This window comes from Aotus nancymaae, unplaced genomic scaffold (assembly GCF_030222135.1).
Source record: "Aotus nancymaae isolate 86718 unplaced genomic scaffold, 86718_ANA_hifiasm-v0.15.2.pri h1tg000040l, whole genome shotgun sequence".
Lineage (NCBI taxonomy): Eukaryota > Metazoa > Chordata > Mammalia > Primates > Aotidae > Aotus > Aotus nancymaae.
Window position 1 is genome coordinate 26707739 of NW_026988454.1, and position 144179 is coordinate 26851917.

The 144179-nt window shown below is 34.2% G+C and overlaps 1 non-coding gene across 1 annotated transcript; it reads right to left on the reverse strand.

Moving 5' to 3' along the window:
- Positions 1-130978: 130978 nt before the first annotated feature.
- LOC135268447 (U4 spliceosomal RNA) lies at positions 130979-131119 on the reverse strand. Its single transcript, XR_010336775.1, has one exon. It is a non-coding gene; the product is annotated as a U4 spliceosomal RNA (small nuclear RNA).
- Positions 131120-144179: the final 13060 nt, after the last annotated feature.

Genomic DNA, 144179 nt, shown 5'->3' on the forward strand with positions numbered 1-144179 from the left:
CACTTAACTTATAACTGTATCATTGTATTTTTTTCTCTAATATATCTAAAGTTAACTGACATTCTCATATACCCCTTCCTTCTTTCTTCAGCTGTCTCTTTACCTCTCTGAATTTGATAAAATCCATTCTGGATTCTTACTATAAATACATTCTGAATGGTATAGTGATGTTGAACGGATATCAGACTCAACGTGCTACTCACTTGCTTTGTGTTCATAATTAGAGCATTGGTCCAATTAAGCCAAATTTCCTCAGCTATACATTGATAACAATCATTGCAATGAAATAATATATATAAAATCACAGTCCATGTGCTGGGTAATGTAAGGTATTGCAAATTAGTTTGCATATTCCTTTCACTGGGATCTTCATTGGCAAAAATGACACATATTTTAATTGAAACAGTGGTTTCTGAAGTGTCAGTAAAATTCTACAAACTCATAATTTCACAATTCATAATTCCCACATTTATAGAATAATGGGACTCAAATCTCTAATAGTCACAATTTATAATGAGGGAAATTAGATTTTAAAAGATATTAAGCTGCTTGTCGTGACTTTTTAAAAGGCTTTTCTTTCTCTATAAACAAAATCCTAAGCCATTCACCCTATTGGAATCTTATCTTTTGATATTTAATTCCAGAGGTCTGGCCTTTTGAAATTAAAGCTGATTTCATTTCCTATTTTATCTTTTTTCCATATGCCCTACCACTCATCACAGACTATCATCAATATTTATAATAGAATATGAGAGAATCTCTCCTGTCCCCTTATTTCCTTGTTTATGCAACAACATCTCATTATAAAAGGCCATAGAGGCTCTGAATAGTTTTGTTATGTTTTTGCCCCATTGCAATCCATTCTTCCAATGTCACTGCCACAGCAGGCAATGTCCCTGCCACTGTGCTTGTCCTACATAAACAGTAGGACTCACTGCTTTTTTTTATTATAACAAATCATACACTATGTTTTATCATTCCATTTAGCTATAAATACAATGGTTATATAAAAGTATGTAGGCATTCATAGCAGGAAAAAAGATCAAGCAAATTTTCAGAATAGAAATATCGATTTAAAAATAGCTGTTCTTTCCTCCCTTCGTTGCCACTAGATCTTTCCATTGGCATCTATCTAAAGGTGGTTATAACACTTACAAATAGTGCACCACAAGCACGTAAGGCACCTTGAAAGGGTGGAGAGGGCAGATCCTTGTTAAGGGATTTCAAGATTTCTTCAAATGTCTCACTTCCACCTCCCTCCTTCAAATTCAAATAGTCATTTATTTCTTCCCTGATACACACTCTATCTGGCTTGACAAACTTGCTTTATTTTGTTTTATTGGTTCCTCTTTCTTAAATCTCTGTGTCTTTGACCATGCTATTCCATCTCTCTCTCCAAATTACTTGGATTTATCCTAGGCAATTTCCAAACTTTCCTGAATAATTAGAGCCTTTCCTGAATAAGTAAAGATTTTACTCATATAGTGACTCTGATACATCCTAAAGAATAGCCATTAATATGTACTTAGGTCTTAAGAGATTTCCACAACTATAATAAGGTTTCTGGAAGAGTCCAAGGAGCTGAATCTGAGAAAAGTCTAATGGTAACAAAAATGTATGTGTACATGTATATATATAAATATATGTACATACATATACACACAGTCATACCCAAGATATACCTATATCTATCCTTCCATTTCTAATCATGTTCATATGACTAATCATCTTACTCAGGTGTGCAAGGTTTTGGGATAAGTCTGGAAAGTGAAGCAGTCATCAGGAAGACACAGGGTATTAAGGTGATGGAAGATGCAGGGGGCCATAAGGAGTGATTATCATCACTCATTTTATCCAGGACTGAAATTATTTTACGTATGATTTTACTGCTGAAGACGTAATTCTGGCATAATCTGGAATAAAGGCATCACAGATGAACAGTGTATTAAGAGAATCTTAACAGATTTGAGAGAAAAGCTTCCATTTCACATGGTAAATTTATTTACTTTATTGAGAATTAATGCCTTCCTTAACATTGGCAAGACTAAGTTTCTGAAAGAAGATGGTTATTTATTCTTATGTTTCTTTTTAAGGAGAAGATAAGCTCTAAGTTTGAATATTTATTCCCAAAAAGCTCAGCTTCTTCAATGTATAACCAGAGGGCACAACAGTCCTATTTCTAAACAGAGTATCCAAAATACTCCAGCACCAAGGATAAGCTTTTTTAAAAATAGCACACATGATTCATATTTTATACCAGTATTTGACTCAAAATTTTCCATTGTTAATAGTGAGCTGGAAACTGGATATATTAGGCTTTTTGAAGAAGGGTGGAGTTGGTGGTGGTAAATTTGTTTATTGGCTGATGTTCAAGTCCCAACTCGTACTTACTTTAAATGGACAACAATCTTTATGTTAGTTAGATAAGCAAATGTTAAATCTTATCAAGAAGAGAGCTCATTATTTAGAGTATGTTAGAAGAACTCATCCCCACAAACTAATGTTAGCAATGCTATAAATTAAATTTGCTATACAAAGAACTATATATGCCAAATTTAAAAGAGGAAGGAGCAGCTGTTCTTTCCCAAGAGAGGCAACACAATTTATCTTGTAAGCTAGAGCTGGTATTTCTTCATCACATGTATTAAGTGATTCTTTCATTCCGCTTCCATCCTTGACTTTTCTTGCCTCAAGGAAACCTCTCCCCCTCTTTTCGTAACCTTCTGAGTTCACAAATATATTCATGCATCTCTAAACTCAAAATACAGTCAAATGTCACTTAACAACAGGGATACATCTAAGAAATGTGTCATTAGGCAATTTCATCACTTTGCAAACATCATACAGTGTACTTGCGCAAACCTACTTAGGTAGGTATGTATAGCCTACTGCATACCTAGAATAGATGGTATTGCTTATTATTATAACATGCGACGAACCTGTACAGCATGTTGCTGTACTAAATACTGCAGGCAAATGGAACACAGTGGTATGTATTTGTGTATCATTTAGATATGTTTAATATCTAAACATAGGAAAGGTAAGGTAAAAATACAGTATTATAATCTTCTGGGAACACTGTTGTATATGCAGTTAGTCTTTGACTACAATGTCCTTCTGCAGTGCCTGACTGTATGCCTATTTTCAGAGGTAAAATCTGTCATCTCCTCCTCTTGTCTTCTCGATATATTATGTCCTAACTCCTCACCTCAAATGTCTTCTGAAAATAACTTTTTTTTCCATCACTTAATTCTTATTTAACTATTTGCATCACTACCTCAATTATTGCTGTCCATGCCCTATAATATTGAATATGTTTATTATTTTTGTTATTATTCTATTCTTTTGTCACCTTTTTTCCCTAATTAGTTATTTTCCTTGACATTGACAAAAAAGTACTAAAGTGAAAACCTGGAAAAAACAGGAAAACCTGGAAGGCTAGCCACTAAAAAGCTAAAAACAAATCAAATTCTAGAAGAACTACTGATATTTAATGAATTTTATTCCTGCTCAATAGAGAGACAGGTGAAATTTACAGCAGAAATCTCTTTCTCTGGTCCTAACAGGCAATTTAGATAATTTCATACGAGGTGAGAAAATCCTGCTTGTCTGTATTTGTCAGGCTACTGTTCCCATTGCTAAACATTATTTTTTTGAATGCTTTAATGGCCTTCAATACCACCGCTGTGCTAAGATCCTAAATATGTATAGTTTTAAAGACTTTTGGCTGCTGAATGCAGAAATAGGGGAAACACAAAATATATGTTGGTTGCTATGATATGAAAAAACAATAAAAGTTTGAATGAAACGCCTGAGCTATGAGTGAAGTTTCTGTCTCATTTAGGCACATACCAAGCATCCTGCAGAATTGGACAGGATCTATTTTCATAAAAGGAGAGATAGTTCCATTTTCTATAAGCAAATGTAACCCAGAAACAAAAATCAAATGCTTTCACAGTCTGAGAGAAATAATAAGAAAACAAATCAATGCTAGGGTTGAGGCCCTTTAGTCTCTAATTATAAGATACCACTGATTTCTGTTTGCCAAAGGTGCGTAGGATTGAATGTGTGACTTAACTATCTGTGAAATTAGACAGTAATCTACAGGGAGCTGTAATGCTGAAGGCAAAAGGTCTAAATTAGCTGAAAAATTGTTTAAGTGTGTGTATGTGGATTGGTGATGATGCCATACAAATACATGATTTAAAAGAGACAATCTGGTTGAACTGTATTTTAATTTCCTAAAATATTTCTGCCTAACAAAAATATCTAATAAGTCTATAAAAATAACTAATTAAGAAGTATTCAGAAATGCGTTCTAAGATAGTCTAAGGCAGAGCAGAATAACTAAATAATTATGTAGAGAGAATGTCTGATATAGTTCCATGGAATGATTTATCTAACTCTTTCTTGTGAAAAGCAGAGGAATCCACAGAATAAAAGAGAATGAAGAAGAGGTTGCAAGTTCACATTCTGTGGCCTTTAAATAAAACACATATTCAAATAAGATATAAAAGGGATCTCTTCCTATAACTGTAATAAAAGATATTATGAAGTTTAAAGCTTGTATTAGAATTGTATTGAAAAGAATGAGCCTTAAGGATGTTAGTGGACTAATTTAAATCAAATATTTATAGTGAAATCTCTTAAGGTATGTTTCCAGGCATGTGGAGAATAGAAAAACTCATTAGATTATTTGTAGACACCATGACCTATAAGGAATAGTGAGCCTAGCGAGAAACAAAGCTGGGTCTGCTGATAGAGAAGCCACCTATTCATTACTGAGGTTTCCTCCTTTTGTTCGAGAGAAAGTTTATGTCACAATTAAAAACAGAGGTAAACAAATTTTGAAAGTACAACAAGGCAATCTATTGACTTAGGCAGCAGCTTATAATATAAAAGAGAACAGAGCGATCTATTGAGTTAGGCAACAACTTATAGTAGAAAGAGAAATATCCTTAAATCAGTAAACTTTCATTTTGTTAATTCCAGGTGAATCAATGAACTTTTAGCTGAAAATGCATTTTCAGCTTCAAGATGTTTTTCAAAAAATTGAGGTAGTAACACCAACTCTTCAATAAAATTAGAAGTCATTGTGAACTGAGCCACTGTACTAGGCATCAGTAGACCAAATCGAAATCAAGTTACTTAAGCTAAGTGCCGTGTAATCAAACTATAACATTACCACGGTATGTGTATACCTATTTAACAAACCTGCATGTTCTGCACTTGTGTCCCAGAACTTAAAGTATAATAATAAAAATAAAATAAAATAAAGCAGGAAAATACCCAAACAGATCTTTTTTTTTTTTTTCCTAAAATCAAGAGACTCCCAGCAACCAATCAGAAAGGGCCTAGTCAACCTGAGCCAACATGAAAAGGAAGCCCCACTCTGCTTTATCTCTTACTAGGAAAGTAAACTGGAACAAGCTAATGTTAACCAATCCACTTTCTTTATGTTATTCTGTTTCCTTGTTCCTCCTCAAGCTACCTTCAAAAACCAACTTTTCTGACATGCACAGCAGACCACTTTTTATTTTTAGGTGGGATGATGCCTAATTCATGAAATATTAATAATGACAATCAGATGTTTATATTACATTTGTTGAAATTTTGTGTTTTTAACTTGACTCAAAGTGTAATTGTAAAAATTACATGTAAAAGCATCAGGCACAGTTAAGTGGCAGATCAACTTACCGATTTGTTCTTAAAATAAGCATTTATTAAGTGTCTCCCTGAGGGAGAAATAATGCCAAGTCACAGAAGAGCAAAAACTAATAAACCATAGATGCTCCCTTCAAAGAGTTTACAGGGTAGAAAAGGGTAGTGATTGTCACAGAGGCCATGAGGGTTATAGCACCCCAAGGGAAGAGTCAAGGCTTACATGTAGGGATGAGGACAAGAGGCATTTCACGTAAGAGACAAGTGCTTGGTCGGGCAGTACATGGAAGCACGAGTTGCCTGGTCACATGCAGTGAGTGGCTTTGGATGCATGTGGGGATAGTGAAACATAACCAAAGTCCAGATATTAGAAGGACACAGTGTCAAACTGCACATGGAATTGCAGACATAGAAAACACAGATGCTGGAATTATGGTCTCCTTGAAGATTTGGAGAAAACAAAAAGGAAAAGAGACAGATGGCTACTGATTATTAAAAAATAAATGCTATACATCAGTCTCTATAGATTTTATTATGAATGTAGATTTCCATTTCTCTGGGATAAATACACAAAGGTGCAATTGCTGCATCATATGGTAAGTGTATGTTTAGTTTTTAGAGTAACTGTACCATTTTACACTTCCAGTGGTAATATATGAGAGATCTAGTTTCTCTGCATCCTAAGCTAAAACTAAAACACAACAAAAATGTCCCTCAATAGCTGAATGGGTAAACAAACTATATACATCTATGCCATGGCAGGTAGGAACAAACTACTGATACGTACAATAACTTGGATGGATCTCAAGGCTATTATGCTGAGTGAAAAAAGCCAATCTCAAAGGTCACATACTGTATAATTCCATTTATATGACATTCACAAAATAATAAAATTATAGAGACGGTAGAGAGCTGAGTGACTGTGAATAATTAGTGATGGTGGTATGGGAGAGGAAGCTGGGGGTAAGCATACCCCCAACCATCACATTTCATTGTGGTGATGTAATCGTTCTCTATCTTGAATGAAGCGGTGATAACACAGATTTACACATTCAATACAATGACATAAACACACAGTTATCCACACATACTGTACCAATGTCAGATCCTCGTTTTGATGTGCTACTATAAATATGTTAAATGTAACCAATGGGGTAAAATCAGGAGAAAGGAGGTGAAGAGTACACAGGACATCTCTGTACTATATTTGAAATTCTTGTGAATCTATAGTTATTTCAAAGTAAAAATAAAAATTATGCAGTATGAAAAAAGTTACTGGAGATAAAAGAAACCATGCCTTTGTACATCATAAAGAAGAGGAGAAAATAAAAAGCTGCATGGATACAATTGATAAAAGAAACAAAGGAATAATTGAATACCTTTAATTGAAATATTAAAAGTGCATTAAAATCATATCCTGATCTTAAAAGAAGAAAGATAATAGGTTTAGTACACATCAGGTCATATTTTCTGAACACTTAAACTAGTGTTGACTAGACTTTCCAGCGGTCCTTCAGTCATGGAAAAAGGAAGTTAAATATATGCAATTAATATTTTTTTAGATAAAAATATGCTTGCATTAATATAATTTCTAATTACTATGTGGCTAGCTTCCATAATTTTTTTTTGAGGCAGAGTCTTGCTCTATCACCCAGGATGGAGTGCAGTGGCATGATCTCGTCTCACTGCAACCTCTACCTCCTAGGTTCAAGTGATTCTATGGCTTCAGTCTCCCAAGTAGCTGGGACTACAGGCATGCGCCACCACACCGGCTAATTTTTTGCATTTTTACTAGAAAAGGGATTTCACCGTGTTAGCCAGGATGGTCTCCATCTTCTGACCTTGTGATCCGTCTGCCTTGGCCTCCCAAAATGCTGGGATTACAAGCGTGAGCCACCACCCCTGGCTAGTTTCTATAATTTTTTAATCAAAATTTTAATCAACAGTTCTATTCATAAACATTCTACAGAATTTAAAGGAAATGCTCAGATTAATTTTCATTGATTCATGAATCTGTTATTCATATATATGTGTATATATATATATATATATATACATTGTTTTTTTCTTTTTATCAACTGCTCTCTCATCTCCTTTTCCTGGTATTAAAGCACTTGAAAATCAGTATCCAGATTTCCCAAAGAAATCTAGATACTCCACATTACAAATATTAATAACAACTCCCTTACAAAGGCGTTCTTCTTTATAGTCATTTATATCAACTAAAGAAAATCCATTCTCAGATCTGAGGTATTCCTTTTGAATGAGTTCAATGGTCATTTCAAAGTGGGCTCCTCACAGGAAATGCCAAAATAGCTCTCCAAGAAAATACTTAATCGTAAGTTTGGAATAATAGAAAAAAATATTTCTAGCAATTTCAAGAGCTATTTCTTACTTTTTCAGTTACCAAATTTTCAGAAATAAATAATTTTGTCTTACAAGACTTGGAAATTCAAGCCATGAAATTGGTGACAGACATGGCTGAATCAGGGCTTCAAACAGTGTCATCGGGTAAGTGTGTCTTATCTACCTCTGTTCACCTGCTTCTTCTTTTTGGCTTAATTCTCAGAAAGGCTCTCTCACATGGTGACAAAGAAAACTGCCAAGAGTTACAGGTTTTACAGTAACCTTACAGGCAAAAATAGAACGCCTCATTCTTTTTGTTTTTTTGGAGGGGGAAGCATAAAAAGCACCTATTTATTTATTTGTTTATTATTATACTTTAAGTTCTGGGGTACATGTGCAGAACCTGCAGGTTTATCCATGCTAAAATCCCAGCAGTAAGATCCATTGGCTTGACTTCAGTCATACGCTATCTCTGAGACAGTCAGCACGCACAGGGAGGTAAGAGTGCACTGACTCTCCAGGGTCGAGTCATGCTTACACCCCTGCAAGTGAGTGGATTCAGCCCAGTTTGAATGAATGGTCTGAGGCTCCAGAAAGGGAATTTATCCAAAGGGTAATACAAAGGAAAGCAGAGGAAGAGTAAATGTCACTTAGGTTTAAAACTCAGATTAGCATATTTTAACTGCAAAAACAAACTTTATGAACTGTAACTTACATGTCATTTTTTTAATGTCACTAGGTGGAAAATTCAATATTTTGTGGAAGAGCCAGCATTGTTATTTGTGATACTTTTTGATAAAACATAACACACTCGTTATAATTTAATACTAAGCATAATTCTTATACATTCGATTCTACTAATGTGGTTATTTTCCTATTTTACTTTTGTCTTCAAGCTCTTTCCTGACATGGTCTACATCTTATTCAACTTTGCATCATCAACACTTTGTACAATCACTACTAATTCGTAAGATTTGCCCATTCACTGATTCAGTCACGCAGAAAATGTTTGTTGGGAACTCACTATGTCTCAGGCATAATTCTAGCCCTAAAATACATTTTTAAAAAATTCTCTGTGCTCATGGAGATTATGTTCTAATGGGATAGCAGAAAATACCTTAATAAACAAGGATATATGCATTAAAACATAAAGTAGAAGTGTGAGCTAAGAGGAAACCAAAATAGAGTAAGATAGTTGGCTGCTCTGAAAAGTTCTCCATGAGAGGTGCATGTGAGCTTATGCAATATTTGGATAAAGATGACACCAGGTGGAGGTGTCAAAGTTATTGGATAATCAAAGTTATTGGATACCAGGAGATTATTCTCAAAAAAAAAAAAAAAACCCAAAATCAGTTTTATTTTAATTTGTGAGCATCAAATAATTGAAAATTAAAATTATCAAAATAATTTCATTTTCGGTAGCATTAGCAAGCATACTAAGTAGTATACTTTAAGTAAAGTTCAATTTAATAAATAAAAATTCAAGACCTCTACACTGGAAACTGCAATGAATTCGTGGGGAGAATTAAACTTTTAATTAAATGGTGAGCTATAACATGTTTATTGTCTGGAATATTTAGTACTGTCAAAATGTCAATTTTCACCAAATTAATCTGTGGATTCAATGTAGTAACAGTCAGAGTCTTAACAAGGCTGTTTGTTGAAATTTAAAATGCTGACTCTGAAATTATATTGTATCTGAAATACCTATAAGCAAAAATATTGAAGAAAATTAGAAGACTTACTCTACCTAATATTGAGTCTCACTATAGAGTATATTAATCCTGGCAGTAACATTGCTATAGGAATGGAGCGGTGAAACAACATGGACTGAAAATATAGCTCCATAGTGAGCAATAAGCAATAACTTTGATTAATTTATTTAATAGTTCTAGTAATTTTTATGAAGATTTCTTGTGAGTTTCTAGGTATGATATACCAGCTGTGAAAAAGATAGTTTATTTTGTCTTTTCAGTCTTTAATTTCTTCCCCTTGCCCTATAGTGCAGGTGAGAACTTCCAGTACTCTGTTGAGTAAAAGTTGAGTGACTATCCTTGTGTTACTCCCAACCTTTGAAGGAAACCATTCCACACTTTACTACTAATAAGATGTTAGCAGTAGTTTTTTGTTTTGTTTTGTTTTTTGTAGATGCCCTTTATCAAATTCAGGGAGTACTCTTTTATTTGTACATTTCATTGGGAAATGTTAAACTTTGCCAAGTGAATATTCTGCACCTATTGAAAGATTATATATTTTTTCCCGTCATTCTAGTCATGCAATGAATCACACTGCTTGATTTTTGAAAATTAAAACAACTTTTAATTTTTGAGATAAATACTACTTGATCATCTTATTTTATCTTCTTTCTATATATTGATGAATTCAGTTTGCTGATACATTATGAAAAGTTTCTGCATTTGTATTTATAATAATTACTGTTCTGTACTTTTATTGTAATACTTCTGTATGGTTTTGTGTCAGAATAATGCGGACCACATAAAATAAATTTTCAAGTTTTTTCTATCATCTGTTTTCTGGAAGTGTTTGTTTTTGATTGGTATTAGTTTTGTTTTCCCTAATGTTTGTTAGAATTTACCAGAAAAACCATCTGGGCTTAGTATTTTCTTTTTTCTTTTTTTTTTGCTTTTCTTTTCTTTTCTTTTTTTTTTTAATTGTACTTTAGGTTCTGGGGTACATGTGCAGATCATGCAGGATTGTTGCACAGGTACACACAAGACAATGTGGTTTGTTGCCTCCATCCCCCCGTCACCTACATCTGGCATTTCTCCCCATGTTATTCCTCCCTGACCTTCCCATCCCTGCACTGTCCCTCCTTTGCCCCCAACAACAGACCCCAGTGTGTGATGCTCCCCTCCCTGTGTCCATGTGTTCTCATTGTTCATTACCCGCCTATGAGTGAGAATGGTGTTTGATTTCTGTTCTTGTGTCAGTTTGCTGAGAATTATGGTTTCCAGATTCATCCGTGTCCCTACAAAGGACAAAAACTCATCATTTTTTATGGCTACATAGTATTCCATGGTGTATATGTGTCACATTTTCCTTGTCCAGTCTATCGTTGATGGGCATTTGGGTTGGTTCCAGGTCTTTGTTATTGTAAACAGTTGGGCTTAGTATTTTCTTTGTGGAAAATTTTATAATGATTTAGACCAAAGTCATTTCTTTAACAGATATCAAGTTATATCATTTTCTTAAAAAAAATTTCTTCTTGTGTAAGTTCTGGTAAATTGTGTTTTTTTGGGGCCTTAATACAACATCACAATTGTTGATTTTGTACATGTTAAAAAATACCTTGTGTTTATGAATACCTGTAGTATGCTTTGTAGTAAATCTTTTCTTTATGATATTGTTAGTTTGTATTCTCTCTCTTTTTTCCAAATCATTGTATCAAGGCACGTTTCTATTTTATTAATCTTTTCATTGAAACAACTCTTAACTTTGTTAACTTACACTATTGTTTGTCTGACCTATGTCATTGATTTTGCTCTTAGATTCATTATTTGTTTATTTATGCTTATATGAGTTTGATTTGCTTTTTTCCCTCTAGCTTCTTAAGGTAAAAACTTGATAGCTGATAGTAAACATTTCTTTCTGTCTACTATATGTCTTTATGATTTTAAATTTTTCTCTAAATATTTCATCTGTATTGCCCATTTTTAAATGTTGTAATTTTATTATCATTCAGTTTAAAATATGCTTTATTTATGCTTGTGATTTCTTTGAGATATATGAATTATTTAAAACTTAGTTTTTAATACATTTTTAAAGGGCAAATTTTATTGTGCAATAATTATATCTTAATAGATGTTATAAAATGAGGTGTAAATTTCCAAACAGTGTGGCTTTTTTTGGTCTTACTTTTATCAATTAAATTTAATTTGCATCATTGTGGAAAAACAGATTCCATGACATTTCACTGCTAAAAGCAGTGACAAAGATGAGAGAAAAGAGGGAGCTGAGGTCAGAGCTCAAGAACTCCGTGGATGCTCCTGCTTCAATCCTGCCATGAGCAGACACAGGTCTGGGGTGGAATGTTTTACCCCACCAGAAGCACAGAAGTTTTAATAGGTCATCCATTTATTTAGCCTTGGCTGGTGTTTATGCCTCAAAAAAATTAGTCCAAAAAATATTAAATAACTTGTGTGCTTCCTTTTGAAGTTGCAAATTATTTAAATTTTTAATTTAGTTTAGTTTTTGATGATTTGTTTGTTTTGGGATTTGGAGAAGATGACAAGAATAGGAAATAATGTAGTGTGGATAAATTTGAAGTTTAATAAAACTACACCTATATTATTTGACTTCACCTTTAATTTGCTGTGGCCTTGAATGCCAGAGCCTGTTACAATAAGGTAGGAACTGACTAATGCAAAGATGCCAATCTGAAGGGTGAATATATATTTTTTAAATTTTATTTGGTGGCAGAAAATATAAAAACTGCTGTCATCCGAGACAGCTACAAGAAGAAACATTGCAGCATACTCTCAATTATGGGAGCCTATCAAATTTCCAAAGCTTTCATGGAGGTACACAGCTCCAGATAATGCCTTCATAGAATAAGTTTCTACCAGGTCTGAGAAGTATAATTTGCCAATCTCAGTGAGTTTTTATACTATCCTGGTTCTTTTTTATTTTACTGCATTTTTCTGAAACTGGCTATGTGCCTGCTCACCAAGTGAAATCGCTGGTACAAAACAATCTCAACACATTCCTGAATGTTTATTGCTCAAGTGGGAGAATTCAAGGTTAACTTCCCATGAGTTCTGGTTTCCTGTTCCTTGAACCAGATCTCAAGACTCACTGTGTCTATTCCTCAACAACCTATTGGAATCTGTCTGAAACCAGTCAAACAAAAGACAGAGCTAGTCACAGCAGTGTGCCAACATCTATTTTAGACATCAATTCAGAATGCTGCCCTATCAGTTTGCTCGGACAATGAGTCAAGATCCATTGAGGTTAATGCAAGTCAAAGATACTTAGGCATTATGACAAGTTTTGTACATATCTATGCAAGCTCTAGATAGGGCATGAGATCATGCTAACTTGTAGCTTGCTCAGTGAATAAAGAATGTGTGACTTTTAGGAATCAAAAAATTCCCAAATTACAAACTCTAGAAAAATTATTTTTTTTCTGATTACATTTTCTAAGGGACTCATTCCTTATTTCTTTTTATTTCTCCTTTCCCATGAGTCTCATCACTAACTCTACATAATCACAAATTTAACACTACAACTACAGATTCTGTATAATTCTGGGGCAGAACTTTCCCTTTATGCCAAGCCAAGGCACTATGTTTGGCTTTAATCCATCACTATGACCTAATTTGTTCTCAGCTTTAAAGAAAGAAAAATTAAATTAGCCCTTGCCATTAGTCTAATAAAGTTGTTTCAGCTTCCTTCCACTAAGGTACTATTTAACCACTGAACTTATAATACATTAAATAGAACCAGAGTGCCTCTAAGGAATTAAAGCTGTTTCCTAACTTACTTCAAGGCTCATTAAGAGAAGAGTTTCCAAAATGTGTGTTCCCAGTTTATTCCTAGTTTAAACTTGTCTTACACCACTTGTTTGAATTAATAGAGCTTCCCAAATATCTTTTAGGGCATTGGCGAAATACTTAAAACAATAGCATTTTATGTAAATATATTAAATTGAGGTGATAGTTTGGCCCTCATACGGTTTGGCTGTGTCCCTACCCAAATCTCATCTTCAATTGTCATTCTCATAATCCCCATGTGTCATGGGAGGGACACAGTGGGAAGTAATTTAATCATGGGGATGGTTACCCTCGTGCTGTTCTCCTGATAATGAGTGAGTTCTTATGAGATGTGATGGTTTTATAAGGGGCTTCCCCCATTTTGCTTGGCACTTTTTTCAGCTGCCATGTGAGGAAGGACTTGTTTGCTTCCCCTTCCATCATGATTGTGTTTCCTGAGGCCTCCCCAGCCATGCTGAACTGTAAGTCAATTAAACCTCTTTCCTTTATAAATTACCCAGTCTTGGGTATGTCTTTATTAGCAGCGTGAGGACAAACTAACACAGGTCACTTGTGAAAATATTGAATGTAGAGTATAAAAATAAGAAAAAAAAGAGAATGTAGAGCTACGAAGAAAGTAGGGAAAGTTGGTAATAAGATTAGTTATAAATTTCTGGATATGTTTATATTTATTGAATTTCTTTTACATGTTAGGCTTCATTCTGGGTATTTGAAGACACATGACTAAATCAAACCAATTAAAATCTTTGTGTTCATGTAATTAATAGTTTAATTCAAGACATAGAATATATATAAATAAATAAATGATTTTATACTCTAGGAAGAAAATTTGGAGGGAATAGGATAACAGCAGTGTGTATGTAGATGTTGTGATTACATATAGACTGGTCAAGGGAAATGATACTGAGAAGATATCAGCTGAGGGAAGAGGATGAAAATCAGAGAGTGAGCTATATAAATAAGGAGTAAACAAGCAATACTTCACTTTATTAGCAGGCAAAATAGGTGACCATTTATATAATATCAATATTGTGTTTTCAGTTAACAAAAAACAGTTTATTAAATGAGTAGTATATCTCTAGCATTCAGCCATGTACTCTTTCAAGTCATGCAAAAAGAAAAGAGGCTTAAGATTGTCTCACTGCTCAAAGGACAAATACTCTTCCATCCACGAATTGCAAACAATACACAAGACGATTAGTAATAGTGACTACATATAGCACATGTCTAATTACTTACTACAATAGAATTGAATTTATTTAGAAATACTGCAGAACTTGCTGGCAAAAAAAGAGGGATTTCAAAAAACAATGAGGAAAGAAAATGAGAAGCAAAGAAAAAGATACAAGGATGGAGAATCAAAAATAATGTAGAGATGCAGAAGAAAATAGTTAGAAAATAAATTGGCTTGATTACAAAAGAAAGTTATTCCATAAAAATTAGGTGGAGAAATTAATGCAGGATTAGGAGGGCCTTGATTTCTGAAACAAAATTTCAGTGTCTGGAATTGTTGGAATAAATAATTGACATTGCAAGCAGGGCTTACTTGCCAAGACACTTGCTCTTTTGCCAATTATGATGTCTGAATGTTCTACTATTAGTCATTGTTTGGGTTTAGACATTATCCCAGAAGTTTCCTATAAACATGCGCATATGCAATATGCTAGCAAATGCTAGTTTACTTGATTCAGGAAAATGCTCCTCCCTCTCTTGTCTTTGCTAATGTCCTCTCAAATGGAATTGCTAATTATCTTGTAATTCTTATAACATTACTAGCAGTTGTAATATTTTCAAACTCACATTTCTGGAAAATTTTCTTCCATCCAGCATGTTCAAGTATTGCTAATATTAACAGTTTATCTCTCTTAATTTTTTATTCCCCTATAGCACTCTCTCAGTTTCTTTATTCTATCAAATCTAAGCAGCTTGAAAGGTCTCTGTCTCTATTTCTTTTAAGTTCCTAATCCCAGTTATCTGGCTTATGCCCCTTCTACTCCACTAAAAATCATCCTGATGATTGCATAAGTAATCTCAGAATTGTCGGGTTCAAAACATATGTTAGTCCTTTATTTCTTGACCTCACTGATTCCTCAGGTTTGATTTTCCTGTCATCTCTCAGAAAACTTTCTTGTATCCGACTGACATGATTCTCTTTCTATTTCAGAGATCACTGCCTCAGGCCTCACATGTTTTTCTTTCTATGCCTCAGCCTGGCCAATGCCTTCCATGACCAGAGCTTCACCTATTATTAATATGCAATAAATGCCCAAATTGTGTCTCTAATTCAGACCTCCGCCAATTGTTCCTGCCTTAATGACAACTCCACAGGCTCAAAAGTTATGAAATCACAAATTTGAACTATTTCTCCCCAGAACCCATCTGCCACTCCCCATTTCTCTCACCTTTACTGGAGCAATTGTCAATCTAGTTACTAAAACAAAAACAAAAAAAAACATGGAAACCATATCCAACTTCTCATTATCCATATTCATTGATTATACAATTCTGTTGAGTTTATCCTTTTAGTGGATTTCACATTTGTCTTCTCTCAATTCTTCTAACTACGTCTTTAGTTCATGTTTTTATCAAGTATATGTTAATAGTTCAATGGTCTCCACAGGCAAGTATGTATTAATTATTCAATGGTCTGCACATTGGCCTCATGTCCTTTAATTTTATTTCTCTTTAATTCATTTGGTATTGAAGTTATAGCAGTATTTCTGAATTATGTACATGATCTCACTGCTATTTTGCTTAAAGTCTCTCTAACTCCCCAAGATATAGTCAAGGTTCCTTTCAAAATACTAGGAAAACTCTCTGTCTTTTGATTCTCATCTCCTCTCATCTTTTCTCTTTGCATGCTATACTCCAGCAACACTGAAAATACCTGATTTGTTCTTGATGTGTTCTGCTATGTACTATTCACACATTTGGTTTTTTTGTTCATAATATCTTCATCTCATGGAATATTCTTCCTCTATTTTTCTGGCATTTCTGTAAAGACTGAAGATCTTTCCAAAGAAAGAACATTCTACTATGTCTTTAAGACACAGTAGAATGCACATGCATTTCTTGCTAAAAACCCTCAAATAACACTCATCACATTTTTTCAGTTTCTTTTGGAGAACAATCCTGGAGCATATATTTCATTTTTGTATCATAAGCACCTACCATTATTTGGAACACCAGAATGAGGGAGAGTGCTCAAGAATATTCATTGCATAGATGAAATTTTGTCATAGAGAACAAACAGAATATTTATATAAATATTGTAAATGACTGTCTACATTGGGGAGAACTTTCCAACAAATACAAAATAAAATAAGGAGGAATCATCTTGTAAAATCAGAGCTAGTGATAAAATATTAGAGAAGGGATGTCTTGGGAAAAGTATAAATACAAAACTAGCAAAACAGTTTAATAGATAGTGGGAGAAATAGAATAAGTATGTGAATCTAATCTCAAGCAAGACAGATAAAAAAGAAAAAATATATATTAACCCTATGTACAGGAACACAGAGATTAGAAATGATAAGGATAAAGCCCTACAATTATTTCTAGAACCAATGACCTTAATTAAAATAGAAATTTTTGTATTAGATAGGAACTGTCATAAGCTGACTTATAAAGGGTCAAGAGGAAAGTTAAAGAAAACCTTTACTTTAAAAGGAGTTTGTTACTTCAGCATCATCAATGCCATGTCCACACTTGAAATACAGGAATGAAGAAATATAGGAGATAAGAGAAAAAAATCATCTTGGTCTCATATTCAAAAGTCAAAACTTTCAAATAAAAACAGGTGGGGAGGCTGAAAGCAGTGACTGACACCTGTAATCCCAGCACTTTGGGAGGCCAAGTGGGGCGGATCACCTGAGGTCAGGAGTTTGAGACCAGCCTGACCAACATGGTGAAATTCTGTCTCTACTAAAAATACAAAAATTAGCCAGGCATGGTGGTGCATACCTGTGATTCCAGCTACTCAGGAGGCTGAGGCAGGAGAATCACTTGAACCTGGGAGCTGGAGGGTGGAGTGAGCTAAGATTGCACCACTGCACTCCAGCCTGGGCAACAGAGAGAGACTCCATCTCCGCCCCACCTCAAAAAAAAAACACAAGTGGGGAGAAAAAAATATGAAGTGCAAGATGTAAGAGAGGGCCGATAAACCATGAATGAGATCAGATAGATTTTATTGCAGTTTTCACCTTTTCCACTGGTTATACCACTAGACAAACTAGTGACTCGGGCAGATTTCAAATCCAGCAATCGAGGACAAGATTTTCAGATCAATATTATTAAATCCTTGAAGTAAGTTGAGGTAAACTTTTTCTATGTATGCTTTAAGTTTTTTGTTAAATTAACAGAGACATGTCTCCCGATGCCAAAAGATGTTTGTAAGGAGGAAGCACACACATTCCAACCACCTTAGGGATCTTAGAAGGGTGATTTCAGAGAAGGAGAGGAGAAACAGAGCATATCATAAAAAAGGATTGATTGAATGCAGATGTGCTGCCATCCACAATGTCTGCTTCTTGCCCGAGTCTCCTGGCTCTTGGAGATCAGCATACACTCTTTGGGCACCTTCCCTAGAATCCTTCTAACCACCCATACCTTTCTTATTTCTTCTTTTCCTTTCAAGTGATGAAGTCACAAAAGCATTCCTTTCATCTTTGCTTAAACTTTCCCATTCTTCAGCTAATGTTTCCTATGTTTCCTTTGAATGTCAGGCATCTATTTATCTATTTTATTGATTCCATATAAAAGCAACACAGAAATAGCACACAAATACCAACACACATACATACATATATGTTTCTAAATTGATAGAACTTATACAAAGTTTCTAAACATCCATAAACAAATTACATCCAGACTAAACACCTCCAAAACATACATAATAAACAATACGATACACAGATTTCATGCTTATCTTTTAGAAGTTCTTTTTCAACTGTTTTATGATCTTTTCAATACATATTGTAGTTTTATGTTCATGTGTTGAGTCTGAAAAAAATTTCATCTCTCTACTTTAATCTATCTTTTTCAAAATTCCATTCCTTAAGTTTTACTGTTAAAACTATGGTCCAAATATAGATTGGTATTTAGATTTCATTCTAATCATAAAACTGAGGAATGCCAAGTTTTAATCTGGATTACAGTAATGGTGGGTCCTTATTCAACCAGGTGGTTTTATGGCTCTTAGGTGCTGTTATTTAATTTATCTTAGTTCTCATTAGTTTTGTTCCTGTTTTTAAAATTAATGCAGCATGAACGATCTTGAATAGGAATTCATTTCTCAACAAGATATACATTGGTTCCTATTTTGACCACATTGATGATATATATTCCATATAATAAATATTTTGCTCTTTGATTCATGACAGATATCAAAATAAATAAATTTCATTTTATTTACAAGCATTTATACAATATTCATTATGTGGCAGCCTCTGCCTGAATGTGATCTATATGTAGCTATTCAATTAATCTTCTTAATTGCTCCCATGTGAAAGGCTTCTATTTTAAACATAAGGAACCTGAGATAAAACCTGTGAAGTAACTTGCCCAAGGTATCACAACAAATAAATGCTAGAGCTGGTATTGTATCTCTAGAACAATTTGGTTCCAGGGTACTTGCACATAAGCTTTCAGTCATGTTATCTATCTTTAAAGTTGTCTCTCAAGAGTTAAATATTTATATTTTATAACTTCATATCTTCATTTTTTATAAATTTTTAATTTTAAATGATTTTACAAAATCTTTGCAAAAGTAACACATAAAACTCCTGTATGCCTTTAACCCATATTCGCCAATTATTAACATATACCATATTTTGTTTCATAATTTTCTCTTCATACAAGGACATTTTATATTTTTCTAAACGATTTGAGAGTGAGCTGCAGACATGATGCCTGTATATAGTTTCTAAAAGGATAAATACATACTTATTTAGCTATTATTTGTATAATAGCTTAATTATAAATACTACAATTGTATAATTGATGCAATTTCATGGTCTAATTTACAGACCTAAATGCTAATTGTTTCAATAATGTCTTTCACCAAAAAGTCCATAATATAATCCAAAATCACGTCTTCAGTTTTACTTTATTTAGTCTTTTTAAAATCTGTAACAATTCTTTAGTCATTCTTTATCCATCTATGACTTTGAACAATTTAAAGACTACCAGACAGTTATTTGGTATAACTTCCCCCAATTTATATCTATCTGATGCTTCATGTTGACTAAGTTGAGGTTATGCAAGTGATCTTGCTTTGTTCTATTACTAGAAATAACTCTTATTACTTGATTAAGTGAAGTCAGTCAGTTTCTCCAGGGTAAAATTCCCTTGTATTAATGAATACTTTGGGAGATATATTTTGAAATAACATAAATACCCTGTCCCTTATTAAATTTTTACCCACTAGTTTACTCCCGTTTATTATTCCTATCAGAATTAACTCTTATGATAATATTTTCAAATGATGATTTTCTAATTCCACCATTCCTTTGCATTTAGTAATTGGCATTATACTGTACATAAAGAACTTTTCCTTCTGCCTCAAGCCCATGTATGCTTAGTAACTGACATCATTAAGAACACATCGATTCTGTTTTCATTGAATGGAACATTCATTCATTTTCATTGAATGTCAATAATCCATTGTCTTCATTCTTTCAGGCTTCTCTACACTGAGTAACTTATAAACAACAGAAATTATTTCTCACAGTTCTGGAGGCTAGAAAGTTCAAGATCAAGATGCCAGCAAATTTGATGTCTAGAGGGCACCCACTTTCTGATCCATAGATGGCACCTTCTTCCTGTGTCCTCACAAGTTGGAAGAAGCGGCAGGTCTCTCTAGACCCTCTATTATAAGCAACTAATGCCATTTATTAGGGTTCCACCATCATGACCTAATCATTTCCCAAACGCCCCACTACTTAATGCCATCACCTTGGGGCTAGTATTTGAAGGTAAATTGGGAGGGTACACAAACACTCAAACCATCGCATTCATTAATCTCATTAACTATGTTAAGACTTACATTGTCTAAGATCTGGTCAGTGAAAATACCTTCATCCTGGTTCCTTTGTCTTTTGTTCCTGCCCCATCTTCCTTGAACATTTCTTTATTTTCTGGCAAAAGAAAGTTTTTACTTATTTATTTATTTATTTTAAAATTTATTTATTATACTTTAAGTTCTAGGGTATATGTGCAGAATGTGCAAGTTTGTTACATAGGTATACACATGCCGTGGTGGTTTGCTGCATCCATCCCCCTGTCATCTACATTAGATATCTCTCCTAATGCTATCCCTTCCCAACACCCCCACCCCCTGCTATCCCTCCCCTAGCCCCCTACCCCCCAACAAGCCTCAGTATGTGATGTTCCCCTCCCTGTGTCCATGAGTTCTTACTGTTCAACACCTACTTATGAGTGAGAACATATGGTTTTTGGTTTTCTGTTCTTTTGTGTCAGTTTGCTGAGAATGATGGTTTCCAGCTTCATTCATGTCCCTGCAAAGGACATGAACTCATCTTTTTTTATGGCTGCAGAGTATTCCATGGTGGTATATATGCCACATTTTCTTTATCCAGTTTGTCATCGATGCATATTTGGGTTGGTTCCAAGTCTTTACTATTGTGAACAGTGCTGCAATAAAATACGTGTGCATGTGTCTTTATAATAGAATGATTTATAATCCTTTGGGTATATACCCAGTAATTGGATTGCTGGGTTAAACGATATTTTTATTCCTAGATCCTTGAGGAATCACCACACTGTCTTCCACAATGGTTGAACTAATTTACACTCCCACCAACAGTGTAAAAGTGTTCCTCTCTCCACATCCTCTCCAGCATTTGTTGTTTCCTGATTTTTTAATGATGGCCATTCTAACTGGCGTGAGATGATATATCAGTGTGGTTTTGATTTGCATTTCTCTAATGACCAGTGATGATGAGCATTTTTTCATATGTTTGTTGGCCTCATACATGTCTTCTTTTGTAAAGTATCTGTTCATATCCTTCACCTAATTTTGAATGGGCTTGTTTGTTTTTTTCTTGTAAATCTGTTTTAGTTCTTTGTAGATTCTGGATATCAGCCCTTTGTCAGATTGGTAGATTGCAAAATTTTTTTTCCCATTCTGTTGGTTGCTGGTTAGCTCTAATGATAGTTTCTTTTGCTGTGCAGAAGCTCTGGGATAATCAGTATCCTACATATTTGCATTTTCATTGCAGTATTTTGTAATTTCAAAACAGTGCAATGAATAATCTTGTGCAAAAGTTATTTTCATACTTCATACTTTCACACTTTCATACTTTACCCATCAGAGTAAATTTCTAGTAGTGGAATTGTTGAGTCAAAGGTAAAACATAAATGCAACTTTGCTAGATATTTCCAGTTTCTACTCCACAAGGGTTGCACCTGTGTGCATTCCCATTTGAAAAATATGCCTAATTCTCCACAACTTTACCAGAAGAATGCTTCATCAGCCTTTTTAACTCTTGCCAATTTCATGATATCTAGTTATGTGTGTGCTGTGTTTTGTTTGCTTGTTTGTTTTTTGAACAGAGGCTTACTCTGTTACTCAGGTTGGAATGCAGTGGCGCAATTATAGCTCCCAGTATCCTTGACCTCTAAGGGTCCTGCTTCAGGATCCCTGTCTACACTAATCATTTGTCTACACTAATTTGTATGCTGTTACCAAACTATTTTATGGTTCCAGTTAGTTTTTTTTTTTTTTTTTTTTTTTTTTTGAGACGGAGTTTCGCTTGTTACCCAGGCTGGAGTGCAATGGCGTGATCTCGGCTCACCGCAACCTCCGCCTCCTGGGTTCAGGCAATTCTCCTGCCTCAGCCTCCTGAGTAGCTGGGATTACAGGCACACGCCACCATGCCCAGCTAATTTTTTGTATTAGTAGAGACGGGGTTTCACCATGTTGACCAGGATGGTCTCGATCTCTTGACCTCGTGATCCACCCGCCTCGGCCTCCCAAAGTGCTGGGATTACAGGCTTGAGCCACCGCGCCCGGCCTCCAGTTAGTTTTAACATTGATTTTTTTTAGTCTCTAGTAGCTGGGACTACAGTGAGGTGCCACGCACCCAGGTGATTCTTTAAATTTAAAAATTTTTATAGTGACCCAGTCTCACTATGTTGCCAAGGCTTGTCTCAAACTCCTGAACTCAAGTGATTCTCCCACCTCAGCCTCCCAAAGTGTTTGGATTGCCGGAGCAAGTCACTGCCCCAAGCACAGAGTCATTTTAATTTTTATTTCTCTCATATGAATAGAGTTAATCTCTTCTGGCATTGGAGAATCATTTTTATACTGATTTTCTTACAAATTGTCTATTCATTTTTTTCTATCAGATGTTTAGACCTTTTACCCTAAAATTCTCTAATTTTTAGAACTTAATCTCTGCAATATTTTTCCCTTGTTGTCACTTGATTTTTAATTTTTTTATTTGCTAATTTTTTGGCCTTGGAAAAGTTTTTGTTCAAATTTATCAATGTTTTCCTTCATTGTCTCTAGATTTTGAGTCAAATTTGAAAAAATTGACTTTAAATCCCATTACTCTAGTATTGTAAGGCTTGTTAAAAAAAAATCTTTGATCTGTTTATGCTTATTTATGGTTTGAGGTATAAGTCCAAATTTACCTTTTCTAACAGCTACCTAGGTCCTCCAGGAGCAATTATGTAAAAGTTTACTTTGCCCAAGTGATCTGAGATGCCCTCTTTCTCCTGTATGAAAATTTCATATATACCTGGGTCGTTTATTACACTCTTCTTATTCCACTGGCCTCAAGCTTCCAGACTCCTGCATCAGCCTCTTAAGTAGCTAGGAATATAGGCAGGCATCCCATGCCTACCTAATTATTGCTTTTTTTTTTTTATTAGATATGTTAATATGATATATCATATTAGCAGATTTCCTAATATTGATACAAATTTACACATCTGTCTTCATGTCTCATTACCATACAAGTACAATAATAGAGGACTTATGGTATGTTTTAACAGATGGTAGGGACAGTACTCCTCTTAACACTTCTTTTACAAGTTATTCTTATATGTTTGTCTTTCAATAGAAGCTTTACTATCAAATTTTCCCTCTAAATGAAACAAAAAAAAAAGAGTGACTCTTTTTGAGTCTAGTAAACTAATGAATTAGTTTATGGAAACTGATATTTCTATGATGTGTATATATCATACTTTAGTCTACATTGTATCTTTCAGGGCAACCTTAAAATTATATTGCTAGGCTTTGCATAATTCTTGTTACAGTCATTCCTAACAATGGTATCTTCTTCACAGTTATTGTAAATAGAATTTATTTTTATATGCTATTATTTGTGTTGATTTAGTTAAGTCAAGTCATTTGCCTACACTGATTTGTATGATGTTACCTAACTAACATATTTTATTGTTTGAGTTAGTTTTACCATTGATTTTTTAGAGTTTTCCAGGTATATTAGGGAAAATCTTTTTCAGTCTTGTGTCCATGTTTCATTTTTTTGTCTAAGTTGCATTGACCAATGCTTCTATACAATATTAAACAGAAGTGAAAATAGTAGGTATGCTGTTGTGTCCCCAATCTTAGAATGTATGTGTTTAAAACATCTTGCATTTTCAGAATAATTACAATCAATGTCACTTTAGAAATTCACACACACCTAAATATTTTGAGTGTTCATCAATTCTTTCTATTATTTTACTTTTTAATTTTTTTAGAGAAAAGGTATTGCCATGTTGCTCAGGCTGGTCTCAAACACCTGGGATCAAGCTATCCTTCCACAACATTCTCTTCTATAGCTGAGACCACAAGTAGGCATCACTGTGCCCACTTCCATTAATTCTTGATTTCCTGAATGTTCTTATTAAAAGTGGTTATGGAACTTTTTCAAAGGATTTCAAAGTCTTTACAAAAAATCATATTTTTTCATCAGCTCTATTAATATATATTATATTAGTGGATTTCTTAATATTGTCCTAAATTTGCATTTCTGGAATAAATCTCATGTGATCATTCTGTGTTATTTTTTTAATGTGTTGTTGCTTTGTGGTTGAGAATATTTTAATTTGCTACTTTTACAATGATATACATATTATGTCTAGTTTTCTATTTTGTGCTATTTTCATCAAGTTTACATAGAATAATACACTTACTTCATAAAATAATTTTAAACACATATTCCAGAACAATTCATATACCATGTGAACTACATGAATGTATGATAAAATTCCACTGGAAAAAATCCAGATGTGATACTTTTGTTTATAGTTTATTTTCTATAAAATATAAAATGTTTTATTTATTTATTTATAGAAAATTTTTATACAAAGTATTTGTAGAAATTTATACAATTTATAGAAAATATTTATTATTTATATAATTTATAGAAAATATTTTTTATAAAATAGAAAATAATAGAGAAAATTATAAAATTATTCATTCCTACTTTAAATCCTATTTCTTCTAGAAAAATGAGTCTTTTAAAGATTTTTTGACATTTACTGAATTAAAATTTAGTAAACTGATTTACTACAAAATTATCTACATTTATGAATGTATATGCAAAAAGGTCTATAAATTATTGTTACAATTTTTTAAAACTATAACATCTTTTTACGGTTATTTCTATCTATGCATTTATTTTTTACTTTCTTCTTGTTTTCTGAATCAAGTTAGCTAGTGGCTATTCTAGTATTTCTTTCAAAATCATATTGGGTTTTGAAATATCAGGCCACCTTTTTATGCTCTACCTATTGATTTGTCTCATACTTTTATTTTGTACTTTTATTTGGGATTACTTTGGAGTTCTTCTTCTAGATTTCTGAACTGTAAATTTAATTTATTTATATTTTCTTTCATTTTTTTATTGAGAAAAAATATTTAACTTGTAGATTTTCCTCTGATCTAGCTTTAGTATAGCTAATATACTCTTATATGTTGTGATCTTTTTATTCTCATAGTTTGGAAATTTATAATTTTGGATTTTATTAAACTTTCACAAATGCATTAGATACAATGTTATTAAATTTCCACATGGAAGATGTTTTTGTAATTTTGTCATTCGTTTTATATTTATTTTGTTGTGATCAGAGTAAGTTTTTGTAATATTTCTGGTTGATTAAACTTACTGATGCTCACTTTGTAACCTAACCAACTTTGTTGTTGTTACATGTATTCCATAGCTAGATAAGAAAGTGCTATTCCTATTATCAGGTTGCAAGGTTGATCCATAAAATCACCATGTTTATTTATGTCTTCTTGATCTTATTTATTGTTTTTCTCTTGACCAGTCTTATACTGAAAGTGTTACATTAAAATCTCCTATTTTAATGTGTTTTTATCTATTTTCCATCCAATTTCTGTACTTTGTGCTTTATAAAAGTAATTTTTGTTGTTTTTTTTTGTATAGATATTCATTATTGTCTTAGTTATATTTATGATTAAATGTGAATTTTAGTATTAAAAATTGGTCTTTAATGTTGTTTGAGTTGACTTTACTTTGTCTCATATGAAAGTTTAAACTCCTGCTTTCTTATGGATTTTTACCTTGCTCTCTTCTGTTTTAGACAGGCTTTCTCCTCAACTCTGTTTTAGATGTATTTCTTTCAGAGAGCATAGAGTAGCTAAGTCTCTGTGAGATACAATCAAAATCATATTTATTTGGGTAAATTAAGTCTTGGGTTTCTTGAAAATTATGACCCCTTGTCACCTTGACAAGAGAGCAGGAAAAAAAATTATCATCCATAAGAGTAGCCATAAGACTATTCTTTCTATTTCATATAACACAGTAGAAGAAATGGATACTTGATTATGTTGAGAAGTGCATACGGGGATACTATTTGATAATAATCCTGTTGACTAAACCATCTAAACAGGGAAGAGACTTAGAATCAGGATTTATTAGAGTGGGCTATGGAACTGCTTTTTCTTCTTTGGCTTATTAAGCTAATATTCTGCATATACTCATTAGAAATCTAATATATATACTCACAGGACATCTGAGGTTCTAATAGAATTTTAGCTAATTCATATGCTTCATGAAAAGAATCCTGCATGCTAGCTGCACATTGTTTAGTCAGCAGCAAAGATTTGGCTGCTAAAAAAAACACTAAGTCCCCTTAATACTATCTCTAAGGGACAATGATAATGATCAAAAATCACAAATGAATTCAAGTTGTATATTTCTTTTTATTAATAGAAAGTGATATGTTAAAATAAGTTTTATCAATGGTAAAGCATTCATCTTAACATAAAATTTTCTTTTGTGAGAGTAATAAATTTCTGAGTGGAATGCTCCAAAGAAAGAGAGTAGAGCTTCAAAAATGCAGAAAAACATTGTCCATTATGAAGTAAGCCCTAGGATTCCTGTTAAAAACACAATGCATTTATGATAGGTGATTTGAATGGAAGTTATGCTCTTAATAGTTCCTAAATATACTTATATATTAAGTATTATATTATATTATATATATGCCAAAAGAGAAATATTAAGATTTTGTTAGGAAGGTTTGAGCCCAATTTCCGAAGATGAAGACACTAGAAAATTGGATTAAACAAGAAAAAGCACCACCTATTTGTCTCAAGGTAGTTATTTCAAAAGAGGTTCCATCAGAATCTATTTGCCATTCAATTTCCCCAACCTCCACATTACCTCCATTCCTCATGCACATGCATACATACATACACAAAAAGTGTATCTCATATCTAGGATCTCACCAATTTGAATCCAAATAAACAAATAAGTTAATCCAAGACATAAGAGAATACAAATCCAATTCAGGAGTGAGAGTGAGAGAGAGTATCACCAGCAATCCTACTATTGTTGTCCTGTCTAGAACAATGTCCTCAGCTTGGCTACTGCAAAGGGTGGAGAGAGATAGGCTTCTCTCACTTGGTAGTGGGCAGTGTCCTCTGTGAAATATAGGGTAAAGATAGATCATCAAGAAACTTGCATTCACACAATCTAACCTCTTAACTCATGTAGTGACTTTACACTCATATAGCTCAAGAAGGGTCTTTGAATCTTTCTGATTACTTTAGATATTGACCACCTATGTTACTTTGGGCAAATTACTTCAGAGTCCCATGCTTCAGTTCCTCCATTTGAGAACTCCATTACACCTCTTACATTCACAATAGGTATAATATTTATGCCTATCTCATAGCAAATTATGAGAATTGAATATATATTTTATAACGTTGAAAGTTGCACTTGTCAAAAAGAAGTATTTTATCTGTGAGATGAAATTTTTTAATCAATTTGCATATTATGATGTCATTCCAGAGTTTAAATGTTGAATTTACTTTTAATGAGGCTTATATTTAAAAAGAAAGCAAAGAGAAGTATATGTAATGTTATCAGGAAGACTATGTAAATGATTTTTCAGAAACAAAGTTTGACAATTTTCACATGCCATTTGATATTTTTCTGTTATGATTTAAAAGCTTAAAAATGCATTAAGTCTCAAGCATGACTTCCAATTCTTATTTAAAACATCAGACTCTCAATTGAAAACAAAATTGTATAAATGTTGTGTCTCTCCTATATTGTTTTTGCATTTTTTAATAGAAATTTGAATGACTGTTTTAAAAATACGGGATGTCTTTTACCTCTAACAGTGAAAAAGTTCTCAGTGGCAGTGCTCACAGAGAGCAAATACCTTGACGAAAATTACAACATCATAATTTTTCTGACTCTAAAGCACATAGATCTAGATGCTGATGAGGAATATCTACACATATTTATTTTTTACAAATGATGACTCCTTATTTTTAAACTTTTTATTCTAAAGAGGAGAGCATAATATTAGCATAGATTTATTTCAGCATAAAATTATACTGAATGGGGAAAAGTTTGAAGCATTCCCCTTGAGATGTGAAACAAGACAAGGATGCCCACTTTTACCACATCTATTCACCCTAGTACTGGAAGTCCTAGCCAGAGCAATCAGACAAGAAAAGGAAATAAAGGGCATCCAAATCAGTAAAGAGGAAGTCAAACTGCCCCTGTTTGCTGATGATATGATTGTACACCTAGAAATCCCTAAAGGCTCATCCAAAAAGCTCCTAGAACTGGTAAATGAACTCAGCAAGTTTTCAGGAAACAAAATTAATGTACGCAAATCAGTAGCTCTGCTATATACCAACAGCAGCCAAGCTGAGAATCAAAACAAAAACTCAACCCTTTTCACAATAGCTGCAAAAAAAAATAAAATAAAATAAAATAAAATACTTAGGAATATACCTAACCAAAGATGTGAAAGACCTTTGCAAGGAAGTCTAAAAAATACTGCTGAAAGAAATTATAGATGAAACAAAAAATAGAAACACAACCCATGCTCATGGATGGTAGAATCAATATTGTGAAAACAACCATACTTTCAGAAACAACCTACAAATTCAATGCAATTCCTATCAAAATACCACCACCATTCTTCACAAAACGAGAAAAAAAAATCCTAAAATTCATATGGAACCAAAAAGATCCCACATAACCAAAGCAATACTAAGAAAAAACGAATCTAGAGGCATCAAGTTACTCAACTGCAAACTATAGTATAAGGCCACATTCACCAAAACAGCATGGAACTGGTATAAAAATAGGCACACAGACCAATGGAACAGAATAGAGAACCTAGAAATAAAGCCAAATACAGCCAACTGATCTTCAACAAAGCAAACAAAAACATAAAATAAGGTTAACAGAGAACTCGAAGAGTGGGAGAAAATCTTCACAATCTGTATATCCAACAAAAGACTAATATCCAGAATCTACAAAGAACTCAAACAAATCAGAAAGAAAAAAAGAAGCAATCCCATTGAAAACTGTGCTAAGTGGGTGTGGTGGCACACACCTGTATTCCCAGATGCTCAGGAAGTTGAGGCAAGAGAATGGCTTGAACCCAGGAAACGGAGGTTGCAGTGAGACGAGATTGTGCCACTGCACTTCAGCCTGGGCAACAGAGCAAGACTCCATTTCCAAAAAAAAAAAAAAAAAAAAAACGGCTAAGGACATGCATAGACAATTCTTAAAAGAAGATATACAAATGGCCAACGAGCACATGGAAAAATGCTCAACATCACTAATTATCAGGGAAATTCAATTCAAAACCACAATGCAATACCTCCTGCAAGAATATGGCTGTTATCAAAAAAATCAAAAAATAATAGATTTTGGCATAGATGTGGTGAAAAGGGAATGCTTTTACAGCATTAGTGGGAATGTAAACTAGTGCAGCTACTATGGAAAGCAATGTAGAGATTCCTTAAAGAACTAAAAGTAGACCTAGTTTGATCCATCAATCCCACTAGTAGGTATCTGTCTACTCAGAGGAAAAGAAGTCATTATACAAAAAATTGCACACACATGTTTATAGCAGCACACTTTACAGTTGCAAAAATGTGGAACCAGGACAAATGTCCATCAATCAATGAGTGGATAAGAAAATGTGTTTTATATATACCACGGAATACTACTCGGCCATAAGAAGGAACAAAATAATGACATTCGCAGCAATCCGGATGAAATTGGAGACTATTCATCTAAGTGAAGTAACTCAGGAATGGAAAAATCAAACATAGTATGTTCTTGCTCATAAGTGGGAGATAAACTATGAGGATGCAAAAGCATAAGAATGATACATTGGACTTTGGGGACTTGGGGGAAACTGTAGGGGGTGACAAGAGATAAAAGGCTGCATATTGGGTACAGTGTACACTGCTTGGGTGATGGGTGCACCAAAATCTCAGAAATCACCACCAAAGAACTTATTCATGTAACCAAACACCACTTGTTACCCCAAAACATATTAAAATTTTAAAAATTGGAAAAAATAGAAAATTCTAATATTTTAGTTTTATAAAATCCTGGGGTCAAAAAATAATAGTAAAATTATCACTGAAGTTTCATGTCTTGTTTGTTTTTAATTAAAATGAATATTTGTGAAAGAAGCAATAGCAATATGTTTTTCATGTTCTTCCCAGTAGCAGATACACCTATGATTTTCAGAAATGAGGAAATAATTGACCATAATCTGAAATGACATAGAAAGGGAGAAAACAGCCCATTTAAATCTGTGTCCATTGAGCCACTTATAAATACAACACAGTGCTAAAACTGGAGGATCAGGCAAAGGTGTCAGAAGAGGAAGAAATAAGCAGCTACTTCATGTATAGGCTAACCCAACTTCATGTGATTATATACTTCATGCATGTGGGTATGCACATGTGTGTATGTAACATCCTGTATCTTTACATTACCTCCTCAACTTGATTATCTCTTTATTATAAATAAGGTCTTATTTTTGGCAAGGTCAAAAATGGCCTCTAGTTTCTAAATCATATTAAATATTTTATTAGCTATTATCATACTTGATTTGACCACTATATGGTCTTTAAAACCCCCTCCTACTGCAGCTTTCATGACTTATTCTCTGTTTGTTTTTCCTCTAACCATCTGGCCTGTCTTTTTCAATCTGCTTTATAGACTCTGTCTGTCCTTTAGATAATTAGCTTTCATCGTATCCCTCTATTCATTTTTCTTGACTTCTTACTCTAAAAATGTTTCCTGGAATAGTTCATGTATTGTCATGGCTTCTACCATCTATATATAGATAAATTTCAAATCTATATTTCTAATGCTGACTTTTACAAAGAGCCTTAGACACTATAAATGTGTCTACAAAACAACTCACCTTACAATTTTCTTAGCACCCTAATTCTAAACATACAAAAACTAAACTTATCATCTTTACACCACAATATAATCCTTCTGTATTCTATATTTTAGCAAATGGGAACTGTTTTTACTTAACCAAATAAGTATAGAAAAACTTTTAGTCAAGGCTTTTAATCTTTATACTTAATTGCTCCTGAAATACAACTGTACCTGTCTCACTGAAATACATCTTCTTCTCTCCATATTTATTACCACTGCCTAAAATAATGTCAATCTCATATGTGATTCACAGCAATATGTATATTACTGGTATCCTAGTAGAGAAGGCTGACTTGTTCTCATACAACAATACTCATTTTCCTTAAATGCATACTTGATCATATACTTCTCTGGTTGAATTGTTTCAGTGTTTGCAGGGCCTTCTCCTTAACATATATAAAGCCCTCTATGATCTAGGGCTTTGATTTCAGCTTCAGCTTCATTGATCACCACTCACCTCTCCCCAGTGTATATGCTCATATCTAATCACTTTCTATTATCTTTAAGAAACCTACTTGTCACTTTGCCTTTGCTCATGCTGTTCTCTCTTACGGAATCATCTGCCCAAGCCCATTCTTATCCTCCATAACTTATCTCAGATAGTTCCCATCTTCTGATAGTATTTCTCTCAACACTCCATCTTTCAGAATGAGTTAGGTACCTTCCAATGTCGTCGCATGACTTCTTGCCCTAATTGTCTATAATTTAATTGGCAGCTTCTTTGTCAGTCTCTTCCACTGAGATTCTTTAGGGCACAAATTCTATGTATTGTCTATGTCTCTTTATAATCATTGTCTGAAAAAACCCTGGGGTTTAGTAACTATAAATGAAATGAATAACTGATGTTTTGACTGAATTTATGAATAAATGTCTGTGATATACAGAATAAAAGCCCTCCGAGATTACTATACCCTAATTTCAAAAGCCAGTTAATATGTTACCTTATACAGCAAAAGAGACATTGAAGATGATTAAGAGTTTTGAAATGGGAAAATTATCCTGGATTAGCCAGATAGGCCTAACATAATCACAGGGTCCCTCTATAACGAAGGCAGGGGAATCAGAGTCAGAGAGAGATTTGAAGACTCCACCCAGCCAGAATTGATGATGAAAGTAGTGGTTATGAGTCAAGGGATGCAGTTTTGCATCTAAAAGTCAGAAAAGTCAAGGGAGTAGATTTTCCCCCAAAACCTGCAGAAGGAACTAAGCTCTTCAGAAACCATCATTTTAGCCCAGTGAAAGCCATTTCAAACTGCTGACTTCTGAAAGTATAAGATAATAAATATGTGCTGTCTCAAGTCACTACATTTTGTGGTACAGTTGTCCCTTGGTATCCATGGGCGATTGATTCCAGGATCCCTGTGGATGCAAAAATCAATAAATGCTTATGTCTTTATGTAAAATGGCTTAGTATTTGCATAAGCCTACACACATTCTCTGGTATACTCTAAATCATCTCTAGATTACTGATAATATCTAATAATATGTAAATGCTATGTAAATAGTTGTTATTCTGTATTATTTTTTAAATTATATTAGTTTTATTGCTGTATTGTTATTTTTTGCTGTTTTTTTTTTTTCAAATATTTTTGATCCATTGTTGGTTGAATTTGTGGATGGGAAACCTTTGGATACACAGGGCCCACTGTACTTGGTTATTACAGACATGGAAAAAGAACACAATGGCTTGTATTATCAGTTCCATAGCACATAACAGAAAAAAAATGTACAACAATATTTTCCTGTCTGATTTAAACAATTTGAGATGAGGCTACCAGCTTACGCTTTCTGCCATCTTTAAGGCCAAATGGGACAAAATATCTTTGGAGTGGATTTGCTATAGTTAAGAAATACTATTTTAAAATCAATAAAATCTTAAAATGTTTAAAATAACCTATTTTATTTTATTAACGAGAAAGATGGGTCTCAGAGAAGTTCATTGATTTGTCTAAGGATGCACAATAATGAGTATAGTGGCATCAGAACTCATGATTACCTTCCATTATTCATTCTTCTGTGTCTACAGCAAACCAGTTTTCATTTTTGACTTTTTTCCCACAAGTGAATTTCCTTGTTCGTTTTATTTTTATCTTCTCCAATTGAGGAACTGCTAATAATCAGTTCAAATTAAGAAAATATGGTGACTTAAGTAATCTAGAAATGTATAAAATCCCAAAATAAATAACTGGTGCTAAACAATTAAAGAATAATGATGTTTCTCTTTTACTCTAGGTAATGCTAACACTAAAAATCAGATAACCAACCTGAAAAAGGAGACATACTCTTTTTATTCTGGGTAACATTCCAGATAAAGTGTGGGCCACTACATTAAATATGAATTTCAGATACAAATTTGGTATAAATATGTCCAAAATTTTGAATTTCCTCTAATACAGGCAAACCAAGCAAGTTCTTAAACTGATGTATTATCTAGAGTGTCTAAAATAGGCCCATAAGTCTGATTTGCTTAGGTATATGAGGAATGTTCATTAATAGATCTATATTTATAGAACCTTCTATCCTTTGGATATTTAGGATGTAGGCTGTGACCCAGGTTTCATAACACTCCTCTTTGAATACTATGGAAATGATCCAATTCTCTTGGCCTACTGACAGGGTAATTACGATATCTTGTCAGGAAAAGATTTTAGACTTGGTTAAAAAAAATTGTTAGTGCGTTATGAGTAATTTCTAATGATAACAGTATTTGATTATGTTTAAATTAAAGGATCAGTTAGCTTCTAACATATGCACTGAAGTATGCACAAAATGTTCCTACCTTGAGCAGAATGCTTTTAGTTACATTTTTCCCCTTCCTTCTTTTGTAAAACAGAGAATGAAAGGATCTTTCTGAGATTTGTTCCTTAGCAAACAAATGACATGTTTACTAAGATCTCCCCTCACTTGTAGGCGATTAATTTAGAATCCAGTGCGGCAATTCTGCCTGTACTCGATGTCTTATTCTGCAGCATTCAGAAGCATTTGTTGCTTCAGAACTGCCTCCAGAACAGAGGCAGTTAATGATGTCCATAATGCTCCATCAACATGCCTTAAATTCAAAGATGTTTGCATGTGTAATATTCACACTGAAAAAAAAAGTGATAATTAAGAGTCTGAAGTACAAAAGGGTAATGCACTGTCCTCTTCCTCAGTAGGGAGGTTCATTAGCAGTGGAATCATGTCATTTGCCCATCTGCTTATAATTGCATTCACCCCAGGAACTAAGTGAAGGAAGTGACATCACATGGTCCTTATATACACAAGTTCGTAAATCACATGTATGTTCCTATCTGCATGGATGGCTGGAGGGAAAAAAAAGCAAAATAGTAACAACAAAACCCCACCAGCAACAAGAACTAATTGAGCCTTTTTCAAGCTTAGCATAGGCAGATGACCTCATTAATTTTGTACTCTTGACAGAATATTCTATCTCTAGGAAATGTTGCAGAAAAATAAGACAGTGCTGCTGCTTGTGTGTGCTATCAAGGCCATATTGTGGGGGTAATTATCTTTCAACTAGTTGGAGACACACCTCTTGTTTATATGTCCTAAACATCGGGTGCTTAGCAGCTGCTGTAATATCAATGGGGGAATGAAACAGGCCCTCATTAGATTAGCACTGAGCTTATTGCTGGTGCCAGTCTCATTATTATTGGTGACTAAACTGGCAGATTGTCAGGATGCCTCATGGAGGGCGAGATGAGCTTTTGCTGCTCTTTGTTTGTAGTTATTATAAACAATGAAGTGAAAGCAATCCCTTGGGCATAGTCATGTCTCAGAGGTTTTTTTTTGTGAGCAGCAATCAGCTTGCAGAGGCAGCCTTGGTAAACAACCCCTTATTTTAAGGAATGATATTAATTAAAGCATGGTGTGTGGTTTGGAAAGAGAACTTGTTAATTATTTAATGTCACCTGCTCTGATCAGGCCCACCAGTTGAAAGTTTTATATATATATATGTGTGTGTGTGTGTGTGTGTGTGTGTGTGTGTGTGTGTGTACTTTTGCCTCAAATGTGCTTTGCCTGTCATGAATACCACTGAAAATATAAACTTCCAAGCGGTGAAAACCTGTTTTTCATTTTAAATAATCTGCAAATGTGAGACATTACATCATAGTCTTAAATGCAAAGCAGATTTTCTTACTTCCCTTGAAAAATGGTATTGAATCCAAAGCATGCACTCTGCTGCACTGCAAACTAGTTAGAATTGCTTAGGTCACCAGAATAAAATTATCATGTATCTAGAACATGATTCAAAACCATTTGGCATAGAGTGCCATTGTACATTTTAAAAATAAAGACTGGAATCGAGATAGTAATATTCACTTGAGTAAATGAAAAATTTTGTCTAATTAAATGAACTGAAGCTCAAAACAACATCTATAACCTTTTAAAATGATTATATAAGCGATGCTTCACCTTACTTTGCCAGTGTTAATGTATGCACAAAGGTAGAAGACAAATCCTAAGAAATAAAATTATCTCATATATTTAAGTGTTCTTATGTATTCTGGATAACAATGACCATGATACGTGAATATTGACCCCAAATTTTTCTATCTGCATAGCAAAAGTGGTTTCTGAAACCTCATCCACCCAATTGGTTTATTGATGTTATCGTTTTCTAAATATAAGTTAACTCAAGAAGGCAGACTATTTTCTGTAGCAAAATAACTATAATTTTTCCAGAGCCGAATCTGATCCTCTTATGTGTGTGAGGGCATTATGTGAATTACTTTCTTCTAGTAAGACATAACTTTTCCAGGAGTATATCTCTGTGACAAAAGGAAGCCATTCAAAAGAGAAGGCTGGAATTTCATCCATTTCCCTAGAGAATAGTAATGAATATGGATTATAATTTGCACAATTTGGCTTTGCCCTTAAATAAAAGAGATAATTGGCAGTTCAAATCATGAATCCATAGAGCTTTGATGATGTTGGAACCTTCCTTCCTCTGTATTCTCACTGTAGTTAGTGAATACCATATCTAAACTCATAACTATTCATGTTAGAATTATCTTCACAAACTCCCAGAAGTTCATATACCACAAGCCAATTCTTCAAGACCAGCTATTTCTTCTTAAGTAACGAAACTATGTCATTCAGAAACATTCATAGTACATGGGGAATTGTGTGAGAGACAAAGCAAAATGTCTTTTTGGTGGGGTGACAGGAAATTTACATTAGTTGGGATATCAACGTAGGAATTTAACCTCCACTTAATTTTTTACTGAAAATATTTTAAATTATCAAAATACCTTCAACAACTTTTTAATTTAAGTTCATTTTAACATTTTCTGTCATTATTTTAGGCCTGACTTTAGTATCAATTTTTTTTATAATTACAGAGATACTTAAGTACATATATTTTTCTCCCCACCCCCACCCGAGATATTTAAGTATATTTTTAAGAGTCAATGTTGTTTGGAGAGGTTGAAAAAAATACCTCAAAAATTCCATGACTCAGTGCCATGACAGACAATAGATTGTTGCCTTAAAGGACTGAGAGAGACCAAGAATAATTTTTTAAACCTATAAACAGTCACCTAAAATGATATAAAAGCTTGTAGATGTGCGTTAATAAGCAAGAAATGTTCTTTTCATCTAGAAAACTTTTAGTGTCTTTTGAACATACTAATTTTTGGCTACATTGTGGTTGAGTTTTTAGATAGGAAAACATATAGACACATGTATAATATTTACGATTTTTTAAAGCAATCTTTCACTAATTACCAAAAACTACCACTGGGAATATTTGAACACAAATGACTTTTTCTAAATACCACTAATGATGGAAATGTATAGATATTCAAACATTAGTATGATTCTACTTTTACCCCCAATGTTGGAAAATTTGTATTCTCCAAACCTAATGGAGAAAATCGTTTTTACAGAAAATTCACGTTCTTTCAAAGGATGTATTAGATACTAGGAATAATTTTCTCAGGTTTAGAGCATTTTCCAAGAAAATATAGTAAGTACAGTAATGTCAATTTACTAATCATATAAACTAAACAAAATTTATATTCATGAGCTGATGTTATTCTCACTTGACTCACTATTAGAATATGTATTAGTTTGTCACTTCTTTATGTGTATGAGTGTGTGTGTGTGTGTGTGTGTCTGTGTGTGTTTTAGAGGGAGAGTTCCTTGAATACTTTAAAATTGCATATTTTACTAAATGTGTAAATTATAATTAGTGTATTTACCTCTCTACCTTAATTCCTCCAAACTAGAAGTAAAAAGGATTTTAGCCCCTTGACTACACACCTTTCAGTTCCTAAACAAATGAAAACTAAGTCTGGAAATATGGTTTGGCCCCAATCTCTGACCAGAGATGATCTAGAATAGGAGTCAACAATTTTTTTTTTTCTGGAAAAGGCCACATAGTAAACAGTTGCAGTTTTGTGGGCTATCAGGTTTCTCAAAACTACTCAACATAGTAATTGTAGCAGGAAAGCAGCCATACGCAGTGGATAAACAAATTAAGTGTGGTTGTGTTCCAATAAAATTTTATTTGTGGACACTGAAATTTGAATGTAATATAATTTTCATGTCACAAAATCATATTCTTTTTTATTATAAAAAACGATTTTAAATATTGACCAGGTTCCATGGCTTATGCCTGTAATTCCAGCACCTTGGGAGGCCCAGGACAGAGTATCGCTTGAGTCTAGGAGTTCAAGAGCAGCTCAAGCAATAACATGATCATGAAACCTCGCTTTTACAAAACATTAAAAAAATTAGCCAGGCATGCTGGTATGTGCCTGTAGTGTCAGCTACTCAGGAGGCTGAGGTGGGAGGATTGCTTGAGCCAGGGTGATTGAGACTGCAGTAAGCCATGATCACGCCACTGCACTGTCGCCTTGTTGACAGTGTGCATTAGTCTATTTTCACACTGCTATAAAGAACTACCAGGGACTGGGTAATTTACAAAGAAAAAAGATTTAATTGACTCACAATTTTACATGGCTGGGGAAGCCTCAGGGAACTTACAATCATGGTGGAAGGTGAAGGGAAAGCAAGACCTTTTTCACATGGTGGCAGGAAAGAGAGCACAAGGGGGGAAGTGCTACACTTTAACCATCAGTTTTTGTGAGAATTCACTCATTAGCACAAGAGGAGCAAAGGAAAAATCAACTCCCATGATCCAGTCATCTCCCACCAGAACCCTGCTCTGACACGTGGGGATAACAATTTGAGATGAGATTTGGTGGGAACACACAGCCAACCCGTATCACAGAGTGAGACTGTATTGCAGAAACAATAAATATATAAGAAAAAAATAATTATAAAATAGTCTTAACTCATGAACCATCCAAAAACAGGTGTTGAAGGACATTTGGTTCATGGATCAGAGTTTATTACCTGGAGTCCCTAAAGGACCTGTATGTAGGGTTAGGGTTGAGAGTAGAGGGTGATTTTGAGCCAAGGGGCCTTACAAGTCTACAACCTGCCAGCACGTAGTCTCATTCAGGTATTTCCAAAATGAGAACTTACCCTGTATGACTTCCAGGCTAGCACTCGTCAGCCTACATAGCTTGGCAAGATGTTTGGGGACCAGTAAACATCTACCTGCTGAGTTTCTGCTTTACTCAGACAGGTTCGCCTTCTTGGAATTAAGACACAGGCCTAGAAAGCAACTACAGTTAGTAGCCATTGCTGTTTTACCTGATGTACATACTCTGAATTTGCCAGAGCCTGGATTTACTCCTACACAGCCTTGATCTCAATGTAGATTAAAAGAGCCACTTACAGTTTCTTGCCTACTGGCAAGTTGATGACAGACATAGATGTTAATTTCTCATTATTATATGTATTCGTCCTAATTTAAATCTGTAAATACACACAAGTTGATGACAGACATAGATGTTAATTTCTCATTATTGTATGTATTCGTCCTAATTTAAATCTGTAAACACACACATCATTGGCCTGTTGATATAAAAGCATAAAATTGTTAGAATTGTTAGGAAGAGTATTAATGATTTTGGGAAATCTTCACCCTTAAGTGTCTCATATTATATTGATCTTTTGGTCTCCTAATAGTCTTATATGAGAATGGGTCCTAGACTTAGGGCTTTGGATCAAATATTACTAAATATTACTTCTCCTACTTATTGGCTATATGACCATGGGTATAATATTTAATTTAAAAATTCTTTTTCCTCCACAGTAGAGTGTAGACATTAACGTGTCTACCTTATTGGAGTATTGTATTCAATGTGATAATATATGTGGTTAGCTCTACACGTTTCTATTCATTTTTTATGTTTGCATTACAAATTATAGCATATTTAGTGGCTTAACACAATGCACACTTATCATGTCACAGTCAGGCATGGCTTAACTGGGCTTAACTGTCCTCTGTTTTAGAATGTCACTAGTCTTCAATCTAGGTGTCAGCAGAAGCCTCATTAGATGTTGATGGGGTAAAAATTCACTTCCAAGACCCATCAGTTCCTTGGCAGAATCCATTTACTTGTGGATGCAGAACTGAAGGTTTTAGTTTCTTAGTAGAGGCTACTCAGCTCTGAGAACTTGCTTACAGTCCCTGGCCATGTGGCTTCTCCAACATGACCACTTACATAATGGCTTATTTCTTCAAAAAAGTTTCTGACTTCAGGAAGGGTCAGTACCTTAGGGGCTTATACCAGATTATTTGCTCCAAGCTTTTGGATACAAAATAATTTCTCCATGTCCTTTTAAAACTGCAGATTTGTGTTCTGCTCTGACTCATTCTAATTCAGTCAGTCTAGGATGGGAGCCAGAAGTGTGCATTTTTAAGAAGCCCTTTAGGTTTTCTGATAGAAGTTATCCAAAAATCATATTTTAAAAAACCAGGAATCTGTTAAGTAAAATAAGACTGGTTGAATTATATCCAGGAGTTTGGTCATTTTTGCTCTCAAGTAGACTGTGTGACACTAAGTTTGTGTCGATAAATATGTATAGCATAATGAATTCATGATGGTCAGAAGATATAGAAATGTGTAACTAATGTTAATATTACATAATCGTAAACAGTCTATGTCAATTTATTAAAAAATCTATTATACAACTTGTCTGAAAAGATTAATTAAGGGAAATGTCACCCCCTGACACAAATGAGAAAAAGGGTAAGGAATACTGAAAAACAGAAACTGGGATGCATCCAATAGAATGTAATTAAAAATGTATTTTTTGTGTGTGTAAACTATTAATAAATTGCCTACAGTCTTACTATAAATGAGCTTAATATTTAATCAAAGGAAATTAGAATGTATTTAAAACCACTACTAAGAAACCAAGCAAAGAACTGAGTAGTAAGGAAACTATTAGCACTAAATTAAAGATGCATAAATATATTAACTAAATACAGGAGTACATTCTGCATCTGATTATTCAGAGACATATTCATAGTCATTATTATATGCTCTGTGATCTGAATTATATAAATGGCTATGATCCAGCTAGAGTCAATTTTATAATTAAGCAAGCAGTCTGATATATTTTTAAAACAGTCAAACTTCAAAAAAACATAAATGCATTTTAAAATTGAACTGTATTTTTCGTTACCCATGTGATGAGATGCTTAATATCTTCTCCAGGATACTCATATGTAATGTGGTAATAAGCATTGTGGCTTTTGTGAGAAACAGTTGAGATAACTGTGGATTTATGGCTCATAAAAAGCATGTAATAAATATTGGCCCCTAACCCATTTTTCTCTTCTTTGAGTATTTCTTAAGAGAAAACATAATCCTGCCATACTTTCAGATACGATTTTCTTACCTAGAATAAAAATCTTCCAGCTTTGCTTCTGTCTATTTATTTTTATTATTTAGTTATTCTATAAAATGCAGTTGTTTCATGAATATTTTTATTCACTGTTCACATGATTCCTGTAGATGTGACATTCCAATAATTTCAGATATGGCACTGAGTATCTAGGTTGATAAAGCAGATTTTATATAAGATCAGAACCCTAGAACTCTATAGAGTTTCATTAATTCAACCTGAATCTGTTAATAACTGAGCATGGGGATACCAGAGATATCTTTCATCTTGGTTAGGACTATGCACATAATGGACAGCTTGAACTGTTGTCTCTGCAGTATTTATGCTTCAAGATTGTCCCAATTAATTTTTTTTTAAATGTAGAAATTTATTTGACCTGACTCCTAAGGACTGTCTCTCTTTTTAGCCAAAGAATATATGAGTTGGGATCACTTACTCAGCTGTGGATCAGTTGACTGCTAGCCCCACATAGATCTTGAGTCCCCAAATCTTGTGTCCTTGCCATATTCCAAAATATTTTTGAATTTGAGTTTCCACTGCATACCTTTGATTCATTGAAATGGCATCTATATATCCTGTGGCACTTCTCCAGTTTCTGGGCCTTTTGTTCTGCATCCTCTTCTCAGTGCCAGAGTTTCCGGACTTCATGCCCATTCTCCAAACAACCTCTCATTACTTCAGTCTGATATCTAAGCCCTGTTGTCAGACTTCTCTAATGTTAGTCATTCTTCCACTTTTATTTCCAAGGATTGCTAATCCCTCACATTCTTAGACAGTCTGATCCTTGGCTGGAAACACTTGCTAGTGATACTTGATTCTAACAAGACTTAATCTTAAGGGAAGAATTCTGTTTTGTACCTTTGTTTATATCCTTTTATCCATATCACATCCTTAGTCATGACTAAAAGGTCTCTAGTGTTCTCTTCTTGGCTTTTCTAAACAAGCTTGACCTATTTTACTCTAATGTGACCAAAGCTATCATTCTAAAAGGCAAACACACTATCCCAGATAGACAGCCATAACTCCATTTTGTGTACTTCCCAGGAAATAAAGTATCTGCAAACAACATATAACAAAAAGAATAAGAATAAACTGTAAAACAAGACTCAATGCATACATTCATACTTTTGTTATTCTTCCAATAATTGCTTACTATTTCACATTCTTAAATAAGAAATGTATCTGAAATGTAACATATCGCTGGGAGAAATATATATCCAAAACGCATCTATTATAGTCACATTAATATCTGCAGCCTGAAATCATTGGAAATGTTTATATACAAACATACAATGTGTGTAGTTCCTTCTAAGACTGCCTTTTGCCTTTATTCATCTATTCAACCATAGTGACAATGTAAACTTCTTTTTGTCATTTTTCTTTTATTCACCCTGAATATGCCATTGTGAGCCTAAACAATGGCACTTCATGATATATTTATTTGGTATAGTTTCTTGCACTTTAAAATTTAATTTAAACCATAATGTTGACATATTTTGTATGCTATATTTAATATCTAGAATCTTGGGAGCTGTGAAAAATTAATCTCTCTCAGAAGTTAAGAAAAACCATGGTGGAAATGATGTCCTTCTGTTCTCAGCAGTATCATGACCTGACTAAACATTTCGCATTACAAGTTACATTTGATATTTTCTTTTCACTGGTACAATGAAATCAATAGTAAAGGATATTTCTTGAAGTTAAACAGACCTGATTTTGAATCACTATTCATTCCTTTATTAATTGAATAGTTTTGGTTAACTTATAGATGAGGAATTAACCTATGTTACATATGTAAGATTCAATTCTTCATCTGTAAATTACAGGTATCAAAACAAAAAGAAAAGAAAAAACAAGCAAGACATGGTGACTCACGCCTGTAATCTCAGCACTTTGGGAGGCTGAGGTGGGTGGATCACCTGAGGTCAGGAGTTTGAGACCAGCCTGGCAAACATGGTGAAACCCCGTCTTTACCAAAAATACAAAAATTACCTGGGTGTGGTCGTGGGCACCTGTAATCTCAGCTACTCAGGAGGCGGAGGCAGAATTGCTGTAACCTGGGAGACAGAGGTTGCAGAGAGCCAAGATTGCACCATTGCAGTTCAGCCCAGGCAACAAAAGTGATACTCCATCTCAAAAAAAATACTACTCAGCAATAGAATGAGATAACTGTTGATATAGGCTACAACATGGATGAATATCGGAATAATGATCCAGAGTTGAAGTCACATCCCCAAAAGAGTACCTACTACATAATTCTATTTACTTAAAATCCCATGAAATACAAACAAATCTGTATTGGCAGAAAACAGATCAATGCCTGCAGAGTTCAGGAAAGAGATGCAAGAAAGAATTACAAAATGAGAGCAGAAACTTGTGGAGAGATGAATTTGCTCAATATCTTGATTATAGTGACTGAGGGTATAAACAAATGTCACAATTTATTAAATTGTGTGATTTAAATTAGTGTAGCTTATTGTATGTCACTTCAATAAGGTTGTTAAAAAATGATAACGGGGAATTTCTTTCTTTTTCTGTTCTTCAAAGCATCTTGTATACAATTCAGAAGAAATATTTTAAAGGTTTAGTAACGCTAACCTGAAACACATTTATCTTGTTCAGGAATCTCTTAGGTAAGGAGAAGAAAGAAGTGGGCATTTTGATTAGAAATCCATTTATTTTCAGGGATGTTAATTTATTATTCAATTCCAGCATTGATTCAATTTTGCATATAGTATTTTTATATATAATTACTAATTTCCTATGTGTTAAAAATTATTGTCTTAAATCTTTCAAACACATAGACTAATATTTTAAGTAACATATTTTTTAAAAAATTGCTTATGTAATACTACTTAGAAGACAGCTTTAACTCTGAGTTATTCTTTTGTGGAAAGCATGGGACATCTCTTTCTTCCTTTCTTTTTAAGTTATATGTCAAAAGGAAAGAAAATATATAGAATTCAAGAAAAAAATATTTTTCCTTGGTTTGAAAGAGAATTAAGCCTACAGTATTTCAGATCTTAGTCTTAATAAGGACTGTCGTGGGTGGAAGAGCTATTCTAAGGAAGCTGTAGCGGAACAGCTCAAATTAATACATATACTCTAAAGAGAAGAAATCTCTAGGGTTATGAATTTTATGTTGTACAAGTATTCTAGAAAATTTCAAGAACTGAATTGAGTTATAATTGATTTTACTCTGTTGACTACATTCCTTCTTTCTCCTGGTAAAAGCTTAATGAGTACAATTCATGATACAGCAAAAGAAAGAAAAAAAACTTGTGATCAAAATGTCATCTCAGCTAATCAAAAGATAAAACATTTTAATAGATGTACTTCTGAACTTAGAAATAAGGTAAATCTGTCATATAACATGTTAGGACATACCAAATAATAAGAATTGACATATACACTATGAAAATATAGAGTATATTTCTCATCAGTGAACATTTGAGCAAATGTAAATTTTGATTAATATGCTTCAAATAAATTTATTTACTTTATCTACTGGTACTTAGAGAAATATTATACAGTGAATCACCTTGACATTAAAGCTACTCCACAGTATGATCCCACCCTACAGTTTTAACTTTATTCTCCAGCCCTTTCCAACCAATGCTCCAGCCAAACTAGAAATATTTCACAAATGTACTGTGCTTTCCTCCTTCTGAACTTTTTCTTCCCATATTCTTTAGTTTGTTGTCTTTTCTCACATCAACACTCTGAAATGTTTCTCTCTTTCCACATTCAGATAGCATAATCTCTCCTTTATTTTACCACTTTAGACTAAAAATATTTATCATTTTTTCATAGCATTTATCATATTCTTCCTAACATTATGATCACTATGTACTAAGTTTGTCTCTCGATTAGAAAGGGAGCTGCTTGGGATAAGAGCTATCAATGCTATTTCTGTCTCCTATTTGCTGCCACAATGCCTTCTCTTAATCAAAATACATAGATTAAATATGTATGGAACTGGAACTCATACTCATGAACTTGTGTAAGATAATGTAGGTAAGTTGTAAAATGCCTCCTAGGATTTAGAGTGGATATAATCAGCAATGTAATTGTATGTTGTAAAATAGGTTTAAAAATTATATACTTAGATGTGTGTATATATATCAAATATATACAGCAATTCCTCAATTTTTATGAGGGGTTGATTTCAGGACCCCCTGTAGGTACCCAAATTCGCAGATTCTGAAGTCCCTGATGAAAATGATGTGGTATTTGCATATAACCTATGCACAATCTCCTGTATACATTAAGTCATCCTTAGATTACATATAACTAATACAATGCTAATGCTGTGTTTAGTTGTTGAATCCACAGATGCAGAACTCATGAATACAGAAGATCAACTATATATATATATATATATATATATATATATATATATATATTTTAAATATATAGATAGGTTTTTAAATTATCTAAGAAAACATGTTAAAACATGGTAGGAGGCAGTTTTAACATTTTAGGTAAGACTTGAAGTCCTGCAGTAATAGCATCAAAATTTGAATCTTCTGTAAATATAGCATATATCACATATAGTCCTACATTGTTGATGTGATCTACTGATCCCCAGGTCATCTCATTTCTTAGAGATTTTTCTTCCTTTCTTTTTCTTTTGCTATAGCTCACTATCACCTGCTGCCACAACACTCCTCCTTTAGATTCTTAATTGTAACATACCAGTAAATGACACTCCTAATAATTCAGCTTATCATTTTCTGGAATTTCTCTTTTCCAATGAGCTCTTCCTGTACCCTAACTCAAACACTCATGCCTATAATCATATATGAGACAGGTACTTGAAGCTGGAATCATCTACAGGGTCCTAGAAGACTTCTGGAATTTCTAGATTTCCAGATTACTTTTTCTGATACCCTGACCTAAGCAATAATTTGATTCCACTGACAAGTCAACTTCAAAATTACACAAATACAGAGGTGTATCAGTCCATTCTCACACTGATATAAAGACAACTGAGACTGGGTAATATATAAAGAGCAGTGATTTAATTGACTTACAATTCTGCATGGCTAGGGAGGCCTCAGGAGACTTACAATCATGGCAGAAGGTGAAGAGGCATGTCTTAAGTGGTAGTAGATAAGAGAGAGCAAGCAAGAGCCTCATAAAACCATCAGATCTTGTGAGAACTTACTGTTATGAGAACAGCAAGGGGGAAAATGCCCCAATGATCCAATCACTTCCCACCTACTCCCTCCCTTGACAAGTGGGGATTTTAGGAATTCCATTGTAGATGAGATTTGGGTGGAGACACAGTATCAAAATACATAATTCTGCACCTGGCCCCTACCAAATCTCACATCCTCACAATTCGAAACACAATTATGCATTTCCAACAGTCCCCTAAAGTCTTAACTCACTTCACCATTAACTCAAAAGTCCATATACAAAGTCCCATCTGAAACAAGGCAAGTCCCTTTTGCCTATGAGCCTGTAAAATCAAAAACAAGTTAGTTACTTCCAAAATATAACAGGGGTATAGGTATTGGATGAATACACCCATTCCAAATAAGAGAGATTGGCCAAAACAAAGGGGATTCAAGCCCCATGCAAGGTCAAAATCCAGCGGGGCAGTCAAATCTTAAAGCTCCAAAATGATCTCTTTTGACTCCATGTTTCATATCCAGATCATGATGATGCAAGAAGTGGCTTTTTATGATCTTGAGCAGCTCATATTTGCAGGGTACAGACTCCTTTCTGCTGCTTTCACAGGCTAATGTTAAGTGTCTGTAGCTTTTCCAGACACACAGTTTGAGCTTTTTGTGGATCTACAATTCTGGGGTCTGGAAGATGGTGGACCTCTTCTGACAGCTCCACTAGGCAGTGCCCCACAGGGGACTCTGTGTGAGAGCTCTGACCCCACATATCCCTTCCACACTGCCCTGGCAGAGGTACACCATGAGGGCTCTGCCCCAGCAGCAGAATTTTGCCTGGACATCAGGCATTTCATACATCCTTGGAAATCTAGGCTAAGGTTTCCAAACCTTGATTCTTGACTTCTGTGTACGCACAGGCCCAACACCACTTGTAAGCCACTGAGGCTTGGGCTTGCACTCTCCGAAGCAATGGCCTGAGCTATACATTGGCCCCTTTTAGCCACAGGTGGGATGCAAAGCACCAAGTTCCAAGACTGCACAAAGCAGCAAGGACCTAGGCCTGGCCAACGAAACCATTTTTTCCTTCTAGGCCTCCAGGCCTGTGATGGGAGGGGCTTCCATGAAGGTCTTTGAGATGCCCTGGGGACATTTTCCCCATTGTCTTGAAAATTAACATTTGGCCCCTGGTTATGTATGCAAATTTCTGCAGCCGGCTTGAATTTCTCCTCAGAAAATGAGTTTTTCTTTTTTATCACATTGTCAGGATGTAAATTTTCTGAACTTTCATGGTCTGTTTCCCTTTTAGACATAAGTTCTAATTCCAAACCATCTCTTTGTGAATGCAAAAAACTGAATGCTTTTGAGAGCATCCAAGTCACCTCTTGAATGTTTTGCTGCTTAGAAATTTCTTTTGCCAGATACCCTAAATCATCTTTCTCAACTTCAATGTTCCACAGATCTCTAGGGCAGGGTCAAAATGCCACCAGCCTCTTTGCCAAAGCATAGCAAGTGTCACCTTTATTTTAGTTCCCAACAAGTGCCTCTTCTCTATCTGAGACCACCTCAGCCTGGACTTCATTCTTTATGTTACTATCAGCATTTTGGTTGAAGCCATTCCACAAGTTTCTAGGAAGATCCAAACTTTCTTACATTTTCATATCTTCTTCTTAGCTTTCCAAATTGTTCCAACTTCTGCCCATTAACCAGTTCCAAAGTTGCTTCTATGTGTTCGGTATCTTATAGCAGTACCTTACTACCTCGGTACCAATTTGCTCTATTAGTCTGTTCTCACTCTGCTATAAAGACATACTGAGACTTGGTAATTTATTAAAAACAAAACAGTTTAATTGGCTCAGAGTTACGCATGGATGGAAGGCCTCAGGAAACTTACAATCATGGTAGAAGAGGCACTAGTTACATGGTCATAAGCAAGAGAGAGTGAGTAAGAGCCTTATAAAACCATCAGATCTCATGGGAACTCACTCACTAACATGAGCACAGCCTGAGGGAAAGCACTCCCATGATCCAATCACCTCCATCTGGTCCTTTTCATGACACGTGGGTATTATGAGGATTATAATTTGAGACAAGATTTGGCTGGGGACACAGAGCCAAAGCATCTGAAGTAGTAAGGTAAAAATTGGGGTGAACATGCTATGTGTCTAAATATTTACAGTTTTATATCAAGTAAACAAACTGATAAATAATTTATCTCCTCCTTCCTTACAAATATGTCTTTACAATAACTAAACAGTTTTCTATAATTAAATTTGGAGAAAAAAATCAAAGATAATTACATTTAAACATTATTTTAATATTTTCACATAATTTTCTATTGAGAGATAGCAATGTTTAGGTAAAAAGAAAATAAGAAGTACTTTTTATTGTAAATGGTTTTTCTAAAATTATTTCTCTTCATTTGAGCAAAGTCAATTATGATGTTGATTCAATCAAGACTTTTTACATAGTTTTTCTCCTGACAGTGGTGTAAAAAACTAAACTGTAAAATGCACTTACACTTAAAGTACATAAAATTGGAAGGCAGGGCACAGTGGCTTATGCCTGTAATCCTAGCATTTTGGGAGGCTGAAGGAGAAGGATCATTTGAGCCCAGGAGTTCAAGACCAGCCAGGGCAACACAGTTAGATCCCATGACTACAAAAATTAAAAATTAGCTGAGCCTGGTGGTGCACAACTATATTCCCAAATACTTGGGAGGGTGAGGTAGCAGGACCATTTGAGTCCAGAAGGTTGAGGCTGAAATGAGCCATGATTGTTCTAATCACACCCTAGCCTGGGCAACATAGAGAGATCCTGTCTCAAAGTATAAAATAAATAAAATAAAATAAAATAAAGTGCATAAAAATGGAAATATTTTACTAAAAATATAAAGAATATAAAATTTAAGAATCACTAACTATAGTTTTCTAACATTATTATTCTAGAATATTTTAAATTATTTATTTATTTAGAAAAACAAAGTTTCTTCATCCTGCCTTCTCCATATACTGACCAATTATTCCGCACTATCTTACCAGAAAAAATCCAGGGTGTTACCTACACTTACTATATCTTATTCATCCTCCTTTGTCTATTCTCTTATACCTTTTCTCTGATACGATTTTCAAATCTACCCTACAACTGAAACTTTTCAAAGTCACCAGTGAGCTCCATGTAGCTCAATACAATGGCTCTTCCTTGCTCTTTATATTATCCGCTATGTTAATGACATTTAAAATGTTGACCATATCTCACTGTTTGATCTATTTTTCTCTTGGCTTCAAGGACACCCTACCATCTTATTTTGCTGTAAGCTTTTTACTGGTACCTTTTGGTGGAAAAACAAATTGTAAGTTACACTGCTAACTCTAGATGTAGAAATATTTTATGTATTAATATAATTCATTTCTTAATTGTATTTTAGTTCTAGCATATCAACAACTGGCTCATAATGTTTTACACACAAAAGAAATCTATACAGAATTTTTAAAAGGTTCATGAATTTCATTAAGAATAATTGTTTACACTTTTATCACATATAAAAATAATAAACTGAATTTATGAGAATATTTATGTTATGTATACTCATTACTGTTTATTTGTTAAGAACTTGTAATGTCTTCTTTTTTATTATACTTTAAGTTTTGGGGTACATGTGCAGATCAGGCAGGTTTGTTACATAGGTATACACATGCCGTGGTGGTGGTTTGCTACATCCATTGCCCCAACCTATGTTGGGTATTTCTCCTAATGCTATCCATCCCCAATCCCCTACTTCCTGCTAGTTATTCCTCCCCTAGCCCCTAACACCCCAGGCCCCAGTGTGTGATGTTCCCCTTCCTGTGTCCACGTGTTCTCATTGTTCAACACCCGCTTATGAGTGAGAACATACAGTGTTTGGTTTTCTGTTCTTGTGTCAGTTTGCTAAGAATTATGGTTTTCAGTTTCATCTATGTCCCTGCAAAGGACATGAACTCCTTTTTTATGGCCGCAGAGTATTCCATGGTGTATATGTGCCACATTTTCTTTATCCAGTCTATCATTGATGGGCATTTGGGTTAGTTCCAAGTCTTTTCTATCATAAACAGTGCCACAATAAATATACACGTGCATGCATCTTTATAATAGAATGATTTATAATCCTTTGGGTATATACCAAGTAATGGGATTGCTGTGTGAAATGGTATTTCTATTTCTAGATCCTTGAGGAATTGCCACACTGTCTTCCACAATGGTTGAACTAATTTACACTCCCACCAACAGTGTAAAAGTGTTCCTATTTCTCCACATCCTCTCCAGCATCTGCTGTCTCCAGATTTTTTAATGATCACCATTCTAACTGATGTGAGGTGGTATCTCAATGTGGTTTTGATTTGCATTGCTCTAATGACTAGTGATAATGAGCTTTTTTTTCCATATGTTTGTTGGTTGCATAAATATCTTCTTTTGAAAAGTGTCTGCTCATATCCTTTGCCCACTTTTTGATGGGGTTGTTTTGTTTTTTCTTGTAAATTTGTTTAGAGAACTGTAATGTCTTAAATTGTACAAAATGGATTTATATCACTGGGACTTAAAATTGCTTAAACACACTAATGAGATTATTTTTCAGGGTTTTAGGAAATACATTATAACTTGTTTACCATGAATGACGCCAGGTAATATTTTTCCATATTTTGCTAATCAGTTGATTAGAATTCATTGTATAAAACAGCCTGCTTTACTATAAAAACTTTAGCACTTTATTGGAAAAGGATAATTTAACTTGCTTATCTAAGTCTCCTATGAGACACATATCTAGTCACAGATGAAAAGGCATATATACTGAAATAAGATGATTCTGGATTCAAATATGAGTTCCACCACTGATTAATTAGGAGTCCTTGACAAATTCCCAAATTTTAGAAAACTTCTTGTTTTATCTGAAGGGAAGAGGGCTGTAACATCTATTATACACTGTTGTTTTGAGCTTGAAACCTAGCAGAATGAAAAGAGCACAGTACTTATTTCATGGTGATCAACTACATGAGAAAAGACATGGAAGTGCACACACAATACACAGTGCAATCCTCTCTTTTTTTTTGTTTTTTTTTTGGAGACAGAGTCTCTCTCTCTGTCTCCAGGCTGGAGTGCAGTGGTGCAGTCTCAACTCACTGCAACCTCCATTTCCCTGATTCAAGCAATTCTCCTGCTTCAGCCTCCTAAGTAGTTGGGACTGCAGGTGCACAGCATCATGCCCAGCTAATTTTTGTATTTTTAGTAGAGACGGAGTTTCACCATGTTGGCCAGGATGATGTCCATCTCTTGACCTTATGATCCACCTGTCCTCAGTTCCCAAAGTTCTGAAATTACAGACGTGAGCCACTGTGCCTGGCCAAACAATCCCCTACTTTAATAAACATGGATAGGACTGAAGGATCTAAAATATTCAATAGATAATATAACTTACCCAATATTTTCTTTAAACCTCATCTAGAATAAAATGAGAAAGAGAATGAAAAGAAGATTGTCTTTATTCATGATCCATGAATTATTTTTTATAAGAAATAAAACAATTTGTCAATTTCAGTTTAATGCCTATTTTTTCCATCTGTGTAAAGTTTTTTTAACACAATTTTGAAGAAAAATGAAATACAAATGGAGTGAATTGTGTGTTGCATGTGTTTGTGAGCAGCAGAAAAAGAAAGACATAAGTAAATACATATCTTTGGAAATGTATGAGGTATATAAGTTTCACCCACATATATTCTAAAATAGAATGATTTTGTCAATGTATTTATTTTAATATTTGGTTCTTCTATATTCACATTTCCCATTTTTAAAAACATTTTCTTCTATCTGGTATCATTTGATTATGTCTCAAAGTACTACTGATGGAATTGATATGGAGTTTATATCATTACAAGACCTCTAGACATTAACCTTATAGCTTGCTGAATAAAACTAACTTATGGTTGTCTTTTTTTTCCTTTTTATCTGTCATTGGGTTTCTGTATAAGAGTTTTTTTATGGTAAATATTTCTGTTCTCATTTGTAGAAACAAAATCAATACAGAGTCACAGTGAAAAACTAGCCCTTCGGTACCACAATCTGAAGAACAAGTTAATTTTTCTGGCATTATTAAGTAATTGAACATTCCACACAGTTTAAGTACCCACACCATTGAAATGTGACTGTCTTTAAAAAAACTGTAAATGTGTAATGGCTTATATTCGTTTTCCTGCTCTGACAGTTTACCACATTTAGTGACATAAGACAATCTACATTTATTTTTTCATAGCTCTGTAGGTCAGAAGTTGAGGCGGTTTCAGCTAGTTTCTCTGTTTTGGGTCTCACAAGGCCCAAATCAATGTCAGCTGGGCTGGGTTCTTATCTAAAGGCTCTGGGAGAGTCTGCTTCCAAGTTCCTTACATTGTTGGCAGCATTCATTTTCTTGAGTTGCGGGGCTGAAGTCCCCGCTGTCCACCAGGAGCCTCTGTCAGCAACTTAACGTCACTTGTGTTCTTCATCATGCTGTCCCTGCGCCTTCAAACCAGCAAGTCATTCTCATGGTTTGAATCTCTCTGAATTCTACTGCCATTCCTCTCTTATAACAGCCAGGGAAAGTTGTCTGCTTATTAGGGCTTATGTGGTTAGATAATGCCCACAGAACAATCCAGGATAATCTCTGTATTTAAGATTCCCAAACTTAATTTTATTTGCATATCCCTTTTGCCATGTAACCTAATATATCACAGATTCTAGGGAACATGATATGGACAATTTGGGGAAGGCGTTCAGCTTACCACATGACTTGTTAAGCATCCTTCAAAATGTAGAGAAGTCTCCATATATTCCTGATATTTTAAATAATGTTCCATAAAACACACATATATTTAAGGACAAAATGTATTTGAATGAAAGTGAATACATTAACTAGTGAATGTGCCTAGACCATTCTCCAGCATCATTCTCTCTGTCAAGCTTTGTTCTTTCTTTATAATCTTTAAATGCCAAAAAAAGTAAAAAGCATTGAACATGAAACAAAAGGAACCTTTCTTAGTTCCTATTATGAGAGACGTAAGAACTGCACGCAAGTCAAAAACAACAGCCTAGTATACTTAGATTCTCACAGCACATTTGACTCAAAAAATATATGGTTCTCAAGAATTACAAGAGTATGTAAGTTATTTAATTCAAATTTGGAGATTCATATGTCATTTTCCTTGGAAATGTCAAATTTTCCTAAAATTTTCTACATGACAAGTTAGAGTTATTAAGGTAATTTATTTTTGCTTGATTACAAGGTAAGATGTTAATGTATGCTACTGCAGAGTGTGAAATTATTTCCTTTAACTTTAAATTACAAATGTTCCTGTGCATTTGTAATTATGTATCAGGGCTTTCTCTTTGTTCTTGTCCTTCATATCTGTTTTTCAGTTTTGGTTCTTCATTGCTTGCTGTTGTTAGAATGCATGCTTCTAGCAAAAAAGCAGCTACCTCTACTTTTCTAAGTTGTTTCATTTGCTGTATTTATACACTCAATCCTGAAATGAAAACAAAGTATCAGGTTGATGTTTTAAATGTAAGTCAGTAAAATTCATAAACTAAGGACTCTTCTAAAAGTTAAGGTCTTTGTGCCAACCATTTCAGTTCTGGTGTATTAAAAGCTGAGGCTTCTGGAGTATTTATAAAATGGAGAATTCTTTCAGTATAATTTTCACTAAAACTTCAGCAGAGAAAGCTTATGATAACTCATTTCCATTTTATATTTCTGTTATTTCAAAAACTGAATAACAACATTACTACATGATGAAAAATATTGTCTATTTCCCATGATTTTTAGCATTATTCAAAAATACTGATAGGTTCTATGTGCCAAATATTCTGTTTTCTGTTAATATTTTGGCAGCAGTACCAAGTTTGACACTAGAACACTTTAACTTGGAATCATAATTGTGTTTATGTATTCATGGGCTTAAAATTATGCAGAATACTTCAGATAAACCATATCTTAGCACAATTTCATTAAATTTTGTTCTAAAAGCATAATTCACATGATTTTCTCTAAATTACTAGCAGGATCGACTTTCTCTGACTATTCTTTTTATATATATATAAACTTCTTCATGAACCTGTACTCAATTACTTTTTAAATCTTTGCTGAATGTAAATTATATAAAATGTATGAAAACATGTGTCTTTTTTCCAAAAAGCTTCAGGCAGTGTCTGAAACAGACTGAATTCACTGAGTTTAATAAAAGACATGAAAAAAATAGTGCAACAATTCTATTTGTGATGCCAATTTACTGTTTCTAACAAGTTTTTTTTTGTAATGTTATATGACTATCAAGTGGACCTTGCTTTATCTAAATAAAACTAAAAGAAGACAAATGAATAACCTATTTGAACAACAAAAAAAAAATAAAATATTTATTAGAAGACCAAATAGAAGACCATGATTCAGCAAAATAAACTTAATTCTAAGTATACACACATAATTCCAGGCACATACTCAAATGTGCAAGAAGTGATGCATTTTCTTTCTTTCCTCTTTTCCCCTCTCTCTCTTTCTTTATTTCTTTAGATACAGGGTCTCACTCTATCCCCACATATAAGCAGTTTACTGTAACATCAAACTCCTGAGTTCAAGCTATCTTCCTATCTTGGCCATCCAAGTAGCTGGGACTATAACTTGTGCTAGCATGGTTGGCTCATTTTTAAATTTTTATAGAGACAGGGTCTCTCTTTGTTGTCCAGGCTGGGTTGAACCCCTGGCCTCAAGTGATCCTCCCTGCTCAGCCTCCCAAAGTGATGAGATTACAGGAATAAGCCATTGTGCCTGGCCCCATTATATTTCAGAAATAGCATTCAACTTGAATGTTTCTGAAAGATATTCTTACACTAAAACATAGTCTGGAAAGCTTTCACATTTTCAAATATGCAAACTAATAAAGAAGCACACAGGAGAATTTAAATTTATGAGCACTAAATTGCATCTAAAATTTGAACACCAATCATAGTTTTTGTTACATTACATTTTTCTTTTACTAAAATGGAAAAAATAATTCGAATAAAAGCTTTACCAAATGAAACAGAAATGTAATACAGGAGATAAAGAGATAAAGACTACTATGAGGGAACGAAAAGTATTGTATTTCTGTCTGGTTCTTACATAACACAGAACCCAAAGAGAAGTTCACAAACCAGAAGCTTATGAACACATAGTTTTCATAATCTAACTCTAATTATATTACTCACTTTTTTGATATCTCTAATTAGAGATAAGATTTCTCAGTGTCAGATTCAGCTTTCCATGGTGTCAAATCATAAATTCATCTTGGAAACTGACTATTCCCATCTTACACACCTAGAACTAGAGAAAACTAGTTGTCCCTTTCTCTGTGGTAGTAATAAATGAGCATACTAAACATGTTTATTCTGCTAGAAATGATAGCAAAAATAATATGCAGTGTTCATTCAAAATATTATTTTTGCTGTAGTATATAGAAAAAAATGTAAAATCACAAATGTCACTATAGGGTCCAAATTGTAACTTCAATTTTACTCCCCAAAATTCCCGGTTACTTCCTATGAACTTTCTATACTTTGTAACAAAACAACTTACTTCATTCATAAAAACAAAGTTTTGTTCTAAAACATTTAATACCATACATAATACTTATGTATTCTTCGAATAATCATAGTCATCATCATCCTCATACATCAGTGGACCTACCAGTAAGCTTGTGAAATATAATTTCGAAGACTTGTGTGTCCCTTTCTTGAGTGGTAGCCATTTGCCTTGCTGTGATGAGTAACAACTATGTCAGGTGTTGTGTTTATAATCTCTTTGAATTATTTTTCTTGTATTAATTTTATAAAATAAAACATACATAAAACAACATAAGGCATAAATGCAAATTGTATCAATGTTGGAAAAGAAGCATCCATGTACCCTACTCCTGTGTGCTCTTGTCTGATCACATTCTCCTCCCAAGCTTTCTGAGATAACCATTATAAAGGCAATTTGGAGGCTATACCTTGTAAGGGTGTGCAGTAGGAGCAAACCTCCAACCAACATATGGTTCAGATTTTGAGACTGATAATCTCATATGGCAAAAAAAGGGGTTTATTACTCATCTAGTAAGGCTTTCTTAGGAGAGCAGAGGAGGTTCTCAAACAGGTCTGTAAAGTTAGAGAAAGGACAAGTGTCTGCTTTGTCTTTCATTGTAGTTAGGTGATGGGGCTAGGATGAGGGTCCGCACACTGTACAGAGCTTCGGTCTTGTGTGAATGGAATTTCCCTGGCACCAAGGGAGTGAGCATGTAGACTTTATCATTGGCTTGCTCAGATACAGGGCAAGATGGAAAGACAAGTGGGAGTTTCAATGCTCTCAGCAATCGAAACTGAAAAATGGAATTAGACTTTATTACAAAGACTTGTGTTGTCATTACTTTCTTGTATTTCTTTATAGTTTTATTGAATGATTATCCTTTCTTAAAAACAAAGTGTGCACATTTCTGTAGATTTGCTTCTTTTGCTCAATGTTATCATTGAAAAATGTATCTGACATCTTGTCTGTTCTTTCATTTTGGTGACTATATGATAATCTATATTTGAATATGCCATAATTTTTTCACTTTTTCAGTTTTGACTCTTTAAAACAATACAGCCATTTAAAAAATATTGTAAATGTATCCTCTATGCAAATATATGATTTTTTTTCCTGTGTGTAAATACGTACATACAGGGTGGACACATATATGTATTCTGTGTGTATATACATAGATACAGAGTAAGCACTACATATACAGCTTTCTTTTTGTGTGTTGTTTAATAAATCCTTATTGTGTGTTTGTTAACATTGGGTCTTATTTTAATGTATATACTGCATTAGAGTTCTCTAGAGGAACAAAATTAACAGGATAAATGTATACATGAAGGGGAGTTTATTAAGGAGTATTGATTCACATGATCACAAAGTGAAGTCCCACAATAAGCCATCTGCAAGTTGTGGAGCAAGAAAGCCAGTTTGAGTCCCAAAATCTCAAAAGTAGGGAAGCTGACAGTGCAGCCTTCAGTCTGTGGTTGAAGACCCGAGAGCCCCTGGAAAACCACTGGTGTAAATCCAAGAGTCCAGAAGGTGAAGAACTTGGAATTCCATATTCAATGGCAGGAAGCATCCAGCACAGGAGAAAGATGATGATCAGAAGACTCAGCAAATCGGCTTTTTCATAGCCACACTGGCAGTTGATTCCATGGTGCCCACCCACCTTGAGGGTGGGTCTGCCTCTCCCAGTTCACTGACTCAAAGGATTAGCTCCTTTGGCAACACCCTCACAGACACACCCAGGAACAATACTTGGCATCCTTCAGTCCAATCAGGTTGACACTTAATATTAACGATCACGTATACCATTGATTGCTTCCCCTTTTACATTTGAATCTACTTCATTTGTGATTTTGTGTGTGATGGGTGGTAAAGGACTTGATCTTTTTTTTCCCCAATACATAGCCATTCTTTTTCCAAATTAGCAGCCACATTCTTCCCAGTAACATTTATTGAAAGCAGTGTCTTTTTCTCCATTCATATTCCGTCTCATTTTGTGTTCTTATATCTCTTTTTATATTCCATTTATGTATTTGTCTATTCCTGCACCTGTACAAACCATCTTAATTGTCATAGATATTTAGTAAATATTGGCATGCAATAGAGTAAATTTTTCCATTTCCTTCTCCTTTGAGTCTGTTGGCAATTCTTGGAGGTTTGCATTTCTTAAAACTTTCAAAGCAGCTTTATAAAAATGACATCAGATATCTATTTGTCAGAATTTTAATTGGATTTATATTGAATCTACAAAGACCTTGGAGAGAATTCACATACATAAACACACACACACACTCATACACACAAAATTGGTTCAATACACACACACACACACACACACATGCACTATGTTCTAAATGTTTTTGTTACCTCAAAATTTATATGTTGAAATTCTAATCCCAGAGGTGATTGTACTAGAATGTAGGACTTTGAAGCAGTGATTAGACTATCAGGGCTGAACACTCCTGAATGAGATTAACTCTTTTATGAAAGAAGACTCAGTGAGGCCCTCATCCCTACCACCATAGGAGGACATTTACAAGAAGTCATCATCTGTGAAGAACTAGGCTCTCAGCAGACACTGAATCCACTGGTACCTTGAGCTTGGACTTCCTAGCCTCCAGATCTCTTAGGAAGCAAATTTCTCCCAGGTGCAGTGACTCATGCCTGTAATCCCAGCACTTTCAGAGGCTGAGGCAGGCAGATCACCTGAGGTCAGGAATCCAAGACCAGGCTGGCCAACACAGTGAAACCCTATCTCTACTAAAAATACAAACAAACAAACAAAATTAGCCAGGCATGGTGGTGCATGTCTGTAATCCAGGTTACTCAGGAAGCTGAGGCAGGAGAATCGCTTGGACCTGGGAGGTAGAGGTTGCACTAAGTCAAGATGGCACCATTGCACTCCAGCCTGGGTGATAAAGACTCCATCTCAGAAAACAAATATATATCTGTTGTTTTCAAGCCATCTAGTTTATGGCATTTTGTTGGAGTAGACACACTACATTTATTTTAATCTTCTTTTTTATTCCCTCTATTTATTTTTGTTGATTTATTAGAATCTCTAATACTCTCAGTACAACACTGAACAAGCATAGTTTTTCTGTCTTCTGCTCAGCTCAATGTTCATGATATCTGTCCATCTCATTGTGTATATCACTAGGTAATCTAAATAGGCATCTTTGTTTTGTTTCTGTTTGAAGAATTTATCAATTGAGATAAATTAGTAACTCTACTAATTGTTGCTTTTAACATTCTACAACCTTTCTGATTTTTTATTTGTTTTTCAGTTCCTGTGGTATTTTCTTGATTTTTTCATTATTGTAGCAAATTTTTCATCTTTCAACTTGTGCTTTATCTAGTTTGAGGTTATGTTATTAAGACTATATAGGCCAGGAACAGTGGCTAATGGCTGTAATCCCAGCACTTTGGGAGGCCAAGCTTGGAAGATTACTTGAGCCCAGGAGTTCATGACCAAGTCTGGCAACATAGCAAGACCCCATCTCTACAAAAAGTCAAAATATTAGCCAGGCATGGTTGTACATGCCTATAGTTCTGGCCACTTGGGAGGCTAAGGTGGAAGGATCACTTGAACCTGGAAGTTCAAGGCTGCAGTAAACTGTGGTCATACCACTGATTTCAACCTGGCCAACAGAGCAAGACCCTACCTAAAAAAAAAAAAGTTTGTAAGTCTATGGTTCCTCCTGATAAGCTAAAAAATCTTATTACAAAGAGGTTTTTAAAAAATAACAATGACTTGTGATTTTTAAGTATAATTACAATAGCTTTATTTAGGTTAGTATTTACTTACACATCTTCCTCCATTATCTACTTTAATGTTTTTGCTAATCTTGTATTTTATAGTGTCTCTTGCTGAAAGAATAGCATTGGCATTTGTTCTGCTTTCTTTTGCCTTTTTAATAGGATTAGTTAATAACTTCATATTTGTCTAACTTATTGATAATCTTTGAATTTTAAGTTTCAAAAATTATTCTGTTTTTTCTATTTGCTTCAGTACTCTTTTTTTCCTTTTGTTCTCTGTTATATTATTTTGAATTAAGCATATATTACTTAATCATTTCTCTTTTTATCAGTTATATACTCTATTTTAGTTATTTTATTGGTTAGCCTACAACTTATAACTTCCAACATCAACTGATGAAAAACTATTGTTCAGACACTGTACCAAAGAAGACAGATGGGGTAAATAAGCATGTGAAGATACTCAACATCACATGTCATTGAATACTATGTCTTCACAAAAACCTGCATATGAAAGGGAATAGCAGTTTCATTCATAATTGTCAAAGTTATGAAGCCATCAAGATATCTTTCAACAGGCGAGTGAATTAAAAAAAGTAGCCCATCTATGCAATGGAATATAGTTTAGCACTTAAAAGAAATGAGCTAATAAGCTATAAAGTCATGAAGATACATGGAGACACTTCAAATGCATATTTTTAAATAGAAGAAACCAATCTGAAAAGTACACGCTGTATAATTCCAACTTAGTGACATTCTGGAGAAAGCAAAATTTTAGAGACATGTGGTTGCCAGGGATTTGCAGGAACAGAGAGAGGAACACATTAATGGAGTACAGGTAAATTTCAGGGCAGTGAAACTATCTTGTATGCTACCATAATCATAGACATATGACATGATATGTTTGTCAAAACCCATCAAGCTGTACAACACAAAGAGTGAACCCTCATGCAAACTATGACCTTAGTTAATAATAATAGATCAACATTTGTTCATTGGTTATACAAATGTACACTAATCCAAGATATTAATAATTTTGAAAATTGGGAGGAAGGTGTAAGGAGAACTCTGTACTTTCTTTTCAATTTTTCTGTAAATTTAAAACTGCTCCAAAAATAAAATCTATTAATTAAAACCAAATAAAAGCTACTGTTAAGCAATAATTTTCTTCCAGAATAGTAAGGACCTTAGCACACTTCTACCCTATGACAACCCTTGCAGAATTTTAAAGTCAACTATATTGAGGTGGAATTTACACACGTTTCCACTTTACATGTACACTTCAATGAATTTTGCCCAATGTATATGTCCATGTAACCACCGAAAGAACCAAGATATCAAAATTTCCTTCACCCTGTATGGTTTTCTTGTCCCTCTTCCCAGTAAATCCTTACCTTCCAAGCCGAGTTCCAGGTAATTGGTAATCTGTTTCTCACTGCAGATTAGATTTTTTTTTGAAAAGTTTTACATAAAAGAAATTATCCAGAATATACTCTATAGTAAATGTTATCTGTCTTCTGCTCAGCTCAGTGTTCATGATATCTATCCATATCATTGTGTATATCACGGATTTATTCCTTTTTATTTCTGGGTATTCCATCATACAGATATGTCATAATTTGTTTATACATTCATCTGTTTTAGGGCATTTGGTTTGTTAGAAGTCTTTGGCCATTTTGAAAATAGATACTGTGAAACATTTATTTGGAAGTCCTTGTAGAATATAAGTTTTTATTTATTTTGGAAAGTGGTTATGAATAGAATTCTTGAGTTATATATTATTGAATTATATATTCTTGAGTTATATATTATTGGGTTTTAATACTCACCTTTATTAATTTTAATCTCAATGGGCACACAGTGTTCTGAATCAGAAAAACATCTTTTATTAATTTTATTAATTTCTTCAGAGTAATTAATAAGTGTGCTGTGCTTCCTTGCCTTTTTATAGGCAACACAATGAGAGCCCATGGAATTTTTTCCTACACAAGTGACTAGGTGCTTCATAGGTGTGGAATAAGAAAAAAAAAATGAATTTTCTCTGTTTACACAGGAGAAGGTTATCCCTCTGATCTCTGGAAAAGTCTTCTCATTATGCCAATGCTTTCTGTGTAAATGCAATTTCTCCTAGGGCCAAATAGACCCAAATATCTTAACTTTTAAAAACCAGAAATACGTTCAATGTCTGAAGCCAAATTCCTCCTTGAAATACCAATATCTAGGAAGATAACTTACCAGTCTCTGTGGTGTGGTAAGAGTTAAACTAGGGGCCTATCCATGGATGTAAACATTTGACTTTAAGGAAGATATGTCTTTATCTTTTCAAATCAGATAAATTATCTCCATCATAAGAGAAACAAATAAACCTAATCCTTACAGTATGTAAAAAATGCTTCTAGGGGAAGTCAAAGCAAACAGTCTTAACTTTCTCCCATTTAAGTTTCTGTTTCTGTGTCTTGGGAGACTAAGGTTGTTTTCAGAAACACTGAGAAATCCAAGTAAGTTTTCTTTACAAGAAATTATACGTATGTTTAACTTTACAAGATGTTGCTAATCTTTTTTTAAAGTACGACTTTATATTCCCATGAACTGTGCATGAGAGTTCTAGTTGCTTTATATCCTGATTGATATTTGCTTCCTTCAGTCTTTTAATATTTAGTTATTTAGTGGACAGGTAAGGATATCTCATTATGTTTGGTGATTATTTTCTGCCCCAGTCATTATTTCCCTGTCTTTGGCTTCCACTGTTGCTGTTGAGAAGTCAACTATTAGACTAATTGATCTTTGCAAAATATGTTTTTCTTCCACTATAGCTACGTTAAGAACTTTTCTGTGTGTCTGCTATGCAGTGTAGTAGTGTACAATAATTTTTGTCCTATTTTGGATTTGACAGCTTCCTTGAATCTAATCTCCTATTAGTTTTAGAAAATTCTTAGCTACCATTCCTAATATAGTGTCTTTGGTTTTATCTCCCCTTTCACTCCTACTGTGGTTTGTATTAAATTGTATCCCAGTCTTTCTCCATGTATCTTAAAGATATTATCTATTTTCTTCTGTATTTTCATCTTTTGTTCATTTAATAATTCATTTTAGATAGTTCTTTCTGTCTGACTTTCCAGGTACCAATTACTTATTTAATTTTGTTTAATCTACTCTTAAATATGTTCATTGTGTTATTATTTTTCAGTTCTAACATGTCTTATTTTTTCCAAATATGTTGTCTCTCCTTTCATTATAAAATTTTACATTGGGCTTTTGTGTGTTTAAAAATAGTGAGAATAGTTGTTCTCAGACATCCCTGTAGATATGCTTCTGCAGTCTCTTTATTTTTCAAACTAGTTCTCATTTATCTCCTACTGCACCTTGTCTTTGTCTTTACAAAGTTATTTGTTGCAGTAATGTCAGATATGGAATTATGTTTTGTTCTACGAGAGAGAATATTGTGTGTCTCTACCTGGTTCCTGGGTTACAGTGGTTTAAGACACTTCAATGCTAGTGGTACCATGGCACCCAGAGGAGGCAAAGCCAGATGGTAGTGCTTGCAGGGACATGTTATTATTGCTTACCTTACTTTAGGGCACCCTGTGGGAGTCTCAACCCAAGGCAGAGGATGATTTCCAAAATCTTCATCCCCAGTGGATCCCTAGCCCTAGGAAGCTGTTGAAAGCACTCAGTATTTTGCCCCCAAAATAGTCAACTTCTTCAGTAAAAAAGATGCCCCCAAGTAATAGCCTATCTCTCTGGAATTCCTCTTTGTCCTATATTTCAAACAAAATAAAATTCACCATTTTGGTATGTCTTAGATGCTAAGGCAATTGCTTTTTAAAACAATAATATCTAGCTTTATAATTATGTCTATCAAGAAGGTTTATACCAGGTATTGAGCAAGCAATTAACAAATCTGAAATTTACCTTAATTCTAGTAAAAGTAACATATATATTTCCTTTACATATTACATATTTTTTCAAAGATAAAAAATGGCAAGAAAACAGGCATATTACCTTTACATCTATATTATCCCAAAATAATATATTGATTACCATTTTTCAAATTATATATATGCAATCATAGCACAAATACTTCACTAGACATGTTTTTTCACCCATTCTTTTGTTGAAGTGTATCTATGTTGATATATGTAGCTGAAGTTCATATATAATAAACCATTGAATACATGTATCAACATATATTTGTCTGTTATACTGTGGATATTCATATTGTCTTATCTAAAGTACACAGTTAAAAATAAAATTTTTTGTCTTAATGTATACATGTCTTCAACTTTATTATATATTGTAAAATGGTTGTGCAGAGTATTTGTAATAATTTAAAAATCCATCAGCAACTTATTAAAGTTCCTGCTATTTTGTATCCACGACATTTGTATTATTAGTTTATTTTAATTTTTGCCAACCCAGTCCTTTACAATAACATCTCATTATGTGTTTAATTTGAATTTTCCTGTGAATAAATAAGATAAAATATATCTATGTTTCCTCTTTCCATTTACAAATTTGCCTATTCCTTTTTCTATGTGGTTTCTATATGAGTTTTCTTATTGGTATGAAGGAACTATTTATGCAGTTTGAATAATAACTCTCTTGCTCTACTATATGTTCCAAACATCTTCTGCTAGGGTGTAGCTTGTTTTTTCTTTATAGTTTTGGTTGTATTTTTTTTTTTTTACTTTATAGTTGTTTTGATGACTATGTCTTATTTTTATTATAGTTGAAAAATTCATTAAACTTCTTCTTTGAAGGCATGATTTTTGTGCCTTGTTTGAGAAATTAACTCCTTTCTTTTTATTTTAGGCATAGGTATAATATTTCATTTTTTTCATGTGGATAACTAATATTCAGAGTTTATTTGTTGAGATGTTCCAAATATTCTGACTAATAAGCATTATCATATCAGTAATCTATCAGAACTCTATACGAGGATGAATAGACAACCTACAAAATGGAGAAAATATTTGCAAACTATGCATCTGACAAAGATCTACTATCCAGCAATTATTAAGAATTTAAATACATTCATAAGAAAAAAAATCAAACAAACCACCCCCTGAAAAAGTGATCAAAGCACATGAACAGACAATTTTCTAAATAAGCCAACAAGCATATGACAAAAAGCTCAATATCACTGATAATTACAGAAATGCAAATCAAAACCACAATGACATACCATCTCACAACAGTCAGAATAGCTATTAATAATAAGTCAAAAAATAACAGATCCTGGTAAGGTTGGGGAGAAAAGGAAACACTCGCACTGCTGGTGAGAGTGTAAATCAGTTCAATCATTGTTGAAGGCAGTGTGACAATTCCTCAAAGAGCTAAAAACAGAAGTACCATTTGACACAGCAATACCATTACTGGGTAAATGCCCAAAGCAATATAAATCATTCTACCATAAAGACACATGCACAAGCATGTTTATTGCAGAACTGTTCTCAATAGCAAAGACGTGGAATCAACCTAAGTGTCCATCAATGGCAGCTTGAATAATGAAAATGTGGTTCATATACACCATGGAATATTATGCAGTCATTAAAAAGAATGAGATCACGTCCTTTACAGAAACATGAATGGAGCTGGATGTCATTTTCCTTAACACTCTAATGCAAGAACAGAAAACAAAATACAACATGTTCTCACCTCTAAGTGGGAGCTAAGTGACGAGAAAACATGGACACATAGAGGGGAACAGCACACACTGGGGCCAATCAGAGGGTGGAGGGTGGAAAGAGAGAGAGAATCAAAAAGAAAGAACTATTAGGTGCTATACTTAGTACCTAGTTGATGAAATATGAAATAATCTGCACAACAAACCCCTGTGACACAAGATTACCTATATAACAAACTTGCAAATATACCCCTGAATCTATTAAAACTTGGTTTTGTTTTGTTCTATTTTGTTTTGTTTAATCTCTGTATGGTTAGGTCTGTTTCTCCTCTCTCCATCCTTTCATTGCTGTGTTTGTTTATTCCTGAGGCAAAACGGATACTCTTAACTATTACGATTTTGTAATCTATCTTTCTACATAGAAAATACTCCCCTCCCCAGCCAATCTAATTCTTTTCAGTATGCCTCAACTATTCTTGTAGTTTATCTCCATTTTGTAACGTGCTTCCTTGTTTGTACAAGTTTTTTGCTCTTTTTATTAAAATTCTGTTGACTCTGTAAAGTAGTTTAGGACAATATATATCTTTATGGGAGAATACTTTCTATCAATGAGCATAGGATTTTCTTTCACATAGTTGGAACATTCTAAATATCTTTCAACATTTTAAAATACTTTTTCATAAAACTTATATACACCATTTTCATTTTTTTCTTTCTTACTTTTACTCATAACTATCCCATAATATTATTTCTATCATAAATGTAACCTCCAAAAATAGATGCTCTTTTTGTTGAACAGAAATCCCAATGATTATTTGTATTGAACTTAATAATCATATTACATATTATTTCTGAATAATAATAGTTGTTTTGCTTCCTTTATAACCATTGCACCCCTTTTTTCTTGTTCTTTATTCCCTTCTTTTTGTACAGATGGGGTCTCACTATGTGCCGAGGCTGGTCTTGAACTCTTGGGTTCAAGTGATCCTCCCATCTCAGTCTCCCAAACTGCTGGAATTATAGGCCTGAGCCATTGTGCCCTGACTGTGCCCCTCCTTTTTCTTTGTGAAAATATAAATGCTAGGACCCCTCATGATATGTAGAATAAATGTTATAAAAGTGAACATTAATGCATTGTTTCTGATTTAACATGAAATAAGTTATTTACTAAGAGATTTTTGTAGCTACTTTTATCTGATTGAAGAAGTTCTTTTTTATTCAAAGTTTGGTATGGCTTTCTGTCACTAGTAGTTTTAAGTTTTTCTCATCAATATATTTTTGTTCTTTCTAATCTCTAATGTAGCATTATATGTTTAAATATTTTCATTCAGTGGCATAGTGGGAAGCCTTTCCACTTCATTAACATTTCATCTAACATACATTTAAATGGTAATATAACATGATCATAGCTTAGAAATATGTATGTGTGAGTAACAATTATTTCACTAAAATTTGAGTGCAGATATAGACCTTTCTGATGAACCAAAGACAGAACATAAGCAAAAAGCAACCAAAATCCAATTAGCCAGAAGCAGAATTTTGATATATTTTGTTCAATATTTAACTAAATTAAAATTCTATCTTCTTGAAATAAATTTTTTACAAACTATGTTTTCTTGAAAGTCAGTTTGAATCCAAATATGGCAAAAGTTTAGGCTTCACTATTATTTGATTTGTTACTATAACATTCTTTCTTTTTTATAATCAATTTTATAAATATTTTTTAATCTAAATATGATTAATATTCATTAATCATCCAGAGCTCTTTCATAGCATCTATAAACATTTTGTGTAATTCATACCACAGCAGTAGTGAAGACCATCATTAATTTATTACCTCTTCTTTCTTGTAAAGAGATTTAACGAAGAAAAATGAAGAAATTCTAATCTGTGCCCCTAGTGAATCCTGAAGAACAGCAAATTCACCTTCTTTCAACTAAGAAAAATTAATCATCTCCTGAGAATTATATTTTTGCGGCAAATAATGAGATCTATATAAAGCTCTAAAAAGACACTCAAATTATCATGAGCACCTATCCTTATCTTGCATTAGTTTTCTAGTTCAACCAATAGAACTTTCTGTGACGATGGAAGTTTCTGTAATCTGCACTGTGCAATACAGTAGACTTCTCGGCTCTTGAAAGTTGGCAAGTGTGCCTGGGGAAATGATATTTTTAAATTAAATTTACAACTAAATTTGATTTAAACTTAAATAGCTATATGTGGCCAGTGGCTACCATAAAGGACCAAATGGCCAGACATATCACTTACACATTTATTGTTTGTTTATATCTACATTTTCTGTTTCTCACAACTAAAATTCAAATTTGATGAGAGCAGAATCGTTGCCCTTTTTTTGCTCACGATTATAACTCAAGTGGTTAGGAAAGTAGTTGCGACATGGTACATTTTTTGTGTCTTTTCATGCGCTGGAAATAATAGAAATCTAAGAAGATTTTTTTCCCCAAATTTAAATACGTTATGTAATGTACTCTTTAAAGCGAGGGTTAAATAAATGCTAAAAGTTCTAAGTTTTAAAAAATGGCCCCTTAGGTCAGGTTGCCATAATACAAATCAAAATTTTCTATCCCAAATGCATCAGCGGTTGTCTGTACTTAACTCACAGTTAGACTGCTGGGATCAAGACATCAGTTTACATGCACAAGAGTCAGCCTTTGGCATATACAGAAAGTGTAAAACAAAACACAAATTTTAAGTCTGGGTTTAACCTGGAATTAATAATTAAGCAGATATTCTAAACAAAATATCAATTGAAAGAGATCAGCCAAGCATTACAAACCATATATAAGCCAACTGAAGGAACTCCAAAATTTGAAACGTGGACTGAAAACAGTTAATAGGGAGATTTCCCCCAGTTGTTTAAGAATGAAGGCATATATTTTGAGTATGCAGTTATTAATGACTGCTATAAAATATAACACCAAAATTTTGCATAGAACAACAATCATTTTATCTTTTTCTTTTTCCTTTTTTCTTTTTCTTGAGATGGAGTCTCACTCTGTTGCCCAGGCTGGAGTGCAGTGTGCAATCCTGGCTCACTGCAACCTCCACCTCCTGAGTTCAAACAATTCTTCTGCCTCAGCCTCCCAAGTAGCTGGGCCTATAGGCATGTGCCACCATACTCGGCTAATTTTTGTATTTTTAGTAGAGACTGGGTTTCACCATGTTGGCCAGGCTGATCTCGAACTCCTGACCTCATGATCCACCCACCTTGGCCTCCCAAAGTGCTGTAATTACAGGTGTGAACCACCACGCTCAGCCTCTCATTTTCTTCTTTTCAATTTTTGGCTCAGAAATTTGAGCAGGGCTCAGCAAAGATAGTTCATCTCTAATCCACAAAAACATCCTAACTGGGATGCTGGGATGACTTGCGTGGCTGGAAAAACTGAGAGCCAGCCAGACCTCTCTCTCTCTCTCTCTCTCTCTCTCTCTCTCTCTCTCTCTCTCTCTCCCCCCCTCCCTCCCTCCCTCCCTCTCTCTCTCTCTCTCTTCTCCTTGTTTTATATGACCTCAACATTAGCTAGGACTTCTTCACAGCATGAGGACTCAGATCAGTCAGACCTTGACATGGTTGGTCAATGCACCAGGAGGAATGAAGCTGCTCAACCTCTTCAAATCTAGGGTCAAAACTGCTATAGCATCATTTCCATTATACTACATTATTTAAAACAGTCAGAGTCTAGCCGCAACTCAAGGGAGGAGTCACAGACCTCACCTCTCATTAGAAGGAGTGTCAAAATATTTGTGGCTATTTGTATGGCATCACAGGTTAAAGCAGCCTTTAGCTATGGATGAATAAATATCTAGCCATGAAGGGTACTGAATTATTTTCATCTAAAATGTACATGGAAATATTGAGTTACACTTTTTAGAAATGTCCTTGGCAATGTGCTAGAAATCAACGATTAGTTTTGAAAGTTTTACATGTTTAGAAGGATTTCATTTTACTGTATTACTTGTTTGGCCACTACCCACTGTCTACACTGCCAGTTTTACAGGCAGCCCTTCCTCTGTTTAATTTAGTCACAGCAAAGAAATTCACCAACCTGTCTTTAAGCAGTGACTCTATGAAGTTGTCTAATTTATTAGGACATTACAGAATTGTAAGGCAGAAAGCCAATAAAGTAATATTGAGACCTTGAAACGCTCAAGAAATTCTGTTTACAAAGTTTATGATTTTGCCACATAAACTCACTTGCTTTTGCTTAGGTCTATATTGCAATGTTCGGAGATGGGAGTGTAGCTAATAAACATAGTCATAAATGTATATTCGCCTTCCCTTTATGCAGCAGTTTATCACCAAAAGTTATCATACATTATTATAATTTCTCTTTCTATATCTGATCAGCAGATGAATGATAAAAAAACACAGAAGGGTAAATACATTTAAATGTATTCTCAGAGTTAAGTCTTGTACCCAAAACCCACACGCTTCATGGCTCAAAATTGATTTTTTTTTTAACTTTTTACTTGTTCTTTGTTACCATAGTGTATGGTAATCAGAATAATGATACTCCAAAGATTTCCACAACCTAATCCCTCAAACCTGTATATATCTTATCTTGCATGAGTGTCAAAGCCAATAAAAGCTGGAAAAGGCAAGGGAATTGGTTCTCCACAGAGTCTCCTGATGTCCTGCATATATGAGGATTTCACCTGTTAAACCTGACTTTTAACTTCTGATCTCCAGAACTGTACAATAAAAAATTGTTTTATGTCATTGTATTTGTGACAATTCATTATAGCAACAGTAGGAAATGAATTCATGATGAAATGTATTAATAGCCTGCAACATTTTTACATTAAGAGGAGATGCTATAAAAAATGACAATGGGACAACCACTAGAATTTGAAAATGTCCCCGCCAAATTGGGTTGAATGTTTATTCTCTCTATAAAGCCATTTTGTTTTTGTAGGATATTGGGTTAACTGTCTTGATGATTGTCCTTCCATATACATAGTATTAAATTGCTTCCTAGGAACTGGGAACAAATGCAATATTTACGTGATTCTAGAAACTTCCTGAAAATGTGAATGTTCTAAAACACCCTTAAGCACTTCCCAGTCTGAACTTCCTGATCGCCTTCTGCTAGGTTTATTCTATTTGAAGACCATCTCTTGGGAAACTTGGCCATGAACCAGGAAATCTAATGTGATTACTACACTGAGGCCAAGTAAAACTCTGTAGTGCTGCTCATAACATACAGTGCATTCTAACCACAAGGGAAGCTTCAGACAAATTTCTACTAAGCGATAGTCTACCAAATAGCCAAATATCTGAGCAGTAACCCTGAAAGCTGTCAAAGTCATCAAAAACAAGGAACATCTGAGAAACTATCACAAACAAGACATAAGAGACATAGGAGACAGGACAACATATTGTAATGTGACATTTGGGATGGGATCCTAAGACAGAAAAAGGATGTTAAGGAAAATTGAGCTCTTCCATGAACAGCCTCCATGCCTCCACTTGTGTTGCTACCACATCCATAGTGATCCCTGAGAAGTTCCAGCATATTTTGCGAGTACTCAACACCAAGATCAATGCGCTGTGGAAAATAGCCTTTGTCATCACTGCCATTAAGGGTGTGGGTTGAAGATATGCTCACATGGGGTTGAGGAAAGCAGATATTGACATCACCAAGAGGGCAGGAGAACTCACTGAGGATGAGGTGGAACATGTGATCACCATTATACAGAATCTACAGCAATACAAGATCCCAGACTACAGAATCTACACCTGTACAAGATCCCAGACTGGTTCTTGAACAGACTATGTAAAGGATGGAAAATATAGCCAGGTCTTGGCCAGTGGATGGAAAAACAGGTGCATGAAAATCTGGAATGATTGAAGAAGATTCAGGCCCCCTAAGGCTGTGCCACTTCTGGGCCTTCATGTCTGAGGCAAACACACCAAGACCACTGGCAGTGGACCTACTGTGGGTGTGTCCAAGAAGAAATTAGCATGTGGGCTTTTTCTGTTAATAAATAGTTTATATGCAAAAAAAAAAAAAACAAAAAAAAACAAAACACAGGAAAACCAAGGGAATCTTAAAAAGTAATCTAAAATGAACTTTGGTTAATAATATTGTACCAATATTGGTTCAGTAACTATAACAAATGTACCATTTTAATTTCAGTTGTTAATAGGGGAAACTGGACACAGGATATACTGGAACTCTCTATACCATTTTTATAATAATTTTGTAAATATAAATTTATGTATTAAATATCTCTAATAAGTTCTAGATAAGGAACTTCAATGTTAAATTTTTGAACACTAAAAATGCAAAGGTAGAACATTGCGCTTGGGAGATGTATGTCCAAGATTTCAAAAATTCTGATAGCCAATAGATTTCAAATGATTGTTGTTGTTATTTTTCTTACTTATAAAATGGCACAATTAATCAAGATGACTTTTATTTACTGTGACTTTCTTACAGACCCAAAATGTTTGAAGACACAACTGCTGAAGACAAAACTTTTACATATATAGAAAAAAATTTTGGTTTCCTATATATACATCTATACTAACAGAGCATATATACACTTGACATTGTATTTAGTAACTTCATATACTGGGAGATGCATTACCTAACCTCTAGGAGGAGCTCCTTTCCAGCAATCTCCCTATAAAACACACGCACACTCACTCACTCCCTCACTTATTCTCTCCAGCCCTCACTCAAATGTAGACAGAGTTAATATGAGTCAAAGCAAAGGAAACAAATCACCTTTTTCACTATAGGAAGAAGCTTCCCGTGAGGGAGTAGATAGGCCCATAGTTGTTAGGTACTCTTCAAAAAGAAGTGCCAAGTTTTTTAAGTGAAACACATGAAAAGGAGCCAGAACCATCTAATTTATGGACATATGCCTGAGGAGAGGCCACAAAGAATTTGCATCCAAGGTCCCGTTGTAATGCAGCGTGTGTGTGCTTGTGATGGGACAACTTCATATTTCTCTTCAGAAAGTTTTTATAACAATGGCTAGTTTATCAAATATTTGGAGTCTTAGTCATCTTTTGTGACTTTTTCTTTTATTTTTCTTCCATTTTTATTTCTTTTTCCAACAGCCAAGAGTAGTATTTTCTATCCAGGAACAATTGTAATACACACCTTTAAATTTATTTTAAAAAAAGATAGTTAATGTACACTTTTTGTTCATACCTGAGGCATATGAACAAAAAAGGACTTGTTATTCATCTGTCATTTTTATAAAAGTTTCCATAGTCCCAGTCAACACCTATGTATTGCATATAGTCTTACTATGCATTAATTTCTTCAATATTTTTTGAAATGTAGTATATTTACATGTAATACATTTATTATTTCTGTTTTAAATGTAAACAAATATTTTAAAACTTTTTTTAGTTTTCATATCTAATATGATCCGTATTCAGAGATATTGCCCACAAAAATAAAAGTATTTTGGTCCTGAATAAGGAGAATATAAACGGATTTGAACCAAATGTTTGAGAATTGTTGTTTGAGAAATACAAGATATTGGTAGCCTGGAGGCTTAGGGGACAATCTGGAAAGCCTTGGACCAGAGTCAATATTGCAAGTCCTGATGATTGTTTACTCTTCAGAGATCCGCGGGTTAATGGACACCTTGGAGAAAGATTTATATTGGCCCCATCAATGTGTTCCGTCTTGGTTTGGCTCCAAGGATCTGAGGAGGAGCTGTATATTTGAACTGAGTCTTTTCAATCATCACACCAAGGCTCACTGTTGATTTTTTTAAAGGTAATATGCAGAAAAGGGTGTTTGGAGTCATCAATTACTCTACTTTATACGCTCATGCAGGTGTGTGTGAGTGAAAGAGGGAAAAAATGTATGGACGATTATGTAAAAAAGAAAAGATTTATATACCTGAGGTATTTATTTATTTATTTATTGCACAGCCTGCCTGAGAGACGAGAAGGAAGACAAAGGGTATGCCATGAAAAAAAAATTAAGTAAAATTATATTTACCTTTATGTATCTGTATTTACAGAGTTTGTTTTGGAAAGCTGTTAAATCTTTCTCTTCCAACTGGTGGGGAGTCACTTTTTCGGGGCAAAAGAAAATTGCAAAGATGTGTGTATATCATATAATTCTACTTTAATAACAAAGAAAATAGTGGATATTATATATTTAAATATACCTGCTTGTATATATATTCATGAGCAAGAAAAAAGAAGTGAAAGTGAGCGTTTTAGACTATTAACATTGGTTATCTCAATGAGATGAGAAAGAGAGGTAGAGAAAGATAACTAGTGTGGCTTTCATGCATTTTGCAATACAGATGGTTCCTAGCTTTCTATGGTTTGACATACAATTGTTTAACTTTATTATGATGTGAAAGCAATACACATTTAGTAAAAACCATACTTTGAATGTTGATTTCTTCTCTGGCTAGCTGCAGGATACACTCCCAGGATCCTGGGCAGCAGCAGTGAGCCGCAGCTCCCAGTCAGCTGAGCAATTGCAAGGGTAAACAACCAAAATGAGCGTTCTGTTTTTCACTTCCAGTGTAGTATTCAATAAATTACCTGAGATATTATAAAAGGGATTCTGTGTTGGATTACTTCTCCCACCTATAGGCTAATGTAAGTGTTCTGGGCACATTTAAGGTAGGCTATGCTGACCTATGACATTCTATAGGTTAGGTGCATTAATTGCATTTCTGACTTGACAATATTTTCAACTTACAAGCAGTTTATCTAGATGTAACCTCATTATAAATCAAGGAATATTTGTATATCATTTGGCTTGTTAAAAAGCAGTATGTGTTATCTTGTAACATGGAAAAGATGAAAGTTTTATTAAAGATGCTCAATATAGAACAATGTTAAGAAACAATGCAGTTAAATATAGTTACAAAGAATTTGTGTAGGAAGTCCCATTTTTATAAAGAATTAAGCATATGTTTTTATATGTATAGCTTTGCAAAACTTGTTCTATTGTTTCAGAATTGTGGCTGAAGCACACAGCTAAGTTCAACAGTTGCTAAGTACCACGTGTTCTAAATCCACATAGCCAACAGTGAACTGACATTTGGGACCTGACACCTTTATCACTCAATAGTGACAAACCCTGAGGAACAAATAGAAAAGGAAAAATTAAGAAGCCTCTCAGTAGAAGACTGACCTTTCTCTACACTAAGGGACTGGAGTCATTGATCGACCTATGTTGAAAGACAAGTACCAAAGCTTTGGATCAATATTGAGTTCAAATAATAATTTCTCAGTTTTAACAGTCTAGTAACTAAAGGTACCTGAGAAGTATAATATCCATCCAAAATGCTAATGATGGAAGTGCTTTTCAGCAAGAAGTGTGTGAGTTGCATTTAAGTAGGGATGAGAGTGGGGTTTGTTTAAATTATCTACTTATTGCATTATTGGGGGAAAATATTAAATGTTATGATCCCAGCAATTTGAGATTCCAATGACACATATTGAGAAAAAAGACTGGAAGGATACATGCTACTGTGATATTAAGGGTTATATCTGGTTGGTAGAATCATGGAAGGTTCTTATGATTCTTATTTTTGTATGACTATGTTAAATTAGGTACTAGAATAAAATTTTTTAATATAAAAACATTTTTAAACATTTCTGCATACAACATAAACATCACTTCCAATAGCAAACAGTATCCGTTATCAATCTGCTACTTAAAGTTATCTAATTCTGAGCTTACTCTTTCCACATTTCTAGGAGTTTTAAACTAATATAAAAATTGGCTTCACATGCTAATTATTGGCATAGCAGAGAGAGATGTTACTTTTTACTTTCTAAAAATGTGGTACATAACTTCTTCATTCTTGTGTTCATTTCAGGGATTTGCTGGGGACCACTTTGTGCTAAGTCATAACTGCCATCTATTATATCCACCTTCTTGGGCTCATCTTGTTAGAACAGAAAAGTATTCAATATTGGAAACACTTTTCTCATGACACCTTGTATTGTCTTCCAGGAAGGATATAATAACTAAGTCAATAGCTTTCTAGCACAAACCACACAATCCACTCTGGTAATCGGTAGTCCTTCACAATGAAGAATTTGTTTCTTTGCATTAGTGGGCTTGCCAATCCTTTCCCAAACTTTTTATTGCCACAGACATTTAATTTCTCCTGATGGCAGCACGAATTGAACTTACCCCTTTCATCTTAAAACTTTAAGCTTCTTCCTAAACCAGATAGACTTTGTTGTCTATGAAGTAATATATACAAGCTATAATGACTCTGTATGTTTAAAGTCCAGCTTCTTCTAAAAGCCACATAAGTGACATGGCATATTTTTCCATTACAAAAAAGGTGAACTGATAAACATGAACAAAGTGGAGATTAGAACTATTGATCCCTTACTGTATTCTTTTATGACATTTAAAGAGAATGTGAATGGAAAAGAAAAATTCAGGACCCTGATTCCTTATGCCAAAAGAAAATAATTAAGCTGAAAGCTGAGTTATGCAAGAAACTGCCTTTTCTTTTGTTCCTGGGCAGATAGGTACAAATAAAAGGTTAAACATCTCCAAAGGTAGCTACTGTATGTTCACCTTATCTTGTATAAATTGTGTGAGATGAATTCATAACTGACTATTCTCCTACCTGCTCCTTTTCCCTTGAAACATGTGGAAAATTTATTTAACATGCATACACAGGAGCCATCAGAATGAAAACCCAACTTCCCAATGAATTACAGGAACTTATGTATCATTCCGAGGCCGTAGTGAAAAATGCAGCCTCAGAACATGGCCAGAAAAAGATAAATCACCCGGGTTTAGTGGAAAAACAGGCTGAGAGAGAAAGAAGCTTGGCTAGCAAAGGTGGCCCTGTTAGGTGGTTGAACCTTCAGAGAGACTAGATGGTAAATGTTTCTTTTCAGATTTTAAAAAGTGTGAGACTCTCAACGTCTCCTGGGTCCGAGGAAAAGGGATAGAAAGGGGAAAGGGTATGGATGCATTAATGGAGATTCTTTATAGATGCACAATTTTCCCACCTCAGACACCTTTGCAAAGCTACTTCTGTCAGGATGACCAAGAGGCAGCCATTTTAAAGTATATTTTGGTGTAAAATATTTTTATTTTCTTCAAAGATAATGTAAAGTATGATGAATATTCTATGCCAGATAATTTAAAATATCTATTAAAGAAAGGTAAATATTACGGTATTATCTGCTTTTTCACAGACTCACATCTCTAAAGTAAACTATGGATAGTTCCATTGGTTCTGTGGTTTTTTTAACATAATTTTCTACTCTGTCTTCATTCAAAAACAAATATAAAATATTCCTTTTTCATTTTAAAATTGAATGTAAGCCAAAAGCCCTTTTTATTGACTATTAAATAGGTTTCTGTTTGGGAGCAAAAATGTTTTGAGCCATTGTAACTCTAATGAAAATGTTATTATGGTGTTGCTTAGTAAAGCACATAACCAAATCATCAGCTAAATATAGCCTCATAAGCTCAGAAATTATCTTAAGTATAACACAAGTGTTTGTCTTTCTGTTGGGAAGTAGTATAGCAGTAGGACCACACAGACTAATTATGTTTCCCTTAGTGTTGATTCTAAAGAAGGCAAAGTATTACTCCTATTTGAATTATTGAAATCTTTGTTTATATTTCACTGTCTCCTATACAAATGCCATTAATAATTTGATTGTATTGCCTTCAGTTGTTAATTCTCTAAAATATATAATATGGTTTCACTAAATACAATGTGATAAATTCATCTAAATTTTGTTTTTCATAATGGTTCTGCCCTTTCCGCAGCTCAGAGGGCATGTTTTCTGCAAGACAGGGAATGATGTCATTTTATGCAGAGAATAATCTACCACCTGCTGGAAGGAGGAGGCATATTGTGGCAGCTGCATCACTGATTTGAAAAAGCAGCAAAATATAAATGTATAGATGAGTATGTGAGTGTAATGGGTGGGGAAGTGTAACATGCTTTCCTCAACAACAGCTGGAAAATTATACTAAGCCCAAAATAGTATCTTTTGGCTTCAAACCAAATGTTTTTATCACTAGTACTACACAGAACAAAAACACTACTCACAAATGAATTCCATATTCTGTTTACAGAAGTAGCATTTTCACTGCAAGGCATGTTAGATATTGAGGAAGAAAAGCTAAAAAGTGAGAACAAAGATAGGATTTATGACTCCATTCATTTTCAAAAACGACCTGGAGTCTTTATACTAACAAGAGAGAAATAATAACTCTGAATCCTTACTGTTTTCCTCTAAAGACTGACCTTGCCTAAAGAAGTATAGATTTTTTTTTTAAAGAAATGTGAAGGCTCATATAGAGCTTTATGAAATGCCAGTAATAACTTCAGACATAATCTGTCTCTAACTAACAAATTTAATCAATTATGAATGAAAAGAAAGCTCTGTGTGTTCATAAAGCATTTAATAAATAGATGAACTTGTACAGCAAATATATGAATTTATATAAATCTGTAAACAAGTTCTTTTCTCATATAGTTTGTAAACAATGACAAATAGAAATTGTCACCTAAAATCAATTCCAAGATTTTTTTTTTTTTTAGTTTTTAGTTTTTAAGAATAGAGGAAATAACAGCCTAAGAGCATGCTGTCCCCTTTTGCAACGCATGGGGTAGCAGGGAGGTATCCTTCGGCGTTTCCTTTGGGATAGCAGACATTTTACATTAGCCTCTATTATTTAACTAATAACATTCTTAATGTCACATTTAAAAAGTAACACATATTGAATTTTTATTTAACATATAGTATTCTTCCATTGTTTTTCATTGCCTTTAGATATAAAAACTTTCCATAATCACTACTATAATTGAAAATATTTTCATACGGATAATTGATTTTTACATGTTGACTAATTAGATTTGTTTTCCTACTGGGGAATGTTGACTATTTAAGGAAAAATTACAATTATTCAAAGCTCAGTCTACAGAGCAGGTAATTACGTGATTAATTTTCTATACATGTTTAAACTTCATATTTTAGGAAGGAAAACATGAAACTTTAGTATACACATTTTTTCTGGTGTTCTCTGAATCAAATAAAAAGTTTCTCTTGGTCTCATGCATATTTTATAGTGTGGCAAAATATAAATTTAAAGCAAATGTGGTCTTTGTCTATTAGACATTTTCATGTTAGTAGTGGAATATTTGCTTGTTTAACATCGCTATATTTCATTTTTAGAATTAAGTCTGTAGACATTTCATTTAGAATAATCTTTATTGCCAAATAAGGTATTAGTCATATTGAAAGTTTCAAAACATGTTTACAAATCAAATATCTACACATCTACCATTAAGAGGTGGGTTTTGTTTGTTTGTTTTCCTCCTTGAATCCGGTGGATTTGTGACTGCTTTGACCAATAAATGATGCTGGAAGCTACACTATGTGACTTCTGAGAGTAGGTTATAAAGGATGATGCATTCTCCTGGATCTCTGGGACACCTATTTTTGGTGAGGCCTCCACCATGTAACAATTCTTACTGTTCTGGTCCTACCACCCTGGAGAAGCCACATCAGCCAACACGCCTGGCCAATAACCAGCATCAACTGCCAATCCTGAGAACAGGCCTGACAGGATAAATAACCAAATCACCCTTTGGACAATTTGATCATAATCAACATCAGACTGAAACTCCATGAAAGAATTCAAGTGAGAACTACTGAGCTGAACTGCTTCAAAATCCCTGACCCTGAAGATTGTGAGCAAAATAAAATTGTTGTCTTAAACTGCTAATTTAGGAGTTATGTGGCTATAATAATTGGTACAGTTATTACTTCTTTACTCATTACCTCTCTAGAAAAAAAGGTCTCATTTATTTAATAAATATTCAGTGAATACTACACTTTATCTTGCCAGGTGCCTTACCATGTAAGATACTCTTACTGGAAATTCTTATTTCCTTTATCCTTTAATGCTGGAACCAGTGACTGAAAAGTGAAAAAGGTATTTTTGCCTTGGAGATCTAAGAACAAGAGCCTCTCTGCACATATGCTGCAGGATTGCTGCACCTTTGGCCTGCACTAAATCAAGGAGGAGTCATTTCATTGATTGCCATGAAACTTGAAAGCACAGCAAAATTGTAGGGCAAATTAATAATAGATAAAAATGGTCGTTGAATTTAGTGTTCTCCTTTTTTTCTCCTTGCTAATAACTATGAAGAAGAGTAAATATGCTTCAGAAAGCACTGATTCTTTCTTCTTACTTGTGTAAATCTACCTTTTGTGACTGCTGGATAAACATTGCATCATTGATGTAGCCTTGGCCTTTGCTTTTCCTCACTTGTCACATGTGAGTCTACTGAGGGTTTTGCACTATGAGGAATACTCTGATTTCCAGATCAATTCAGAGAAGGACACATTTTCATTCTTTGAAGTCTGATACCTGTTGACTCCTGTTCTCTAGCAAGTCTCCACAAGTAATTTTGCGGTTGAGACCCAGGATGCAGAGCCTGCCGAGAAGGGTCTGGACTACTGCGATTACCCTGTGGCTGTGATCCCTGGAACCCATTTTCTTATGTGGGAACGAGTGTGCAAGGTTTATCCTATGCATAGATTCCCTGACATGATTTTTTATCATTTCTTGTATTTCCTTCACCCAGGACAAAGATTTTGCCCTAAACAGAAGCCCATTTCCGAGAAACTGGTATTCTGCTTATAACTTGCCATTGTCCAAAAATGGAGTCTGACTCTCATAGCTCTCTTTTCCATGGGCTAAAGCCCTCTTTTACCTACTTCTCTTGTATTCAGTGTTATGTTTTGTAGTCTTTACGTAGGATTTTTATTAGTAGTTGGATTATTAATTTCTGAATTACAAATAGATTCTTTGGAACTTATTGATGATTCTCTTGGAAGCTAGAATATGATGTGTTTTAGGGGGTAAATATTACACATATACTTAAAAAGAACGTGTATTCTGTGATATATAAAGTTGTATATATCATATCAAGATTGTTAATCACTTTATTCTCAACTCATATTTTGTGTCTGTAAATTTAATCTACCAGTTTTAAAAATTACATATTTAAATTTATAACTTCAATTGTTGATTTATCTATTTCTTCCTTTACTTCTTGTCTTTGTCTATTTCAAGTCTATATTGTTTTTCTCATAATGTCATTGTTATAATAAGAATTCATCTACTGTTACATTTGCAGTATGCAAATTAAATTTGTATTGATAGTCTTTACATTGGTTTTATCTCATGTTATTTTTCTATTCTGGTACTTGCCAGTTAACACAAACACGGTATTACTTTTTTCATTATTTTATTTTCAATATTTCTGCCTCATTAGTTTTAACTGTGCCATATAGAAAATATATTACTGAGTTTTTTCAGGGAGGGGCTGCCAATTTGCACATATCTGTCTTTCATCTTGTGAGGCTAACCCATTTAAAATAATTGCAATTAGCTTGATATTAAGACAGTTCTTCTAACTTAAAACTATTAGGCCTTTCATTTTTTTCTTGAAATTCTCCTTTCCTAATTTCCATTGGGAGATCAAATTTTTTCCTGTTGATTTAAAAGTTATTCTGTACTTTTTAAAAAATATTGTGATCTATACTTATGCATAATATTCTTATTGGTTTCTAAAATTGAACAATAAGCATATTTTATGACCAGACAAATGCTTACCTTCACAAAATTTCAAACAACAGTTCATTCTTCTTCATCCTTTTCTATTCCAATCTATATTGATGTAATCTGAAATTTCATTTTCAAATTGGGTATCTGTGGATTGGGGATGATAATGATACTGATCTCACAGGGTTGTTCTGAGGTTTAAACAGATAATACGTGAAAGTGTTCCACTTGTTCTTTGTACATAATAAATAATAAATGTTAGTAAAATAGCATTATGGATATGTTTATGTATTATTTATTGCATAATTATATGTAGGTCTCATTGCTTTTTGCTCTACTTAATAGAGTCAAACATTCAGACCTTTTCATAAAATTTTCCATATGTGGTATCATAATGAAACATATTTTTATTTTACATTTAAATGCTATTCTTTCTGGATATAAAATTAATAATTTACTTCATGCAATATAAAATTGGTAAGTCTATGCTTTCTTGCATTATTGGTGCAATTGAAAATTCTGATTTTTAAATCATATTTTCCATTCAAGGTATTTTGTTTTGATCTCTCTAGAAATTTAGGAATTTCTCTTTGCCTTTGATATTCCTACATTTCACTATGTTGTCTGTATCTGCCAACCTTTGCACAATCTTTTCTATTTAGTATGTTATAGTTTTTATAATATGAAGATTAATAGGTTTCTTCAATTTTTAGAAATTCTCAGTCATTACTTCTTCGAGTATTTACTACCTTCCATTCCTCCTCTTCTTTTCTTCTTGAACTTTATATATATTGATTATTTATATACACATATATAATATACATTTGTGTGTCTGCATGTATGCAGTAATCATAGCAAATGTATTCACAGAGCAACAAAAAGATTTTCAGGGAGTGGTGTTTTATCACTGACAATATTTAGAATTGTCAGTGCATGAGGTTAATATAACACAGACCAATTTTAGTCAGTTTTATTACTGTCTTAAATTTTCTTCCTAAAACATACTCCCTTATTTTACAAATAGGGTAAAACTATTCTCTTGGTCCTGCCCCTCCACCCTTGGTTTGACACTGATCAGAACAATTTGTTTCTGAAACTCTGTGGTGTAATTTTTTATTATTTTATCAAACCTCTTCATTATATGTGGAATAAAATTTTATAAATAATATTCACAGTAACATTTGAATTTAAAGTAAAATAAAACCTGGGATTGTTTAAGAATAGTGAATGTAATTTGCAAATATGTGTTATGATTTCTTGAAATTTTAAAGATAAAAGCATCCTCTTGTTAAAAAGGAGCTAGTTCATATTATAAATGCATATTATTTTTAATAAGCAAGAGCTCACTGAAATGAATGAGACCTTTGCACCATTTTACCCAAAGCAATTTTGTGTAATAAGACAAATTCCTTTGAGGTCATCTGTTATGGAATTTAACTCCAGCTTAGTAAATTGTTTCCCTATTTCTTTTGAAATGAGAATTTAAAGAAAGTGAACAAATGAAGGGATAATAATTTAAAAATGTAAGCTTATTGTTAATGATTGGTCATTTTTAAAGAGCAAGAAAAATGTAGTTACATGTTCACATTGAGTCATTTGCAAAAATATACCAAACTCCCTGACTAAATTATTTGAAAGCTATGGCTAATATTTATTTTTCAACAATACCAATGATAATATTTAAAAGAGAAAACATATTTTTGTAGGAGGTCACAATCTGTGTTTGCAACGTCATGTCTCATTGCTGGTGTTACTGCTCCGTGCCTCTAAACTTACTCCAGCTCTTGATATTTCTGAAAGCTGCCGCCCAACTCATATCTCATGGTGTTGATTCATCATGTTCCCTATGATATGTTCTTCTCACTCATCATAGAGGCCATTCAATTTCTAACCTTTTTTCTGTCTCTTAGGTAGAGTCCATTATTGTCTCCTCTGTGATGGAAAGAACGTTTTTCCTTGCTTTTATAGCACTGCATTCTATAATTAGTATATATAAATTACATGGCCTGAAAATAAAGATAAGCTTGAATTTTAATTCTTCTATTGCTCTAAGTTACGGAGTAATCATCCAGGTATGTGTGGCTTTCCAGTGGGTCCAAAATAGGACCAAGAACTGAACGTGAATAATGAGAGTTCATCCATGAATAGCTCTACTGTGCGTAATGGTATAATGCTCTCTCCTCCGGCCAGGACAACAGTGCTGATTTTCAGATTTTTCACTAAATTAGACCAAATTTATTTTCCACATTATAGATTTAGACTTCATTGTTTGGGCAGTTTTTGCGTTGTTTTGCTTTTTTTTTATTTGTCAGTGTTCTCAGAGGGTGTGTGTGTCTAAGCGAATGTGTGTGCATGTTTGTGTCTGCCTGTGTATGGGTGGTTGCTGTTATTGTTTCTATTGTGTTAGACGCTAATGTTGCTTCTCAGCCAACCAAAAATAATGCAAAAATGTATCTTCGCACCCCTTACAGAAAATATTGGAAGAAATCAGGACTTAGAGCAGCAAAGCACACTTTGGATTATGCCATGCTATTATTGTAGACTAAATAACACAGAGATAAAAGTGATGAAATATCCTTCCCATGAACAAAGCTGAGTGATAATAGGAATTGTAATATTGATGGCAGCAGTGGCCTACCTGGAGCGGCTGCTGCAAAGACACGGCCTGCAGCAGGGAAGGGGTAGCCAGGGTTCGAGGGAGTCCAGGGGGGCTGGGAACAGGCAGGAGCCCCGCCACCTTTCAAGTTGGTGGGGCAGGAGCTTCACACTCCCAGGCCCAGCTGCATCTGCCCAGCCATGGCCATAGACCCAGGCAACCCTGCTCTCTTGGGGGCCCAGGAAACCCCCCACCCCTGCCGCCTCAGAAGTGCTTGCTCCTGCTGCTTGGCCTCTCCCCACTCCCAGAAACTGCTCTGATTTTGGAGCAAAGTTAAGGCTAAACTCATGCATGTCATTACCTGGCTGGGTGTGTGAGCACTCAGCACAGCACTGACAAGCCAGCCCCCTGCCACTTCTGCCCCCTCCAGGCTTTGGACACTGAGCAGAGGAGGAAGACTGAGTGGAGGCTGATGGCAGCTCGGCGGAAGCCTGCAGGAGCCCCTCAAAATGAATAGTCTGGGCAACATGGACAATGTGTTGATGGGCAGAAGGCAGACAGACTCCTGGGCGGGAAGGGGCAGGTGACTGGTGAAGCCTCACCTTCAAGTCAGGGATGGCCTGAGGCCTGGAACCTGGGCTGTCAGTTTCCAGTGGCAGGAGTAAGAACTTATGATGCTTTTTCTGGGCCCACCCATGGCCACTCATGGACCAATCAGCATGCATGTTCTCCCTTCTGAGCCAATAAAAACCCCAGACATAGCCAGACTCACACAGACAGGATGACCTGCCTGGAGAAAGGAGATACCCACTGCTGGTCTCCTCTCCACTGAGAGCTGGCCACTCCTTGGGACAACCTGTTTGTGGAAAGGAGCTATCCATTGTGGGTCTCCTTTCCACTGACAAATGGACAGATGTCAGGACAACCTTCCTGTGGAACAGAGATAGTTACTGTGGGTGTCTTCTCTGCTGAGAGCTGAACACTTATGAGGATGAGCTGCATGGGGAAAGGAGCTACCCACCTCGGGTCTCCTGAGAGTGGTTCTCTCACTCAATGAAGCTTCTCTCTGTGGGGATCCCCCACCAGCATAGAGGCCCCTCCGTGTCTCCACCATGACGGGGTTTGAGCCCAGACACGTTTCCCTCCACTGGGTGCAGTCGAGTGAAGTGGCTACAGGAAGACGTGGGAAATGTTAAGCTTACAGAGAGTCACTCTGAGTTCACTGCTCTTAGAGCATGACTGAGGTAATGCCAGCTTATTGTTTTTCTGTTGAAGTCCCTGTTCTGGGCTAGTTCTATGACTCTGTTTACCTGTAGTCACAGAAGCATTGAGATCATTCACTGTATTACTAGAAAATTTCTCCCTTCCTGATTTATTGCTTGCCCACCTGTCTTAACGTCATTTTCTGTAACAATGGATAAGAGGATAAGAATCTTTTGTGACCTTTAGGTAAGCTCGCATGTTGCCCCCTCCCTTGGTTACTTTGAACCTCCTTTGGTTACCTTGTAACTTTCTGTTTTTTCCCCTGATAATGATTCTGTAAGAAAACTGACGTCAGTCACTGTACATAAAATCATATATAAACTTCTGTGCACAAAGAATAAATCGCTGATCTGAGCATAGCTCATTTCAGACCTCTGGACCCATCTTCTCTATCTCCTTTTTTTTTCCGTGCACTCTCTCTTCCAGGTATTAGGACCCTCTTGCTGGTCAAGAGACCCCCGGCAGACATGCCGGTCTCATGGCCAACGACATCTCTCAACCTTGCTCACCCTCCAGTTGTCCACATACCTCATTCTTCTTGGATATGGGACAAGAACTTGGGACCTGCCAAATGGCAGGACTGAAAGAGGTGTAACACAAACAGGGTGGAAACATGCCCCTCCATCACCACTTCTACTCTCCTTGTTATAGGTGACAAGAAGGAGAGAAGAGCTGTGGCCCTTCAGGTATCCCAGACCTAGGAGATCCTCAAGCCAGAGCAGTGACACCTTCTTTGAGGCTCTGTGTTTCCTGTCAACTCCAAGCTTCCAGGTGACATCACAGTTCCTGGTGCCTGCAGTGGAAGCCTCTTGTGGTATCCTTGCACAGCCAGCTTCTGTGCTCTTGCCTGGAGCTGTCTGCCCCGTTTCAGCCGGCACACCTGGCTGAGCACTATGGCCAGGCCCTGTGTTCACTCACACACCCCTCACTGCTCTGTGCCTGGTTTGCCCTTGGCAGGCATGGGATTCTGGCTGGTAGTGCTCCTAAGCACAGCCTACCAAGCCAAGAGGGCAGAACAAGCCCAGCAGTGCCAAACAACACTCAGGTAAAGGCACCACCAGCCACAGAGGTTTCCAGCTGGAAAAGTGACACCCTATGGATCCTGTAACAATATAGATGACTAAAGAGCACACATACTATAACTCCCTCTTTCTAAAGTACATTAAAGGAAGTTGACCTAGATTTCAAAGTACGTAAAAGCTCAGGCTTAGAGTAAATGAAGAAGAATGGACATAATAACTTATCTACATTTTTTTGCTCTCCAGGAGTTCCAATCCAGCTTGGGAAACATAGGGAGACCCCATCTCTGCAATAGATTTTTTTTAAAAATCAGTCAGGCACAGTGTTACATGTTTGTAGTCCCAGCTGAGTGGGAGGGTCACTAGAGCCTGGGAGATCCAGGCTGTGGTAGCATGATTGTGCCATTGCCCTGCAACCTGGCAGACAAAGTGAGACTGTCAAGAGAAAAACAAAAAAAGGTTTGATATAGTTTATTCCCTGAACTCTAAAAGACAAGTAGGCTTGGCCAGGTGCAGTGGCTCATACCTGTAATCCCAGAACTTTGGGAGGCCAAGGGGGGTGGAATCATCTGAGGTCAGGAGTTCAAGATCAGCCTGACCAAGATGGTGAAACCCTGTCTCTACTAAAATTACAAAAAAAAAAAAAAAAAAAAACTGGCCAGGCGTAGTGGCATGAGCCTGTACTCCTAGGTACTCAGGAGGCTGAGGTAGGAGAATTGCTTGAACCTGGGAGGTGAACGTTGCGGTGAGAAACGCCAGGCTGAGTGTGACAGAGCAAGACTCCGTTTCAAAATAAAACAGAACAAAAACAACAAGTAGACTTGTCTTTTTGTTTCTTTTGCATGGAAATGATGTTTTGCTACTTTAGATTTCCCAAGTATCTTTGCTGACAACAGTTACAAGTGATTGTTAATATTTCTCCTTGAGACCTACTTAATCCACTTCCTATTGGCAGCACCGTCAATCCTATTAAAGATGGCTAATATGTCCCCCTGCTATTTTAAGCAGATGTAACTATTATATATTGCAGTGAAAACCATAATAAACATTAATAACAGTGGTGGGTTTCTTCTACTCCCATGGTTTAGTTGTCAGGGTAGTTGGTTATAGACCAACAGAGCTGACTCAACCTATATCTTAATCGCTGATCAATGAGTTGGATGGTGAACTGGAATTCGTTCTTCTAGTCCTGGAAGTTCAGGAAAAGAAAAACAAAACATGACCCAAATCTGAAGGTGTAGCTGCTCAGCACTCCCTGGAAGCTTCCTCATCAGCATTGCATAATTTAGGAAATCATAACATTTGGGAAAGGGCCATGGTAGCTACTTGTCAGAGACATGTATGCCAAAGAGACACCCATGCATTGCTTACATACATTTGTTTCAATGTTTACTATTGAAAAATCTATTCAAATAATTTGCATAAATTTGTAAATTTATATTTATTTGTACCAAAATAAATAATTTGCATGTAGTATTACATTAAGATGTTTTAAAAGAACTAAGATTTTCTTTGTATTCCACTCACATAATTGAGACAAATCCTTTCTTTCTCTCTTTCAGACTTAGCTGTATTTTCTTTAAATCCAGAGAAAAGTTTTCAATAATTCTCTGTGTTTTCTCAATTACCCAAACTCCAGCCATGATATTGTCACCCACATATTTTACTCATCTGAAAATTCTACTATCATTTCTATGGAAAATGCCATTCAAATTACATCCCCTCACTATATGTAGGCTAGAAGTAGCAGCTAATATTTTTCCTGTCACTTAGTGAATTATATCCTGCAGATGTTTGTTCACTCTCCATGAAGTAAGAAGGCTGACTGGACTCAGGAGAAGAAAAAGATTCTTTGTCCCTCTCTCTCAATTTTATTCAACACTCATTTACCTTTATCTCAAGTTAGTAGTTTCAAGAAAAATAATCATCACTGTGTTGGCAAAAAAAAAAATAATTAACATTGAACTTTTTAACTGAAAAATACAGTGTGTGCCTGAAGCACCAACATATCACGATTAACAAATCCAGAAATGTTGGGATCTAGCAGTAATGGAGGTGGAATATGCAGGGACATGGTAACATACATGGATTATTTTGTAAATTGAAATGTTTTCACTTCAGACAGATGTTGAATGCAGGAATTTTTTAATCCTCCTTAAAAGTTATTGTTTTGTACTTTTTGTGTTTTCTTTTTTAAAGCAAGAGTGCAGTTTAAAAAATAAATTTAATTTCCTTGGAGACAAAATGTTATGTACATACATTTATTACAACTATAATAATATTAATGTACTTTGATTTCTGTTTTTGATTGAAAAATGCCAACAGTTAACCTAAAGTGCTGCATGTATTCTAGAAGTGGAGGAAAAGATGAACAAATTTAATGTTAAATAGTATTTACCTTTGTTTTCGAGACAGAGTATCTCTCTGTTACCCAGGCTGGAGTGCAGTGGCACAATCATAACTCACTGCAGCCTCAAACACCTCAGCTCAACTGATTCTCCAAGCTCAGCCTCCTAAGCATTAACAGTTGAGATTGCAAGAGCCTCTGTGTGTTGCCCAGGCTGGTCTCAAATTCCTGGCCTCAAGAGATCCTCATACCTCGGCCTCCTAAAGTGCTGGGCACATGTGTTATCCACCACACCCAGCTCTAATTTACTTCTATAATATAGAAAAACATTATTCCCCTTTCCTTATTATTTTCTCTAATATTGGTTATACTTTAAATGGCCTGTAAATGCTTATTAATATCCAGAGCACTCATGCAACCAACTGATCTGATGAGTTTTCCCTAGAGAATTCTCAATCTCTGATGAGACATAAGGTCAGAAATAGATTACTTATTATATTAAAAATGGTCATGTAGTCATTTTTTACATACTGTACCTGCTAATATTGCATAATACAATGTAGTAATTTAATGCATTTTTTTCATAATCAGAAATTATATATTATTAAATAAATATTTTTCCAATTGCCTGCAAGTTAACCCTCTATATCTATGCATTTTTATAAACTGCTAAGCAAAATATTCTCTTTAAAGAAGTAATTGTAATAACTTTATAACAATTCTCTAATAATTAAAAATAAAAGCTTAAACTTAAAAAAAAAATCACTGAAATTTAACCTTTCCACTGATTTTACTGTTGTGAATTTTGTACAAAACATTTCACCTTAAAAAGCCAATTCACATCTCATTTTTGGGTATATACTATGTAATTCAGATGTTAATTTAAGTCAGTTGACATCACATAAAAACAGTTACCAACTGCAAAGTTGGATTTAAAATGCTCTTCCATTAAACAAAAACAATTGAGTGCAATTAACATTTTTGTTTACATGAGCTATATCTCTTGACATTATCTTTACAGGATTGTGTTAAGACAAAAATGGTATTATTTTCAACTTTGTGACTTATTTGTATGTTTTGTCAGTGTACAAAAAAAGTATATAAAAAGAATATTTTATCCTGATTTTAAAACCTTCTCTTATTTCTGATAAATATTATATTTTGTGTGTGTGTTTTCACTGTAACACTAATGTCTACCTTAGAATGACTTAAAAGTTATTGTAATAGAAAACAATGTGAAAAATTTAGAAAATTGTTTTAATTGTAAAGTTTTATCAGTTATTTAAAAAAACCCTTTGTTAAAGGTTTTACTTATTTGGGATATACTACTGAGATATTTTGGTACATCTATAATGTATGTTGAGATTGAATTCCAGTTTATTTTATGTTCTGAGAGTTGATTTTCTGAAATTTAACTTGCTGTAGCTTTTATCCCATTTCTCTTATATTATTATTTCTCATGTGTTTTATTCTTAGACATTTTATTTGAAAGTTCATACATCAAAGAGAATATTTACTCTCTATATATTTTAGAGAATTGTAGTGAAATGACTCACTTGCCCACCACTTCACTTGAGAAATAGAACATTACCAACCCTCTGTGCTCACCTTCAATTACATTCCTTTCCCTCTCACCAGAGATAACAATATTCTGAATTATATCTTACTCTATCCATTGCTTTTCCTGATGGTTTTATCTCCTTGGTGTCTATTCCTAAATAATATATTACTTAGTGTTACTTGCTTTAAAATTTATAGGAATGGCCTTACACTATAGGTGTTCTTTTGAAAAAAAAAAATTGTTCAAAATTGTTTCCTTCCTCATATATGTGGATATGTGTACCTATAATTAGTTTATTTTCATTGCTTTTCAGTTTTGTATTATCACACAATTCATTTATCCAACACAATTCATTTATTTATTTTATGAGTGATGTATATTTGAGCCAATTTCCATTCTCTCTTTTGTTTTTTCCGCTTTTGTTTGTTTGTTTTGGTTTTTATTTTTGCTTTTTGCCATGAACATTCTTCTAATTTCCCTAAAGAAAAAATACAGTGTGAGACTGATAAGTCATAGGATGGTGTACATTCATTTAACATTACTAAACAATGACATATATTTTCCAATATGGGTTAACTAATTTATGGTGCTATGCAGTAATTTATTAAAAGTTCTTAATTCTTCCCAATAGTTAGTATTGTCAGACTTTTTATTTGTGCAAATCATACAATTTAAATACCTTTGGTTACTAATGAGAACCATTGACTTTTTATTGTTTAACCCGATATTATTTCCTGTTTTTCATATAGTATTATTTTCCTTTTATTTTTGAACCAACATTTTATATTCATGCAGTCTTTACATTAATTTTTAGACTTGTTTTACAAGGGAAAAATATCTTCTTCATAACTGTAATTTCTCTTTTCACTTTCCTCAAACATCTTTTGATAGAGTTATTCTTAATTTTAACTTAGTGACATTTAACTATATTTATTACATGCAATGGCTTTTGAATTTCCTTTAGAGTAGTTTAATCTATAGATTTGGTCAAGGTGTCTATCTGAATGATTTATAATATATATTAATATCTATTCACATATACTTGTGTTAATAAAAGTATGTTTTTAAAATGACAAAAGATAGTGGGACATTATGGATTGAGAAATAAACTGTATTATTTAATGTCAAATTTGATGAGGTGAGTTAATGAAGTTGATAGAGGCAGGAGGCAGACAAATGCCTAGGTAGATAGGGGTCACTCCCTAGTGAAACTCCCTTTCCAAGCCAAAGACAGTTTAAAGACTGAAAACCAAGCTACAAGTCAAATCCATGGACCTAATTGAGAACCTTTCTTCCCATTTAGCATGATTTCTTCTAATTAATTCTCACTCTTCACCTAATTTACATATACGTACCCTTCCCTAACTGGTTTTTTACACTGTCATGTCCACTTTTGAGTGGTGCCTTTCTTTTAAACTTTTTTGCACACTCACAAACCAGTCAGCACACACTCCTTATGAGGACATAAAATCCCTAGACTCACCACACCTGACTCTTGGTGATTGATCACCCTCACATCCCCTCTGTGCTGAGAAGTGTTTTGTTACTTAATAAAATTCTTCTCTCTCCTCAATTGGCAATGTATCCTCATTCTTCTTGGATGTAGGACAAGAACTTGAGAACTGTCAAATGTGCATATGACCTATAACATAGGCAGGCTGGGGCACACCTGGTCAAGCTTTTTACCTATTCTAAATGGTAAAACATAAAACTTTTATTTATCAGTAGGTATATGATGAAATGTGGCTTTTAGAATTGAAATTTTTTAAAAAAATGATGATTATAATTGTGTGGACTTGATAAGAGAAAATACATTTAGAAATAAAGGAAACAAAAATGTTTTACCCAATTGTGCCTCTTTAAGGTAGATCTTTTTTAGCTAAAGGCAATTAAGAAGCAATAAGCAAAGAAAGAAAACAAAACCTCTCTCTATCCTATCCCCTTTCTCCTCTAAAGGCAGGATGTAAATTTTGTTTTTACTGGAGATGGTGTAGGGATTTTATCAGCTTAGAAATGGCACCAACCAGGCCAGAGGAATAATGAAGCAAGCCTTACCACTCTCTCATAATTTTTCTGTCTTTGGGAGCCTGAAACTGTTCTCATCTTTCTCTTCTCTGCTATAAAATGTATTGCTTTTTGTTAAATGTTTAAACAAAGATCCTAAACAACTGCTTTCAGAGAGTTACTTTCTAGAGACAGTTACTTTTCTCCTGTGTGATGGGAACTACACATATTAATAACCTTCTGCTTGTTTCTGTCTTAATCCTCCTTTTGTCAGGGAGAATGTCACACCTATGAATTTGCAAGTGTTAAGGAAAAATTACATTTCTTCCTTCTAAATGTGGAAAATATTTCTGGAAGAAATAGGTAATGAGTACCATAAACTCCAGAAACCCATGAGTTAATAACGACTATATTTTTCCAGCGAGGTCTTCAAGTAATTTTGTGTGTCTCAAAACTGAAGTAGCACAACATCTGCATAGTAACCAGCTTGCCCCATAGAAGGCTCAGGTAGAAACATAGAAGACCATCCACTAGCCACATGACAAGAAAATAAGATATCTCGGAGCTGGAAAAAGTCTAGAGAATTTTGTTTAAGGTACATAGAAAAATAATGATAGAAGAAAACAAGGTTCTTTAACTTTTATTTCATGCCATTTTATTACATACACTGAATTCTTGTCAACCACTAAAATTTATAATACAGATCTTACATCTCACAAGAAAACAGAGAGTGAGCAACCTCCTAGAATGAAAAGACCTTCATGTGCAAGGCTCTTGAACTCCTATAGAAAGAATTGATATAGTTATTACCATAATTAATACATACATTAGATCCAGGAAAGCCTTATGACTAGTCAGGTATTGAGATTAATAAATAAGGCAAGATTGTGTCCTTAAGTGCCATCAAGAACTGAAGCATACTTCTTCGATTCTTAGGGTCTGGAAATTACAGTGAATCATTTATCTGAAGCTCAAAAAGTTAATTCTGCTTTATCTTAGTGATTACTAATTTTAGACAGAATTTCAGACAAGAAAACTATATAATTTCAAGGAGGGAAGATGTCACAAGATGAAGTCCAAACCTCAAAAGTACTCTTAATAAAGAATATTCTTTCACTTATAGTATAATCACTCTCAGCAGATATAATCTTCAATGTAAAATATTAATGTTAAATAACGGTGTTAAAATTTTGTCTGAAATGAGTAGAATTATCCCAGTGGCAAAGCCAAAGTTCACCTATTTCATGTATATATCATAACTGTATCAATAAAATCAATAAAAGCAAGTGGTTATTAACTAGAGTTTTAGAGGAGTTTCAGGATAGAGGATCAGAATTCACTAAAAGGAAATGGGTCTTTGTAAATAATTAAGGTGTGCTTCTGATTGCATCGACACAAAATAATAAAGTTAATTTTTTTCTTTACCCTCGGATTCTTTAATAAACTCACTGAATAGACAAAAAATGTGTTAAAATGAATTTTGAAAGACTATTCTAGGTACTTTTATATTCTATTTTCATTTATACTGAAATATTTCATATGTCAGTTAAGTAACTCTGCTCCTACTTATTAATCATTTTTCCACAGGAATTGTGTGTTTAAAATTGAGTTTATAATATTTGTAGAATTTTGTGTTTAATATAATGACTTCAATATCCCCAAACTTAAATTTCTTGGTAACTCAGAAGCAAAAAATTCTTAGACATGGATTTTGACTGAAGACAATACTAGAGAAGGATCTACAACTCTTCGTGAGTAAGCCTGCAAGATCTCTCTACAAACAGAGTTAACTAGGTTTTACATTGTACAGAGGGTGTTTTTGTGTGAATGGAAACTATCAAGTTGTAAGTACTAGATACACTCAGGACTTAAAGGAGTGGAAATAAAGTAAAGCTTCATCAGTAAAAAACAACAACAACAAGAAAAACAAGAAAAACAGCCACAGATATCAGTCAAACTGAATGGTGTAAGATGATTCACTTTATGAAATAATCATTCCAGGGATGACTGAAGTGAAAATAATGCTGATTTCATGGTGGAAGTCAGAGTAAGCATTTTAAGCGTAAATTCCTGATAGAGCTGGAACACCTAGAACTATTAAAAATAACCAAATAATGTACAAGAAAGTTTTCTGTAACAAATTATTAGATATATCTAAGAACATTTAAATATAAAATTAAATTAATCTTTAAGTCAAGTTTAACACCTGAAATCTTCACTTTGCAAACTTTATTAACATTTAGAGATTAGGAAATTCTTTTTTATATTTCACTTTCTATTTTTTTTTCTGCCCACATCACTCCTCCCTCTGATTTTGAGACAGCCAGTTGGGAGGGGGACCTCAGAGAAACCCCTGCCAGCCTGCCCACTGAGGTGGAGCCTCAGGAAGTTCATGCCCTTCTTAGCGGGGAGGAGCCTGACCCCTCCTTTCCTGTGTGGAAACTGGGATCCCAAAGGCCCGTAGGGAATCCTGTACCAGGGGACTCTGGCCTGGGGGAGGATCCCTGTTTCCCCCTTTTATTCACTTTTAATCCAATAAAACCCTGCCTTGCTCACCCTTTAAAGCGTCTGTGAACCTACATTTTCGTGGCCATGGACGGACTGGAACCCAAGTCTTTAGCTCAACTAAGGAAAGTCTTGTGACATTTTGGCTCCAGACAAAATGGGAACTCCAGAAATAGTGAGTAAAATGGGGACTCAAAACCTGTCACTGTTGCTTAAGCCTTTTTATCCTTGAACTTCCGAGGAGTGGGGAAAACCATGCCCACACCGAGCACCCCCCCAACCCCCGTGGCTCCTGGGCCTCTTCATGGCCTTTCCCTTCAGTGTTCAGGACCCACTGCTGAGTAGCAGCTCCCTGCCCGTTAGGCCTGGGACGCCTGGCCCAAGGTTCCCACACACAGCAGGCTGGCTGATTCCCAATCACAAGCCACCGCAGGTTCCCCTTTCCAGGCCAAAGAGTTTAGCTTTATCGGACAGTAATTAAGCTTTTCCCCTGGTGGAGGAACCACTGCATAAGAATAAAAGATTCTTCCCCAGGCATTTTTGAACTGTTTTTTTCCCCCTTTTCTACCCCATCAGCAGTTAACTTTTATTTTTTCCTTTTACAAGACGTTTTTACTGAACCAGGCCCCCCAGCTATCACTGTTTGTACACTCTGTAAAAGTTTTGCTTGTGAAAAAGGATTTGTCGGGCTAGTCTTGGACTTTGGCCAATCTGGTGTGCTTTGCGTGTCTGTATGGTTTGGTTGCAAGCCTCTGTCTTGCTTTACATCCTGGGGGCATGGCCAGTAACTGCTTGGTAAGGCTTTCTTTGGCAATCCCGCCTGAGGGAACTTGCCTTCTCAATCTGCATGTTTTCCTAGCCCTGTCTCTTATAGGGCCCCACTCAGAGACTGAGTTTACTTCTGCCTGTCTGTGTATGTACTCTGTGTGATGTCTGTAAAAAGAGTTCTAATAATTTGGCCTAAAGAAAGACAAGTGTTTGGATCAAGTATTTTTTTAAGGGAATTTAAAAGCTGTGGTACCTTTCAGTCCACAGGACTTTAATCTTTCAGAAATAAAAGCAGCCCTAAAAACTACTGGGAAAATGCAGGTCAGATGCGAGTTTGCTAAGCGTTTTGAGGTTATGTTATATCGGGGTTCAGGGGATGCCCTCAGTTCCCCTGAGAGGACATTTCTCCAGGTTCTTGGTCTATTGCCCTCTCAAGAATGAGAGAGGAGACGACGGCACATTGCGCTCATAAAAGTAAATGCCGGACTCAAAAATGTTTGTAGAAAGTGATGTATTTAAAGCAGAGAGAGAAAAAGGAGAAGAGAGAGATAGAGAAAAAACTAACTCTCACACTGAGTGAGAGAAAGAAAAGCCGCTTTCACACTGAATGAGAGGGGTTCCCAGAGGGTGAAAAACCAGAGAAGGAAAGCCACTCTCACACGGAGTGACAGAATCCAGAAAGATGGAATCCAGGAGAGGAAAGACAGCTTCCACACTGAGTGGTAGGGAATTGAGAGAGAGAGATGGAGGTTAGGACAGGAAAAGCAGCTTCCACACTGGGTGGAAGCGGACCCCAGAGGGGAAATCCAGGAGGGGAAAGAGAGCTCCCACTATGTGAGAGGGGATTGTAGGGAGCTGGAAATCCGGTGTGGGTGAAGGAGCAGGGGAATTTACCCTGGAAGAAATTCCCATCTCCCCAAGTTCCTCTGGCCAATGAAAGGAGTTCCTTTAAACTTGCGCTAGAGTGATTGACTCTTAGTTTTTGCCTGCGCCAGCGAAATTTAAACATAAACCATTAAATTTCCCGGATGAAGACGAATGGGAGGAGGAGAAAATATGGTGCTGGAAGTTCTTGCCCTAGAAACTATGCCCCCTTGTGGACTCGGAAAGAGAACACATTCCCTCAGTTACAAACTGCTTTATGGGTTTTGAGAACTGTCTGTCTTGCCGGCTTCACAGTTGGTAAGGTCTGGAGACATAGGAAACTAAAGGCACCCTTAACTAGGCAAACCATTGGTTCCAGTTAGCACACAAAGCAACTTACCAGATTTACCTTAAAGTTAACACTTGTTAAGAGTTACCATTATAGTATGTAATTGAAACTACTGAAAATAGATTTACATGCAAGGTGTGTAAAAAGAGTAAAATGTGTTTCTTAGTAAAAGGTCATAAGAAAGGACAGAAATATAAATCTTTGCCTAGGGTTACAGGATTATTTTGATTTAAATTATGAAAAAGCTGAAGTTTCAAAGAAGTAGTAGAAAATTGTGGAAATTAATCTTGCAGGAGAGGTTCTCTGTGTGAACATACTGACTAAATTTTAAAAAGGGTATTATATAGTTTTTCTGTAAATTGAGCATTGAAATAAAAACATAACAAGGTTTTCCTAGGTGCTAATCTGCTCTTTGGCAAAATTTGTAAAGGGTTATAAGATGTTTTTGCTTCTTTAAATTTTTGAGTCATCATTTTAGCAAAATAAATAACTTACAATAATCTGGAATTCTGTTTTATAATTTCAAGTGTTTTAAACTTCAAACATTTAACAGCTTTCCCAAAATAAAATTTCAGTTTCAAAATTGTCTTCCCTGGCACCTGGCTGTTTTAATACTTTAGAGGGCCTCTGAAATGTTCAGAAAAGAGAGGTAAACTGGATTATTTAACGTGTTTAGGGACACGGAATTGCCAAAATGATGCTCAATCTTTTTTAGGTTATATCTTGGTGAATAATGCTAATATTTATTCCAAAATTATATGAGATTTCTAAACTTCTAATGTCTGAGTATATGCTATCAATAATAATTAAGGTTTTTATGTTTAAGTTATTGTAAACCAGTGAGATAACCAAACTTCTTTGTCAATTGTGTTTCTAACTACTGTGGATATTTTGCTATTCACAGATGGTTGTTGTATTGTTGTAATCCTTTTCAAAAGATGGTTTATAATGAGTTATAGGACACTGACAGGTGGTCTCAAGTACAATTTCTGATTGTCTTGAAGACAATCAAGTTTCTGACAACCTTAGAGATTGTAGCATTGGAATAAAGGAAAATGTATAGGCTTCATGAAGAGCTGCAATGATCATGAATATCAAGCAAAACATGAGTTAACTAAATGAACTGAACTCAGAAAAATGAAGCAACCATTTTAACCTTTGTTCAGAATATTGCTGATCCTTGTTTTGTTTTCAGAGTCAAGGAAACTTATTTTGAACTATTTATGACCTTTAATAATTAAGTAAGGTATATAATCCCATGATCAAAATTTGGAGCATGTTTGTTTCTCTCTGCCTGGTTCCTCCAGAATTTAGAACCTGTCTGTGAGTACTCTTAACTTATGGCAGTATAGCTGTTTGCATTAGTACAATAAGAATTTATTTTTCTTTTGCAACAGGACACAACTGGAAAAAACGGTTACCAAGGCTTTGAGTGGAAGGGTATGCTTCCCTTTAAGGAATCAAACATGACTTACAGAGCTGATAAAAGCCCCCTGGGAGACTGGCCTCATACCTTCTTCTACACAGTCCCTGTACAGGGTTCCTGACCTGTGGTCAGTAAAGAATGTCACTTTCTAACAGGTCTTAAATTTATTTTGGGAATTTAAGAGAAGATCACTTAACACACATGTATTAAGGATAAAAATCCATGGTTGGTCTTGGCTTTAAAAGGTCTTATCTGAGATTCCTTGTAGAATAGAATTCCATCAAAGCCAATCCAAAAGGCCTATGTAGAAATAATTATTCTTGCTGTACTTTATGCAAATAATCAGGCCAAGTATAAAACTAAATGCAAACCACTCAGTCCTATGATGATTTCTTTTTTTTAAAACAAACATGAGGACTGGAGAGACAGAAATTATGTTTCAAAAGTTATCATACATTTTTCATTAAATTCTAAACTCACTAGTTGTTTTTCAGTTTTGCCTACATTTTTAGACTAACCCTGCTTGTTCCTGTGAACCAACCAACAATCTCTGGCTGCAGCTCAGAAAGAACAAGAGGGGTGGGACATGTAAAAATCAGGATCAATATTCTAGTTCTGAGCAATTGTCCTGGAAATCATGCCAGCTGATGGAATAAATTGGGTGCCCATCACCCAGAGATTTCCTTTTTGGGAAAGTAAGACCAGGGGAACTAACCAAAGCCAAGCACCATGTCCCCAAATCCTAGCAAGCATAACTATAGTTACCAATTATCTGGGTGTGTCACAAGGCATCCCTTTGTCTCTGTTGGAGGAGGACTTAGTTCCACAGTTTCACATTAGCATTTGACTTATGATAAGGAGTCCCTATAATTGCCCTGAGACACAATTTTGTCTCAAACTCAATTCTGAGCTTTGAGTCAAAGGCCAAAGGAAAAAAATTGGATCTAAGAGATCCAGAGGCAGATGACTATTAGAGTAAAAGGCACAGAGCAAGTGAGCGTGGCTGATTCCTGCCAATTAACCTAACCCCAATCTTCCTGTTTCATGGATAAAGGCCACATTAATATCCATAGCATAAAGGATGTCTAGGGAACTCCAAGGCTACTGACAATAGGTGGGAAAGAGACATAGGTGAGAGTGGATAATTGCTGCTTTCTAGGTCTTCCCTGCTTCATGGGTGCAAGCCATTTTGGCACTCATGATGGGACCTGCCAAGGTCACTGGAACTCAGGGATGCAAGGACAGAAGAGGGAAAGCGGACGTTCTTCTTTCTCTCCCTCATGTACCCTGGGTATCTCCTAGGAAGAGAGGGGAAGAAGGGATGCCTGTTCCCCTCTTTCTAGATGGGTAGCCATTCATCTTCAGTCTGTACCCCTTTTGAATGCATCCTGAACTCCTGGGAATCCTTTGCAAAAATGCCTTCTTTTTCCTTTCTCTTCCTCAATTCTCTCTTCACCAATAAGTAGTTATGCCTTCATACTATGAGATACTCCCCTCAGATGCATTCCCCAAACTGGAAAGAGTTAATTTCCCAAACCTTAAACTGGCTGGCTTAGGATTGAGGTCAGGGGAAGGGAACCCAGAAGACAAACATGCCAGCAAAAGAGTAAAGTTTTTCTTTCTTTTTTCTTTTTTTTTTTTACCAGTTGGGCTTTTGGCCTCTCTCTCCCTGTGTAAACTGATAAAAGACCTCAGAATTTTAGAACTGTCTTTACCCCTACCCTTGTTTTGTTTTGATACATTTTCTAATAACCTGGTTTGTCTGTTCTTCCCTTCATACCATCAGACTCCAGTCATGCAACCAGAGGCTGGGAACCCTTAAATAGGCCTCTAGGAAAGCTCTGACTGCCATTTCCCCAAAAGAGTGCCCCTTATCAGAAGAAATCAGTCAACATCGGTCTTCATCCTTATCCTTAATCTAACAGAAGTTAGATGTACTTCTTTAGAAGGGGAATGAGACAGCCAGGTGGAAGGGGGTCCTCAGAGAAACTCCAGCCAGCCTGCCCACTGAGGTGGAGCCTCGGGAAGTTCGTGCCCTTTTGCATTGTGGCCCCTCCTCTTGCAGTGTGGAACCTGGAATTCCAACGGTGAGTGGGAATCCCTCTAGCAGAGGATTCTGGCCTTGCAGAGGATTCCTGTTCCCCCTCCTTTTTTTCCCCCCTTTTCACCCAGTTAAACTCTGCTTTGCTCACTCACCCTTTAAACCATCTGAGAGTCTAAATTTTCAAGGCCATGGGATGGAGAAGAACCCTATCTTTAGCTGAACTAAGGAGTGTCCTGCAACAATTTCATGAGTGTTTTCTTCTTGTCATTTAGATCAACTTATCAATTCCTAGAAGAATTTTGTTCATTCCCTAATTTAAGCTGCTTCTCATTCATTGAGTCTGTCTCTAATACATTATCCTATTTATGCCTGTCATGGTACACTGTACCTAAAATGATTGAATAGTTTCTTTGATAATTTTGGTTTCCTGCCATTAGAATGTACGTTTATTAAAGACACATTTACCATTTGTCTTGTTCATTCCTATATCCCCATCACCCACAACACACCTCCCACACCACTGGCATTTAGTTTATTTGGTTGACAGTCAGTTGCTGTGATCCCTGTATTCAATTCACGATATGCATCCTTTGGATGTGTAGTGGCATTCTGATCAGGAGTATCAACATCATTCTTTTCTGTGGATTATTCATCTGTGAGGCTCTAAACGGTTTTGTTTATGTGTTTGTTCTTGTTCAAAGATCAGCTCAATCTTATATTTAATTCTGAAAAATATGACATGACAAATGTTTAATTACAATTATTATTCACTTGTGCTTGACAAATACTGCTTTCTAAAGAAAACTTATCATTGTGATACTATTTCTTTAAAACCTCAAAATATAACCAATGGACTATTCTCTAGTATACTATACTAAGATTTCAATACTTCTAAGCTATTGTTTTTATTTTTTATTACTCAAACTGTTTCTTATATGGCAACTACTTATCAGATAAGTTAATTCTGGACTTTTTGCAATTATATGTCAACTAGCATTCTTACCTTAAAGAAGCAAATAGTATCATTGTACTTTAATAAAATCAAACAAAACTCAAATATACCCACTTTTCACAATCTTTTTAAAAGGTTCTATTGACAATAAGCAATTTTCAGTTGGAATTTTTATCAAAAACATACTACAAACCAAAAGGTTTGGCCAAAATGTTTATTTTGAGTTATTTTGTCACTATTATGTATGTGAATGTTTGTTTTTAAGTAAACTGTTTTTGCCTACATAGTATTGAAACATGAATTTTTTTGTCTCAACTAAGAACTTTGTATTCTAAGATACCTTTAAGTCCCTTCATGTGTGTAAAATAATCTTCAGCATTACTATATTTACAATGATATTAATTAAAAGTAGATCCATCCTATGTGGTAAAATGAAGGGGACTCTATAGAAACTACTTGTCCAAATATTTCTGCTATTAAACTTAAGTAATTTCATCAATGAAAGTTTATTATTTGGGGCTAATTGTTCTTTAATTCCAGGGCTTAAAAATATATGATTATTATTAATTATGATTATAAAGATGATTTTATTATTTAAATGCATCTAGGAAAATAAAGAAATTGAAAACAAACTTCAACTTGGCCAAAATTTAGCCTAGAGCTATTGCCCGAAAAATAACTGGAAACCTTAGCAAACAAATATTTTGTGAATCATGTAGTGTTTTGCTTTGCATTGCCATACCTGCCAATCAGCCTAAATTGTTGATTGTTCATGCAAACACATAACAGAATAGTGTTAAGCATTTTTTAAAAGCGGTTCAAAATATAGGGCATACTGTGTTAGTGGTGGAAGTTACTGGTGATGAAGGAGAATATAAAATAGTTTTCTCTTTACATTTTTCATTGCTCCGCTTTAAATACATTCTAAATAACATTCACTACATTTAGATATTAAATGTTTGTGACATCTAAATAAACATTAGTTCAGTTATTTTTCCCTTTTGTCTTTTACATCTGAAACCTTTCAGACTATGACCTACATTCAAATTCAGTGACACCAAACCCTAATACTTAACAGAAAACAATTAAAATGTGAAGTATGCTAATATCTTACTACTCTGAATATTCTACCCCTGAGAATTATTTGTTTTTAATTCTCATCACTTTTTAACAAGACTCCTAGGAAACACTTAGCAATAGTTATTAAATAAAGATAAGTTTTTGAAAGAAAAATAAACTTAGCAAGATAATTTTCATATTCCAGGATACAGTCAAATGCATTTTCTAGGACATGTTTTATTTATTAGCAAAATAAGATTTTTAAAACTGATAAAATGGTATAGCCCTTTACTCTAGGACATTTTAATATAATATTGGCTAATTTAGGTATTTAAAGAAGGTTTTGCTTTGTGCATTACAGACTAATTGTCTTAAATTATTTTAAAATATTTTCTTACATTTAAATATTTTCCTTTAGGAGATGAATCATAAGCATTCAAATTATATACTAGAAAAATATGTAATGTCATATATAAAGCATAACAGTTAAATATTTGGTGAATCTATTTCATCTGAATACAATAACTTAGTATGATTGTTTCAGATATCTCAGGAGAAGTACAAAATCTACATTGCGAACACACCTAAAGGTACTCAATATAATACTCAGAAACACATTTTGTACACTTACATAGATAATGCCCTTCACAAAAGAAAAGAGACCAGTTTGCATAAATCTTACCAATTTGAAATAAATCACATATTATTATATACAGCAGAAATTGAAATGAAATTATATGATTAAGTAAATTACCTTAAAGCCTATGTTCTACTTAGAATATACGTAACAACAACAAACTTTAAACTCAGTCCAATTATTGAAAGGCTAATACAAACAAGTATAATAAAGGCTTAGCAGGAGAAAAAGTATGCTTTAAACATCAAATGCTCTGTCTCTCAATTCCCATACAAGATATCTGGCTGCCAATTGAAAATTTAGATGCATAAGAAAAGCTAACAAATAACACTGTAATGAGTGAAGGAAGTAATTACAGGACTAATAGATGACAAAGATGTTGGAACAATCAGAAGGAGAATGTAATGTAACTGTGATTAACATATTAAAAGCTCTACTGAAAATGGAATAAAGTATGAAAGACCACAAGGATACTTTCAGCAATGTGATATCCTTGCTGAAAGAAGCAAATGAAAATTCTAGAAGTTAAAGCACAGTAGCAGATGAAGAATGACCTTGAAGAGCTCATTAGTAGATTCAACACAATCAAGAGAAAACTTGGTAAACCTGAAGATATCTTAATAGAAATTGCTGAAAATAAAACAGTGAAAAAAGGGAATGAAAAAGAAAACAGCAAAGAGTAAAAAAAGTTGTAGGACAATATTATGTACACTAACATACACATAGTAAATACCCAGAAAGAGAAGAAAAATGGAAAGGATTGAAAACAATTATGCTATATGAGAATTTTGCAAAATCAGTGTCAGACACCAAACGACACATTCAAGAAGCTCAGGACACTAAGCAGAATAAAAATAAACAAATAAAACAACAGTAACAACACAAACAAAAACCTTACCTAGATATGCCATGGTGAGACTGCCAAAAGTCAAAATGCAAATAAAGCATCTCTTAGGCAGTCAGAAAAAGACATATCACCTAGATAAAAACAGAGTTAAAAATAACAGTAGACTTCTCAAACATTCCACACAACCAAGAAGATAATGAAGTGTCCTTTTTAATGTGCTAAATACACACACACACACACACACACACACACACACACACATTGAGACCTCACTTCTGTATCCACCAAAAATATGTTTTTAAAATGGGGAGAAATAAATATTTTCCTAGAAAAACAAAAACTGAGAAAAAGAAAACAGAAATGATGCACTCTATGTTTATAGCACAAGTAAAGTTAAAATATGTGACAATGACATCACAAAGATAGGAGAGGGTGATTGAAAAAACTGTTAGTGTAATGTCTTTAAACTGTACATAAAATAGTGCAATGTTATAGAAACATAGAATCAGATTAATTAAGAATACATATTATAAAACCTTGTAAAATTACTAATTCTGATTTAAAAGTACCGTAAGCCAACAGAGCAAAGCAAGGTAGAATTTTTTTAATGCTCAATTAATCTACAAAATTGAGAAAAGAAGAAAAAACTAACAATGAACAAAAGGAATAAATAAAAAGTAGCTACCAAATTAGTGTATTTTAATCCAACCATATCAAATTTACTTTGAATACAAATGTTCTAAACACACAAGTTTAAATTAAAAGATTGTCAAATGGGATAAAAATGTAAGACACAAGTGTATGCTCTCAGCAGGAAAACCACATTAAATATAAATATGTAAAAATATGAAATGTGAAAAGATTAGAAAAGGAACATAATGCACAAAATAATAAATATAGAATTATAGCTGGGTGTAGTGGCTCATGCTTTAATCTCAGCACTTTAGGATGCTGAGACAGGAGGATCACTTGGGCCCAGGAGTTCAAGACCAACCTGGGCAACATGGTTAAACCTAATCTCTACAAAAAAATAAATAAATAAAAAATAAATTGCTAGATACAGTGGCGCATGCTTGTAGTTCCAGCTATTCAGGAAGCTGAGATGGGAGAATCACTTGCACCTGGGAAGTCAAGGCTGCAGTGGGCCATGATTGCACCACTGCACTCTAGTCTGGGCAATGCAGCAAGACTCTGTCTCAAAAAAAAAAGAAAAGAAAAGAAGAAGAAGAAAGTTAGAATGTTTATGTTAATATCAAACAAAGTAAACATCAAAACAAGAAACATTATCAGAGGTAACAAGTAACATTACTATATGATAAAAAAATCAATTCTCCAACAAGACATAACAAACATAAATTTTTGAATATGAGGCAAGAATGGAACTGAAAGATGAAATAGAGAAATTCAAAATTATAGGTAGAAAAGGCAATATGTCTATCTCAGTAATTCATAAAGAAGTAGGCTGAAAATTAGTAAGGGCATGATGACTTCAAAACACTATTAACCAAAATTTCATAACTGATGTTTACAAAACACTTCACCCATCAAACAGCAAAAAACAAAAAACAAAAACAAAACAAAACAAAAAACATTAATTTGAAGCTCACAGGGAACCCTCACAAGACAGATAACATTCTAATCCCTAAAATAAAATAAACTAAAAATTTTAAGATACAAAAAATTCTACAAACTATGTTCTCAAATCATAATGGAATTTAATTGTAAATCAATAATAGAAAGATGGGTAAAAAAAACTATAAAATAGTTTGTAATTAAACAACACACTCTTAAACAACTCATGGGTCAAAGAAGTCAAGATTATTAAAAATATTTTGAACTAAATAAAAATGTAACAAAATTTGTGAGATGCAGTAAAAGCAGTGCTTTCAGGGAGATTTACATAATGAAATACATATATGAGAAAAGAAGAAACATCTGAAAATCAATAAATATAGAATTCCTTTTTAGAAAACTAGATAAAAAAAGCACCATTCAACCCTAAAGCAAATAGAAAATGAAAGTAGAACACATAAACTAAGAAATTGAACACAGAAAAATAATAGGGAAAAATCAATGAAGCAAACATTGGTTTTTGAAAAGATCAAATAAGCCTGTAGCCAGTTTGACCAAGCAAAAGGAGAGGATACAATACTGTCACTAAAAGAAGTATCATCTCTACTGATTACAAAGGGAATACTAAGAACAATACTACGTGCATAAATTTGACAACTTAGGTGAAAATAAAATTCCTTGAAAGGCACAATTATCAAAACATACTCAAGGATAAATAGCCTGAATAACTCTACATATATGCTTTAAATAAATTGAATTATTCATTAAAAATCTTCCAAAAAAGAAAATCTAGGTGGTTTTATTGGTGAGTTCTACCAAACACATAATGGAGAAACAATACTAATTCTATATAATCTCTTCTAAAATAACAGGTGAGGAGAAAACGCTTCCTTACCCCTTTCACCAGGTCAACAGTCCCATATCACCAAAACCAGAAAAAGGCATTTCAAAATGAGAAAAGCACACACCAATATCTGTAATGACCATAGACAAAATCTTCAATGAAATTTTATGTGGGCCAGGCATGGTGGCTAAGGCCTATAATCCCAGCACTTTGGGAGGCTGAGGTGGGTGGATCATCTGAGGTCAGGAGTTCAAGACCAGTCTGGACAACATGGTGAGACCCTATCTCTACTAAAAATACAAAAATTAGCCAGGCGTGGTGGTGGGTACGTGTAATCCCAGCTACTTGGGAGGCTGAGGCAGGAGAATTGCTTGAACTTGGGAGGTGTAGGTTGCAGTGAACAGATATTGTGCGATTGCAGTCCAGCCTGGGAGACTTAGTGAGACTCCATCTCAAAAAAAAAAAAAAAAAGTGTTAAAAAATAAATAATGACCAATTGATTCATCCAGGAATACAAGTTTGCTTCAGTAGTTTGCAATTATTAATTTTATTCATTATGTTAATAGATAAATGAAGATAATAAGATCTATTAATCAAGAAAAGAAAATATTAAGCTAACAAAAGCTAATAAAATTTTCTAAAAAAAGCATAGCTATCATCATTCTAATATTGACATAAGAATGTCCACCATCCCAAGTTTGAGAACTACGCAATGTTTTTCTTTCTTACCATTTCTATAAACATTGTACTGGAAGACCTAGAAAACGCAATAAGGCAAGAAAAAATAAAATATACTCTTCTATGTTACAATGTCAGTATAAACGTCTGTTATATTTTGTTTATTGGTTAGAGGATTAAAAATATGATGATGTCAATTCTTAATTTTACTTATGGATTTAATGCTATTCCAATCAACATCCTAGTAACAAAATTGTAAACATAACATGACACTAACATGCTTATTAGTTATAAAAATATATATATTAAGGCAGAGCCAAAACAGTACTAAAAAGAAAAGCAACATTGGAGGTTTTGTCATCTCTGATCTTAAGACTTCCCATAAAACTATAGTAATCAAGAGAGTTTGGTATATATCAGCACAAGGATAGACACATCCATTAATAGAATATAGATTCTATAAATAGACTTATACAAATAAAATGCATTTGTTTTTGATAAAGTTCTAAAGATAATTCAGTAAAGAACAACAAAAACCTTAACACAAATCTTACATGTTATACAATATTAATTTCAAATGAATCATAGGTCTAAATGTAAACCTACAAACATTTTAGAAGATAACATAGGAGAGTAATCTTCATGTTCTTGAGTTCAACAAAGACATTTTAGATATGAAAGTAAAAGAAGAATCCTTAAAAATGATGTCCAAATGTATAATAATTAAAAACGTTTTCTCTGTGAAAGACATTGTTAACAAAATGAAAAGACAAGCCAAAACCTGGGATGAAATATTTGCAACACTTATCCCTGATGAAGGAATTCTCTCTAGAACAGGCTAAAAGAATATAAAGAACTGTTAAACTTACCATTATAAAACAAACAATTCCTATGAAAATATTTGCAAGAATTTGAACAGACTCTTCACAAAACAACATATATGGATGGCAAATAAATGTATGAAAAAATGCTCCACATCATTAATCTTCAAGGAAATCTAAATTAAAACCATGATGAAATATCACTGTTCATGTATTATAATGTCTAAAACAAAAACAAAAACCAACCTGAAAATAAGAGCTTTTAAAAATGCTGAGAATTGGAATTCTCATATATTGCAGCAAGGGTGCAAAAATGATATGGCCACCTTGGAATAAAGGTTCACAGCTTTTATAGTTTTTATGAAGTTATACCCTTAGACTTAGTAATTTCACCCCAAGTTATTTAACTGATATGGCTTGGCTGTGTCTACCCAAATCTCATCTTGAATTGTAGCTCCCATGATTTCCACATGTTGTGGGAAAGACCCAGTGGGAGATAATAGAATCATGGGAGTGGTTTTCTCCACACCATTCTCCTGGTAGTGAGTAAGTCTCATGAGATCCGATGGTTTAATGGGTACCCCTATTCACTTCACTCTCATTCTCTCTTGTCTGCTGCCATGTAAGATGTGCATTTTGCCTTCTGCCATGATTGTGAGGCCACCCCAGCCATGTGGAACTGTGAATCCATTAAACCATTTTTTCTTTATAAATTACCCAGTCTTGGGTGTATCTTTATCAGCAGCATGAAAATGGACTAATACATTAACCTAGTGAATATGCTCACTCAAAAGTCTGTATACAATAATTTTATAGGAGTTTTATTCATAATTGAAACTGAGAACAACTCAAATGACCTTCAAAAGATGAATGATAAACACACTTAGATACATCCACACAGCAGAATGTTACTCAGTTATAAAAAACAATTAACATGGATTTACACAACATAGATGTGTTTTCAATGCATTTTACCATGAAAGGAACAAGCCCCAATTATGAGATTTCAATTATATGACATTATGGAAAAGGCAAACTATAGTGATAGAAAAGAAGTCAGTGACTGTTAAGAGTTGGGTGTGGGAAGACGAGTTGACTACAAAGAAGCAGCACAAGGGCCTTTTAGAGACGATAAAATTATTCTGTATGATATTGTGGTGGTAGACACATAGATCAATGCATTTGTCAAACATACGGAACTATCCACCAAAAAGAGTGAATTTTACTGTATGCAAAGTTTTGAGGAATAAACACAATTGACAGGAGAAACCCAATATGTAGTGCAGACTTCGGCCGATATATCTACACCATATTGCTTATGTTTGATATGACCATAATGAAGCAAGAGGAGAATAAAAGAGAAAGACAGGAAGGAGAGGGCATATCATTTTTATGCTATGCTTCCCCTTAATGCATACTCTACATCTAATATGAGAAAAGATTAGCCAAAAATAAATTGAAGGACATTTTATTACACAAAATCAAGTATTGTTTTTAAAAAGCCAGGTCATAAAAAGCAAAGGAAAAAGGAGAAAATGTCAAAAATTAGAAGCAGCAATGAATACATGCCAACTATATATAATATGATAGCTTAGATTTGATCCTGAAACATAAAAATAGGAAACACATAAGTAGAAAAACTGAGAAAATTCGAATAATGTCTATAGCTTAATTAACAGTATTATGTCAATGCCAGTATCTTAAGTTTGATTATTGTCCCACAGTTATAAAGATATTAGTATTAGAGAAAGCTAAGATGGGACTAGGTGAAGGATATATGGGGCTATCTTTTCCCTCTGTTATTTTCTCTAGGTCTTTATTTATTAGAAAATAAAAAGTAGAAAAAAGAACAACAGATTTATACTTAAAAGGTTTCTGAAACATGCCACAGACAAAAAGTTACATATATTTTCAGAGAAGCAAGGCTTTAGACACATCTACTTAACATATAAAATCAAATGTTTATTGGAAGTTGGTGTAGAATCATAGATCACATATAATTTATATATTTTGTTTCACTTTTTTCAATTTTTGGAAAATTGATTAAAATAAGCAAATTACAGATGGAAGGAAAAATCAGGAAAGAATATGACATTCAAACATTGGTCATTTTCACAATTTGATTTATCTATTTGATCTTACAACTGTTTGTGAGAAATATACAGTTAAACAAACTTATTTACTGTGTTTTGAAGAAGAAAAATATATTAGTCTGCTTGTTCAGTATACAATTAATTATCTGTGTGAGTTCTGGAATATTAAACAGGATTAATACACTACGCTTTCCCACAAATGATCAGTTTCTCTGCAGTATAGAGGGAAAGATGTAGCTATCTGTTCTAAAAATAGACAGATGCAAAGCTGCTAGTGCAAGTATGTGCAATTTTTGTTTGCTTAGTACGTAGAGTGCAAAAGGTAAGGCAAATAGTGAATACATTTCTCTGGGTTGTACGTCAATTTCTGTAGAAGTAGTGATATATTGGTTTTAAAAGTTTTAAAAAGCTTGTCCTTTTTGTTTTTTAACAATGTCAAGAAATACAGGTAGACAGGAACATACATAGATATCTATATTTTTAAGTTTAGGAGAATACTTAACATTTGACAGCTTTAGCATTCATGATACATCAGATTCTACAGTATATAGATAAAAAAGGATTTTATGTGGACAGAGTATATTGTTCCCTATTTTAATAAATTGCATAATTCAAAATTGCTAACTTAATTGAAGTTATTTTTAAATATATAAATGAAATTTGTTTGATCTTTTTTATTCATTCAATTAAAAAAAGTATTAGTTGCTAGCTCTTTGTAACTGTAAGAGAGACTGACAATGTGTATGTTACGGTCAAACTGATGACACACCTTCATATGCATTTGTCCATCACAAATGGTGGTTTGAGGACAACCTAGAAATAAAAGTATCTCAGATGAAAACATTTATTGAATACGTATACAGTAGCACTTCTTAAATTTCAATGTGAATAAAAATTACCTTGGGATCTAGTTTAAATGTAGATTTGTATTCAGTAGATCTGTTGTTGGCCCTGAGGTTTGGCATCTCTAACAAAATGATGTCAGCGTTGGTGGTCTGTAGGTTACAATTTGAGTAACAGGGCTATAGAATACACATGTTTATAAATGACCCAATCACCTTCCAGATCACCAACAGAAAGATATGCCAGCTTTTCATATAATGACAAGAGAATAGCAATGCATGAAAACAATAGATGCCTCCACTAGAGAAGACACTCTATGCGGGGAGGTTTTTGGTATTTTCTCTGGTTTAGTTTTGATGCTCATAACAGTGACCAGCACATGATAGACACTCATTATTACTTGTTGAATAGAGGACAACTAGTTGAAATGTTGTATTATATGGAAGACGAAAAATAGTTTCCTGTGCAATACTTGTATATTTTTTATGCTTCAGAATTATGAAAGTCAAGTAGAAAAGTCAAATATTAACTAGAGTTAACAGGAAGTTAAAAGAAGAGGACAGTATCATTTAAAGATGCAAATTAGCAAATAAATGAGTCTTTGGAGTTTATAGTTTTAAAACTATACTTTTTAAAATATAGTAAAGTTGCTTTACTAACTTTAAAAACTTACTGAATTTTCTTTACTACTAAAAGAAAAACAAAGTGTTTCTCTCAATTTGTATTTAAGAAAGAATGTGGGCATATATTCTGCCTATACACAACTGTTTTTATAACTTCTTAGATAGTATATTTGAAAAGATGGTGTCTACATCTTCAGATATTATAAGGATTAAACAGAATAACTTATTCAAAATAGAAAGTAAAAATGCCTGCCACAAAATAAAGGTTCAATAAAGCATCATTATTATCAATATCTGAAATTAAGTAAAATAATATAGAATAATTCAGTACATAGCTTAATAGGTAACTGTGCAGGGTGATGAGAAAAACAAGGAATTTGGAGAAAAAAACATATTATTTTGAGCTCTGGCTTCTTTGCTAATGGATTTTCTGACCTTGAGCAACTCTGCAGTTTGGTCTGGACATATAATTAAATAAGAAGGAAAAAGGTTTTATAAGCTCTGCAGTGCTAAAGAAATATTAGTCTGTACAGGCCTGGAAAAATAGAGAAAGAATGTTTCTTAATCTTTTAAATTTCATGACATTCATATCAATCCATGAAGATTTACTGAAAATCATGAGTCCAAATATATTATGCTAAAATCTTTGTGCTCAGGCTTAGCAGGTCCAGAATTTCACCTCAAATAGTCTTAAAGCTAGAAAAATACTACAGAAAATTCACTAATGAATGTGAAGTACATGGAGGGCACATGAAGGAGTGTAGGGTACACTTATGTGTGTGGTTTTATTAAGGTATAAATCTTCTGTTATTTTGCCCGCTAAAGGACAGATGGCTGCCTTAAAATGGAATCTGGATGCAGCATCCACATACTGAATGTCATTATACACAGCAACAGCTGTGTTTAGCATATCCTTCATTTGAAATTCTAGTTCAGGGGAAAGACAAAAAAGCATAGGCTGTCTATTATCACCAAGCACTATGTCCAAATAATAAAAAACAGATTTTCTAAGGAACTCATATTTAAGGGGAATGTAGTCATAGTTATTGAGAAAGCCAAGATTGTGAAAATGAATAATCCTAGACCCATGGCATAGCCTTTGTTAAATTTCACCCAGGAACTAATAAGTCAATTCACAGGGAACATAAGAAAGGACATGCAATTTGAATAGTCTAAAGAAAGCACTAGTATAAAACTGAGAAATAAAGTGAATGCATTTAGTCTGTGTGAAATTTTCAAGTCTTTTTCATCATAATTTATACAAATCCAGTTGATGCTTCTGAGGATGAAAGTAAAGCTCTGTATTACCTCGGCCTGCCGTGGGAAAATGCCATAGAGTGGATGGTTTAAACAACAGAAGTTTACTTTCACACAGTTCTAGAGGCTAGAAGTTTCAGACCAAGGCCTGAGTGGCTCCATTTCTGGTGAGGACTCTCATCATGGCTTGCAGGTAACAATCTTCTCACTGTTCTCATATTGTTGGCAGCTGGAGGGAGTGCTTGACAAGAGAGAGGAAAAGAGACAGAGAGAAAGAGAGCTCGCTGGTGTGTCTTCTTGTAATGACACCAGTCTTAGGAGATCAGAACCCAACCTTAAGACCAAATTTACCTGAATTACCTCAAAAGGCCTTGTGTCCACATGCAGTCACATTAGGGGTTAGGGCTTCCACAGTTCCATCCACAGCAAATTCCTAAATTAACATTGTTATTATATGCATGGTTGTGCATTTTTCTAATTCTGTACTTTTACTTTTGGAATTACCCTGTGGTATGTTGTAAGCAACTTGATGGGAAAGGGTTCTGATTACTGAAAGCAGCCAGCCAGCCTCTAGTTTTAGCTGCCACTTACTAATCTGTATGACCCTAGGCCAGTTACTTTACTTCTCAAAGCCTGTTTTTTATTTGCAAAATGAGGATAATAATATTATACATACTACAAAGTTTCAGACAGACATGAGCAATAAACAGAATAATTAATATCTTCTAAAATAAAATTTCTCTTAAAATAGAGAATTGTTTTTCTTTAGATGACAGCACTTTTAAATCACAAATTTGCCCCGATTTTTTCCAATATTTTGATTCCTCCTAAACTTTGAAAAATATTTCTAAGAAGACATTTAAAATATGGCAATGATAATTGATAAATATTTATATTAGGAAATAATTCACATAAAAGCAAAATATTAAAAGGCTTTTTATTTGACTTGGCTTAAATGAATCACAAAGGGTGGAAGTGATGGGTGCTACAGATGTAAAAAGAATAACAGTGATAATAACTGACAATTTTATGAAACAACCTTTATTAATAATTGGATTTATAAATGGGGAAAATAAGACACAGTTCATAAGCCATAGAGAACAGGTTGGAATGCAGGGGTTATGACTCCAGTGACTATGCATTAGAGCATTATGATTGGTTATTTGGGAGGGTTAACTGGCCACTTTGGCAGGACTTTTACGGTATAGAAGTGCTTTGATGAAGATACCAAGGCAATTTCAGAAATACAATTATTGTCAGTATGTTCAAAAGTGATTCCTTCCTCAGGGCCTTACATGCTCATTAAACACACCAAGCATATTCATGCAAGGACAACACTGATGTAGTCATTGCAATGAAAATTAACTTTGAAGGGTACCTACATTCTAATATCAGCTAATGAGCAAAGTCTCTCTCTCTCTCTCTCTCTCTCTCTCTTTCTCTCTCTCTTATCTCTCTCTGTCTCTCTCTCTCTAATAGTTTTTTGGCTGATCTAGAGTATTGCCATTTAGAGAAGATATCATAATATCTATTCTGGGGCTATTCCAGTCAAACAGGCACTTTTACTCATTTTGACTCTTCAGGGCTCTGTCCCACCTTCTCAGTGGTGTAGACACATGGACTTAATTCCTTTCTCATGATTGAATACAACTTACTGCCCTTACTGCCTCTGGTTGTTTAACATATGTGTTCTTTGAACATAATACTCTACATTCTATTAGAGTACAGTCTTGTTAGTTACAGTTAAAATCAAATTATATATTTCATAGGTTAAAATATGTTCTTTTCTCATTGTGAGGGCTCCCTAAGTTTCTCAGCCACACATTTATATATAATATAAAGCTGTTGAGTTTCTTGCACATTAGCATCCTAGTCAATTTTCTAAGATTTTGTTAGTTTCTTGGTCAGAAAGAAATAGAACATTATTTGAGAACTATTCAGTTATGTTGGCCAGACTAGTTTCGAACTCCTGACCTCAGGCAATCCACCCACCCCAGCCTTCCAAAGTGCTGGAATTACAGGCATGAGCCACTGCGCCCAGCCACCACTTTTGTTTGATACATCTATACCCCTATTCATTTTCACCATTATCCTCTATTATTTTGAGGCAAATGTCAAACATAACATAATTAAACTCATAAATATTTCAATAAGTTTCTCTAAAAGATAAGTACACCTTTAAAAAAAGGTAGTCACAATAAATTTTTCATCCCTATATGCTCAATGTCAATACTTACCTTAAAGTTATTCAATAGACAATATTCAATTTTTTCTGATTAATTTTTAATATAAGTTGTTTATATTCAGATCCAAACACTATGTTTAGTAAATACGTCTTTATATTTCTTTTATTCTGTAACTTCCTCTTCTTTCTTTTTTTTCTTTCAAAATACTGTTTTGAAGAAATCGTGCCACAAATTCTATAGTAGTTTTGTAATTTCTCATTTTCTGTTTTGTTTTGCTCACTGGGTATTCCCAGAACCTAAGGAAAAACAAAAGCAAAAACAAAAACAACACATTCCTCTGTCCCTATGTTTCCTTAACACTGGTAGATAGATCTAGAGGTATAATCCAATTCAGGTAGAGGTCTTAGAAAGAATTTTTTATGTGGTGGTGTATACATCCATCAAGAGCCATATGATATCTATTAGATTGGTGCAACAACATTGAAAGTAATGGCAAAACCTGCAATTACTGTTGGAAAAACCTTATCATTTCTATTTTTTGGAGTTTACACAGGCCATTGAGAATACTTGCTGAAATCCATTTCTTCTCAGTACATTTTTATAAAATGGTGATACTCTATTTTTATCATTTCTCTTTTTATTAAGTTGAATTTCTTCTATAGAAAGAAATGCTCCTTTCTCAATTATTTGGTGTCCTGAGGTGCAGTTCATACAGAGAAGTCAGGGAAACGTCTAGTTCTTTCCCTGCATTTACCAATTCTCAGGAAGGTAAGTTTCTTCTGTAGTGTCTTCTAAATATGTCTAAGGAAGTTTTTGTTTGTTTTTATTCTTTAGTATCATTTTTGAATTTACAAATTGTAACCTTCAATCCAATTTAAAGTACAGTAGATACGTTACAATTGTATTGAAGTCCAAACTATATTGTATTTTATAAATGTGAGCCTCTTCAGGTTGATTGAGTCTCTTTGGTGAGATTAAAATAGTTCTTGGTGGCTTCCTTACTTAATGATGCGACATGTTTTCCACTTCTGCCCCAGAACTGAAATTAGCCGTATCTCCAAAGAGCGTGAGTTCTTGTGGTACATAGAGACACAGAGACACAGAGTTTGTTCTAAGCTCTTCATGGCTACTAATTTGTTCCATTTTTTGTTCCCGGTAATTGCTTTTCTTTCTAGTGAGAAAGTTTTTTAAGAGAATGTATATCATAGGTTCATACTTATATTTAAGAGTCAAATGTAATATTTTCACCTTTTACCTAACTTCATTTATTTTATATTAATTTCTCTTTTATCTTTGATTAAAAATCTAGATTCTTGATGGCTTTACATAATTACTTGGTTTATCTGTTATATACAGTCATTTACCTGTATCCATGGGGGATTGGTTCTGAGACCCATGAGGATACCAAAACCCCAGAATGCTCAAGTCTCTCATATAAAATGAAGTGGTGAAGCTGGCCCTTCTCATCTGCAGGTTTTGATCCATGGTTGACTGCATTTGTGAATGCCAACCCTATGAACAGGAAAGGCTTGTTGAGGACGTAATCGTTTCTGAATAAAATACAAACAGTATTGCCAAAAATATGTTTTCTGAACACCACTATAGAATGTTTTTGCAGTTATTTTTGGTTTTAGTTTATGTATCCTTACTAGGTATTACAATTTATTATGTTTTTTGTTCACTTGGAATATTTTCTTCTCTTTAAGCCGGATGCACATTTTTCACTTGCTTTCATATAGTCTCATGTTGATTTAAATTTGTTTTGTAGTTGTGTAAAATGTTTATCTTGTTCTAGTATGAAATTAAAAAAAATAAGATCAAGTCTAGCTGTTAAAAAACAATCCCATTAAAAAGAGGGCAAAAGGCATGAACAGACACTTTTCAAAAGACGACATGTATGCAGCCAACAAGGATATAAAAAACTGTTCAATATCAGTAATCATTAGAGAAATGAAACCAAAACCACAATGAGATACCACCTCTTACTAGTCAGAAGGACTATTATTAGAAAGTCAAGAAATAACATGCTAGTGAGGCTGCAGAGAAAAGGGAATACTTATAAACTGCTGATGGAAATGTAAATTAGTTCAACCACTGTGGAAAGCAGCTTGGCAATTTCTCTAAAAGCTTGAACTACAATTCAAACCAGCAATCCCATTAATGGGTATATACCCAAAAGGTATATAGCCACTGATTTATAGTCATTCCAACATAAAGACACATGTAAGTGTATGTTCATGCAGCACTATTCACAATAGCGAAGACATGGACTCAACCTAGGTGCCCATCGACAGTGGATTGGGTAAGGAAAATGTGGTACACATACACCACAAAATACTATGCAGCCATAAAATATAATGAGATCATGCCCTTTGCCGCAACATGGATGGAGCTAGAGTCCATTATCCTAAGCAAACTAGTGCAGGAGACAGAAAACAAAACACTGAAAATGAAACACTGTCTCATAGATAGTTTATTATTTTTTTCTGCCTATTTCTTCATATATATCATTAGTTTTGCTATTGTTGTTGTCTGTGGGTATTTTGGTTTTGTTATTGTAGTTGCTTAGTATTTTGTGTGAGAATCTGTAGAAACTCAAAGCTATCACTGTCTCGCTAGAATTCCATATTGTATTCTATTATCATATTATAATATAATTATTCTTTACCATATGACATGCTATATCTTCTGTGATAAGATATATTATCATGTCATATAATTTTTATATATCAAAGATTTTATATGTACAAAATAAATATTTTATACAGAAAGTATATAATTTTGACCTCATTTTAAGGTTAAATATGATTTAAAATATATTCTTCGTGTTAGTGTTTTACCTAGTTTCATCTAATGATTAAGATCAGCAAACCTTAGTGTCTCCTTTATTCTCTTTACAATGAGCCATAAAAATGACAAATACATGTTTTTAATGACAAAAATATGTTTTCAAATTATTTGCTTTTCATTCAAAAGTTGCCATAGCCAGGTGGAATTATGATACATAATTCCATAAGGCTATTCAGAATACATGGGAAAATTTAAGAGCTTTAGTATGTATTAAATTCTATTTATGTTTTTTAAAAATAAATTTTTTTAAACCAAAGTAATATTAGGCTATAAATTATACTAGAAATGTTGGCATCTTAAAGTAAATTCAGTCAATCAGAATGTATATTTTAAGAACTTATGTTCAAGGTAAGAATTTTTTTTTTTATTCCCAGGTGATAACTTCCTCATCACATAAATCTTCACATAAATCCATCTCACAGTATGAAATTCAAGTTAATTGACTGAGTGACAAATTGGTTTAGTCTGCAGTTATTAAGTAGCATTTAATAAGTCCCATTGTGTCAGTGACATAGGCAAAGCATTCAAAGTGTGTTTTCTGTGTAAGCATTCCTTACCATTTACTTCCTTTGAAACTCTTTAGAAGCATCCTCATCCAACTTTTTTTTTTTTGAGGTGAAATTAGGTAGAAGTGTTAGAGAAAGAAAGAAACAATATACAGGCATTATAAAAGCTACATTCATTACCCATGATGACATAAGAAAGACACTTGCAAGTTATCTTAAAATTAAATGCAGAGAACTTTAATTATCTGCAATGTACCAAAATGAATACCCTGAAAAAATGTCAAAAACAGCCCCTAGAAATCATAGGTAATATGTAATAAATAACCTTTTAACACACAAGGTAATCCTAGGGATGGAAAATGAAGAGGGAGCAGAAAATAGAGTGGGTAATCAGACACTATTGTCAATCTTGGAAACAGAGAACATTTGAGAATTAAGAGGTTTATAGAAAAAGACCAACCGGGCAAGTTGAAGAGATGTAACTTAGATTCCTGTATAAAATAGCAATATTCGAAGTGCCATTCCCTTAATTCAATGGTGGAATTCAAAAAAAAAAGTGCAAAGTAAAAGTAAGACAGCAAAGTATTATTACCTAGGGTCTGAAATCAAAGTGGGATAAAAATGATCATATCTCATCTTTTTAGCCAAAAAAGCATATCTTCATATAAATCTGATATTTGAATTTATGTAATATATGTTCTTAGGAATTTCTAAAACAGTAAATATTTTTTTTTTTTATTTTTGAGATGGTATTTCGATCTTATTGCCCAGCCTAGAGTGCAATGGAGTGATCTTGGCTCACTGCAACCTCTGCTTCCTGGGTTCAAGTGATTCTCCTGCCTCAGCCTCCCACGTAGCTGGGATTACAGGCATGTGTCACCACACCCAGCTAATTTTGTATTTTTAGTAGAGACAGTGTTTCTCCCTGTTGGTCAGGCTTGTCTCGAACTCCCGACCTCAGGTCGCCTTGGCCTCCAAAAGTGCTGGGATTACAGGCATGAGCCACTGTGCCCAGCCAACAGTAAATAAATTTTTAACTTCCACATTGAAATAAATTATTGTAGAACTTCAAAACTCACAAAGACAAAAACAATATTTAAATACAACCAGAAAATTACTCTTCCCTCAAACTTTTTGGACTGACAGCATACTTCTAAAATAACAACAATAATATCCAGAAATGTAAAATCATATCCTGAAAGTGATGACACAGAAATATCTGTCAACTTAGAATTTTTATAACAATGTAGAAAATAATTTAAGAATGTAGACAAAACAAATATCTTTTCTGATCAGAAAAACAAAACCAGAGATTTATTGCCAAAAAACCCTTCTGTGGGAACTTCCAAAGAATGTACTTTGGATGGAGGAAATTAAATCCAGAAGGAAGATGGAAAGACTAAGATGTAACAGGATCGATTAACTGAAAAAGAAATAAGTAAACATATTGGTAAATCTAGACAAAATTTGACTAAATAAAATAATCAAAAATTATACTAGAAATTCTGGCATCTTAAAATAAATTCAGTCAATCAGAATGTATATTTTGAGAACTTATGTTCAAGGTAAGAACATTTTTTTAAGAACTTTTTTTCAATTTTGTAAGTTAAAATAGGATAGGACTAGAACACTGGCTTGTAATAGTATGCAAGTTGCATAAGAGTAAGTTGAAGTTAAAGGTTTCTAATGGTTTAGTATTGTTCAAGAGAAAAGACATAGAAATATGGTAACTAACATGCTAAAAGATTTGATGTTAACGACTGAAATAATTAAAATGTAAAGTGTAACATCCAAGACACTGGACAGAGAGGAATGATTAATTCCAAAAGGAAGAAATAGAATGAAGTAAGGAAAGAGATGGAAAATGCAGAACAAATAGCAAGAACAAAACAATATATTAACATAAATTCAATATATTAGGCGTTACAGGAAGTGCAAATGAACTTAATTCATAGTTAAAGAAAAAGTTTTAGATAGAATTACAGAAATCTATATGCTTTTTGCTTGAAAAACGTGGACCTAAACTTTTAAGCAAGAGAAATTGATTATAATCAATAAATGAAAATAACATTAAATTTATTAAGATCAGATAAAGTAGATTACAAGGTAAAACTATTACTGAAGTCATTGAAGACATAAAAATATAATTCTTTGGGAAAGAACAGCAATTCTAAATTGGTCACCACAAGAATAACAGAGACTTATACACAAATAAAGCAAAAATTAATTGCTTTATTTGAAGCTTCAAATTCACCAATATTATTGGAATCTTCCAATGGCAGATTGATTGTTACCTTTGTGGATACAGATCCTTTAATTAACATTAGCAATGAGCTTGACTAGAGCATACACAGGATCCTAGATCTAATTTAGAAATCCTCACTCTTCTTAGGAACACATGGAATTTTAAAGAAAATATACCACATAGTTGCACATAAGACAAGTTTCAGACTTCAAAGAATAATTGTCATAAAAAGCACTTTGTCTGACAACAGTATACTTGAGGTAGAAGTAAATATAAATGATAATTAATGACAATGTAAAGATATGCTCTTAGGGTTTAATCAAATGAACAATTATCATGTAAATAAGAAAATACTTAGAAATAAACATTAATGAAAACGATACAGAATGAACCAGTAGGATCGAGTTGAAATAAATGGTGAATAGTTATGGAATTAAGTATTAAAATTTAAGAAGAAATAAAAATGAAGTAAATAGCTCAATTTAAACGTTTGAAAAAACAAGGTTATAGAATAAGCCACAAAATTATTACAACAGGTATTGTAGAGAGCAGAAATTGAGTAAAGAACAAAGAAAGATATAAAAAAGGTAAAAAATCCAGCCTTTCAATCATTGGTAATGCACACAAAGTTGGTAAAACTCTGGTGAGATAGATCAAGAAAATAAGAGAGAGTGTATAAATGACAAAAACTATTAAAAATAAAAATTAAGAGAAAACCTCTAAATATAGTAAAAAAAAATTTTAAAGTGAGTACTATTAACTACCTTGGGACAATTAATCAGAAATATGATGAAATGGGCTATTTCCTAGAAAAATGCAACTAAGCAAACCTAACAAGAAAAATTAACAAATATCTACATAGTAAAAATATATTGCGAAATCATTAAGAAAACTCACCAGTGTATAAATGGCAAAATAAACCAATAATATTGTTATAATTTTAGAAGTAAAACCTCAAATAGTCAAAAAATAAGAAATGAAATTTCACTAATAATCAGAAAAACCCAAATTACAATAACCATGAGGTAATTTTTTTGTACATGAAATTAACATCTAATTGTACCAAAAACGCTGTGTTGTACCATGAGAATGTTAATTGCTACGATAAGGTGGAAAGACAAATTTAGAACATCTCTAGCACATTTGAGAATGGTAATACCCCCTCCATTCTAGCCTGGTAGCCTGCAGATCTCGTGTATATTGAGATTTAGAAAATATTCAAAACAGCAATGTTTATAAAGCAAGAAATTTTAAAAATTCTAAATGTTTACTCAAGAAAAAATATATTTTAAATCCACAAATGTTATGTAACAGATAAGTAAATGAACTAGAGTGAACTGTATCAACATACACCTCAAAAACAAATCTGAGTGAAAAAGGTGGAAGGATATGAGGAGTATAATGTCATTCCTATGAAGTTTAAAATTATGCAATCTGGCTAAACAGTTATAGATCTTGTTTAATAAAACAAATATCTGCAGTAAGGTAAAAATAGATGCATAGAAATAATAAATATCAAGTTCAGTGTAATGGTTACCTTGGAAGAAGGCACTAGGTCTGTGGAATGGCTAATACCATAGTTTTCACAACCATTTGTAATGTTTTATTTTATAAGGTGGGCAAGGTATTCTTACACAGGTTTATTTTATTCTATTTGTTTTTGGGTACAGTTGAAGAAGTTTGTAATTTTTTTAGAAAGTCAACTTCAGATTTTCCACTTATGGCAATGAATGGAATATTCTTGAATGCTCCTCACCTTTTTGAGATGGAGTCTTGCTCTGCCGCCCAGGCTGGAGTGCAGTGGTGCCATCTCGGCTCACTGAAATTTCTGGGTTCAGGTGATTCTCCTGCCTCAGCCTCCCGAGGAGCTGGAATTACAGGTGCCCAAGACCACACCTGGCTAATTTTTGTATATTTAGGAGAGTCGGGGTTTCACCATGTTGGCAAACCTTAAGCATGTATTAATGACTTTCTAAAAAATATCTTCCTGTAGCCCAGCTGAATCTTCTCTGTAGTATTTAAGGAGAGTACTTAGACAACAGAAAGAAATATAGTAGTGCTAGATCGTATTTATAACAGAAAACAGAAAGAAATATCATATAGCAAGATACTGTGACTAAAACTATTTATTTTATTCCAGTTTAATGTTCCCTACAAGGTCCCTTCCTCTGTAGCTACTACCATCTCTCAATTAACTGCGAGTGTTCACAGAGTTCGGAACCAGGAACACAAAGTTCCAGTCTGTATATCTTCTTAGTTATAGATTTTTTGAACCTCCAAAGGTATACATCATTTCTGATAATTAACATAGAAAGATCTATTTATTCAGGGTCGCTAGCCTCTATACCTCTGGGAATAGATCAGAAGTTAATATCGAAATGCTCTATATTAACCAACATCTTTACTGCAATATACACAAATATAAACGGGTTCTGTGGTTATTCCGTGATGCTCAATAACTCAGTAGCTTCATAGAAAAGACTGAGTTAATAAACAGCCTCAGTGCCTGCCCCGAGGTGCCTATAGTGTACCACAGAGAAAAGTCAAGCCCTCAATTTTGATTAAACTTTATTTTTTTCTATCACAAAGCAGTATTGTTTGGTAAGTTGATACTAATTTTGATTCCTTCCCCTACTACTTGTGAAAACCTGAAAAACAGTCTTGAACTATTGGACATTAGTTTTTTCATTTGTGAAATTAGAATTGTAACACCTAATGTATAAGATTACTGTAAGGGTTAAATATGTAAATTCCTCTAAAATGTTTATTAATAATTCATAAAAATTATCATCATTCAAATTTAAGAATGCTCCTACAGAAATTTTATTGTTTCTTTTTAAAATTCAAATTTGCTTATCCTCTGAAATGAAAGATTTCAGAAGAAAATAATGAAGCCTACTAGTTTTTTTAAAAAAGAGAACACTTAGGTGATACATTTTCAGCTCCTACTTGTTGATGAAAAGAATGAAACTCTGTAAAATATTTTAAGAAATGTATTCTGAGCCAAATATGAGTGACCATGGCCCATGACACAGCCCTCAGGAGGTCCTGAGAACATGTGCCCAAGGTGGTCGGGGTACCACTAGGTTTTATAGAGTTTAGGGAGGCATGAGATATCAATCAAATGTATTGAAGAAATACATTTGTTTCGTTCAGAAAGGCGGGACTATTTAAATATTTTCTGGTTGACAATTGGTTATATTTGTCTAAAGACCTGGGATAAAGGAAAAGTTCAGGCTAAGAAAACGGATTGTGGAGACAAGTTTTATTATGCAGAGGAATCTCTCAGATAGCAGAGAGAGAGCAGGTTGTAAATCGTTTCTTATCAGACCTAAAAGGGTGCCTGGCTCTTAGTTGATTATCTTCTGGACCTAGAAAGAAAGAAGGAAGGAAAACAAAAAGGTAACAGGATTTTCTATACTGTGTGGATTTTCTATACTGTGTGGATTTTTCCCACAAGAGACTTTGCAAGGCAATTTCAAGGTAAGGACAGGAAATATATTTTGGGGTTAAATATTTTATTCTTGACTTGTAAAGTTACGTTGGAGTCAGATTGAAAAGTAAGTCATGATATATAGGATCAGATAAAATCCATCTGATGAGAATTTATGGTTTGTAGGGCATGACTCCCCAGACTCCTTAGAAAGGAATTTGAGCAAGATTTTAAAAAATCAGAATTTATTCCTCATACTCCATCAATTTGCTGCTACTCAGCTATAATGCAATATTTAGCATTATATCCTTGTTCTTCACAGATTTCTTTTTAAAAAATTAGTTGCAGATCTTTGTTAAAAGGAGGCTTATTTTTCATATTCTTGTATATTAGGAAAAGAGGCAGGACAAATGTTCCTGAGGTCTTAGAATGCATAGAAAATTTGACAAAAATCACAGTCTATATGCACTATAGACTTGTGCAATATACAATGACCTAATTAAAAAGAAAATCAGGCCAGGCACAGTGGCTTACACCTGTACCAGCACTTTGGGAGGCTGAGGGGCGGATCACTTGGGTTCAGGAGTTAGAGACTAGCTGGGTCAACATGCTGAAACTCCCTTTCCACAAAAATACAAAAATTAGCTGGGTGTGGTGGCAGGTGCCTGTAATCCCAGCTACTTGGGAGGTTGAGGCAGGACAATTGCTTGAACCCAGGAGGTGGAGGTTTCAGTGAGCCGAGATTGCACCACTGCACTCCAGCCTGGGTGACAGAGCAAGACTCCATCTCAAAAATAAACAAAGAAAGAAAAGAAAAGAAAAAGAAAATCAGAGCAAGTGCAGTGGTTCATGCATATGTAATCCCAGCAATTTTGGAGGCCAAGACTGGTGGATCACTTGATCTGAGGAGTTAGAGACCAGCCTGGACATCACAGTGAAACCCAGTCTCCACGAAAAATACAAAAATTTGCCGAGTGTGCTGGTACATGCCTGTAGTCCCAGCTAATCAGGAGACTGAAGTGGGAGAATCACTTGAGTTGAGGTTAAAACTGCTGTGAGTTGAGATCGCACCACTGCACTCCAGCCTGGATAATAGAGTGAGAGCCTGTCTCAAAAAAAAAAAGAAAAAAAGGAAAGAGAGAGAAGAAAATACAGGTATTACAGCTTAGGTATGCATGTAAAAGAAAAAAAAGGAAAAGAAATTACATGCATTATGGCTTAGGTAAGTATGTACCAGTATGCTAAGTCCTTTAAAAGATGATGTCAGGTGAGTCACACCTTAGCTTTGTCCTATGGAGCAGGTATTATAGTTAGTCATGTCACATTTTACAGAAGAGTAAACTAAGGCAGTTCTAATTTTTACATATATGTAATCAACTAAGTGGCCAAACTAGGATTTGAAACCAGCTTCTTGCCTTCTTACCCCACGTTCTTACACTCTAACTAGCACCTAGCCACCAGGACTATTTTCCCCCGACCATGAAAGGTAAACAACTTTTTATTCAAAGACTAGTCTATGATGACAAATGATGGAGAGTCAGTCCCGCCCTAAGGTCTCCAAGCTGCATCAAAAGCTATCAGTCACACATCAGATAACTAGATTTTAGAAGTTTTGTATACAATATGTTCTTGAATTTGGGCTTAAGCTCCGTCTGACATATAGTATTTCATCACTAATGTGATCTCTTTCTACCAGAGGGAACATTCTTTTTTTAAATCGTATTGCATAACTTGTTTGCTTCCCAGCAAAACAATTTTTGAATATCTGTATAATTTCTGTTAAATCTATTTTTAAAGTTGAGGCTTAGGTCAAATGCAAATATGAATATAGATGTATCCAGCATGCATAATTTGTAGTCTGTGTGGAACTGACTCATCTGTCTTCAGTATCTGGCAGTCACATGACTAGCTCTCCTGCTAAGAGTGACCTATTCATCCTTCAAATAAACATCCACAAGGGGAAGAAAAACAATATGTACAGTTCCAGAGAAGTAACAACATATTGTGCATGAGCTGATGTACTCGAGTCAGTTCTGCCAACAATCTTTCAAATTAAGAGTTCCTCATTCAGAAATCAGTCAGAAATGAAAAGAAATTCTAAATGTTAAGCAATCTAAAAACTTAAGATTATATTCTTTTTTTAAAATACAAGTGAATTACCAAATTAGTAAACAAGTTTCTTGAACATCTGCAGGATGATTTTGGCATATACGTGTTTCAAATAAATATAAAGAAGTTCTATATGATAATTGTATACAGACATATGCTTTTCTGTACTTACCCTAGTGTAATCTGGAAAAAATGTACTTCTCTATTATTATCTGTGTTCTGTTCAACTTGATCTGTATTTGAGAAGACAGGAGATCTGTAGATATATGCACAGGGAAAAAGGTTTTAGATACTCCATGAATTTTTCTATGAGACGGGAAAAAATCTCCACCATGTCCACATTAACAGATTTTTTAAATGCATGTCATTTTCAGTAAAAAAAAAAAAAAAAAAGTATACAGTAATACCAACTACAGAATAAAATTGACTTTCTGAAAAAGTTTCACACATTTTCAATATAAATTGACTAAAATCAGAAAGATGAACTAATATTCTGAAATAGTCATCTAGTTTTAAAATGATAAATTATTGACTATTTGCCTTTATATGCTGTATTTACAATTATTTTAGGATAGAATTTGAAGAAATGGTTTAAGAACGTTAGGGAGTAAAATTGTACTATCTCTATATCTGAAAACCTCTTCTACATAATCTGAAATGAGTTCTCATATTCATGTGGGTTTTCATGAATGAACTAAAGAATTATGTTATCGGTGGAAAGATATGAAGAAAATGTTTTGGATGGAAGAATCTTACAGTAATGTTTAAGATTTAAAATATAGGAATTTGACAGACTGTATGCCTTTGAAAAATCATTTCTAAATATTTATCATTGCAATTGAACACATTTGTTTTGATTACATTAAATTTTTTTTTACAAATGTAAAAAGTAAATTTAAAATGAAATTCCATACTGTTAAAGAAAGGTTGCCTCCAAATTAAGATCACCTTCAGATCCAAGATTTTGGGAATAATATACCATTTTTTTTCCCTAGCATTGAGTTTTAGAAGTGGCCAGGACAGTTAATAAAAGATGGTATTACAGAATTATTGACATTTGATTAGGTGTGATGATGGCACTATACCTTTGAAAAAAGATTGCCCTCATTTTTTAGAAATGCATGTCAAGTGTTTTATGTGTTATGATATCTTATTTTTATATTTACAGAAAAATGATGCATAGGTTTATTTATAGAGAACTGTAAGAAAAGTAAGCAAAATCTTAACAATTGTCAAAAGTTGAAGGCATCTGGGTATTAAGTCTACTTTCAGCTTTTTTGTATTTAAAATAATGTTTAAAACAGGAAATTGAAGGGAAAAATAAATACAATTATAGTTCCTCCTTCTGATGCTCATATTCTTTATTCTCATTCAAACTTAATTTTACCCATTTGAATTATCTACCACTTTTTATTGTATGTGGTAACAGTGCTTTCTAACTGGTTTATAGTAAAGGACTCAATTTTTTAATCTTTCTCCAATTTATCATAGATTGTATTTTTGCCAAATACAATTAGGTACAATAAAGTGGTATGCAAAATTCAGGCTCTTTCTTATCTCTGCTAATGAGAAACTATTAGAATAATCCAAGGGATAGATGGTAGTGTTTTGGACCAGGGTAGTGACAGCAAAGTGATAAGAATGGGTGAGAGTATAAATATATTTTGAAGGTAAATCTGGTTGGATTTACTGATGGATTGGCTGTAGGATTTACAAGAAAGAGAAAAAAATTGACTCCAAGTTCTTGGGTGCAGTTGCAATTAACTAAGAAAGACTAAGAGAGGAACAGGTTTAGCAGGGAAATGTAAGAGCTCAGTTATAAACTTATTATGTGTGAGATGCCCTTTAGGCACTCAAATGGAAATACTGATCCTGAAATTTCATATGTGAGTCTGGAGTTAGAGAGAGGTCCAAGTGAGATAGAAATTTGGGAGTCGTCAATCTGTAAAAGGTGTTTTAAGCCTTGAGCCTGGATAACTGATCAATCGGTATTAATAACAGCAGAACATATGTATGACTCATGGCAAGTGAGCCAGAAACTATACTAAGCATTTTTCTAAATATGAGTTAATTTCATTATTTCACACGATTACATAAAATTGGTATAGTTACCTCCATTTTACAGATGGAAAACCAAGGCCCAAAATGTTGCAAACTGGCTCAGGATTATATGGAGAATATCAAGAGAATGAATATAAATAGAGAAGAGGAGAATTCTGAGTACTGGGTACTGGGGTACATCAAAATTAAAAGAACAGATGTCAAAAGAAAAAAAAAATACAAGTAAGTATAATTACCTGAAAGTCAAGTGAGGAAAGTTTATCAATGTGGAAAAAGTAAATATTTGGAGATGAAAAGAAAGAAAGGAAAAGCAATGGAAAACAAATAGTGAAAGAGAGAATTGCTTTAGTGATGTTCCTGAGTATGCAAAAGGGAAACAACAAATGACCTTACATATTGTAAACTACAAATGCAAATTTAGTGTATTGACTACTTCAAGCAGTTACATTTTTGGCATGGCCTATATACACTTCTCATAAGGAAAAACTTCTGGTGTATTTACTAAAATTACATGCATTTAGTAAATTATTGTTAAATATTGTAAATATGTGCATGAGGGAAGCAGTCAGAACTAAACTAAATCATATTCTCACATATTTCAAGTAGAAAGATCTCATATATTCCAAATTAAATTCTCTAAACATAATTATGAATTTCTGACAAGCACACTGGATCATCGAATTTAATGTGCTTAATATGTTTATAAATGAGAAGTATTTAAAATGTCAGAGGCATTTAAAATATTAAACATTCATATTTATCTAATAATTATATAACTTGTTCCTAAACATAATGTAGTATAATTAATTCTGTGTAATTATGTAGGTAGCAATTATGTAAATATGTAATAGACATGTGTTTGTATGTTATATTTCATGTATCCTATTATGCATCCTATCATATATTATCTATTTATGTATTTGATACTTTAATATATATCTTCCTGTGGTATAGTCATATATATCGAACTGAGGAAAGTGAAAGTCAAAAGACAAGGCATGGATATGATGACTGAATATGAATAAGATGAAATTTCTGCCTCAAATTGGAAGCTGGATGCTAAATACTTGCAGAAATATTCTCAAGACTGTGGAACATGTTGAACTGCTTCTTAAACTTCAGCTTTGTCTGCTATATTCATATTGGACCATATCCCGAGCCTTTCATTTACTTTAAAAATTCAGTGTCCCACATTCCATGGGCAACTTTCAAGTTTTAACCATAGCCAATTATTTTATAATCTCTTTCATAATGCTTGAAGTGAATAGATGATATTCCCTACTCTAATCCAGATTGCAAATATTTTCCTTTAGTTCTGGATTTTATTCAATTTATTATGGCTGTTTGGCTTCTGAAGCCTTTTCCTCTTTTTTTCCTACGTCTGACTTCTCATGACAAATTTAGAGTTGATTTATTGTGTGAGGACAAGCTTTTTTTAAGTTGAAAAACACTGAGAAAAAAGGAAGTAGACAGTGAGGGAAGAAGTAAGAATATTGTATAGAAAGAGAGTATCTATACAATTTGATAATTATGTTAGCAAAGAGTTTAAAATATAGCTGAATAGGAAAATAGAGTCATATCTGATCACAAGATAGAGGGATATTTCTTGAAAAAAAATCATTTTTCTCTTTCGCCAAAGTTTAGTCATTTGGTCTTTAATCTTTGTCCTTCTTCAAAGTGATGTGGCAACACTTCTCTCCCTCCTGATGTAGCTGATTCTTGTCTGGGCTTCTTTGGGCAGAGGCAAGGTCCTGTTCTCTTCCCCATATTTTCTTTATAATTTTCAATCAGGCATGAACTTGCTGCTTTTTTCCTTTCATGGTGGACCCTTTTGACTGTCAGAAGCTCAGTGTCAGAACCCAGTTTTGAAGCACATATATATATATAAAGAGAGCTTTTTTTTCTGAAGCCTTGCTACAGTGGGTGAATACTTCTAGAGAAAAATAGATGCCTAATGGAAAAGACTGACAGATTTCTGAACAGAAAAACACGCAAAATATTCATTCCTAGATATAACCTCAGCACTTCAACAAAAATAAGAAGTAGACACTTGGGTAGTTCGATTTTGCTAATTTCCTTCAGGGAAAAATCAAGCTATTACACTTTTGTTTTATGCTTTAATAATTATAGAAATGTTGTTTTTATTTGTATTTCTTGTTTTATGATAGCTATTAATAAAACTAAATTTCATGTCAAAGACAGTTTTAAAAAGGAGACAACAACGTACAAAAACGATACCTTAAAAAATAAACAAATAAATTCTTTGAAATATACCAACATGCAACAGATGCACATTAGTTAAGACGTATGGTTGAACTTAATGCTGTAGATTGGGTTAAAACTAACCTCTAACAGTATGTTTCTTGAAAGAAACGTGCGAGTAATTTAAAAAGAGATTTAATAATGAAAAATAAACTAAGACAAATTAGGATAGAGATAAAGTAAAAGCAACGATGGCAAATTACATCTCTAAAATTAAATTTTGAAACAGCAGTCCCTTTGATAAAAGGAACAACTAATGGAACAATTCGTAGTCAAAAACTTCTATGCCATTTGTTAACAAAGCACCAAATACACAAAATGAGATCTCTTCAAATGTATATAGAATGTGTGAGGGGTACAGTTTTTCAGTGTTTAAACATTAATAATTGATTATGCAAGTGAAATAAATTGTTTAAAATATAATGAAGTTGATGTAAAAATATGCATTTATTTATTCTAAAAATATTTAATGAGGACTTACTATGTGTCAGACATTCTTTCAGATCCAGAGGATGCTACAGAAAAATGCATGCCCTCTTGTGATATCTTGTGTGAGGTCTGATCAGAAGGTTGAATGATGGAGCCCAAAAGGCCAGGTACAAATTCCAGCTTCTCCTTTCAAAAGCTAGGCAGTCCTTACTCAAATTTCTTATATCTTTTCTTTAGTCTCCTCATCTGAAATGTAGGTGTTTGTGATGGCTAATTGTTTATGCCAACTTGACTGGTTGCAAGACGCTTACATAATTGGTTAGACATTATTTCTGAGTGTGTCTGTGAGGGTGTTTCTGGAAGGATTGGGCATTTGAATTGGTGGACTGAGTAAAGCAGCTGGCCCTCCTCAGTGTGAGTGGGCATCACCCAACTTGCTGAGGGCCTGAACAGAGCAAAAAGGCAAAGGAAGGGTGAATTCTCTTTCTCTGCCAGACTGTTTGAGCTGAGACATTGGTCTTCTCCTGTCCTTGAACTAGAACTTACACCATCAGAACTCCTGGTTCTCGGGCCTTCAGATCCAGGCTAAAATTTATTCCACAAGCTTTCCTGGGTCTCCAACTTCCAGAGGATGGACTGTAGGAATTTTCTGCCTCCATAATCACATGAGCCAATTCCTTATAATAAATCCCATTCTAGATATACATATCTGTATATCTCCTATTTGTTCTTGCTCTCTGGAGAACCCTGACTAATATTGTTATTTTGAGGATTAGTGTTGTTTTGAAAATTGAATATGTCAGTGTGTGTGAAGTACTCAGAATGATGTCTGGCACAGGCAGATCCTCCACAAATGTGGCTAATACCATTATTACCCCTCCTTTTCACTACACCTATAGTATTTCTGTAAATTGCCCATATACTAGCCCATATACTATCATATGAACGTTGATATTTCCAAAACATAAAATTACCTCATTCATATTGTTGCTACATTCAGTTTAACTAGAGATTATTACAAAAGAATTTGAAAAAGATCTTTATTATTGTTCACTGATTAAAGATTTTAAGATGCTCCTCTTTCAAATATTTTTATTTATTTCTGAGAGCACCTACAATGTTTGCCATAGGTCTCCATTTTCTATCACTCATAATTACATTTTAAGGTTTTCATTATTTCTTTTCTTTTTTTTTTTAATTCAGTCCCCCTAGAGACTACGAAAAATTGCCAACGCAGACTATATTTCAAGTCGTCACGGCGGGGTATTAGGAAAAGTTTTCAATTAGCAATAATCGCACCTCGGATAAACCTCATTGGCTATGATACTGACACTGTGCAAAGCTAATGTTTTCATTACCTTAATATTTATCTATTTCGCTGCCTTACAATACTGACAGGATTTTTTGGCCATGTCCATGTTTTAATTTTCTGCTCCCTACATGCATTTTAAACAAAATATTAAATTTTCAATTCCTTGCAATCTTTCTGTTATTCTATGCCTCTCATTTAAACTTAACTAGTTGTCCTTTCATCTTATTCTGATTTCTCTTTAGGGGTCTCTTCTTTTATTTAACAGTCTGGGTATATTTATATTTTATTTATGATGCTAGTTCATCAATTTCTTTTTTTAATTCTTTAACAAAATAACCTACAGAACTAGTTATCTTCTTCTGAGTCAATAGGATAATTTTATATATTTTTTATTCTGCAGTATTTTTCATGCCAACTATTCATATTCATAGATTCTTGGGTGAGTTTGCTACCCAACTATCACTTTAAATTGACTTTGTTGATGTTAACTTCCAATCACATAGCTATATGATCAGTTCAGATTGAAGGCAAAACCCTGTGATAGACAAAATTACCTTTGTCAGATTGACTCTGGTGATAATGAATGCTTTTATTTTCTTCAAACCATTATAAATTTATTTATATTCTATTAGAGGAAGAGGATCTAGGTAATTTAGCAGGTTAAGTGTTTTTCAGGTATACTGTCATAGTTATACTGACGTGTAATTTGGGAACCCTAGTAGCACTAGAAGCTGAACTGCTTCATGAATACCCTGCAATGCAGTAAATGGTTGCTATAAAATAACAGTGCTGTGAAAAATCAACTTCCCCAAACATACAGAGAAAATTAGGCAGTTCACTTGGAGGAAAGACATATGGCCTCAACAAATTTTTTTTCCCTCTCTCTTCAAGAAAAATCATTTGATCCATTATTTTAGGAATCAAGATTGATAGTTATCTGAAACTGGTGTTTGAAAAAACGGGAAAAAAGAAATATTAATCAATTTATGACAAAATAAATAGAACTATACTAACAGATACTGAGTATTATTTGTACACTAGGTACTTTTCTAATCCCTGCAAAGTAAGCTCTATCACCCACAATTTGCAGATAAAGAGATTGAGATAGAAACATGTAAGTAAACTTGTCTGAGATAACCATAAAGTAAAAGTCAGAAGTGGTTTTTAAGTGCATATAGTCTGTCTCAGGTTCTATGCTATTAAACTGTTCTGATAGAAGGTTCTTAGGAAATTTGTCCTCCTGGTCAGGTAGAAAAAAACAACCCAAGTAAAATAACCAGAATAAGCAGACCAAACCCAGAGCTTGAGATCCCCATGTCCCACCAGAAATATGTCTTGTCTGTTCTTCAAGCTACATAGTTTGTCTTTAGAAGTACATTCTAGATCCTTCTACAGTAAAAGTAGTGAACAGACACCTACTGATGTAGGCTACAAAAGACATTTGGCAATTGTGCATTCTAAAAATTTGCACGTTTGAAATAGTAAAAAGCCCCTGACAGTATCTTCAGATTTGACCATTCTTGTAAGCATTTTGATGCTTAATAAGCAGAGAACCTCATACAGAGATTCTTCTGTTCTCTCTCCATTTATCAGAAAAAGATTTTAATGATTTCCTTATATATTGAAAATCTATTTTTAGAAAACTGACCATACTAATAAAATCATATAATACTTTGTATACTTCTGGCTTTGCACTATAAAAGATAATATATTTAAAAAAATCATATGTAGTGCTATATTGCTAACCATACATCAGTTGTTTTTTTTTTAAAGGCAAATAGACATTCCAAAAGGGGTTGCACATTTACATGTTTTCTCTAGTACATAGAGAGCCTATATTGAGCATGTTCTGAGAATAAAAAATAAGCTATTTTCTTGTCATTCGCTTGGAATTCCAGTATTGACATTATGGGCACTAATGATTTCTTTGTAGAAATCTTTTTAATTGAATTGCTGTTTCTAAGATAAAATAATATGATATAATTAAATTATAATAAAATATAAGAGGATACTTAATTATGTTCCTGTTGCATACCTGAGTATGAGAACTGCATTCTGTGTTTCAACCCCTTAAAATGAGGACTGTTTTAAAGTGCACAGTGTTAGAATATTGAGAACTAGAAATGTTAATGTGTCCAAGAGAGATTAAAGCCTCTTGAGTTCATATGGCATATTAATTTTGGCTTTTCTTCAACTTTGAATTCCCACTATTTAGTAACTTTGAAATTTCATTTCCTTTTTGGACTATTCTCAACACCACTATGAATCTAATATAGTAAAATTGGGCTACCATCCAAGTGACACAAGCCCCATGCACTGGGGAGACCTGGGAATGGTGGATTCTGCTCCAAGACTGAGATAGAATAGCTCTTTATTTTACAGACCTTTACTTTATTTTTACTTAACTTTCCTATATTTGACATGAGAGCAACACAGTCTCATGAGAGATGTGAAGCTAAAAGAACAGGGCCAAAGAGGCACATGCAGTTTCTTTTGAGCCAAAGTCCTGTAGATTTACAGGTCTTCCTGATCACACTTGATCTAATCCAGTGGTTCTCAAAATATGGTTCCTGAATATCACCGTCACCTGGCAAGTACAAATTTTCAAGTCCCAGGCTAGACCTGGGAATGACTGTCACAGTCTGTGTTTTGATAAACGCTTTGGATGAATCTGATGCACGCTGAAGTTTGAAAACCTGTAAAGTATCCACATCACCTTAGTTAAGCCTACACAGGGGTTTAAGTCTATGCAAGTAGAGCAATACGTAGAGTGAGTTTTGTTTTTCTGCATTGTCGCTGAGCCATAAATAATCTACTTGTAAATCTTTGATGGTAGCAATGGGTTTACGTTTAAAAATTTGGAGGTTAAATGTTATGATCATTTTATTTCTGCCTCTCTTTTATGTACAGTTTATTCTCATTACTTACAAATTCCCTCTCTGTGAACTTGCCTACTTGGTAAAACTTTTTGTAATACAAAAATAAATTTTGTGGCTACAAACAGACATATCCAGTGTAGTAAAAAATGTGAATTGTCCAATAAGCACATTCCTAGCTGAGGTCAAAGTGATATCTTGCCTTCTTATTTTAGCTCACAAACAATAAACAAGTGTCCTTTCATTATCTATTTAGTGCCATGCTTTTTACATTTTTTGCTTTTCATTGGTGATTTCACTGCTTAGAATGTCCCCCAAGGATATTGCTAAACTGTGGCCCTTTTCCCTAAATACAAGAAGACAGAAAGAATGTGCCTTATGGAGAAAATATGTGTGTTAGCTTAGCTTCATTCTAGAATGAGCTACAGTCCTGTAGTCATAAGGTCAATGTTGCCAATCAAAAGTATATATTAAATAAGTTGTCTTTAGACAAAGAGACACAAAAACACAAGGTTATGTATTGCATAAATCAGTTGATAAAAATATTGTAACCACAGACTTGAGTGACCATAACTTTGTATTTTCCCTAGGAGCAATGGCTCAATATTGAATGATTATGTGTTTGCAGCAAATTTATAGAATGTACCAGGCACTAACATTAAAAACCAGTTGTATATAATTTATATTTCTCAGTTATCTGCCAACTTGCAAATATCACAACTCCAACTAGTGCTATATTAAGAATATTTTTTTTACATTGACCTAATCTTGTGCTTCCCAACTCATTTTAACATTGATTTAATGTCTGACTTTCAAACCCTTCTAGGACAATTTGTAATGACTTGTTGAAATCTTGTTTTTCTATAGTACAGTTGTAAATCATGACAAATTTTATGTTGACTAAATATTTGATTTCAGCAGCATCCAAATATGTTTCTACTATCTGATAAAGAGGAACTTGTTCTAATTCTCATCATGGAGGTACATGGAACAAAGTTAATCTACTCTACGAAAACGTGCTTTGGCTAAACTGGAAATTTAGAACTAAAAATGTTAAGGAAATATATTGGTGGGAAAGCAGATTTCATGAACTGACTCAAGCATTAGCAAAATTTTCACTGTCTTGTGTTTTAGATGGAGCTGTTCACCATCTTCTGGCCATGTTAACACCTTTGGACCTATAGCTATTTATCTACGTAAAATGGTATAAAGCACACTATACTGCAGTGCTCTATACAAATTACATGCTTTTGGAATGCTTTCTTCTTATTACTATACAAATATATTTTACAGTTTGATCCTTGGGTTTTTTTTCTGGTTTATTTATTTATTTTTATTCAGATGTATTCTTTTAAAGCATTAGTAAAGATTCTCAAGGAGTGGATACAGAGGTGAACAGCAGAACTTAAGTAGCCAAAATATTTACTCATGTGAAATTATGAATTGTTAATTAACAGAAGCAACCGTCAAAATCATGAGATACTGTTTCCACCACCTATTTATATTGCTAGGGTATGGGAAAAACTCATGTCTGTTAATCATTCAGCTTTAGAAGACATCCAAACTTTCACATACTGTGCTCAATGGTGAATCGACTAATGCCAATTTCCTTTTTTTCTAATAAACTTCCTAAAAGATGCAAAGCAGTTTAGAGAATCAATTAAATATCTGGTATTTGAATTTTAATTTTTAAATACAACTTCTTTGTGAACCATAAGATGAAAAATATTTAATAGTAAAAATGAGGAATTAAATGGTTTTGGCTATTTTTTAAATTTTTTAAATTTTTTTTTTTTAGACAGAGTCTTGCTCTGTCACCCAGGCTGGAGTGCAGTGGTGCGATCTTGGCTCATTGCAACATCTGCCTCCCGGGTTCAAGTAATTCTCCTGCCTCAGCCTCCCGAGTAGCTGGGATTACAGGTGCCAGCCACCAAGCCCAGCTAATTTTTGTATTTTTAGTAGAGACAGGGTTTTACCTTCTTGGCCAGGCTGGTCTTGAACTCCTCACCTCGTAATCCACCACCTCAGCCTCCCAAAGTGATGGGATTACAAGCATGAGCCACAGCCCATAGATTAAAGTTCTATCAGAAGTTTAGATAACTTATATTTTAATCTCAGAATTTCCTTTGGCTTTTATGATTTTATGAGTCAAAGTACAGATGCCCAGTTATTTATTAGAATATTTGCTGCATTTGTAATATGAAAGGTCATTAAGAATGACTCAACACCACAAAGCAGTTAAAATTCTAAAAATTTTGGGAAATGGCAGCTTATTATTTTTACATCAGCATTAAAGCCAACTCTCTTCTTATTTCAGAATAGAAGTAAAATCCTTATAATGAAGTCAATAGAAACAATGGTGGTAAGGGTTTATATTTGTATTTTTATTATAATGTGTGTTTTATCAATTAATAACTTTTTCTCTTTGAAACAAGAATTCAAAAAATAAATTCCCAGCCTAAAGTTCAAAGATTTCTGATTTTAATATTATATATTATATTTGATTCATCAAAGTCCATGTAACTTCAGACAACAAGAATATGGACAACATAATAACTGTATACCTTTTGCTACTGCATGATCAGAAACAGATGTGTACACAAGTTCTGGCCAAAGGCCTTAAGGGAAGTTAGAGAGTTTCTCTAAAATTATCTCCTCATATCTAACTACGAACCATAGTAAAATTAAGTTCTTCACAGCCTCTGAATCAGTTTTGTGTTTTATGGACTAGCTTGAATGACTGTAGCCAAATTGCCACCATATTTTAAAATAAAGCCAATGTCAAGGCTGGAGCAGGAGAGAAGGGGACCTGTTCTTACTGACGAGTGGAGCCATTGACTCCACCCATGCTGGAGACTGCTCAAAGGCTAGATACTGTGCTATTATAAATATAATTTTCTTATTGTTTAGGTATTTAAGTAGGTGTTTGCAAGTTTGATTAAAATCCTCCCAATACTTTTTTTTTTTTTTGAGACAGAGTCTCACTGCATTGCCCAGGCTGGAGTGCAGTGGCATGATCTCAGCTCACTGCAACCTCCACCTCCTGGGTTCAAGCAAGTCCCCTGCCTCAGCCTCCTGGGTAGCTGGGAATACAAGCATCCACCACCACACCTGGCTAATGTTGGTCAGGCTGGCCTCAAACTCCTGACTTCAAGTGATCCATCAGCCTTGGCCTCCCAAAGTGCTGGGATTAGAGTCCTGAGCCACCATGCCTGGCCTCCCAATAGATTTTGTAAAAATCAAAATATAGATTTCAGTGACTGAGATCTGTTATGTATTTCAGCATAATCATGTTTCATAAAGATTTAGTCTTCTGAAAGCCAGCGTGAGTTGTCTTTTTTCTACAAGTTTTATCAAAACCAAACTAAATCAACAAACTTCTACCCCCAAATGTGGTACTGTTTCCTAAGAGAATGCATTTTCTTTTCACTTCCATCACTACACAATTAATGACTTTTGCACTTAAAATTCCTAACACACCTCACTTAGCTCTTTTGTGCAATAACGCTTTTCTTCTCCCTAAATATATGGTTTAATGGAATTTACATTTTTTAAATTATATTTTCCTCCTCACAAGTTATTGGTCCTAAGAATAACACCCATTGCATTGTGTCTAAGACTAGACTGTGATGTTTGGACTTGGGACCAAGTGTAGCATGTCTGATTTTATCTTTGATGGGAAATGCTTCTGCTGTGAGATATGGGAGCTGCTGAGTGAAAATCTTTTACTGATAGTAAAGCCAGTGGTCAGAGGGAAGCCAAAGTAAGAGAAGAGACTTGAGGTGACTTAAATGAAAACCTCCACCTGCCAAAACTAGGCAAAAATATGACATACATAAGTACAATTTTTCTACAAGGAAGTATCTTTCCCAGTTTTCTATATCTTTCTTACTCTCTACACCATCACATTTACTAATAGATTTAATGTTCTTGATATTCACAGTGCATTTTATATACTGTCTCTTACTCATCTCTTCCCCACCCCTGTTTCATATAGGGAGCTCCAGGCAACCTAGGGGGATGTGAATTGGAGACTGAGAATGAAGAAGCGTAGCAATAGCATTAGCTCGATACTAGGAAAAGAGAGAGGACATGGACAGCATTCCTTATTCTCACTAAGGCTCTGGCTTGAGGAAGGTGAAAATGAAGACTGAACTACAAAAGGCAATTTAATTAATAAAATGGGAATTTTCCTCAGATAACGGTGACTGTTAGACTTATTGTTCCAGAATAACTAGAAAATGTTATGAAGGGTATCTAAGATTTCTCCCAGAGGAAAGAGGAAGGATTCATCCTCATGGATTTTCAGGCCACAGTGAAAAAAAAAAGTTTTTTTGAATAGTTGCAGCCTAATGAGTTATATTTGCTCAATGCAGCAGTTAGAGTTGTATAATACGGACATGAATACACAATTCTTGGCCCCAAAGATTCATAACAATGGGCATACAACATGGAATAAGATACATAAATACTTATTTATATTGTCTAAATTTATAACAACAATAGGAATACTGTAAAAACTGATACAAAGCAAGTAATTAAAATATTGATAATAACTTTAAATCAAGAAACAATAAATTATTTAAATTACATGTCAGAAAATATAGCTAAAAAGTTTTCAGTATCAATAATTATAACAGGAAAACTTCCTTTAAATCAATTTTGCAAGAACAATAATTTTAAGCATCTCAAACACACACACGCTTATACATCACATGTGCGCACCCTCTTATTCTTTGAGCCATAATAAGTAATATAGTGTTATGATACTTTCATTTATTTATTATACAGTCAATTCCTTCTATATTTATGGCATTTTGCTGGGATATAGGAAAAATACTGTACAAATATGCAATGACCTCACTCTCCAAGGGTATATTTCCTACTTTGGGAGACAGTTAACTAACAAGGCAGACATGATGGAGTTTGGCTCTATCCTCTAGGAGGTAAAGTTTATAGGACAGCAAGTACACAGAAGGGGTTGAGAATGAGGAAGCAGACATACTAGATAAGGGTTCCTGCTAAAAAAAAAATTGTTCCCCAGAAACACATGGAGGTTACATAGAAGTAGACTAAAAAAAGAAGAAAGAAAAAGTAATGGAAGCCATGTTTTAAGAAGCCGAGAAAGCTTGAACAGAATGAGTATATTGAAGAAGGAGAAGGAGAAAATAGATAAGAGAGGCAAGCAGGGGCCAGATCAGAGCTGACCTGGTAATGCATGTAAAGGAGTTTAGACTTTAAGAGTAATATCATCAACAGAATAGTTTCACACTATGGAACTCACGTCAAAATGACACTAAAATACTTGCTTTATCAAAAGATCATTTGAATTTTTATTTCTAAAAATATGATGGAAATTCCTATGGGTTGAAGTAACAGATTGTTATCTCTTGAGCAGTATAAAAAAATGTACCTTCTGAATATTGGCCACCTCTATGCTGCATATACTTCCTGGGATATAGTATCTAAGAGCTCTGTAACCACCATTTTGTTAGGTATGGAGTTAGGTATCTAGAAATAGGCCTTATTTAGCAATTCGAATTTTATGGAGATGAATGATCAAAGTAAAACAATGTTTGGATTCAATGCAGATTACGAGAATATAATAAATAAATAAATAAATAAATAAGAAAGAGCAAATATTCTGAAAACAAAACCAACTGCTGTGTTCTAAATGTGTCCTCCAAAATTTGTATGTTGCAAATTCATGGCATTGTGATAGTATTAAAGATAGTGCTGAGGGAATGTATTCTCTTCCCGTATCCATAAGGGGGCATAGTTTCAAGGGCAAGAACTTCCCAATGCCCCACCTCCCCTCTCTCCATCTGGGGATTAGAGGTCTTTTTTTAAATTTTTGTGTGCACAGGAAAGGACCAAAGGTCAGTCACTCCAGTGGAAGTTTGAAGGAACACTTTTCACTGGCCAGGGGGCTTGGAGAAGGTGGGAATTCCTCCCGGGTTAAAAGTCCCCTTCTTCCTCAACTCCTTGGATTCCATCTTTGGGTACCCTTCCACCATCTTTGTGGAAGCCTTCTCTCTCATCCTTTTCTCTCTCTTTCTCTCTGCCTAAATAAATCACTTTCTGCAAAATCTCTTTGGGGTCTGATATTTATTTGCAAGTGCAGCATGCTCAGCATGGTCCCCTTTCCCATTCTTGGGAGAGCAAGAGACCAAGAGCCTGGAAAGACAGCCCACCGGGGAGCAAGTTGAGCCCTCCCCTGCACCCCAAAACCCAGAAACAGTGCCTTTAGGAGATAATTAAGTCAGAAGGGCAGAGTCCTCATGAATGAAATTAGAGAACTCATGAAAGAGGTTGAAGGAAGTCCCTTTTGCCCTTTTGACCATTTAGCCATGTTAGGACAAGTATTCGTCCACTTAGGAGGGTACAGCAACAAAGTATCATTTTTGAAAAAAAGAACAGCCTGCACCACACATGAAACAAGCCAGTGCCTTGATCTTGGAATTTCCAGCCTCACAAACTGTGAGAAATATGTTTTGATTATTTATAAAATGACCAGGCTGGCCGGGCGCGGTGGCTCACGCCTGTAATCCCAGCACTTTGGGAGGCCGAGACGGGTGGATCACGAGGTCAAGAGATCGAGACCATCCCGGCCAGCATGGTGAAACCCCATCTCTACTAAAAAATACAAAAATTAACTGGGCATGGTGGTGTGCGCCTGTAGTCCCAGCTACTCGGAAGTCTGAGGCAGGAGAATTGCTTGAACCCAGGAGATGGAGAGTGCAGAAAAAAAAAAGACCAGGCTATGGTATTTTATTGTAGCAGCACAGATGGACAAACACACAAACATACACAAGTTTTTAAAGCATCAGTGGAATGATGAGAAATCCACCAATACCAAAAAAATTTTTTAATTAAAAAAGATGAAAGAAACCTTTTTAGCCTTGATATAGTTTGAATATTTGTCCCTACTCAAATCTCATAGTGAAGTGTAATCTCCAACATTGGAAGCGGGACCTGATGTTAAGTGTTTGGATTATGGGAGCCAATCCTTCAAGAATGACTCAGAACATCCCCTTGGTTATGAGGGAGCTTTTGTTTTAAGTTCATACCAGATCTGGTCATTTAAAAGTGTGTGACACCTCCTCCAATTCTGTCTCTCTCTCTTGCTCTCTCTGGCCATGTGACTTGCTGGCTCCTGATTCACCTTCCACCATGATTGTAAGCTTCCTTTGGCCTCCTCACAAACCAAGAAGATCCCAGCACCATGTTTCCTGTAAAGCCTGCAGAACCATGAGTCAATTAAACCTCTTTTCTTTATATATTACTCAGTCTCAGGTATTTCTTTATAGCAATGCAGGAACAACCTAATGCAAGCCCCAACCATTTCTGTGAAAAAAAATCGAAGTTGAATTCTTCCTCTTTGCAGACTGCATACAGTATAGCTCATGACACACTGTGGTGAAGCATCAGAGACATCTTCATAAGGTAAGTCCTCAAAAACAGTGATGAAATAGATATTAAGCCCCTACTCAGAAGAGACGGAAAGGAAATTTGGCTTTCTCATTCTTGGCATTGGGTAAAAGGAACAAAATAATGTGATGATAAGCATTAGCTAGTTATTACAGAAGATTGCATTCTGAATATGTGGCTCTCTTTAAAAAATACAATCTGCCAAACGTAACAGAATTAATTAGAACACTGCTTATGTGTTAAGAAAAAATTTAAGAGGAGAAATTAAGTTCAGGTGGTCTCAGGTAATTGGTAGAATCAATGCAAGTTCTCTGCTGAAGAACATTACAAAACTTACAGGCTAGAAGTAAATTATATTGTGGGTTTTTAAAAATATTCTCATTTCCTTTTATATTATGCCCTTCTATTTTGTATCTTATTAGCCCTTGTGATTTATGTTCTGATAAGGTTAGTGATGAAGAATTACATTCTGCTGAGCCATGTAGTGGTGTGGAAAGGAACACATAAAATCTGCCTTTCTAACAAAATCTATCAATGAATTTTACTTGAGCTGATAGTCCAACCTGGCATGTACATTATGTCTTCTGTGAAAAACTCAAAATGGAACATTATTTCCAGGAAAATTAAAGATACTAATTTCAAATCACAGTCATTAGATAAATAATGGTACTGATTGTTCTGTGTAACTATTAGAATCTAAAATATAATGTTCGTTGAAAAGTACATCCTGTGAAAAGGATATAAGTTATGTATCAGCAGAAAATATTGTCTAGAAAAGTCACACAAATGGTAAAAACCCAATAATGCCAGCATGTAAAAATACACTGAGGAAATTGCTAAGGAAAGATGCTGAAGAAAAATTTGGAAAGATTTCACTCTCAAGGAGTATGATCATCAAGGCATTGACGATATGTTACAATATATTGAAGAGGTTTTGTGTAATAAACTGAAAAACCAGAACTTCAATATCCAGGTTGATGAGCCAACAGATTTTACCAATAAATATAATTCTATAGCATTTTTAATATTTGTAAATGATAATAAACTTCATAGTAACTTTCCCTGTGTAAAGAGTGGTCTGAAACAAGCAAAGGACTAGATATATTTAATGTTTCATTTTTATGTCTTAAACAGAAGTTCTATCTTCAATGGGGTAGATTAGCATTTACACTAGGCACTCCATCAATAGTTGGCTCCTTGGAGATTTTACCTCTTGTATTAAGCCAAAGTCCAAATAGTGTCATAAAACACAATACTTTGTTCATAAAATGGTGCTAGTGTAAAGAAACTCATGGGAAGGAAATAATAAAAGTTCAGGAATACCACAAAAAATGGTCTATTTTATTAAACCAAAACAGCTTGCTTAAGAATCTTTTTAAACAATGTATAAAAACCTGGGCAAAGATCACACACACACACACACACACACACACACACAAACACACACACCCCTCCTGCTGCATAAAGGAATTCAGTGGCTTAACGAAGGGAGAGGTCCCAATAGGATGTTTCAGCTGAACAAGACTTAGGGAAGCACTGTCAAAAAAAAAAAAAATGTAGACCAAATTTTGCTGAGCACTTTAAAGATGAAAACTCTGCAGAAAACAACTTAATTGGCAGACATTTTCATCATATGATCCAGTTTAACAAGTCTTTGCAAGGAGCTGATTTTTTTTTTTTTTACTTTATATGCAAGAGTTTTGTATTTAAAGGAGAAAAATCACATATTTAGAAATATCAGTTACATTTTGAAAATCATGTTACAAAAGATAATCTTGAAATATTTTCATCACTACTTGGGCTTAGACTGAGAAAGGTCACGAGCAAAGCCTGCACTTTGTTGAAAATCATCTAGAGAACTCCAGAATGATACTGAGCAGTACTTTACTGCTCAACTCAAAGTATATAACAGGATAATAAACACTTTCTCTGTAATTTCTTTTCAGCCTGAGAACATAGCTTTAAAAGAAGAGGAAGAGGCCAGGAGCCATACATAACTCATGCCTATAATCCCAGCAAATTGGAAGGCCTAGAAGGGCAGATTCCTTGAGCCCAGGAGTTGGAGACCAGCCTGGGCAACATGGCAAAAACCTGACACTACACAAGATACAAAAATTAGCCAGGTATGATGGTGTGCACCTGTAGTCCCAGCTACCCTGGAGGCTGAGGTGGGAGGATCACCTGAGCCTCAGAGGTAGAGGCTGTAGTGAGCCAAGATCATGTCACTATACTCCTGCTCTCCAGCCTGGATGACAAAGCAAAATCCTGTCTCAAAAAAAAAAAAAAGAAAGAAAGAAAAGAAAAAGAAAGAAAGATAAAAAGGGGAATAATTTAATGAGCTTCAGTGTGATCACACAATCAAGATTAGAATTCCTGTTCTGCCTCTAGATGCAGTCTACATTCCTATAGTAGAAGAATGGCCTTCCAGTCAGAAGACGCTGAACATATTGATGCAGTTTTTAACTTCTAACATGTGTATGCAACCTTCTACTTGTTTAAACAGGCATTGGGAGCAACTACAGAAATTGTGTCATTCAGTTTAAAATGAAACTAATGTGTGTTTATTGCAAGTTTAAACCAGCATTGAGTGATTATTTAGCAAAGAAACACAAACACAGTTTTTATATAAATTTAATTCTTTATATTTGATTCCAAAATAACTTTTAGGCATATGCAGAGTTATGAAAAAGTTTATGTAACCAACACATGTACATACTAGTTTTGTAACTGTTGAGCCTAAACACCACTCAGAAAATATATTTTCCAAAGATATGTGAAATTATAT